The 144,179-nt window shown below is 42.9% G+C and overlaps 2 protein-coding genes and 1 long non-coding RNA gene across 13 annotated transcripts; 1 reads left to right on the top strand and 2 right to left on the bottom strand.

Annotated features, from left to right (window-relative positions):
• Positions 1 to 47,891: 47,891 nt before the first annotated feature.
• On the top strand, positions 47,892 to 63,374 carry TMEM179 (transmembrane protein 179). Its single transcript, XM_021528918.4, has 4 exons — positions 47,892 to 48,435; positions 52,275 to 52,412; positions 53,806 to 53,884; positions 54,826 to 63,374. Exons 1-4 carry the CDS (start codon positions 48,134 to 48,136, stop codon positions 55,003 to 55,005), a joined length of 699 nt encoding a protein of 232 aa, XP_021384593.1. The 5' UTR covers positions 47,892 to 48,133; the 3' UTR covers positions 55,006 to 63,374.
• On the bottom strand, positions 62,797 to 100,371 carry C5H14orf180 (chromosome 5 C14orf180 homolog). Of its 10 annotated transcripts, none has more exons than XM_085580825.1 (7): positions 100,194 to 100,371; positions 83,723 to 83,901; positions 76,708 to 76,806; positions 75,749 to 75,856; positions 72,029 to 72,155; positions 70,251 to 70,277; positions 62,797 to 67,515 (listed from the first exon to the last, which is right to left on the bottom strand). In XM_085580825.1, the coding sequence occupies exons 4-7, from the start codon at positions 75,764 to 75,766 to the stop codon at positions 67,313 to 67,315; spliced, it is 375 nt and encodes a 124-aa protein (XP_085436951.1). In that variant the 5' UTR covers positions 75,767 to 75,856; positions 76,708 to 76,806; positions 83,723 to 83,901; positions 100,194 to 100,371; the 3' UTR covers positions 62,797 to 67,312. The 10 variants fall into 10 exon arrangements, with proteins under 10 accessions (XP_085436951.1, XP_085436956.1, XP_085436952.1 ...); XM_085580830.1 differs by having other exon boundaries at positions 62,797 to 67,512; positions 100,194 to 100,343; XM_085580826.1 differs by having other exon boundaries at positions 83,723 to 83,848; positions 100,194 to 100,342.
• Positions 100,372 to 111,553: 11,182 nt separating this feature from the next.
• LOC146767419 (uncharacterized) lies at positions 111,554 to 114,489 on the bottom strand. 2 transcript variants are annotated; one of them, XR_014955786.1, is made up of 3 exons: positions 113,714 to 114,489; positions 113,552 to 113,625; positions 111,554 to 113,456 (listed from the first exon to the last, which is right to left on the bottom strand). It is a non-coding gene; the product is annotated as an uncharacterized LOC146767419 (long non-coding RNA). The 2 variants fall into 2 exon arrangements; XR_014955785.1 differs by lacking the exon at positions 113,552 to 113,625.
• Positions 114,490 to 144,179: the final 29,690 nt, after the last annotated feature.

Here is a 144,179-nt window from a genome sequence, read left to right as displayed (position 1 = left end):
TGGCAGCAGTTCCACAGTGCCAGCAATGCCAGCAGTGGCAGCGGTGACAGCAGTGCCAGCAGTGGCAGCAGTTCCACAGTGGCAGCGGTGGCAGCAGTGGCAGCGGTGACAGCAGTGCCAGAAGTGGCAGCAGTTCCACAGTGGCAGCAGTGGCAGCAGTGCCAGCGGTGACAGCAGTGCCAGAAGTGGCAGCAGTTCCACAGTGCCAGCGGTGACAGCAGTGACACCAGTGATACCGGTCACAGCGGTGACACCGGTGCCAGCAGTGGCAGCGGTGCCAGCAGTGGCAGCGGTGACACCGGTGCCAGCAGTGGCAGCGGTGACAGCAGTGGCAGCGGTGACACCGGTGCCAGCAGTGGCAGCGGTGACAGCAGTGGCAGCAGTGGCAGCAGTGGCAGCAGTGACAGCGGTGCCAGCAGTGGCAGCAGTGGCAGCAGTGGCAGCAGTGACAGCGGTGGCAGCAGTGGCAGCAGTGGCAGCAGTGACAGCGGTGCCAGCAGTGGCAGCAGTGACAGCGGTGGCAGCAGTGGCAGCGGTGACACCGGTGCCAGCAGTGGCAGCAGTGGCAGCAGTGACAGCGGTGCCAGCAGTGGCAGCAGTGGCAGCAGTGGAAGCAGTGACAGCGGTGCCAGCAGTGGCAGCAGTGACAGCAGTGACAGCGGTGCCAGCAGTGACAGCAGTGGCAGCGGTGGCAGCAGTTCCACAGTGCCAGCAGTGGCAGCAGTGGCAGCAGTGGCAGCAGTTCCACAGTGGCAGCAGTGCCAGCGGTGCCAGCAGTGGCAGCAGTGGCAGCAGTTCCACAGTGGCAGCAGTGACAGCGGTGGCAGCAGTGGCAGCAGTGGCAGCAGTTCCACAGTGGCAGCAGTGCCAGCGGTGCCAGCAGTGGCAGCAGTGGCAGCAGTTCCACAGTGGCAGCAGTGACAGCGGTGGCAGCAGTGACAGCGGTGGCAGCAGTGGCAGCAGTGGCAGCAGTTCCACAGTGGCAGCAGTGACAGCGGTGGCAGCAGTTCCACAGTGGCAGCAGTGCCAGCGGTGCCAGCAGTTCCACAGTGGCAGCAGTGACAGCGGTGCCAGCAGTGGCAGCAGTGGCAGCAGTTCCACAGTGGCAGCAGTGACAGCGGTGGCAGCAGTGGCAGCAGTGACAGCGGTGCCAGCAGTTCCACAGTGGCAGCAGTGGCAGCGGTGGCAGCAGTGGCCGGCTCGCGGCAGCAGAGGGAGACGCGAGCCCGGCCACGGGCTGGGGCTCCGCTCCTCCCGCTCGCTCCGGAGCCGCAGAACGGCAGCAGCAGCAGCACGAGTGTGAAGCTGAACCCGGTTTTTCAGGCATGAGCTGCCTTTGTCTCTAGTGGCAGGCATCGTGCACGCGGGACTTTTAGCAGCTAGGGGAACGCAATGTTAACATCGTTATGTACAGTTTTGAAATTCCCATCTCGGTGGGAGGCAAATTCTGAGTCAGAGGAGATTTCCAGCGTGCTGTTTCCATGAAAGAGTAAGAGGAAGAAAAAGGGAAAGAAAAAAAAAAAAAAAAGAGAGAGAAATAAAGGAAAACAAAATATATAGAGAAAATTATTAAAAAAGCTATTACTGGCAAGGAGCCAGTAGCTGCTGATTAAGGACCACACAGCACAATAGAGAAAGCACAGCCTTGTAGTGCTGGCTTTGGACTCAGGCAGGAACAAGGTGCCTTGGTACGTTCTGCCTACTCCCCTGTCCCCTAGAAAGAGTTTTTCAGCTGCTCTGAAGTTCCAGCAGGTAGGTGCATGCTGCTGCAACGGGGCTAGCCCTTGTCCTTGGAGCATGCTGCTGGTGTGAGATGGAGTGAAGCTGGAGCCTTTGTCAGCCCACAGGAAACCCCAGAGAAATGTGGGCTCTGCAGTAATGGGGGATATTACTTTAAATGGCTCAATAACACTACAGCTCTGCTACCTCCTACACCATAGTGTATAAACTCTTGTCCAGATCCAGATGGATTTTCTTCGACATTTCCTCAAATTGCATTGTTTTAAGGTACCTTTGCATTTTTATTGGCAACCCAGTTGTAATAGATGGAATCCATATAGCATTAATGCTGCTTTCTAGGACATGCCTGGTAGCTGTGAAATATAAACCAATGAGGCCTTGGACTAAAGCTTAACCTTATCAGTAGAATTCAGATAGAGTGGGACTGAAATTATGCTACTAACAAGTGTTTCCAGCCATCACTGCTGTGATGAAATGGGATGGAAAAATCAGGAAATAGAGCTGTGTCTGGATCCACACAGCTCCTGAGTGCAGCAGCACAGAGAAAGGAGCTGGCTGTGCCTGGCAGCAGCCTTGTGATTAAAATAAACAGTTCTATGCTGCAACCCCAACCCTACCTTAGTGAGTCTCCCAAGCCAGGAGACATAAATCCTCTTCAACTGCAGAGACAAACCGCAAGTGATCGCAAGAAAATGTGGGCAGTTTACTGATATTTTTAGGAACTCCTCTCCATCTAGGTTAAGAATGAAGAGAGGGCTGTCAGTGCCTTGGGGATTGCTGTGGGTATAAGCCAGCACCTCAATTTATTTCAGCTCCTCTAGGAGCAGAGATACATCATTGTAGCTGCTGGGATCTTGATCTGGACGTGCAAAATCCACCCTAAAGGCTTGCCAATATAATCTCTTAATGCCACCATCTCTCCTGCCTAATGTTCTACCCCATGGTGCTGTGTTATTTTTAGGCAGCTTATACAGTGTAGGTTAAACTGGAAAAACCTCTGTTTCTTAGCAATTTATAGCCCCCAATTATTGGGGTCTTAAGGTCACACAAGCCTATGTGCATAAGCTGGCTCTTTGGAGAGCAGGAGATGACTGCTTGGAAATTACTGCATTTAGCTCAGAAATTTAGCTCAGGAAGGACAGCAGGGAGATATTTAAAGGAGACAATGCTTGAAGCAGGACAGCTGAAAAAATTTAAGATGCATGTAGCCCCTTTGCTTCCTCTGATTTTTGGGAGCTGAGTTGTGTTCACTCCACTTGTCTGGCTCTAAACAGCTGCCCTAATAGTCATGCCCATGGCCAGATATCCATACTAAGGGAAGACAAATCTGGTTTTCAGTATCTAAAGGGTTTTTTTGCCTTCTTGCCTGACATTGGTGCATCTTTGATTCTAAGATTTCCTCACATCCCAGTCCCATAGAGCCAGACTGCAGCAATCGTTCAATCCCAAATTCAGCAAGGAGGGAGACAATGCATACATGTGAAAAAATGGACTCCCAGATATTGGCTCCACACCTCTTGTCCAAGCCTTTTTGTGCTGCACTGCTGTTAAGCCAACATCCCTGCTGTCCAGATGTGTGTGCCATAGCACTGTTCCTCTCCGCTGCTCCTCAAGTGGTGCTGGAGCTGTGAGATGAGGTCAGCAGTGTCACTGGGGCACTTGTACATCCCTTGCATTGTTATTTGTTCCCAAGGACTGTTCTCTAACTGTTTAATTAGTCCCTTCAGTAATGAACTATGTACCATTTGCTCTTTTTAAGCTGATATTTACCCTGTAGGAATCAGGGGCTCCTAAGAGCTGTCACACATCAGAGTGTTAAGGGGACCCCGGGGAGAGGAATCATGTGTGGGCTTTGGTAATGGCCAGCAGGGCAATAAACCAGTCCGAAATGCCTGCTTTTAAATACTGACAGAGACACTGGAGCTGGTCTATGATTGTGCTTTTTAGCTGGTGCTTCTCTCCCTCTCTCCAGTGATGCAGGGACCTGTGCATGTACCCCCCTTCAGCTGTCACAGCTGCAGGCTGCCAGGCAAAGCACAGCAAGAGTTGTTTGCCAAAATCTGTCCAGCCAGAGACAGCAGGAGGGTGGAGAGGAGACAGCCAGGAGCCCACAAGCAGAAGCAATTCCTCCCTGTGCAGCAGCTGAGGCTGGGCTGCAGCACATGTGTGGCACTTGGGACGATGGGCTGTTCTCAGCAGCCTGGATTTCCCAGTCAGGTATTTCTGGGATGAGAAAGCCTTGATTTTTTGATGGCTTGCCAAAAATTAAAAGTAAACTAACCCCTATGAAAGTGCTTCTTTGATATTTTTATTGCTTGGAATTCAGAAGCTTGCTGTGGCCTCAGTCCTTGAATTTTCCTTTAGCCCATGCATTGGAGCAAGCGAAGCACCACTGACCTCAGTGTGAGGGTGGATGCAGGGGCTCCTTCACTGGCCAAAAGAACAACATAAAGGTGTTTTTTCTGCTCAGGTGCTGCATATTGCTCTCAACTTGTACTAAAACATACCTAAAGAAATGCTGGTTCTTGCAGACTGATGGATTTGAATATGCCAGCATTGCTAAACACTCTGTTTAGGATTTTTAAACGTTTAATTTGTAGCGATGGAGACTAAATTGAGAATTAAAACCATGCACATCAGTCCCAAGGGAGTTTCCCTCTTCCCTCCCACTCCATCTGGAATGAAGAGGAGTTGGAATTATACATGAATTAATGAATAAGTAATAGAGAGTCACACAAATAAATTAGAGATGCAAGGATTTTTTTAAAATCATCCACAAGTTAATATTTATTTATGTAACTTGCAGAATTTTAGCCAATAGCTGCATAAATATTAATTACTAATTAAATTTTAATAGCAAAGCAAAACCCCTGTATTTGCTAAATGTACATGTATTAAAGCTATCATTATTTGTTTGGACAATTAGGTCTGTTTGTGACTTTGGTCAAGTGGTGACAAGAATACAATTTTAGAGCAGGGGATATTCTGGATTAATCATGCTTTTTGATTTGATTGCAATTGCTCAAAGAGAGGATGAATTAATTATTTTTTTTTTTTACATCCCATAAGGAGATTATAAATTTAAAAAGAACCTTCAGCAAAACAGAGGCATTGCTGGACTCCCAGTTGTGCATCCCTGCTACATAATTGACAGATTTCCAATACAAAGAGGAGGAGGAGGAGGAGGAGGAGGAGGTGGAGGATGGCTTCTCAGCCATCAGCCTGCAGTGGCTGTCCTCATTTAGAGCAGCTGATTGTCTGGCCTGTGGTGGCACTTTTCCATTTATGTGTCTCCTGGCAGCCCAAAGGCTCCCCTGCAATTTCTGCTTTTGCAGGTTGCTGTGAGTAATTCCGCATTAACGTCCTTGTGTGTCACTTTTTGATGCACATTGCTAAACCCAGTTGGGAAGGAAGTTCTATGGGATGAGCTTTTCTTTTCTGCAAAAGAAGGGAGGATGGAAAGCTAGTGGGCCCTGGCAGTGCTGTGGTTCAGGTCTGAGGCTGCCCTGTGTTTTCTCACACTGCTCCCCTGGTTGCTCCAGTTCTGCTGTTTTCCCTGTGTGTTGTCCTACTGCTCTGGGGAGCTTGTGAGGGTTTCTCAATGCTGTGGTTAAACCAGGCACTGTCCCCTATGATCCAGGCTGGCTTCCTGGCTCCCAAGTGGCTCTTGTTCATGCTTTGCCATGACTTGGGGCTCCTGGGCTCAGGAGAGGCAAGGAGCTGAAGCAGCTGTGACTGCCAGAGACCCGAGACTAAAGAGCTTGGTTGGTACAGCTGGGAAAGGGCTGATTTTGCTGAGCTGTGGCTTCAGCAGCTCAGCTGAATTGATCTTAGGTGGTGAAACATGAGGTGAAGGTGACAGTGGTGCCACAAACCTCTCAGGGGTAGGATTGTCTAAAGACACTCTGAGAACAAAATGCACCTATGTGTAAAAGGCAGTTTATAGGTATCTATGAATTTTTAAAGGGAAAAGCAAATATTCCAGCCAAAATGGGACCACTGCTGTGTAATATAGTGCAAAGAGCTGGTGCTACTGCCTGTGCTGCATCCCTGCTCTGGGGCAGTCAGGGAGGTGCAGTTATCTTGTGGTTTGGGTTTGGATTTGTGCTATGGAGCTTTCTTCTTTTAAGTCAGTAATTATGGACTTAAGCTGGTGAGACAAACCCAGAGTAAAGCAAATCAATCTGTTTCATCCTGGTGGGGAGTCAGGGTCTGCCTCCCAGTACTATCCCACTGTGATTCACCAGGCCCATGGTCTGTTGTAGGTAAGGTCTTGGAAGTCAAAAAGGTGAGACCCAGTGCTCCCTGGGACATACCTGGAAAATCTTTTGAAGGCTTAGGGCTTTAATAAGCATGGAGAGCAGATAAAACATTTATTGCAGTGCTTTTTAATTTGGCCTCATTTAATTACAGGGACACTACTGGTTAAAGAATTTATTAAGCAATTTTCTTACCCACTTTGAGATTGATGGAGCATACAAAGACATGAGTTGATTAAACCCAGCCAGGTTTCACCCAGCTTTCTGAAATTAGTAATCTCTAAGGTCTGAAAAGACAAGTGCATGACAGGGTTCTATGCAACAGCCCCAGGTACCTCCCCAGTGAACTCTCCTGGATCCTGTATTTGGTTCAATAATAGTGGATGGCCATGAGCATGTCCATTTTAAGTAGAAGGAAGAAACAGAGATAGGAAATAAATTAAGCTGGTAAAAAGCACAATAAAACAAAGTGCACAAATTTAAATGGAAAACACTGAAAATGTACCAGAAGTAATAAAGACAAACCAGTGATAGGAGTCCGAACTGAAACCCTGGCTAATTTTGTACTGCAAAGATATAAAAGAAAATCAATATTAAAAAAATGGGACCTTTATCACAGAACCTGTTAAATGGTGTATGCAACAATTTAAAAGAAATTACTTGAGAGCTAGAACTGCAGCAAAGAAACATCTAAATAATTGACATTTAAAGAATTAACATAAAATTATTCCAAGATAGTAAGGGAAATAGTCAAGCACTTTTCTAATGCTCATGTAAAACCAGGCAGCTTTTACAATGCACCCTCAACCTTTAATGCATCTGCTTAACCATTAGCCTCATGTCCCAGCTCTCTATAGGTAATATAAGCATTCACTAATACATGGACCAGCCTGTTTAGATCAGGGTTTTTTTGGTCTTGTCCTTGACCTCACTATTAGGTCATGAAATGGCAGGCCAACATGGGGCTGGCTCCATCTCTGCTCCTCCTGGGCAAAACTCCTGATGGACAGAGAATTAAATCAGCATCCCCTGAGTAAGCTGCTGCTCCTTTGGAAAATGGATTTCTCTGTCAGTGGTTGACATCGACAAATACAAGATGTTGTGGCATTGCCATGCATCCTTCATTGATCAAATGTTTATTTCAGTATGGTGCTCCCCCTTAAATGGGGTGTTGCAGATGCTCATTAAACAAATATTCATTATTTAAGCAAGACAAAGTCTGTCCTTAATTTCTTCTTGGTTAACTCTTCTTTCTACAGCTACTGCAGGTATAGTCAAGAGACTATACAGATGCTGGCATGCAAAATTCAAAATATTTTAGTGTCTTGTGCTGGATTTTGGTCTCCCCAGGCAGTTTTGGACTGGCACACCCCATCAAGGACCTTTGAACAGACAATAAGTGAAGGTACCCTAGTGTAATGCAACTGATGGCCAAGCTGATGCCTGTGCAGCCAGGCCAGCTGGCAGCTGGTGCTCACAGACCAAGCCCTCAGTCCTTCAGGCAGTGGGATTAAAGCTCTCTCTTTACTGTGTGAGTCCCAGCAAGGCTCAGAGCAATGACAGCACTGCCAGCTTCTGCTGACTTCTTTCCTGCCTGCTTGAGGAGTAGTTGGCTCTGGCTGACACAGGCAGTCCTGGGAGAACAGGGTGGGAACATCTTTTAGTTGCTTTGATATGTATGAAAGAAGCTTTGTCCCTCACTCAGATGAAGATTCCCAAGTGTCTGAAGCTTAACATCCATGAGATCTTCTCTCTCTGTAACAAAAATATACATAACCCCTAGATCCTGTCTAGGTGTTTTGTTGTGTAGCTGTGCAGGCAGCACAACATCTGAGCACAGAGCATACCCAAGAATCAGCTCCTGACATTTGGGATTCAGGCTATTTGCAAACTCTGGCATGCCTCAAGAACTCTTTTGCACAGGCTTCACATTCCCAGAGTTGTCTTCAGAATTACTGGGGTCACCAGCCAGGAGATGGGGGTTTTATGACACACCTGTGGAACAAGGCTGAAAGCTGATTGACATGAACCCAGCACCCAGTCATGCCTGAACCAGATTCCTCTCTCAGATGGGTTATGTGGCTTCTCCATGAGCTCAGCCTTTGAATTTGGGACACATCACCCCTTTTGCCTTTGCTTGTCTTTGTATTTTCCATGACACTTGCAGGAACTTGCATTTTTTTTTGAGATCTTACAGCTCTATGAAAAGTAAACTTGGCTCCTGGGTTTAGAGGCTACCAGAAGATGTTTATGCAGTGGTAGGAATGCAGATGCCCTGTTTCTGTGAGAAACCAGGCTAAAAAGGAAGTCAGGAGCACAGTGATCCCTGGAGGAGTCAGGAAAAGTCCCACAGCTTGCTTATGCATGGAAGAATGTTGAAATCTGGAGGCTGGAGCCTGGATGTGTGCCCTGCTGTGAGCTGGGGCTGCACTGGAAGGAGCAAAGCCCAGACACTGCCCTGGTGTGCAGAGTGGGGCTGGAAAATTCCAAACCAAGAGCACTCGACTCCATTTGCCATTTCTTAGATAACATATTCAAAGAGGTTCATACCAATATTTTTGTCTGCTTCCATTTCCTTTTTTTTCCATCTACAATTTTGATACATAGTTGGGGTATTTTTTCCCTGGCATGTGTTTTTTCCTTACCTTTTTTTTCTTTTTAAAAGTGCAGTTTCTCCAATGATATTTTAAAACAAGATGGATTTATCCATATCTTCAGTTTTACTCCATTTTACTTCAAGTTTTGTGAGTGCTAGTTCTCTGTTTTACAGAATAGCTAACTTGGGGGCTGGGATGTGTTAATTATTCAATGATTTAAATGAAATATCAAAGGAGTTTTTATTGATTTGCATATAAAAGTTATGAAACGAAATATATGGCACAACAGACAAATTAGTAGGCCATAAAAAGCATGAGTGAATTAGTGTTTTATTAAAGCTTTAAGATAACATGCTGTAGTATCTGAAAAGAAAGGTCAAAAGGAAAAAAAAAAAGGGAAAATTTAAATGTGTGCACATTAATGGACTGGAGAATGTGGCTTTACTAATAACTTCTGTGCATAAAAATTTATATTTTTCAACACAGCAATCATTTCTTTCACCCTGTTGGGTATTTTAAATGTGCTCCTGTGTATATAATATTAATTTAGTCATAAAATAAAAGGCAGTAATTCAGACAGCAGCCCATGTGAGCTATTAAATTCAAAGTACCGTGTGAAGTATTTGTGGTTATGGTTCCTCGCAGTTCTGTGTGAGACACAAACAAACCACTCCTGGCAAGATGAAAGTGTTTGCTTTCAACATACCCTGTCTGTGCTCAGTTTGGGTTCCTGTGCTTCCTTATTGAGACCTGACACCATCTCTGATTAGATAGTTTGGGTGTAAATGTAAGAATGTTCCTTGGGAACAAAATGGGCACAAAATGAGGATTTGTGCAATAGACAAGCATTTAAAAGGGGATGTACATTCTGTGAGTCCATCTAAAGTAGCCAATGTTACAGTTCACTTCTTTTTATGCCTGACCATTGAGCTTTGCTGCCTTAGGAGGTGAAAAGATGTTTTCACTTGTCCTGCTCATTCACTAATGTGGGGCTGAAAGTTAACCAACAGCAAACGGGCTTGACTGTAAGGCTGATGAGCTGTGTGAAGCATTTCTGTGTTGTCTGTCTCTGAAGAGATTCTCTAAATGTTCCATCCACTGCAGAAGCAAATTAATACATGGCAATTAATCAAAATTCTTCTCACTTGGTTTCCCTGTGCATGTGCTCTTGCATTACGCCTTGGAGTGCCTGGTTGCTCTCCTGTTAAATGTGTCTGTGCTAAGACCCGACACCAGCACTTCTCAGCAAGAGGAAATTAAGCCCAGACCTGGGATGAATCCTTCAGAGACTTGGCTCAGTGCCTGCAGCTCAGCTCATGTGTCAGTGTCCACCCTTAGTGGCAGTGGTGCAGACACCCAGAGACTCCTGGTAAAGCCATCTCTGTGGATTCTCTCTCTATTAGGATATATCACCATGCAGCATTTCAAAGTCATCTCTCTCCTTTTAATACCAGTGGCTTGGAGAGAGATCTCATCCTTGCCTCCCTTCCAGCCTGCCCTCCCACCTCTCTTTACAGAGAATCCAAATCTGCTGGGAATAGCCCCTGATATGGTGGAGTCTGCAAGGAGAAGAGGATTTCCATGGATCCTGCTTCCTGCAACACACACAGCTGAGAGGCCACACAGCACAGTGTCCTCTAAAGCCATGTCCTGACAAAGTGCAGCTGTGTGGGGCAGAGGGTGAGCATTTGCCACAGCTGAGACACAGCAGCAGTTGCTTACACAGCACCTCAGCTCCACAGCTGCCCAAAATAACTGTGTGGCACAGATCAAAGGCAGCAGTAAAGCAGCAAGGATCACTTCCTTCCTCCAGCACTTCCCCTTGCTATCTAAGGGCAATGTAAATGCAGTTGGTGAGCTCGGTGCAGGCTTTGCATGACTGATTGCTAGTCAAGGCACTGCTGTGCACAGAGGTTGGTGGCCCCTGTTTGCTTCCTGCCCTCTCTGCTGGCTCTAGGGGATGCCTGGGCTCCTGCAGGTGCCACAGCAGCATGGCTAATGGGTGACCTTTCTGGTAGCCTCAGAAAAAGCTCAGCCACGTGTCTCAGTCTTAGCACAGCTGTAGCCTGGGCTGGTGGCTTGGTCCAGGCTCCTTGTGGTGGTGCCAGCCCAGCTGGAGCTCCTGTGCAGTGTCCCAGGCTTACCCTGGGAGCCTCTGCTCTGCGCTGCCTGGGGCCGTGGGGTCTCTTGCACCAGCCTGTGTCTGACACCACAGCTGTCTTCAGTGTCCCCTGCACCTCACTGGCATCCTCCAGGATAACAAATGGTCTTGCAGGGTGTGAGAGATGCTTCTGTCCAAATTCGTCCCTCCTGTAAATCAGACAGTGGAAGGATGGATATCCATGGAAGAACTCTGGGATTCCTCAGCCAGCAATCTCCCCAGACAATGCATCCTGTTTGTCCTGAGATTACCATCCTGTGGAGAAACATGGCAGAGCCATTACCAGCATGCTGTAGGTGGTCTCAGGGCAGTTGTTTTAGGTATTTGTTGGCTTCAGAGAGGAAGAGATCACAGCTTGGCTGGGGAAATAGCTGCAAGCCGCCCCCACAGCTCAAAGGAAGGGTTAATTTGCCACAAAGGAGAGAGGAGATGTGTGTGGGCAGGCACAGCATCCCCACATCTGCGGTGAGTCGGACACCCCAGACGTTCACGGTGGAAAGGGAGAAGTAGGTCAGGACAAAGGCGCCGAGGTTCCATCAGCCGGATCAGAGGCAGCGGGAGGGATCTGACCTGCAGAGCAGGGGGGAGCATCCATCATCCCCAGGCTGGCACAGGGCTGACGCTCGGGTGAGGCAGGTGCCCGGTGAGGGGCAGGCTGCACCTGCACCGGCAGCCAGGGGGATGGCAAAGCCGCGGGGAGCGCTTTAATTACACGTGTGCTGCATCAATTAGCAAAGACAGCGGCGCTGGGCTGTCTGGCTTAATTGGCAGAGCCCGGGAGGAGGGCATCTGCCACGGCCCTCTGGGGACAGGGCAAACCAAAATGCCCTTGAAGTCCCAGGATGGGAGCCACAGCACAGCTTCTGCTTCGGCACTGCCGCCGGACTGCGCTGGGAGCAGCTCCGGCCCTGGGGCGGGTGAGCTCCACGCAGGCCTTGGCCATGGGCTCTGGAAAGCTCATCCGAGGCTGGTGAATGTGCACAGGGTGAAATATGGGCTCTAGAGACCCAGGCTCCAGAAGGGAAAGGTCAGTCTTTTAAACAAAAGGTGTTTCCCTTTCCCTGGCATGTTAATGCAAGTGTAGGTTGTTGTATAACTGATTTACTGATTTTCTTTGCCTTTTTGGCAGACTTGGGGTATTCCAAGCCTCAGATAGTGTTGTAGTTCCCCTTACCTCTCACCCTGACCTTTATTTCCCAACCTGTTCAAGTGCTAACCACCAGTGGTGGTCTTAAAGGTTGTGTTTGGTCATGATGGCTGCATCTGGCTCAAAGTGGATTTGGGGGAGACAGATAAATACCCAATAGTCAAGGAGCAGTGCATTCATCTAACTACAGTGCTGGTCTAGGTCTGACTCAAACCAAGCTTAGAAGAAACTAACATCTGTAGTCTGTATGCAAATATGACTATGTCAAATATTACATTATCTTATTCCACAAATAGTGACAGGCCAGGGCATATTGAGCTCTCCTGCACAGGAACAGAGTGTGTGCCAGGATTTCCCTTGAGTAAGAACATCTTTCAAGGTGCCTTCTTGAGGCTGAGAGGTTCCTTATCAGATACTCAGTAAATGAATTGTGAATATGTGCACTGAAAGTTTGAAATTATACAAAGGATTGATTGTGCTTGTATAATGCTTTAGACACAAATTGTTGATGAAGCATGGATCCATCTGCACACAAACTCTCATTTGAGAAGTTGTTTGCAACATAAGGGGGTCCTTTCTGAACCTCATGACGTGATGGGAGTACATGGCAGTTTTGTCTGACCCTGTCCTCTAAGCAGTAAATGCTCAACTGTACCTTGCCATCAAATTTTGTTAAACCCCTGTTACATTTACTATTGAACTTTATTTACCCACTGTTTTGTATCAATGAAATACGTTTTTACTCTTCTCCTGAGAGTAAAGTTCATGATTCCGCCCACAACAAAAAGGAAGCAGATACTTCTCTGTGGAGGATGCAGCCTCTGGGGTTTGTCAGTGCTCAGCAAAGTGAAGATGAGTCAGGTCTGAAACAGATGCACATCATTTCAGGCACGTTATGTTCCTGTGGAGATGTTCTCAGTCAGGCTCCAAGTGACATATTTCCTTGCCACTTCACTTTCTTCACAGGATTAAAATAATTCCTGCTGCGGATCTGTCGTGATCCTTCTGGCTTAAGTGGCAGGAAGAAGGTCTGTTTGCTTTAGGCATGTCTGAGCCTGTACCTTCAGCAAGCTTCCAGACAGCTTGGGAGTGTTGTACAGTTATATCCTCCTCTCTGGGGTGTGCAGGAGGCATTTGAAGGTGGTCCCAAAGGCAGGATGGGTGGGAGCTTGGTGCAGGAGTCAGGATGGCTGGAAGAGCCAGGAGGGAAGCAGGGGCTATTTGAGGGGGGTTTGTCAGACAGAGCTGCCCAGACACAGCAGCGGGGTGAAGTGGAACACTTGGAAGTGCAGATAATTGTCAGGGCATCATACCAGAAAAGTGGCAAATATGGGAATGTGTCTTTCAGATCCATGCCTACATAGAAAGGGAATTAAATCAGAGAGCAAGGAGGTGCTAGCCTTGTCATGTGTCCAGAGGGGAAGAGAAGATGAGACTGGGAGGTTAGGAAGGAGACCAAGAAAATTCCTTTTTCCCCGGATCATGAAGTTTAACTAAAAATCCTTTAAAAACATTTTTCAGAGTTTAAATCCATTGTGATTTCTACCTCTTCTGTGAAACTCTCACTCTGACACTTTGGGCAAATTACCATAAAAAGATCCTGTGGGTGGAAAATTCCAGGAATGAAAAAACTGATTGCCAGTATTGATCAGTGTGCACCTAAAATTCTGCAGATCCCTGACGAGTTTGTCTACCAATGATCTCGTCTGGCAGTGGCTTTTGGCAACAATAACAGTTTGTCTTGATTCTGTGACTTCATTTTGTGTACATTATGTTTGATAGTACCAGAGCAAAAAGAGTGTAAAATGCATCTTTTCCCACTTAAGAAGCTCTAGTCATCCATTTCATGTAGATTTAAAATGATGGTGTGCAATCAGCACTCTGAAGAATGCTCTTAAAACCCATCATCCCAATAAGTAGATCTCTTTAAGTAAGAGAATGAAAATAAAAGCATTTTTTCTAAGTGCTGAGACCTCTCAGGAGAGTGAACAGTAGGACTGGTGGATGGAAGGCAGCTCATTTCCATGGGAGTGGAGCAAGGTTGGTGTCTGGTGCTCTGAAAAATCCTGACCAAAGGTGGGAATATCAACATATCCCCTTGTAGCAGCAGGAACCAGGGTGTCTTCAATAGAGAAAGGAGCAGGTTTGCTGAGGGATGCTGGATTTATGACTCCAGAAGGGGATGTTGATTTTCTTGGGGCTGGGTTGTGGTGCTCCATTCATATTCACTCTGTGTGCACCAGCACAGCAGCACCCAACGGGGGCTGGTGGGAGCTGATGGGCTTCTCAGCATGTCCATGCACAAAAAAGAGTGACACTGCTCTGCAGGGTGCCAGAGGAACCACAGATAAAATGTCCATTTCCTATCCCTCCCCTAGGTACTGATCTTGCTGTTCTGTGCAAAAGAAATTTTAATAGCGCCAACATTTGCCAGTACTTGCATAAACTTGTCAGCTCTTCTTGGAGCCAGCTCATCCAATCCATTGTGCTGTGTGGCTTTTTCTGGGGGTGCTGGGGTGGCCAGTGTTGTCTTGGGGCTGGCTGGAGATGGTGGGGAGGGCTGTGGTGGGCTGGGTGCATGCTGGCAGCTCTTGGGTAACCACATCACACATCTCACATCTGCATAATCCATCACTTTTAAAGATGTTTCCTTATATGGGTTAATATAAAATGTTGCTCATTGTGTCAGCCAGCAGGAGGTTTCATAGGTCCTTTAGGCAACTTAAACAGTGATTAATCAAAAAAAAAGCCTCCACCTTCTTCGTGCTGTTAATGTTGTTGTTAGGTTGCAGGCAGCATAATTTATGGTATTTTCTGATCCTGTTAGCTAGGATGTCTGATTAATTTTGGCTCTGGGATTAAGTCAGCAAAAGAAATTTGACTTCCACAAGCAAGTGATATATATCATCCACCCGTGTGGGAGGGACACAACACTATCTTTCTGCCAGGACTTTTATAGTGTCCTCCACTATAGCCAGGAGGTGGCATTATGTACTCATTTTATTACTGCTGCTGGCTGGGGACTAAGTAGATTTTAAAGTCCAGGACATGGTCAGCTTCCTGATCATGACCAGGAAGGGAAAGCACTACCATGAGATGCTGGAGACCCTGCCCCTGCTCCCCAGCATGAACAACAGTGTGCAACTGGCACATTTCTCATCCTTTTTCCTACCTGGATAATTCAGAAAATGACATATCAATGACTTAATTATTAGCCAGAATTTTCCTTTTCACACATTTTTTATTCTTGGTACTCAGGTGCCTTTTTGATGCTTGTTTGATTTTGTCTTGTATCTTCATTTTGTCTGCTTATATCTTGTCTGTGCTTCTTGGGGCTAGAGAGCAAAGCTAGGGGATAATACAAAATATTCAGTTTATCTCTGCTTTACTTTAATTTTCTTTTTATCCTTATTACAGAAACCTTTATGAAGAAGGCATAAGATCCTTTAGTAGCTCTGGGAATTTGTCAGCTGATGAAACAATCTTATCTAGGTGGGTTTCTATGAGGTTATTTAAACCACCCTCAAGTACAGATATAGCAGGAGTGCCTTCATCCAGGAGCATTTGTTCTTGTTAGGTGGGATCCTTGCTCTGGGAGGCCTGGCAGCAGCCATGCTGCTCTCCATGGCTACAGACAAAGCATGGAAATTACAAACACCACCTTTCTTCCCCTTTCCATGCCAGTCACCTCCATTTCTTCATTTTAGGTAGCAATGTGCAGTTCAAAGACTAAGTATCTCTTCTTAATTTCTGCAGGATGAAACCAAAGGAGGAAAGTCAGGCAAACCTCAGCTTGCTGCAAGTGATTCAGCCTCTTGATGGAAAGTTCAAGAAGAAATCTCTGCCCCACCTTGGCCTGGCAGTCCCTAAGGAAAGGCAATTCTATATCACAGCTGGGGATGTGGCTGCAGCCTAGAAAAAAGTAGCAGAGATCTGGGTCTGGAGCTGTCAGGAGGTCACTATTGAGAGGTGACTGTAACCCTAAGATGCTGCAGTTTATATTCTTGCTCCATTAACTCTGACAACAGACTTCAGAGACCAGAGTTTTCTCAACCTGGTTTATAAATCATGCTGGTTAAAATTGCACTGGGATCTACTTGTGCATAGCAGGGAGCTATGCAAGTAAAATTAACCCTTTGAATGAGAACTGAGGTGAGTGTGGAGGATATGCTTGGCACCTATGTGAGGCTGCTCAAGTTTTCAGCTGGGTTTGTGGAAGCCCAAGAGTGGATACTGCACACCTTGAACTTCACATATTCATCTTTTCCCCAGCCAAACCCAGACAGGTGAGAGGGCAGAGCTGGTGGGATGAGACCAGCCCCAGCCTGGAAGCTGTTACAGGCATATCCTGTGACAGGATGGTCCAATGCTGGTCCAGTGCTGGACCATCTCATTTGCTTCCCAGAAACCAGTGGATGGTGCAACAGCTTCCAAGCCTCAGGCTGGGCTTACACCAACCTGCTCAGAGTGGTGGAGATTAATAAATTTTGTACCCAAATATTTCCTCTGTCCTTGGAAAGATTTGCTTTCCAGAACCTACCAAAACCTCTTAATTTTTTTTTTTTTTTTTTTTGGTGAAAATACGAGCCTTTAAAAATAGCTGAACTGCTCACCCAGGAAGAGCCCCACTTGAAGTCATAAGCTGTTTTTCAAAACCTTGACCTTAATCTCTGAAAGGGTGCTGCCTTCTGCATAACCCAGGCAGTCCTACCAGGTCTGTGGGCTCGAAGCTGTGCCTGTGCAGTCTCAGGCTGTGTGTGGCACTGTGTGACAGGGTCACAGTGGCTCTGCAAGACTGAACTGGGTCACCTCCTCACTCATGCATCAGCAGCAAAACTGGGAGCTCAGTGCTGGTGGCAGGACCTTTATCAGCAGTGATGAATGGCAGGGCGGATTTTCATCTCTTTGATTAATTTTGCTGGGCTGACAGAAAGATCACATCTTGGCTCCTGCGCCAGGAGATTGGAGTGAGGGAAGGTCTGCATGAACTAACTTTACTTCTGCAATCCCAAAACCTTGAGCTCTCACAGCTCCTGCATGCCTGAGGGTGGGAAGTGGTGGTGGGCTTGGGGAGGCAACACTTGTGTTGTCAGGCTGGGAATAGAAACAGTGATGGGTCTGAAGTCATTGTGTTTGTAAAGGAAACACTGAGGCAGAAACAATCTATTTTGCTTCCTTCTGTGGATGTTTGGAAAATAAAGGCAGGATGAATTTGATCTCTGTTTTGTTTGATATTTACTGATTTGAGAGATGGAAGTTTGCAATCCAGAGGCTGCTGTGGCTGTTGTGTGGCTGGGGAGGAGGGAGTCGGACTGCAGCAGTTGGAGGGTGTCACAAGTGCCACAGGGGGCATGAACCTTCCTGGACAGAGGCTCAGGGTGAGAGTTTTAAGCAGCTGGAGCTTTTCCTTTGCTCATCACCTCTTTCTTTCTGCCATGGTTCATTCATTCTCCTCACCTCTCCCCCAGCACTACTTCTGAGCATCTCTGTCCTCAGTGACCTGGGTCACCTATAGAGGGCAATTCCTTGGTTTTCCTTCTGTCAAAACCAGTTATTCCTTACTCAGCTGATTCCTCTCTCACCCTCATGCCCTCCTGTGCAGCTACAATAAGGATCTGGATATCTACTCTTGAGATAGCTGCCTACAGTCTGAGTCTGAACATTTTTTTATTAGGGCAATACAAATCTAATGTTGCTTCGCTGCTCAAGAGAAAACTCGTTCCTGCCTCCCCTTACAGCACTGTGATCTACTTCCTCATGCTCCAAGGGAATAATATGTGATATTTCAGCTGTGACCATGAACTCAACAGATGAAGGGACCTCCAGCAGCTCCAAAACCACAGAATATTTTTCTCCCCATTACTGTTACAAACAGTATAGCATGATAAGCAAAAGGATGGAATATGATGATTTTTTCCCCAGTCCCATGGGATGCTCTTGTCTCTCTGTGGGTATTCAGATACTGAGTGATCTTGCACTTAAACTGTGATTAGACTGTGGAGTCCCAGTCACAAATCCTAAAGAGGGCAGCAGAATCAAACCCAGACCTTTGTCTATGGCCGGCTGAAGCAGTGTTGGTGCTGCTAATTGAATGTGCTTTATGTACAGGAGCAGTTCAGCACACACCCAGAGCATGCTGCACACCCTTTGGTGATGTACAAACCCACTGGGACAATTTACAATGGTGATTTTTCCACTGACGGGTAAATTAATGCTCTCTATTATAGGCATTTAATCAATGCCAGCTCCCTAAGTCTCTGAACAGGCCACCAAGATAGAAGATTGATTGGTCTGAATGCATCATATATAAAACAGGGACACTTCATAAGAGCATAAATGACGTGTTTGTTTCCCAAAGCCACAAAGAGCCACTTGCTGAGACACAGTGAAGGCATAGGACCCAGGTTTAATGTGGAGTTTTTGTCTTGGGTTTTTTCAAGACAAGGCTGAAATTACCTAGAAATGGGGAGAAAGATCCTTCTGGCTCTGCACACGGGCAAGGCTGTTTGCTTGGAAGGGATCCTAGTGATCCCTGCACTGCCTGTGTGGCTTATGGAGATGCTGCTCCCAGGTGCTGCTGACTTTTGCAGCAAAATTTGCAGTAAATCACAAAGCACTGAAGTTTGGCTTCATATTACACAAGCAGCCAAAACTTCAGAGGAGTTGGTTCCCCACCCCATCCCCTTTTTAATGTTATTTTTCATTTTATTCAGAACAATATAATGACTTTCTTCTTAGCTCAGCCAGGAGGCTTAGCCTCATTTCCAAGCTGTGGTTTGGATACACAGGGGTGTGGAAAGGATATTGCTGGGACCATAGGAATCCAGGGTCTGTCTGAGTGTGTCTGTGCTCTTAACTGGGACAAATCTCAAATAAAATATATGAACACAGGTCCCCCTGAAAGATGTATAAAATGTCTGATTGTATCTCACATGAGAAATGGGTTAAAGAACACAGAGGTTCAATTTGCATTACCTCTAACCTTTGCAAAGTCATCAAGCTGAAGTACTAAGCACTGATTTGATTTGGAAACTGAGACTCATCCTAAATCAATGGGATAAATTATACCTTTTATTAATATGGCTAAACACACCCCTAGTTGTATAAAGACCATCAAAAAGTGATGGTCACTCTGTCAGGATTCTGAACCCCAAGTGTCTGTGAAAGCCAGTGAGGTGGGGGAGGCTCAGACACTTAAACCTTAATTGTGCTTAAAATGGGATTTAACTGTCCATGTGCCTAGAAATTATATTTCCTTTGGCTTCTGTCAGGTCTGTGAGACTGTGATTAGAAAATCAGTCTAACTTCACAGCTGGAAAGATTGCCACCATATTCTTCCCAAGTGGATGCCCAAGGCTACTCAGTTTCTGATGGAAAGACAGAGAGCTTAATAAATAAAATCTGGCATATTGAAACTTCATGACTTTACTTTCACAGAGTATTTTGGGTATACCACTGAAAAAAGCATAAAACAGGAGTTTGTTTCTGGGGTAGCAGGGAAGCAGTAGCATCCTTTTAATTCGTTCTGGCTCTTTGTGCTCCCGAGTTCAGTCCAGGGATCAGTGCAGGTTTTTACCCTTAGTCCTGAGAAGTTCTACTTTGTGAGATGGTTTATCTTCTCAATAAGATACACAAGGGTATCATTTAAAGCCCAGTAAATTAATTTTTCCCACATTCAGTGGCCCATGGCCTCTGGGCTCCTGGTTAAGAACTCACAAGCATGAGGTGCTGTGCTGTAAGTCACACTCGTTCACAGCTCCTGAATTAATTACGAAACACTAAAAATGTGAAATAACAAAAATAATTATAATAAACTAATGAAGTGGAATATGTTTTGCTGAAATTAAAGAAGTCACTGTCCAGACTGAGAAATCCAAACATTAACCTGTGTGGGGAGAGTAATTTGCAGTGTGAGTATGTGATGCTAACGATGACTTCTGCCATACTGCTCTGTTTCTGAGGTCAGATCTTAATTGTATGAGGAATAAAAAAATTCTTATGTTTGCATAACACTTAAGTTTATTTGTCTCTGTGAAATCTGAAATTCCCCACTGCTGTGGGATATTAGCCCAGGTGGATTGGACTTCAGTGGTCCCTTCCATCTCAGGATAGTCTAAGGTTTTAGGATTTTATGATTCTGTTTACAGTGAGCCAGACCTGGGAAACAGCAGACTGCATGCAAATTCTCCTCTTGTGTGGGGGGAGGATCCAGTGGAAGGCAACAAAGACAATGAAGGGACTGGAGCATTTCTCTTATGAGGAAAGGCTGAGGGAGCTGGGCCTGCTCAGTCTGGAGAGGAGATGGCTGAGACAGGACCTCATCAATGCCTGTCAGTACCTGAAGGGAGGTGCCAGCAAAGGCAAAGGGCAGGAACTGATGCACAGGAGCTCCCACCTGAATATGAGGAAGAACTTTCCTGTGCAGGTGACTGTAGAGGGGAACAGAGTGCCCAAAGAGGGTGTGGAGTCTCCTTCACTGGAGAGAACCCAGAACTGTCTGGATAAAATCCTGTGCCATGTGCTCTGGGACGACCCTGCTTGAGAAGAGAGGCTGGACCAGATGACCTCCTGTAGTCCCCTCCAACCTGATCCAACCTGTGATTCTGTGATTCTGCAGCACCACTCCAACACTCTCAGCTGTCTCATCGTCTTCTGTTGTGCTCTGAAGCGAGCCATGTGCTGGGAGATCTCTGGATCCGAGCTCTGTGGTGATGGTGACCATGGGGCCATGTGGGACCCATTCCCAGGTCACTTGTAGCACGTGTTGCACGTGTCATCACTGTCCCTGTGAGGCCACAGGACGGGGTCCATGCAGAGAGCCACCACCCACCTTGCAAGGACCTTCTCCTGTAGCATCCACGTGGAGTTTGTGAGTTGGTCAGTGTTGCCATTGCTATAACGTGAACTCAAATGGGAAATACTCACGTGGTGACAGTGATTATTTCTATATGAGAATCATGAAATATAGCTTCCTTCTATCTTTTAGTTCTTTGTTTTTTGAAGGACACACCTATGTGAGCTGTTTTGTTACACACCTCATACCCCTGCAAAGGCTGGAGAGTTGGCAAAAGGAGGGAATGGGAAATATGCCTGTATATGTAAAGATAACATGGAGACCCAGGCACCTGAAATGCTTTTATTTGTTTAGGGGTTTTTTTTATGTTTATTTTGGCTTTTGTTTGTTTGTGGGTTTTGGTTGTTGTTTTTGTTTTATTTGGTTTTTTTTTTTTTTTTTTTTTTGTCTGTGAAAAACAGGCTTTAATACATCAGTCTCATGCATTTGACTTCTAAAAATCAGTATTTAGACTTCTGAAATTGGCACCTGTTGGAACATCAAAATATTCTGCTTGGTGTCTCTTGTGCATCCACTGGATTTATTATAAATGTCACTTGGACAGCAGTTTTCATTGATAGTGCAGTCAGGCAGTCAGATTTGCCTTGTTGACAGGACCTAATGTGTTTGGGGAAACAAAGCCATCAGATCACAGGGCACTGGCCAGCTCCATCCAAGAGGTGTGTCTTGAAGAGACATAAATTGGATCTGTAACATGCAAATCCTGTCTTTAAAAATTACACTTAGAAGTTCTTGTGGTGTCAACCTGTTTGTTAAAATTACATTTAGAGCAATATCCCCATGGCTCCCCAGTAACAAATCCAAAATTTACAGCATTGTGGAAATAGGCAGCTCTACAGAACTGTGGCCTTAACTGGCAAAACACCAAGAGCAGAAATAGTGCCATTGTCTTCCCATCTCACAGAGCCACTGCAGCAGTGCTTGGTAATTTTTAATACTGCTCTTCATGGTTATTAAACTTTTTTTCCATAGGATTTTTGTGTTTTTAAATGTCACACATGATCTCAGTTGTCAGGGCTCAGTTCAGCCACCACAGAAGGAATTTGTGCTTTTCCCTTGGTGTTACCTGGCTATAAAATGGCATCTGGGCATGGCATATACTCACTAATCTGTGAAACCAAGAATGAGAATTGTGTTTAATGGGCCTATTCAGTAATGCCTGCAGTCAGGATTTCACAGTGTCTAGGGTTGCTGCTGATTGTGGGCTGCCATGCAGAGAACTGTGATTTGCAAAGGTGCCCAATTGTTATTAGGATTGGCTCTTGCTATTATTCTTGTTTGTAAAAATACATTTGCAGTAAGAACAGGCATTTAATTGGCGTATTAAAATGCCAATTAAGGGAAAAGCTTCAGAGTTTTGCCCTGCTCTCATTCTTCAACGTTGAAGTTAAAATAAGTTATAGCCACCAATTTCTATACCAGGTTTCAGTACAGGACTGGGTTAATGAGAAAGCAAATGTTTGACAGCACTAATGCCCTGGTAAACTCCATGAGCACATCTTTGCTAAACCTGGGCCGGGGGAAACAGAATTCAGCCTTCACAAACCCTGTGTCTGGTTTCCATCCATGCACCCTCTGAGTGCCTGCAATAGTGGATCTTCACTGCAAAATAAATCTGGCTGTAGGTTTGTGCTTAATTCCAGTGTCCCTTACAGTCTGGGCACGGGCTCAGTGAGGAGAAAGTACATTGGTTTATTCCCACCCATGCTCCCCAGGACTTAGTGAAAGGAAAGCTTTTGTAAATATTCCACAGGCTTCAGAAATTTTATGCAGTCTCCACATCAATCATTTGTCTTTCCTGGGTTTACTTTGGCAGAAGTCTTCAACCTGGATCCTCTCTTAAGCTTCCAATAGAATAAAACTGTGGAATATGAAAAAACACCCCTTGGGGAGCAAAAGTGCTTCTTCATATATTCTAGAATCTTAAAATGGTGTGGATTGGAAGGGAGGTTGAAGGTTTTAATTCCAGCCCATTCTGTCATGTCCAGGGACACCTGCTACTTGACCAGGTTCTTCAAAGCCCCATCCACCCTGACCTCAAATATTTCCAGGATGGGGCATCCAAAGCTTCTCTAGGAAAAATCTGCCACTTTCTCACCACATTACAGCCAAGATTTTTTTCCTACTATCTAATATAAATCAGCTCTCTTTCAGTTTAAAGCCATTACCTCTTGTCCATTACCCATGTCCTTGCCAAAAGTCTGTCTATGGTTCTTTCTTGCCCCCTTTTTAGCCCCTGTAGGTATTGGAAGGCTGCTAGAAGTGTCACTGTGTAGGAGGCAGCCCTGGTGCAGATGTGTCCAGCTGTGTGTTCTTGGAGAGGTACTGAAGGAGATGTCCAGGTGCAGCATTTGCTGAAAACTGCAGATTGTCCTTTAGGGTCATGTTAGAGGCTGGCACTTGCCCTTGCACAGATAAAAAGAAATTTCATGTTTAGGATTATCAGATTTCCAGCTGCTCTGCAGAAACAGCTGTCAGCAAATCTGTGACAGCAGATGCTGGGATGTTATTCAGTGTGCTGTGGGCTAATCTGCTGCTCTGCCCTCCCCAGTTACAGTCATTTTTTGCTATCACAGGAGGAAGCTTGGACAAATACTGTGATAAGAATGTGCATCAAAGTTGTCTGGGTCCTTCCAGAGTGAGGAGCCTTAGGCAGATACTCACTTTTCCACTCAATTGATTTTATTTAAAGAGTTCTGTCAAGACAATCCATGCTTTGCTTTCCCGCTACTCCATGGGCATTGGCAGGGTGGATTGCCTCAAAAAAGCAGAAAAGAAACCTGGAGGGGGACGGAGACTGCTGAGTGGTGTCAGCAAAAGGAACACACAGCCTGAACTGCACTCTAGTAATCTCCAGCTACCTGCGCCTCCAACTTGCTGGGAGATTGGTGTAAATTGTGGCATAACTTGCAAATACCATCTTTTTGTATGTGAGATGTGCATTATGCCTTTGGGCATATGAGAAAGGATCTGCCAGCCAACCCACAGGGTTAGCTGCTCCTGAAATCCTTTGGCATCCCAGCTGGAATTTTAGATACAGTGACTGTGAATGCTCAGCCACTGAAACTCAGAAGTACCTATTGGAGTCCAGTTTTGTGTGGCTTTCTCAGCAGCAGTGCTGGTTGGAGCAGATCTCCCATTCCAGGCTTTGAATATTAAAAAGTCACAATTTGTAAGAGCATTTTCTCTCCTTTTTATCTGGAAGGATATAGAGCTGGTCTTGCTGAGAGAAACTCACTGGTGGTCTTTGGGACTAATGCCCCCTTGGACATGATGCCCCTTTGTTTCTCTGTGAGATGAATTTAATTCCTGAGTGAAACTGTACATGGCCAAGCCCAACATAATTTCTGCTTGCTGACCTGTAACCACGTCATTGGACAGTCTGAATTTCAGAGCAAACCACCTTAGAAACCTCAGATTATTTTTATGTCCACATTTTAAAATAAAAGCCAAAATGAGCGGAAAGAAAAGTAATTTGGGATTTTTACTCAAATTAATGTCCTGTATTGTGGGAAACCCAACCATTAGAGAACTGACATGACAGATGTGAAATCAGAAGCAAAAATGAAGCTGGTTCCTGGATTTTCTCTGTCCAGTAAAGAGTCTTAGTTGCCTAACACCTGGCCTGTAATGTCTGAGTCTTCCTCAGAGCTTATCATGCAAAGCCACAATGAGTGGAAAGAAGATATTGAAGACAAATGTTCCTATAATCTATTTTAGAACAAGGTAAGTGATGTCTTAAAAATGTTTCTGTGCCTGTACCCAGAGTCAAGGTTACTTGCTTAGATACAACATTCACATTGCTGACTTTTTTTGGCAAGAAAAATACTGTTTGTGGTGATGATGTAACTGGATTTAGAAAAATATTGTAGCAAAACACAAAACAGAGAAGGAAAGGCTGTGTTTATATTGCACTGCATTTTGTGGTTAGTTATTATTAAAGGAAAATGCACATTTTGAAAAGCAGTTCAGGTCTCTCAAAAGAATAATCTGTGTGAGCTGACAGGAAAGGTTTACAGAGCAGCATTTCATCATGTTTTCATTGTGCCTGGTGAGGATGCTGTGCAAATTCATTGTTTGCCTTGATCTGGAAAGACCTGCCCCTGGAGAGGAAGAGGAGGAAACAAGACACAATAACTGTGGTTTCTGAGGAACTTTGCAAGGAAATTAAACAATAACAGAGTAGAGGATCGACAGTTCTAAGTAAACAAAATATCAATATGTTGGTTTTATGTGTATGGGAATTTTCATCTGTATGTTATTAAGGTCCCATGGCTAATGCTGTGATTTGTTTTCTCCTTTCAAATCAAGGTAAAGATTAGCTGTAGTGTGTGTGAAAGGGATTGATCAGAATTCCCATATTGAACACAAAAACAATATGATTCTCATGATGACAATTTGTATAGAAAGTTAATTTATTTTCAATTTCCATGTGCAAACATACCAACATGGTTTTTTGTTTCAGCAACACCTGAGATATGTCTGTACCACAGAGCAAAGCTGTTGGCTACTCCAAAATGAGGTCCTTTGCTTTTTGGTGTAACTACTGCACTTCTGCTGACTCCTGCACTTTTTTCCCAGATTCATTCATGTTTTCCTTGATTCAAAAAAGTTTTTAGCTCCAGTGGAAAACAAAAAATCTGTAGTTTCAGTTTCTAGCACCTTCCTGCCTTGGACAAAATGGTGATTTCCTGCTTGCTTTCTACCCTGGTAGAATTTAGGACTGGAAAAATAGTTTTGCTGAGGCCATGAACAGATGTTGCTCTGCTGCAGCACGGTTGGCGTGGTCCTGACCACCTCCTGTTTCAGAGATGGGCATTGAGTTGCAATCCCATCCCTCTAGGATAAGATGTGAGCCTCCCACAAATGATCATCCCAGCTCTTGAATGCACAGAGTGCTCATAAAATCAGAGCTGGAATTCGTAAATTGGCCATAGGTGGTCCCCAGACTGTTGCAATGTGCTGGTCTCTCTGCTGTCATGGAAGCACTCTCTAAACCTCTCTCTCCCCCTTGGCCAGACAATCACTTGCACCAGGATCCACAGAGCAGCACTTACACTGAAATTTGTTCTGTTTCATTCTGTTAAGCTCACTCGATGCTCTCTCTTGCACAGAATGCAAGATTACCCTGAAGAATAAAATAAAGGAATTAATTGACATTTTAATTAATTGCAAGTTTTAATTAATATTCACCAGAGTGACAAGTGTTCTGGAATGCAAAACAGGAGTCATTTCTAAGGAAAAGGGGAAAAGGCCCTGCAGTTTTTGTTCAGGTTAAATTAAGACCTTGTAGATGAATATATATCAGGTATCTGCTGACTCCATTCAACACCTGAAGTTTCATTCATTTTGAAACAGCACAGGCAGATCTTTGTTAACAATATCAGGGGCTGTGAGCAGGGCTCAGGGGTGGAGGACACCAGCTCCTTGTTTAATGCTCTTGGTTGAGCTCTGGCACCACGGAGAGTGAGGTCAGGGGATGGACATGGCAGATGTCGTGTCCATTCCCTCCCTTCTCCCACCTTTTGCAGCCTGCCTTGTCCCTTGGGCAGAAGTTGTTCCAGGTAGGAACCCACAGGAGACCTGGAGCCTGTCGATGACTCTGCAGGAGCTGAGGCTGTTGTAAAGTGTTGCATGGATGTGCTGTGTTTTATTTGCATAGTGAGGATCCCTTTCCTGAATTGCTGTAAAAACTGGCTTGTAATTTTCTCCCAGGCATGAACTATAGCCTTTGAACAAACCTGTGAAAGATGGGCTCTTTTTACTCACTGTTGGTAAAGAGGGGGGAGTGGAAATTATCCCTTTATACAATTTAATACTCACTTTGTAATGCAGTTTTTATGTCAGCAACACTCCCCTGATTTCAAGGGATTTTGTGCCAACAACCTGTGAACCTAAAGGATGGGACAGGGATGTACTACAGGCAGGATCAAATGTTTGACAAAATAAAGAAACAAATATTTTTATTTTTTTTCCCAAATTTTAAGCAACTGTAGATCTTCCTGCAAAGAGATGAACTAGGAGCAGTGAAGAGTTCCCTGTTCTGCCTTTGCAGCATAAATATCTGTACCTTTTGCAGAGATAATAGACTATTCCCCAAAATTATCTTACTGCTAAAAAATAGTTCTTAGCTCATTTGACTTCACAGTAGATTTGAAATCATGAAGGTGGAAAAGACTTTGCATTCCTTGGCTGTTCTATGAAACAGAAATTTCCCTTCCCAACTGGAAGGCATGATCACACATCACATCAAGCTGACACAATTATTAATTTTCACTAACAAAACACCTCTCCTTCCTTCCTCTCTCTTCCTTTCCTCCTCACCCCTACCTGCAGCCCAGCAGCAGACCTGGTCTGCCAGCCTGACCCTTGCATCAGCCAATGCAACATTTTGCTGCATTAATTTTCTGCCAGGATGGTGAGTTCACTCAGTCCAACAAGGAAAACCACCCCAGTCACAAAGAAGAGGAACACTTAGCTGGGGGAATGGGAAAAAGAAGACAGGTAGTATGCAATGACCATTAGAATCAGACTGTGATACAGTAATATTTTATCTGGAAAAACTCTCCTGGGTTCAAATGATCTGTGGCAGCACCAGAGCAGCCATGGCAGAGGCTGAGCCTGCTCCTTTGGAGGGCTGAGCCTGCTCCTTTGTTCAGTCATCCTCTTTCATTGATGGTGATGACAGCTTCCAAGATGCCAGGGAACTGTCCCAGTCCCCTCTGATGATCTCTGGGTGATAAGAACCCTCTTTGTTTTGAGTTAGGTCTACACTCAAGTGCTTGGAGGAAATTGGGGACCATCCCTGATTTCTCTGTTGTTGTTTGTGTGGTGTTAGAGTAGAGGAGGAGTAGATGGAGTAGAACTTCTCTGTCCATCTGGCAGCTAAGGTCTAGGCTACACTCTGAGGCAAAGAAGACTTCTTGAATCTTCCACCATGAGGAAAAGATTAAGCTAACATCCCTGATGAGGGAAACAAGGAAAACAGTCACCCACATGATCTTTTGGCCACTACAACACTCCAGAAATCAAGAAAACCAACTGACTTCAGGATGAAAGTCCAGTTCCCTCTGTGCATCATCTATGCAAAACCAGAACCTAAACAGCAAAAAAAAAAAAAAAAAATTACTGTAATCCCATCTTTGCCAATTAAGTGTCTTCTGCTTCTAAATGGAAAGAAACTTCAATGTTAATTTTAAAATATTGCTGGCATTTATCATAGTAATTACTTTAGCCATGTAAAACTCCAGACACCATAAATACTGTTGATACTATAGATTAAATGCTCCCAAGGCACATGTTACTGATGCTACAAAATGCACAAGGAGACAAGGATATTCTCCAAGCTCAGCATTTGTTGGGCTCATGCAAAGCCATTTGAGCCCACAGTTGCCTCAGATTTTTGAAAATGACTGATGTTCCTTGTCAAAAGCCATCTGTCTTTATCAGTGACTGTATTTTGGAGGAACACACCTGGGCAAACACACTCACGAGCTCTGATATGAACACATGCTTCACTGCAATTACATTTTCCAATCAGTAACTTTTAAAGATGGGAAAAGTTTATTTCAGGGACACTGAATTGCCATGAGCTTCACTTTCCAAATTCTCAGACTCTAAAAATCTGATCTCTTTGATGTCTTATAGATATTGTGGTTATATAACTCATAAATGAATCATTCTGAATCACAAGTCAGCTTAGAAATTGTCCATCCTAATCTACTGCTGTGGACCTCTGCACCCAAAAGCAACAAATGGTGTCTGTGTAGGTAGGAAAAAAACAGAGTCTTTATCAGACACATTTCTCCAGTGGACAGGCTTGGAAAGACGAAGTGGGTGAGAATTTAGGGATATCAGCAATCAGCTGGAATCTTGTACCAAATCAAACTGTGAGGTACTTGAAACCAGAAACTGGCCAAGTTTACACAGGTAAAGTGTGACCATTTTTGTAATAATCTGATGTGAATATTATTTATAACACTACTGTGCCTTTCTGTGAATATTACGTTTTGCTCCAGAGAAGCAAAAGAGGTTTCTGTCAATTTGGCTGTAGAAAGCCTGCCCCTTTCCCTGGTGATGGCACTGACAAAGGGGTTTTGGGGTTATGCTTTCAGCAGGTTTTCCTGCTGACAGGAGGAGGTTGAGTAGAGCCTGCATGAAGCAGGAGCTGGCTGAGCCCTTGGCAGCAGCAAGATACAGGCACAGTGATGTGCACTGAGTAAAATACACATTTATCACTCCATTGCTTTTTATTAATAGGAGGAAAGATACTAAAAAATAACTCAACCCCAAGACACAGAATGGAGATAAAGCTGTTTTATAGCAGCTGAAAGCATGTGGAAAAATTGTTGCGTAGCTGGAACTTATTTGGCACTAGGGAAAATATTTGTTGAGCTGCCAGTAAAACTGAAGAAGAGGAAATGCTTATAAGGAAACATCTAAACAAGCACTGAGCTTCCTTCCCATTAAAATCAAGGTCAAATAGAGCATTTGAAATCATTAGAAACATGTGAAAAAACAGCTTATATTGTCACTGGGAATGACTCAGACAACAATTGGAAATGCAATGTGTTTGTGAGGACCCAAAAGTTTTCTTCCACCCAGGGAAGTGCCCAGGATTTATTTCTTGAGCATTCTGACTGGCATAGCTTGGGCAGAGTTCCCAAAATTCAGTTTGTGTGGTCTGGAGGACGAGCTCTGCCTGCAGCACTGTCACTCTTGCTCGTGGTTAGCCCAAGGGGGGATTTCCTTGCCCATCACCTTCCATCCAGGAGAGGTGGCAGCATGCTCTGGCACAGACATGGCCAGCTGCTGCAATGCAGGGCATTGAAAGACTGCATGGCTAACCTGACTGCTTTAAAGGATGCATCTTCTGCTGGAGAAAACTGCATCCAATTTGCTTTCATATGGAAGCATTGGCTCAGCTTTAGTACTTGTGTCCTGTGGCTGCAGTGGTTTTTTCCTAAATAAAACATACCAACCTAGCTGCTTATAACATTGATATAGAAAGTATTCAGTGGCAGTAAGAAATCCCAGGCATTCAGTGCACTGGAAAGTTTAGTGTTGTAGGCTGCTTTTGATTTTCACTGGAATTACACTGGGGTTTTTTCAGATGACAAGCTGACCTCAGGAACAGAAAACAAAAAAAAAAAGCTCTGTATATTTTGGCGTTATTTGAAACCTTCTTTTACTTTGTATTGCATTTCATACAATAGAAACAAGGGGTTTCTTTATTATTTTCAAAGTGAAATATGCATTTTTCTCTATTTCCATGGGCTCTAACTAAGAGTCTTCTGTGATCATCTTTTACAGCCAGTGTGTTGCTCATTTTTTAAGAACTTGTGGTCATTATGGAAGATAAATGGCAGTCCTTGGAGCCCATGGCTGAAGCACACATTAGTCACTAGTAAATGATGTATAAAAAATATTCAGCTTGCAAAAAGATAATGGTGATTCCTATTTGAAAATGCAGAAAAATGCACATATCTGGAGAACAAAAGTGTCTCATCAATATCTCTGTGGGTAGAAAACTAACCTGTCAAGAAGAAAATGTTGAAGAGATGGGGATATTTATGCACTTGCAGCACTGATCATAATGATCTAAAGGACTATTAAAGCAAACTTAAAACATTAGATACTGTAAGCAGACTACATAATTGTTTTTTTCCATGCAGCCTAGGAATGCTCTAAAAAAATTCAGTAAGGAATTGCTCATTCCACATCTTTGACCTCCAGTGCTCCTGCCTTTCTCCATTTCATTGTTATCTGTAAATTTAATAGCCATTCCTGAACTGACCTTTTGCTAGCAGCAAAGTCCTTCACCTCCTCCACGCTGGGGCTCAGGACTGGGGCAGGGAGGGAGCCCAGATGTCAGAAGCCTGTCTTGGTGACTGTGGCCAGGGCTGGGGCAGGGCTGGTAGCCTCATGGCTGCACTCTTCTATGGCCCCCTTCCCCCAGATGGCAACTCCCAGATGAGACATCAGCCCTGCATTGCACAGAAAATCTCATTGCCTTCCCAGAAGAGGGCAATTCTGCCTCTTCACAGGGCCAGGATGTTGGTGTGTGGTGGAAGAGGGAGCTGCCTGCCAAGAGGGGGGAATCCACTTTTAGCCAGTGGTTTAAATCCTTGTGGACCTGTTTTCCTCACCTTCCACTCCTGTCTCTGTAAACCAGCCTGAGGGTTTTGGTTTACAGAAAGGGAGAACCTTTTCTGTGTGGGTTGAACTGGCTTGCTGCTGTTGTTGCTGTTGTTGCTGCTGGCAGACTCAGAGCCTACTCAATCCACTCGTCTTGAAACCCCCAAATATTGATGTATATCGATAAATTAACCAGCCTGATTTTCTGCTGGTTGTGGTAGATCAGCAAGAGATCCTCGCTGGAGCAGGAGGATGGGAGGAAAGGAGTCATGGGGTGGACACTGCGGGGTCCCCCCTTCCCAAGTCAGTGAAGCACTGCAGCAGCCCATCTGTGCTTTTGAATTATTGTTTACCCACTTGAAGGGCTAGGACTCAGACCTAGATGGAAAAGTCAATAAATCAGGTTAATTTTAATTTTCTTTTTCGTTAGTAACTACAAAATCTGCAGAAAAGGAGAAAAATGGCAATACAAATTCCTTCACAAGAGGCCTTTCTGCATGTGCAATGCTCTCTTGTCACTCTGTGCCTCTACTGACTGATCTCAGAGAAAAATATTCACCTTTAGTTCCTTCCTGGCACTCTCTGCTGTGAAGGGGGAGATACAACACCACTACCCTTATTATATAAGGGTTATATATTCCTCCTTTTACAGGAAAAGCCTGTAAGGTGCATAAGAAAAATCATTCTGTGGCTCTGGACATCAGTAAATGATGGATGTCAGTCAGTCAGGTGCTGCCCTGGGGTCTTCAGCTGCTCTCAGCTATGCTTGAAGAGTCTGTCCCAGCTGTCCTGTTGCAGCAGAGATAACGCTGACTCTGAGTGCTTCTCTTCATCCTTTACAGCTGTAAAGGCTCCTAGAGGCTCCTACACATTTTGATATTTGTGGGAATGCAGGGCATCCCTCTGGCTGCCCTGGCAGGTCTGGGACCCTGGCAGGGGTCAGGAACCCCCCTGGACAGAGCCCCCAGAGACACTGTCTGTGATCTCTGTCCATGGAAAAGAGTTTTCAATCTTACAGGATGAATTACAAGCTCTGAGTGTTTGATATGAGTAATAATTAAGTGTGGCACGGGTGCAAAAGTAAAATTTTAGGATTCTAGATTAGGGGTCCAAAGGGGACAGATGGAGGAAATTGGGTGTGTCTTGTCCTTTTTCTCCTTCTTCATGCCCTCCATGTCTCACTGTGGTGTTGGCATTTTTCTGTTGGTTCAGGCTGGGGACACACTGTCCAACATAGGTGACAGATATTGGCACATTATTGTAAATCCAGCCCAGGGAGTTTCTGGTATTTAATGTTTGTAACATCCCACTGAGGGCAGAGCCCCACACGCTGCCCTGCAGGACAGAGCTGGGCAGGGCAGCAGAACATGTTAGAGATAAACAGAATAAACAACCTGGAAACCAGCACAGACCAATTATGGCTTCTGCTTTGGCAGGGGGGCAGAAAGACAGAGACTTTCTACAATCTCAGAATCACCAATACCTCAGATTCTGACAGATCTTCAGTCCTCTTTTCCAACTTTTCTAACCCATGGAAATGAGGAGATATTTGGAGAATCCATCTGCCTCTCCCCAAAGCTGGCCCGTGGGGCTGCACTGGGGGGGTTGAAGGCTGAACTCTCAGCAGAGCAGGAAGGAGCTCTCTGGCATCACACAGCAAAGCAACAAATTGAACCTGCCCACCCTCTGACCTGTTCAGCTCTGCTGTAATGAGAAGCAGTCAAATCCAGCATGCTGCAACTTTATTATCAGAAAATAGAAAAAAAAATCTCTTTAGCAACACGTTATTTACTTCAGAAATAACCTTGAGATGTCAGCTGGAAAGAAATATGCCCCTTTTCTTTATCCACTTCGCATTTCCCTGGCTTCCAAGGCTCAAATCTGAGGCAGTTTCTGTTGCTGTGGGAGAAACAATAGCCTGTGCTGAGTGCCTGGTAAAGGTATTTATAGGTGTACATTTAGAGTCAAAGAAAGTGCTGTAGCATTATGTTTTCTAGACACAGAGAACAGCTCCATGTTTTCAGCTAAAATGTTTTTTATTTGAAATGAAGATAGCATCATAAAAAGTACAAAATCCAACTCACACTGAGGAAGCTTGCTGAGCATTTTTCTTGTGAACTCTGCTGCAGGAACAATGACAGCAAAATTGTATTTTTTTTTTTGCCAGGAGTACAGGAAGATGCTTTAGGATCTCAGTCCCTGACTAGCAAAGGCAGTTACCCCATGGCTGCTTATTAGAGCAGGTTGGAAAAGAGTGTTTTCTTTCATTCATGACATTTCTGTTCTGAAACAGTGGCTAACCAAATACCCTGAAGTTTTCACTGAAAATGGGGAAGGTGGGAGGGATTCTGGAAGTGCCATCCTCTTGTTCATATCTCTTCTCCTCCTGTGTCTCCCTGCTGCCACACTGCTGGGGTATCTGGGTTAGAAACAACCCTCCAGGCTGTCTTACTCTGCATGAAAGGTTTTATATTTGTGCCCTGCACCCTATAGAGTAAGGAAGATTTATATGAAAAAAAAAGGAGAGTTGAAAACCAACTAAATAGACTGAAACCTGCCTGGATTACCTTATATAAAAGAAAAAAAATCCTCATAGGTTTCAACTGGGAATATTTTAAATTTAATACATCCTTGTGGTTTGAGTAAAGTCAATACAAACAGTTGATTGCAGAGATTAAAAACTTATAAAACACAAACCTCAGCCAGCAGAAATCATCACGAAATTATTTTAAATGCTTTGTATATGGGGCTGAAGTGCAGCCATGTACTATTATGGGGAAAATTAAAACAGTGGTGCAGGATGCTAGGGGAAGTCTAGTATGGTTTTATAGCTTCTCTCTATGGCCAATATGATTTTATGAGACACATTTTCTATTGCACATCTCAACAAGTTGCCCCTTAGCCACTGACAGTCCTTGTAACTTATATATTTTTCTCTTGTTCCACTTTTTTCCCTTCTAAGGAAGAGAAAAAGTGACTTCTGAACAGTTTGGTTGAGAACACATTTGGGATGCTGGGAGGCAGCCTTGTGGTGGAGTTGTTCTGATAGGAGAAGATAGTTTACTGAGGCTTTGGCCCTTTTCAGTCATGGTGAATCTCTCCTGGAAGTGCTTGGAAGAGAAGAACAAACTGTGCCCTAAAGGAATTGTGTGGGACCCTGACCAATCCTCACTGGATGCACTGGGGGAAAGTCAAAGTTTCTGAGCTTAGGCAAATGGCTTCTAGCCTATGAACATGGCCTGGAAATTAAAAGGTTAAAAGATAGACAGTGGCTTTTGGAAAATTCTGTCCTGTAAAATACTAAATATTTGGGCTAATTAAATCTACACCATCCTTTGGGAATGGGTCATTTGTATGCGTGTTCCAAGACTAAATTTGGATTTTGGTGGATGTTTGCCAGCAGTGATGAGTAGGTTATATATTTGTTTTAAAACATCTCCAGGATTTCAGCTTACAAATGGAAATGGAGAAAAGAGGCAGACTTTACTGGAATAAACAAAACCCTGTGGTCTAATGTGTCATTTGAATAAATTATATTAATTACGTAATATCTTGGAAATGTTTTGTGCTGGGTTTTGACAGGGTTGGCCTCTAAATTATAAACTACACTGGAGAAGTTGTCACTAGATTGAAGACCCTGGGTCACATCAGCAAAGCAGCGCTACCAGCATCACATTTTCATTAATTTCTGGTGCAAAGTCAAACGAGGCAGTAAAATTGCAGCATGGCAGGGGAAAGAAAGGCAATGGGAGCAGTCTCTGCAGAACTCATTGTGTCCATTTAGAAAAACACCACTGGGGAGGTGGGAGGTGTTTCCCATGCCAGGTAATTCTTTTCCCAGTGGTAAGGAATTGACACAAGAGCAATGAAGTGCATGGAAAGGTGTTTTCATTCAGTCAAACACCTTCCCACGCAATGCTCTCAGCTTTCAGGCATCCCATTCCTCCCTCCTCAGAGGCAGCACAGACCCTCCCATGGAGCAGGGAATCCCTCTGCTGGCTGGGCACCCAACACCTCCCTCACAATGATCACTGGAACATTGCTTCTTTAGGTCCTTCTCTTGATTTCCTTCAAAGAAAAGCATCCACAACCTGAAATCCTGAATGACTTTAGCAAACCAAGAAGGAAAGTGAGGCTGCTTTGGTTTGAAGCTGCTTTCCTGGTGCTCTGTGGGGAGCAGATGAGAATTCATGCAGCGAGAGCATCCTCATCCACGTGGCTCCCAGAGAGCAGAGACTGAATTAGAGAATCCTAATTGCAAAGTGTCAGCAAATATCCACTCAGCTGGGCCTGTTTTATGCTTGCCATCTCTTCAGACTTTCCTGCCTCCATCCTGGCAGCAGAGGGGTGATGGTGCTGAGAGCTGGCATGTGCTGGGACACTGACAGCCAGCACTGGGAGGGGAGCTGGAAGCATCCCTCATGCTTCAGGGAGCCTTGTCATGGGATAAATAAAATATTAATGTGTTTGAGAGACCTGTATTTCCCTCACACTTGGGCACTGCGGGTCAGAGCTGGTTCTCAGTGGTGAGGCACAAATCCCAAATAGCTGCTTTGCCTGTGAATGTGTGTGTGAGATTCTTTTTGCATCAGTGTGAGAGGTATCAGGGAATCTGATGCCTTCTACAAACTATTTGGAAGCTGTTGGTTCAGGAGGAGACTACCATTGCCAGGCTTTAGGGATTGCTATTTATACATGTATTTTAAACAGCAGTTGTTCTTGGAAAATCTGATTTAAAAATAGCATTATGCCTTTGTATCCCTCTGATTGCCAGATGAGATGCTCTGTGTTCCCGAGGATTTGTTTGGGTTTATTCCTCTCTAAGTGCCAACACTAGAAATTCAATCTCAGTTCTGAGAGCAAACTACATCCTTGTCTTCTCAAATGTCCTCACCAGTAATAAAAACTTAAAGATCAAAGCATGCCCTTGGTGACACCTCTACAACCTCTTTATTTGCCAGTGATCAGCTCCCAGCTGGAATCCTGTCAGCACTTCTGAACTGGGTGCCTGGAGAAGGGCTGGACCCAGATTGCTCCTTGTATTTTGTCTTCCTCAACAGCAAAAGAAAACCAAGTGCAAGAGAATTTCAAAATGACAGGGATGGGGATGTGATTACATGTGCTGTTGCCTCACTGTTACTGGGTGTAATATTAATGTCAGTGTTGTTCACCGGCTGAGAAAGTGATGATTTTGTCTTTAGGGAAAAATTTTGCATTTCAGTGCACCTGGGCCGACAAGTGCCAAAGTTGCTCTTCCAAAATATTGTGTTTTAAGCCCAAGGAGCAGAGGAAACATCACATCACTTTCCTGGTCCCAAAAGGACACCCCCACAGAAAACAGTCTGAGACACCCCATTACACAGACTGCTCAAGCAGTTCATGAACATTTGAGACATGACTTGCTCAAATTTAATAACTTATTAAAAGTTAAATGTCCTGTGGACATCCAGGTTGTGCTTTCTGCCCTGGAGGAGGCAGGGAGGGCTTGCAGTGCCCTGTGGCTCTGACCATGCTTGGAGAACCTCACAGGGATGCCCATGCTGTGCTGGCTGCATGTTCCAGCCCTCGTCTTGCTGGCACCAAAGCTGTGCCCAGCCTTGGATGTAAATTGAATCTTGTTGGGAGCTAATGGAGTGAGGAATTTGACACACCTTTTCCTTCTCTCTAGATGGGAGCCATATGGCTCCTGACTCTTACAGCGTTCCTCAGACTGAAGATGAATGAGTATTAGCATATGTTCTCTGGAGTAATTAAAAATATGATCACAAACAGCCTGACTCACTGAAGGCAGAATGTTTTATCAGGGAAAAACTGAAGTCAAGGCAGTGCTTAAGAGGTGAGCCCCTACCTGGGGTCCCAGGTGCAGGTTTGCATTCAGCATGGGTAATGAGGACACCAGGAAAAAGGAGGGAGATGTGTTTGGTATAAAACATATTAGCTCGAGGAAATTTGAAATAAAGCATTTCAAGGGTTTGGGCAGATGTGGCTGCTGCAGCTTGCTGAGGCAACTCACTGAGCCAGAAGAATTTAGTTACGTGCCCGAGCCCTAAGAAATTCCAGTTGCTGATTAGGGCTAAATTTGAGGGATGTTTGAGAACTTCCCTGGAATGCACCTGAGGACTGCACAGCTCTGGAAACAGAGAAGCAATCTCTAAGGCTGGGGAAGAGGTTTAATGTGTCTCAGAAAATATCTCTATTCCACAGCCTCACTCCACCAGCAACAGAGATGCAGCATTCAAGGGAAATTCAAATAACCCATCATGGAAAGCTCTCTAAAAAAGAAGTTTCCTGTTTCCCATCTCTCCTGAGAGGAAGAAGTAACTGGGTGTGTGTGAGAAACCAAACCATTAAACATTGTTAAAATCATTGGAGGACTTTAGAGCAGAGGATAAATTTTAGATAACTAAACTATGAAAGGCTAATCTGAACCCAAGGAGAGGTTTGGCAGTGCTGGGTTAATGGTTGGACCTCATGAATTTAGAGATTTTTCCCAACCTAAACTGTTCTGTGATCCTGTGAAGGTGGTGGGAAAACTAATAATATCAAATGTAGGAGAAATTCACCTCAGGAAATACAATATTAATAAGGGTATAGGGTATTTTTAAGGTTTCAAAGTGAAAATTTTCAGTTGGTGTTCATGAATATTACAAAACAGATGTTCTTCAACTGACTCAAGGCTCTTTTTGCTTATGACTGGGAAATTATAGACAAGGTGTGTTGACTTCTACAACTTAATGAGCTATATTAAGAGGGGGAAAAAAAGAGAAAGAAACAGGCTATTAAAACCAAGTTAACATCAATAATCCCCCCATGATCAAACATATCTCTTTGAATTAAATATTTAATCTGATGGCATCAGCTGCTTTATTTCCAATTTTAGACAGCAGACATTTTTATTTAAATTACTTTTATGGAGAATTTCCAAATGTATCATAGGTCAAAAGGCAAGCAGAATAAAAGGAAAATTTTATATAAATTATTGCAAATACTTTACTTAGCGAATGATGAACCAGAATAACAGAACAGATTTAGATCCTCTGCTCCTTTAGGTCATGATATATTACTGCCTGCAGGTCCTTTCCCATTCTTCACCCATTCATGTCTCCATAAAATATCTTGAAAAAACAGCGAGTAATATCCCAAGTCCTGTTGTCCAGGGCCTGTCAAATGGGTGGAGGAAAAAAATGAATCAAATGTAAATGTAAACTCCACTCTGCAAAGTAATAGTAGGGCATGATTTGCATGAATATTGTTTGCAAAGAGCAATTAGCACTTCATTTACATTCAGTGAAGTAGCAATTTGCACATTTTGAGGAAACAATTTCTTTACCCATATGTGCAAATTTTGTGCACTGCAATTGACACGCTAATAAAAAGATTTTAATAGACCAGTTTTTTTTTATTTTACATCACAGTGTTCTGAAATATTGATTCACTTTCCTGAAATATTGATTCAGTGGGCTATTTGTAAAAACAGAAAAATGCAGATTTGAATTTTTAAAACTTGCTTTCTAGAAAAAAAGTCAGAATTAATTTCAGATGCCTGCAATCTTCATGGTTTTTAAGTGGTATTTTAATGGGTATTTTTGTCAGAGAAATATAATAAGCATTATTAAAAGGCATTAGCAAATTCAGTCTCCTAATCTGCAGTAACAATGAGTATATTTGCATATTGCAGTATGGAAATAATACAGTCCATTTCCTAGTGTCGACATCACACTCAATTCTCCATTACATTTTAATAAAAATATTTCACATTTATATAGCATTTTCTTAAGAATTAAGAAACTTTTTAATTAAGAGACAAATTTCATACTTACAGCAAATACAGAGAATTTTTATAAACAACAAAAATTGGGAGTTGGACAGGAAAAGAGCAGCCCAGTGAGTTCAGCCAGCTGTTGTTAATGGACGTTTCTGGCCTTTGCAGCAGGAGAAATGGATGTTAAGGGATTTATTTAGACCTCCTGCAGCTCTGTCACTAACAATTGCTCTGTTTGCTTCGTTTCCTTCACTGTTTTGTCACTTCTCCTATGACATACACATTTGGGGAGAGGTAGGGATTGGAGTTCCCACAAAGCTGGGTTGCACTGTGCTTGGCAGCTTTTGAAGGAGAGAAATCATTTGGGTGAAGATTGCTGATATTTGGAACATTGCATTTTTCTGTTCTCAGTCTGAGTTTCCTAGAAGGCCTTGTTTTGGAGGTTGTTCAGTGCCCATTCTGCAAGGGTAAGCATTAGGGCACAGCAGCAGACAATGCAGATGTTCAAGAATCTCCCTGCCAAGCAGGCTGGACACAGGCTGCCTCTGCTCTGCAACCTGTCCTGGATAGCAGGTCCCAGCAGGAAACCCTCAAATGGAAATATTTTCTAAATTAGCCCTAGTTATGAGTTCAGGCAGTCAAATGCTCAAAATTCTGCCTGTTGCTCTTCAGAGGCAATGCAAGTGAAACATCCCAACATCACAGGTCACCTTTGAAAACCTTCCTCATGCTGTGCATTTTAATAAAAGGCATTATTTATCAATCTTTGAACAATCACAAGGAAAAGGAATAGCAAATATGACAACAAACAGCAAAGCCCCCACTAAATCCCAGTTTTACGTGGTTATTAAAGTAATTGTTACAATAATGATCTTGCCTTTTCATCTCTGTCACAAGAGAAGGAATCATTATGGTTGCACCCAGGAGTGTGACATTCAGGTCTATTTTGAGGTCTCATTATTGTTGGTGTTGTCTTTTTATTTCACAAATCACATATTTATATTTCATCTCCTGTGTCAGGTGTTCAAAGCTCTGCTTTGATCAGTGTAAATTGCATGTGCCCCTCACGTAAGGCGGGACCTCTGTTTGAACCTACAAAGTAGTTAACTCTGAGATCTCCTGTGAATCTCTGAGTTACTCATCATTGGTTTACTCTAATTTTATTTAACCATTATTTTCTTCTTTTTCTGTTTTTTTTTTTTTTTCTATTTTTCTTCTCCTTCTTCTTCTTCTTCTGTGAGGCCTTTGGCAATATTAACCCCTAATGCAGCTGTGTCCCAGCCATGCAGTAACTGCTGGGGTGCTCAGGATTTACCCAAGCAGTGGGTGCTTTCCTCCCTGTACAGACCTTTAAACTAAAAGTCCACCACATCATTTTGTACATTATGGACAAAAAACACCATAATGAGAAGGGGACTAAATACCTGAACCTTTAATGTTTCTAGAGCCTCAGTGGGACCACCTTTTGCAAATGCCTTGTGACACTACAAGAGAGGCTAATGATAACAAAGCAGGGATGACATAAGAAATTGAGGAGTCCTCTGACCTTCAGAGAGCCCATGGGTTTATTGTTTGCAAAACAAGTAGATTTTTACAATTTTCTATCCAGTGACAAAACCAGATCCATGTGCAGCATCCATGAGCAGGAACAGCTGTGGCCAGCCTGTGCAGGTAGCTGCCAGGTACTTGGGGCTTAGGCTGAAAGATGGAAACTGATCTCTGCAAAACCACCTGGATTATGTGATTTCATCTGCTGAGTTGCAAACTGCACCAAGCCAGGAATATGGTGATTTGCTGCCTTTTTTTTTTTTTTTTAATATTTCCCCTTTTTTCTCAGTAACCTTGAGAGATGATGCACCAGGTCAGACCTCCTGCTGGCTGTTTTTAGGTTGGTAGCAGCACCTTCAGCTGAGAAGCTAAGCTGAGGAACATCTGCCTCTATCTCACATATGAGCAACGTGCCCAGTGAAGCCACAATACAACACAGAGCTGTTTGAGAATCTCACTCATCTGATTTTCCATTAAGTCTTTGTACCTTGTGCTTTACTGGGGCTGGGCCTCAGCTTCCACAGCTACCTGCCCAATGTCCATTTTGGTGGTGGGACTGAAGTTGACAGTCTTTAGGATACTGACTGTGGGCTGTGACATGATTGTGTGATAAAGAAGCCATAAGACCCTTGTACTTTACCCTTGGCTCCAGAATCAGTTTAAATGTATTTTTTCCCCATTACAGCTGCATTGTCCCATCAACAACCAGTAGCAAAGCCACATCTTAATGTTTTGGGTTTTTTCTTGCTGCCTCATCAGAAGTAAACAAGTCACCATGAAGTTCCTCCTGTCTCCAGGAATTAAGGATGTGCTTCTGCCCTGATTTATTCACTTTTGAGGCAGAGTTTAATTTTGCAAAACGTCTCTCTCCTCAGTCTCTGCATTTCCTTTTGGCAGGAGCAGTTGCCTGCGGCGTGAGCACTGAGGACTGGCTCAGTGTTCATAGTTGTCAGGGAAAATGAAGAGGCTATTTCTCACAGCAGACTTTCACCCTGCATGACAAATGCTACTATGAGCAGATTAAAAATCAGTGCATGGTGCAATATGTCACACATAAAGCAACTCCATGTTATTAATTGGCATGCTCCCCATTAGCTGCTCTCAGTACGTGCCCCTGTGAGTGGAAGAGGAGCTGGTGAAATCAGGTGGGTCAGAACCTCCTCTGGTATAAAGTTGTGCAGCAGTGATGGAACTAATTGAGGTATTCTGATTCATAGCATCCAGTTGCTTGGATAAGGGTTTGAGATGCTATTTCCCCCCCCCCCCCCCCGCTAAAATGTGATTCAACCTGCATTTTATTAGAATGAACAGCAGAGATACTTCATGATATGTTTCCCCCTGAACACTAAACCTAATCACAATAGGTGATTTCAAACCATGATGTGATTTAGAAAGGTTTTTTTTTCTTCTTTTCTGCTGTGTTTGTGACAGATCCTTAATTATCGACATTGAAAATTTACTAAGGAAATTACTCAGTCTTAGGGTACAAATTAGTTGTTGCACACAAAAATGGGTTTATAAAGCAAACCAAATCAGCAAAGGCTGAAGTTCCTTTTCTAAGTCATATTAGGGCTGGGAATTGTTTCAGTTATCCTCAAGAAAAAACCCAAAAGCTAGAACATAATTTTCAACAGTTTCAGAGCTGGAGCAGCAGTGTTGCAAGGTGCTGAGCATCCCCTTCACCAGACTCTGTGGCCAGCTTCCCTTCTGCAAAGTTTCCATCACAAATAAAGGCCTCAGGAGATCTTTCTGAAAATTGTTCCTAGACTTCTGCATGCTGTGAGAGTTACCCTGGTTAGACACACTTTTCTTTCAGGGGTGTGAGAGGGGATCAGGGCCAGCCCAAGAGGCACAGCCTCGACTGCCCATTCTGCCCAGCGCCTCTCACGAACAGAGCAGGCAGGGACACTGGCAAGAGGCACAGCACAGCCCTTCAGCAGGGAATTTGTGCCTTCCAGGGATTGCACAGGTAGCAAAGAGCAGCTCAAACAGAGCAGAACCCTGGAACAAACCTGGATGCAGCACACAAGGGGCTTTTGGGTGTGAACGCCTGCAGGTGCAGAAGGCACAAGCTCTGAAGAGTTTTAAGCAGACACAGGCTGCTCAGATGCCAGAGCTCACCCTGGGCTGGGGGTGGCTCCGTGTGGTGGAAAAATTTCTCCTCCAACCCGTGCTTCCAAAGAAAGGCTCAGCAGTCTCTGTTGTTCAGTCTCATGGTTGTTTATTCCAAGTTATCAAAAAGATTTTCTTCTCAGGCAGCTCAGGCAGAGGCACACACACACCCTGACATCCTCTCTGACTCCCGACTGCTTCTCCTCTCCCCCCACCCAGGGTTGCTGCTGTCTTTTATATGGTACATTACATGTTACATGTTTACAGTTTTCCCCCAATGCCTATTACCTATATTAAATGGTGCTTTTCTACTCTAAACCAATCTGTGAATGCCAACATCACCAAGAACATGGAGGTCAGGAAGAAGAAAGAGGGAGGACAGGGCAGCCCCAAATCCCTCCATCTTAAAACCTCTGACCCCCATGTACAAAACTTGTACCCCCCTGTACAGCACTCAAAAATTCTTCCCTCTACTTTGTAACTACTTCTACTATAATATCTAAATTTTGTGACTTCTTGTTCTTCCTTCAAGGTTGGTAAATCATTCCATGGCTCAAATCCAAAGTCACAGCTGTTTCCAGCTGCTTGCCAGGGTCTCAAATGCTTCTGACCTGGACCCAGAACCTCCAAAAATGTCTCAGGGACATTTTGAGTTCCCACACTCAGATACACAAGACCTCAGTGACTGCTGGACTTGTGGTTATGGTGATATCGTAGTCCTTGGCAGTCACAGGTTAAGCTGCAGATGTAAGATGTTATTGTCATATGTAATAACCCCATTTAATCTGAAGTGGGGCAGAGTTATATTTACCCTCAGGCTGGGTTTTATTGCTTGGACACTGTGGGGTCTTAATTTGCTGATCTCTCTTCTGTCACCTAAGCAGTCACCAACTCTCCCATGCTTTTCTAACATCTCCTTGGGGCCAGAAGAAAATTCACATTCACTCCTGAAGCCTGTTTTTCTGATGCACTCTTCACCTGGGATCAGAACCTTACACGAGTTTGTCCTACCCTTGCCAGTACCTCTATCATCCTCAAGACAGGACAGCAGAGGCAGTGGACCAACTCCTGTGCCCTTCTGGGGCCACGTTCCTGACAGCTCTCACAGGCTCTAGGGTGCTGTGGAGTCTGACAGGCACAAGTCACTCAGAGATTTAATTATTTTTTTTTAAATTTATGTCTTAGCCACAGCCTATGCTTGTTCAGTTCAGAATGTGAATATGTTTGTTTTTCCTTGGCTATCAAAATAGAGAGGTTATTCTATCTGGACACATCCATGATATTCAGCTGTTTCCTGATAACTGCTCCATTAACATCTGTCAGCATGGCACCCTCTCTGCTCATAACCTCCTCACAGACCAGACAGCTTTCCTAGCAGAAGGGACATACTTATAAGAAAATAAAAGGCAAAATGTCAGCATGTTCCCAAATGAGATGCCCTGGGAGATTCATGACACAGTGGTAGCTGTGAAGAAATGCAGATGTGACAGGGGGCTGACAGTTTGGTACTTTGTCTATAATCCTTCTGAACTAGTGGCAAAGACTTTCTTAAATACAGTGATTACCATGAGAAACCTTTCCCTAAAAGTGTTGTTTACATCAACAATCATAAGATGATAAGTGACAGTCCTGGGTCTTTTCCATTCCTTTCAGAGGACAAATACCATAGGTCAAGACTTTTGGAATAACAATAATAATTACAACAACAACAGATTAATATAATAATAAAACAGACCAGCGAGCCTGAAAAAAACAGAATAGAGTCTGAATAAAATAGGCTGAAAAGCCTGGGGCAAACTGCATTTGCTAAACCATTTGGTAAAATGGGCTGAGATACTTGAGCTAAAGTAAATCAGGCAGAAGTTGCCTTTGAGTGACTGAAGGGCTGGCTCAAAAGCAGCCATTTGGACTGCCCAGAATACAGACATATTGCTCCCTGGGCATCCTTCTGCAGAGGTACTGCTGCAGCTCTGTGCTTCTCTCCAGAAATAAGCAGTGCATTACTAGTAGCAAGGTGGTAGCCACCTTCTAGACATGCTGCTGCTGTTTTTCTTGGACCACAGAAATGATATAACCAAGGTAGAGTAAATATAAAAACAAATAAAACTGCTCTCAAAAATGTTTTTGTCTGAATAATTAATTCCTCAGCAAGTTTTCTCATAATAAAGCATGTCCTAATGAGCTATCAGGAGGAGAGGAAATTCATCACTTACCCCACAAATATCAACTTGAGAGCACTGCTCATGTCAGATGGCATAATTAATGACTTGAGAGGGAGCGTGGGGCAGCACAGCCAAAAACATCATCCCCATCAGTCATTCCACATCAGCCCAACTCATCCATGTTACTTGATCTACAGAGGATTAGCCAGGCAGCTAGAAGGAGATATGGGGCTAAAGGGAATGCAGGCAAATATGGTATATCTAATCTTGATTTATCCTTGGTTGGTTTTCTGCTTATCACTGAGGTGCCATGGCAGTTGGCCGTGCATTGTGTTTTATTTTTGTGGCTTTTCTTTTTTTCCTAGAGAAATAAAATTTACAAACTTTGAACTTTACTCTCCCTGATGCTGAGCAAGTCATTCTCAGCCCCGTGTCAGAAGCTGGTGCTCCTGGGGGTTCAATTCCTATGCAGCAGGCCTGGGTGGGTGCCCTGGAGCAGTGAGACCTCTCTGTACAGTGGTGACAGGGGATGATGTGGTCAAGGGGGGGCTGCAGGAGGAACACACCTGAAACTGTTCTTCTTGTGGTGGCACCACCCCCAGAGCTGGGGCAATGTGCAGCTTCCTCTCTTCACACGTCCATCTCTTGTCTGAGTGCCCTGCAGCAAGAACTGCCCCACTGGCTTCCTCTATGTGTCTGCTCTGGGGCAAGTCCCTCCTAAGGACATTGACAGGAGCCAAGGCATGGGGGATGCTTTGGGGAGCCAGCTCTCCCCACTCGGATGGGGAAGCTGAGGCACCAGGCTGGTGCTGGCAGCTGCTGTAATGAGAACCTGAAATGGCCAAAGGGGGTCAGACCAGAGGGTGATCTCCCTGGGGATCCCACCTCAAGGCCTGCCAGGAGCAGGTGCTTGTTTAGGGAAGAATAGAGGATAGAGTAACCTTCCTGAACTGAAGGTTACTCCCCCAGCTCTGCATTTCTCAGGTCCTTATGGAACTCTTTTTACCATTAATTTATCTAATATCTTTTGGCCCCAGCACTCCTCAGTGTCCCTTGATGTCAGAGAACAATTGTGATTGCCGCAGAACAATTATGTGAAGTGAGAAAAATGTGCATCTTTTCCTGTGTTTCAGAGTTTCTGCCTGGCCTGTATATCTAATGTCCTCCATTCCCTGTGATAAGAGAAGGAGTGAATCATCATTCACATTGCCTTTCCCCCTTGTTGCTTCACCACGTTGAGAAAAGCAAGCCTATCAAATTTACTCCACTGAAATAGCTCTATGTTTCTGAACCAATTCCAGCCTAGCAGGATTTTTTTTTAGGATTTACATGAGAGAAGAGTATGAGAAATCCAGGCAGCTGCCAAAGTGATGGCTGACAGGTTTTATTTCCATCCCTTTGCTCACTCCAGTGTGTGCTCACTGCTTAAGAGCAAACCCTGTGCTCCAGTAGCTGTCAGCTGCTAAGTGCAGCTGTTTTACATGTCTGCTCACATTTGCAAATGCCTGGCTGTGTTTTCTGAAGCTCTCCAATAAATGCTTCCCTGAGTTAGTTCATCAGCAAAGACAACTTTAGCTGCTCTACAAGTGACCCCACAGTCACCCTGGTGCAGCAGAGCCCTGTGGCTGCTGCTGGCAAGATCTGAGCTCTGGGCTTGCCCGAGGCCAAGCGCCCTGGGCATCTGCTGGCACCTTCTGTGGGCTCCAGGGTAACCAATAATTGGCCTTTTATGTTGGTGCTGACCTCCCAGGTAAAGTTCAGAAAACATTATCTGGCAAATCTGATGTGTCTCATTTCAAAGAAAAGAGTTTTCCACCTCAATCCAGGTCTGATTTCTTTACAGGTAAAGGATAAAACCCTTTGGGAACCAAGCACTTATTGGAAGCAAGGTTAAGAGCAATAAACTTTTCTCCTTACCAATAGACTGAAATATCAGCCAAATATTTTTCGTTAGGAGCACACATCTATCCCCATGGGGTCAGTCAGTGCTCTATAACTCATCTTACAAAACTGAAATACAATTTTTGATGATCAGAGCTGGGTAAGGATCAGAAAACTGGCCCGACATGTTCCATTTATACTGACAAAAGTTTGTATTGAAAAAATATTTCCCCTGCACAGATAGAGTGAGATTTTAAGATGCATTACAAATTATTTGTAATGAAGCTGTGAATGAATGTCTTCTCTGAGAATCCCCCCAGTGCCCTCCTCAGGACTGTATCTCTAACTCTTACCAGCACACAGAAATAATTGTTTGGTTGCCCAATGGAAACACCAACCTGAATTCCCATGTGCACTGTGTTTGGGGTCTCTGTCCCTCATCTGCTTCTCTAAACACTGCCTGGGAAGTGGCACAGTGATAAAATGAGTGTAAACAGCCCTGGGATTAAAAAGTGATTTGGGACCTGCAGCTGATCTCAAACTGGATGTGGCTAGGAAATTAGATTAGGAATTTACTTTACCTGGAACTGGACATTAATTGTGGTGTCTCATACTGGACAGAGGAATTGTGCTGAGATGGAAAAAAAGAAATTTGGATTTTGGGGAAACTATAGCTTGAGGTCAGTTTAATTTGGATTTTTGTGCCACAGTGGTCTGAGCACAACTCACATCCCCCTTTTTGATGCCTTTTGCTTTCTGGCTTCCTGGCCTTGCAGAGGGGATGCTCTGGTATCTTCCCAAGCATGGTGTGGGGCAGGGAGCTGCTCACCCCCGGGAATAAAATGCCATCTGTTCCTGCTATGTGTGTCCCATTGCTGTGCTGGTCTGTTCTCAGCTTGATTTCCAGCAGGAACCTGCTTAAGGCTATTTCCTTTCAGCCCTGCTCCACCTCCCAGACAGGGATAAGGGAGCTGATCCCAACCCCAGGCAGCCCCTAAACGCCACCAGGGCTCAGGAAAAGTTATTCCACTTGTGGTGAGCCTTTGCTCCTCTTGCAATACCTTGGTAGGGGGGTGACCACCTGGGCTAGAACAGAACCACTGGGTCTGTGTGTGCCGGGGTGTCTGTGCACCCTGTCTATTATTGCCACCGTCGGAGGCTGTGGCCAGATTTTTAAAAACTGGGGCTAAAATTTCCTGGCATCCAGCAGGTAGGGTGAAGCCAGTCTGCTGGTTTTGGGTATTTGTGTGTGTGTGTGTGATGGCAGTCAACAGGGGTGACGTCGGTGTTCTGTGTCATCAGGGGCATCCCCCATCGGCGGTCCCCAGCCCTGTTGGATATTGATTTAACTCCCTGGGCGCCAGGGCGTAGTGGCAGCCAGATTTTCCCCAAGAGGGATACCCCACAACAGCTCTTCCCCTCTCCTCTCCCCTCTTCCCCTACAAGCCCTGAAGCCATTCCCAGGGGCAGCTCGGGCTGCGGGAGAGGGAAAATCCTTGTCCAGAGGAGGCATCGGACCGCACTGCATTGCATTGCATTGCACTGCGCATCCTCCCTCCCTCCTTCCCTCCCCACCGCCTACTGCTGCAGCCTCCCTTCCTCCCTCCATCCCTCCATCCTCCCATCGCTCCCTTGCGTCTCCCACTCCTGCATCCCTCTCTTCTACATCCCTCCTCCCGCATCCCTCCTCCCGCATCCCTCCGTCCCTCCCGCATCCCTCTCTCCACCCCTCCCTCCTTCCCTCCCTCCCTCTGCCTGCGCAGAGCCGCGGACATGGCGCTCAGCAATTTCCTCTTCGCTCAGTGCATCTGCTATTTCCTGGCCTTTCTCTTCAGCTTCATCGTGGTGGTGCCACTCTCCGAGAATGGCAACGACTTCCACGGCCGCTGCCTGCTCTTCACCGAGGGCATGTGGCTCAACGCCAACCTGACGGTGGAGCGGCAGCGCTTCACGGTGCAGGAGTGGGGGCCTGAGGCCGCTTGCCGCTTTAGCATCTTCACCGGGCTCCTCTCCCTGCTGCTGGCCACAGTGCAGGCCTGGAGGACCCTCTTCTTCCTCTGCAAAGGGCACGAGGAGTAAGTATCCCTGGGGATCAGCCCATCCCTCCCACGGGCTGGGTGGGCTTTGCACCACCCAGGTCATCGGGCTCCCCAGAGGGGTTTGGGGACAGGGGGTGTATGGCCCGTGTCTGGCTGCACACACTGCAGGCACTCCCCCAGCTCTTCCAGGGCCCTCTCCGGAGGATGCTCCTGTGGGGTGGGGGGTCAGACCCTCTGCCGTGCACCCACTGCCCTTTGGCAGACTTGGTGCAGCGTGGCTGCAGTGGCCATGGAAGGATTTGGGGGCTCTGGGGTGATGCTGGAGGCTGGGGCTCCCAGGTGCCTGTTGACCATGGTCCCACTGCACATCCGTGCCAAAGAAGGCCCTCCCCAGGTGTGCACTGGGTGTGTGAAAAACCTTGAAACAACATGGTTGTGTGTGGGGGGCCAGAAGGTTGGTGACCCCCCTCTATTTTTTGTGCTGGTTTTGCTGTGTACATGGCAGCTATTGCAGACAGCAGCTATTGCTTGGTTACGACATGAGAGCGACGCTGAGCGCTCCTGCAGCAGCTCAGGGCAGCACTGACTGCTGGCTCCTGTGCTCAGACAGCCCAAGGGGCATCCTGGGGCAGCGTGGGGAAGGATTCCACAGCATCCCACCCCAGCAGGTGTAGTGAGAGGCTTGGTGGCCAGGCAGCAGCTCAGGAGCACTGTGATGTTCTGTGCTTGCCTCTCTGGTGGCCTGAGAGGACAGAGAGCCTGGTGCAGGTAACTCAGGTGCTGCAGGGCTGGGGCTGGACAATGCACTGGTGCCTGTCTAAACTAGGAAGATATTTTTCCCATGGTTTAGGAACCATGCCAAGGGTTGATCACTCCTGTCCAGGTCTATTTGGACTAGAGGTTTCTTGAGTAAGGGGCTGTTACATCTTGGTCTTGGTAACCCTGGAGATTGGGTAGCAGTGTTTTCTTTTGGCTCTTTCCAACCACTTTCAACCTGCCTAATGCTCAAATATGCTGTAATAAATGTGGACCAGAAACTTATTCCATATTAAAAGTGTGTACCTTACACTAAATACAACCACATCCTTCTCAATATCTTTGAGTCCAGCTTCCTTGGGTGATCCATTATCTGTAGAGGGTTAGCTGAATCATAATTCTTTGCAGGTCACAGCTAGCTAATTTTTAGAAGAAATCATCAACAAAAACCCTGTAATGGTGACATTTGGATTAGATGTTAGGCCTGCTTTCAAAAGTGGCTGTTAACTTCAAAGCTGTTGGGCAGGCTCCTGAAAAGTGTCCCTTTGGAGCTCCTTCAGGCCCTTTGGGAGTTGTATGACACTGCTCATAGTTGCTCCAGGCAAGAAAGGCAGAAGGCTGTGGGGTGATGGGAGCAAAGATGGAGCAAGCTGAGATGATGAGACAACCACAACATGGCAAGATGCTTGGGAACAGCAGTTTCTTGGTAAGGTCTGTCCTGTTCCACATCAGCCACCGTATGAAAAGCAGGTGGGGCTCACGCTGTCCTGATTTTAGACAGCCATTTGTTAACAGTTCAAATGGGTGCAAAAACATTTCTGTTTGGATGGAGAGATAATTGTGAGCTCCTCACTACACATGATAATTGTCTGTTCTGATTAGAGGTAGTTGAGGAATGTCAGAAATGATGATCCTGTTGAGGAGGATCACTGCTACTGGACCAGCTCCAGGCTGAGCCAGCTGAGGCAGTCAGGGTTAGTTATCACCCTCTGCATCTTTCATGTACAATGATTTGAATGATTGCTGACAGATACATATGATTGCTAAAAATACCTTAAAAGGGTCTCAGCACCCCTTGCCTCAGCAGCCTGGGGCTCTTCAGCTCAGCTGAAGGGTAGAAGTATAACTCAGGTACTTCATTGCTAGGATTGCAAAGAAACTTTAAGAGTAAACATTCATTGCTAAAGGGCATTCACTCAATCTGCAATGCATAGCTTGAAGGTCTAATCTGAGGAGGAAAAATCAGGTGATCTAGAGAGCCAAAGAAGCAGTTTTCTGTCAGGATGCCCTGGCATCAGTGGTGGTTTCTCTTGCCAGAGGCAAATCAGGTGCAAAGCTGAGCCCTGCTTTGTCAATGGAAGGCCAGATCCTGGACCATGGAACCTCTCTTGCTCCAGGGTACAAAATAGAGGGAGAACTGGAGATCCTGGGCTGTGATGGCCCACTGAAAAGTCCTGGCAACTGCTCCTTTTCTGGAGCTGTTACTAATTCTGGTTCCAGGTCTGTTTTATTCTGTGAACAGCTCAGGTCTTTTCTGCCTCTCAGGCCAGCACACCATGCTAAAGTGCACAGTATCTGACTTTGGCAACATTTGGGATGAAATCCAGTCTAGGTGTAAAATCAGGGTGAAGAACATGCAAAAATCTGGTATCTCATAGCAGCTCTCACTGTATGGGTTACCCCAGCTCACCCCAAATCAGAGGTGAGCTGATCTGCTTCACCAAGCCCAGCTAACCCAGAGCAGGATTCAGCTTATTGCTCATCCAGAAGTCAGGTGTCCTGGCATCCAGCACTCATTACACTCCATAGGGGCACTTCTTGAAGGTGGTTTATTTCACTTTTTCCATCAGTCTTGGGGTGGGACAACTGTCAGTTTGGAGAAAACCTAGACAGTCTCTCTAAAGCCACATCAACCCAGGAGAAAACAGCCTAACTCTGCTGATAACTGCTTCCTCATCTCATTTTAAAAAAGTTCTCCTGAGGTCAAAAATGTATCATGTATAATCTGTAGAAACTAGGATTGTCCAGCCCAGAACCTTCCAGGACTCAAACACTTATTTAAAGAACCTCTTGGCTTTTCATTTAATGAGAAACCAGGGAAAATAAGTGAGTGAGGTTTTTTTTTCTTTCTCTGGGGTGAGTAGATTCATTCTATCACCAGCACAATGAGTGGCACTGGTGAGAAATTTGTCATATTCATCTTTACCACACACTCTGGATAGGATGACCTGCCTCCTGGAGCTGCCAGTCTTTCTCCAACCTGGAGCAGATGTCCAGTTTTCACATAATGTGACATTCCAAGGTGTCCTATTCTAAACAGCCACTTAGAGCAGTTTCAAGTAGAGAAGGGCTTTGCCAGATGACTGGGATTAGAAACTTTTCACAGCTAGAATTCAGGTGAGGAGTTAAAGAGTGAAAATGAGTGAGCGATTCCATGGCCTTATGGGAAATGCCTAAGCATCCCACCCATCCCACTCCAAACACTGCCCGTGCTGAGGGCAGGCCCTGGTGGGGCAGATTTAATGGGGTTGAGGTAAATTGATATTCAGCTGGCAGACATAGCATACTGACACCAAAGCCAGAGAAATCCCGGGAGAAGCTGGCCTGCTCTGCAAATTGCCCATAAAACTGAGATTCGTGTCCTGTGATGGCACTGCCTTGTGTTACATTGCTTGTAATGATTATAGCTATCAGTTCCGTGTTTTTTATTTTTAGTTTTCCTCTTCTAAGCAATTTTTGTTCCAATTATCACTTAAGTCATGAAATAATTTTAGCTGCAGTTACTACATAATTTGAGCTAATAACATTTATTTTAACAATGGTGATTTTCATCATTACAGCTAATGAAAGCCACATTGTGTATGAACAATCACCACACATTATATAAAGCCACATCTTCATATTGTTAAAAAAGAAATCAAAATCAAAAGCATTTGGAAGTGAAGGTACGGTGACTCAAAATCAAGTCCATAGTATTTAAATGTATTAGGTGTTCTTAATTAAAGATGTGTTTTAAATGGAAACTGGTATCTTTGTACCCACTCTGTGCTGCTTGCAGAGACTGCTGATGTTGTGTTTCAGCTGTTTATGAGTTACATTTTTCTTGCCTTTTATTACAGCTCTTTCTTTTACGCCTTCCTGAATCTGCTGATCAGCGCCTTTGTGGTGTTCATCACATTTATTGCCAGCACTATAGTGAGTGTAGGATTTAACATGTGGTGTGATGCAATTACTGAAAAAGGAAGCATGCCAAATAGGTTAGTATTGAAGAATACATTTTATTCCTTTTATTTTTTTCATATAGGCACACTTGAACTGTGGTGTTACAAAGTGTAGCTATTACACACAATGTGAGAAAGAGGGAAAAGGCATCTGTAATATGAAAATCCAGAGTTTTTTTCATGTGTAAGAAAACAAAGTAAATCAAACTTCTTTTTGTTTCTTTATTTAGAAGCCCACAAAGAAAAGTGTGTTTCTGTTGTATTTTGTGGTCATGATCACATGAAAAGAAATTCATTATGTTAAAATTTTTTATTTCCAAAGGAATGCTAGATTTAGGGATTTTCTAAGAATGGTGGGGGTGTGGCTTTGTGAGCAGGGCAGGGGTCTGGGGGCCAGGGCTCCTGGCTTGCAGTCCTGGTTCTGCCTTCAAGCCACTGTGTGGCACCTGGCAAGTCACTTATCCTGCCTGTGCCACAACTCATCATCAGGCAAAACATTTGGGGTAGAGTTCCTTGCCTTGTAGTGATGCTGTGGATGCCCTGAGAGCCACAGAATGTAAAGCACTTTGTAAATGCAAAGTACAGATGGCTGATGCTTTGTTACAGCCACAAAATTTACAGCTCCTAAAATGTGCCAATGTGTCCCATGATGCTTATGCTCCTTATAGGAAACATGATAAGTCGAGGAAGACTTGCTCCTGTCAAACAAATAATGATGAAAAGAGGAAAATGTGACATTTTATGTCATATGATTTTGAATAAATGTACTACTTAAAGCATACATTTATGTTGCACATTGTCATATGTTGTAAAATGCCATAGTGAATGTTCTGTTTAGGGCTGCAACGATTAATCGAATTACTCGAATATTCGGTTAAAAATTCAATTACAAAAAGCATCTAATCGAATATTCGGGTAAGAACCCGAGATGACCGACAGCACTGAAAAGGAGAGAGAAGAGGCTGCAGAAATCAACCAAGATGTAGAATGACAACCTCAAAATCCTGGGATATTTTTCACACCAATAATGGTCCAAGTTATTTGTAAAATCTGTAGGCAGCCCCTATCTTATCATCAGAGTACCATGTCCTTGCTGGAGCATCTGAAACAAAAACACAATTCCATCTTCTGAGGCTTTTCCTGATGAAGTCAAAAGGTAACAGAGGATATACACTTTGTTTCATTGAGGGGTGAAACAGCCAACCTGGGGTGATGCCAGGGGCAAATCTGTGGGAGGCGAGGGGGCGTTGGGAAAGAGGGGTTTAAGACAACCTGATGATTGCAATAACTTAATTATCCCTTGACAGAATATGCCATTGTGACCGTTCAAAATACATTTAATATGTTGTTTCATTTTATATTTAGTTTACCTAGAATCTCTTAAATTTTCTTCTTTTGTTTTTCCCTTTCCAAATGCCTTTCTGGGTAGCTGTGAAGAATTGCAGGATATAGATCTTGAGCTGAACTTGGAAAACTCTGCTTTCTATGACCAATTTGCTATTGCACAGGTAGGTCAGACTAAGTCATGGTTCTATTACAGTTAATTTGCCATTTGCTTATTGACTTGGGATTGTTGGAGCTGAACTACCATTCTCAGAAATCAATGGGAATGTTTCCACTGACTTCAGTAAGTGCTGAATCAGAATGATAGTGATGGGCACATTTGCCTTTTAAATTCAAAATAGACAGTTTCGAATACAGATATGTCAAAGCCTCACCTTACCAGTGATCTTGTTAATCATGATAGAAAACTCATTGTTCATCCAAAGGATGAGATCTGCAAAAGTTGCAGCACTCCAGTGTCCTGGATCTGTTAATTACTGTTCAAAATAGTTTCTGACCTGCACCATGCTGTGGGGTTTCTAGTTTTGCCTTCCTTGACTTCGACTGAGATCAGTCAAGGTATGTAAATATCAGACCATTGAAAAGAATCAAAGATTAATTCATTCAGATAGGGCTGTTTTCTGATGAGTCCATGAGAATTAGACCTCTAAGGCTGTCAGATCGTTCCATTGAACATTCTAGCTCTAAGTCAATGATCAGAGTCAGTGAACACTGGGACATGAGCACATACTAATTTTGCAGGGGTGAGAGGTCCATCTCTGCATGGCTGCAGCCTTACAAAGGCTTATGCTTGTCCCACATGGAAAGAGGCATTAGCCTGCCTGGAACATTCCTTGAAGGTAACGCTGCCTCTTGAGCGCAAGTAAATTTTTTGTCTTTGTTGCCAGCTTTGGTATCTAGATGCCCAGCTCAGGCATAACTGCATTTAGGAAAGAAATATGCCATAAAAGTGACTCCTTTATATGAAGAACCAAGCCCTCCCTGGATTTAGCTTGGCGTGACTCTGTGGGTTTTGGTCCAGATGAGGTTTGCATAACCACCTGGACAGCTGACTTTGTTTTTACAATACTGTCCTGACCTCTTTATGATTTCTTTTCTTCTCCAGTTTGGTCTCTGGGCTGCCTGGCTGACTTGGCTGGCAATTACCATTCTGGCTTTCCTGAAGGTCTATCACAACTACAGACAGGAGGATCTGCTAGATAGCCTGATCCATGAGAAGGAGCTGCTGCTAGGAAGATCCCCTTCACGATCCTCTTTGCAAGATGACAAAAGTGGCATGATCTAAAGTGTAAGCAAATTTCCAGGGCAGGATCTAGATTTTATTATTCAGTAATGTGAGCTGAAGCTGAGTCAGGGTATTGAGTGTGTGAGACCTTTTCTTTTCCTGAAATGAAATGCAATTGTGAATCACTCACTTCCCCCATGAGAAATTGCTGGCAGAAATAGTGATATTAGGATAAAGAGAATGAACTGCCCTATGTGCCTGTGGCACAGCAAACTTTCTGTCCTGTGCAGGCAAAATTTTTAACCTGCCCTTGTCAGCAGAGCTCCCATGTGCCATCGCTGGCTTTTGCCACAGGGGCCATTTCTGAGAACTGAGCTGGCAAACCCAGGCTACAACATCCAGGCTATTTCTTCAAACTATTCTTCAAAATAGTTGTAACTGGAGCTGCTTTCAGTCCTTTTCCTCCCTTTTGCCAATGAAGCTGCCCTTGTTCTGTCTATTCTGGGAAGCTGCAGCTCTGGTTTGGGTGCAGGCTGTCACTGTCTCTGCTTTTGCTGTGTATGGATGCAGTGCTGGTGAACACATTGCTCCTGCTCTGATTTTATTCAAAACATAGAGACCTGTGTTCCAGACTTGATATTTAATATTGGACAGTGTTAATGAGTTCCATGAAACCCGTGTATTATTATAGCACCTGCCAAATACTGTGTATAATATGGAAGGATGATGGAGAACATTTGTGGTTTTGTTTCTTCTTAGATTTTGGCATAACCAGCATTTATTATGTCTCCTAAAGTGAAGTGTAGCTAGAAATTGCTGAAGCTTGCATACTAATAAATTAAGCTGAATAGATAGTATTAATGCTTGTGCATTTATAAATGTAACTTGGTCCCTAACATTGTATACTATTCTGTTTTGAATATTAGAATTTATTTGTGATATTTATTTCATATAGGATATGAAAAATTACTTTAAGCATTTGCATTGTCGGTTCTATATATAAGCACAGGCAGGAGTTAAAACAGCTGAGTTATTTTATAGGTAGTGCAGTGCTGAATGGGTCCATTCTCTCCACTCATGGGCAGGAGTTCCAGGGCAGGTGAATTTTGCTGTGAAAAGGAAGAATAATTGCTATTTACACAAAGCTCACTGGTGACTGTGTTGTTGCTTTCCGTATTGCTTGGCCAGTGCTTCAACAAATGAGGTGGATTGTTGAGATCAGAGGTAGCTCTGATAATTAAGAAGAGTCACTCAGAGGTGTGTGGGATTTGCATGGCAGAGTAGTAAAGCTGTACTAGGATTAAGCATTTATCCCTAGGTACACATTGCACAGAAGACCTCAAATCAGCAGAAAACTTAGGCAAACAACTAAGTTTGGACTGAAGATTTTTTGGGAATATGCTGACTCTGGCTTTGGTACCTGTGTTTGAGTTGAGACTGAATTTATTGCAACAGAAGTGCAAACCACACAGGATTATATGACCTGGTAAATCAGAATGAGGGGAGAGAGGACAGCAGCCTTCTACCACATCAGAGCTCAAGCCTGGGGTTAGCACAACAATGCAGATTTACTGTTGTCTTCTAGGGACTCTCTGATGCTTAGTTAAATACCAGTTTAAGCATTTCATTGAAACAGAATTTGATGTCATGAAAAATCCCTCAATTATTAAGCATTTTAAGGCATAAAATCTGACATTATATTTAACTGCCAAAATGTTCTCATAGGTTTAGAGAAAAAGCCCTCCATGGGCCCTAAGCAGTAAGCCAGCCATGTGAACATTGATTATAACTCCAGCTGGCCACACTTCTCTGTAGAGAGGCCTTGTTCTTCAGCATGATTTCTGCCCACAAGAGAATTCAATTCATTTGAAAGCTTTGCACCAGTGGCTTTTTTTTTGTAGTTGGAAGTTGACATCTGAGGAGTACGCCTGGAGAGGGAATCAGAGATCAAGTTAATTAATGCCAACTTAAAATTCAGATATCAGGACTGTCAGAGTGCCTTTTTAAAAATTCTTTTGGTCTAATAGTTTGGATATTAAGAAAAGTCTCTTCACTGAAAGGGTTGTCAAGTACTGGAACAGGCTGCCCAGGGAAGTGGTGGAATCACCATCCCTGGGTGTATTTAAAAGAAAGGTAGATATGGCACTGAGGGACAAGGTTTAGTGGTGGCCTTTGCAGTGCCAGGTTAATGGTTTGACTGGATGATCCTAGAGGTCTTTTTCAACCTAAATTACTCTGTCTCTAGTAGGAGATATACTCTTTCTAGTACCTGAGTCCATTGCCAGGGAATGACCTTCTTTATACCGTGAAAAAGAGTTTGGGTCTTATAAGTTAGCCTATTTCCCCAGTTTCTCCAGTTGTAAAAGGCAGTCTCACTTTCAGTCAGCAGTGATGTCTCTTCCCACAAATTACTTCAGTGCATGCCTTACTCCTTGTGTGGAACCGTGATGCTGCTTTGTATAATATATTTTATGTATATGCCAAATCAGGCTGAGGCTGAAGTGACATGTGGGTTGGGACCACTATTCCTGGTGTTGCCTGAGGGTTTGGAGAGCCCTGAGGCAGCAGATAACAAGTGTCTGCTTGTGGTTCTTGCTCTGAGGTAGGTACCAGAGCCCAAGCTTTGTCTCTGGTTCTGAAAGAGAGGATGCTGCTTCTGGGCGAGGCTCTCTGGAGCTCATGCTCTCTTCTACCTCTCCTGTCTCAAGGTCTTTTTCCTCCTTTCCACTTCCATGAGAAGCAGCAAACACTAGTCCTGGGTTTGGAGTTGCTATGCAAAATGATAAAAGGTTGAAGCTCTTTTGTGAGTCCCATGTGAATGGGAGTGTTTTTCACAGCTTTCCCATGTCAGTCTGCTTTTCACAGCTTCCCTGCCTTGGCCAGGTGGGGTGAGGCTGGTAATCCCTTGCAAGTATCAGTGATGCTTAAAAGCAAAGCTGTTTTTGGTGGAAGCCCCTGTGTGAGTCAGAAGGCAGAGCATGGAGTGAGCAGCTCTCTGGCTGACCCATGGGGAGGAAGGGTATCCTGCAACTCCCAGGTTTTGGACACACTTGGTGTTTATTTGCACTAGGTTTTCTGCAACCTCTTTTCCTAAAGCTTAGGCACTCAGGCCAAGCTGGTGATGCCAAGCTGGAAATGTGTTAGAATTGTGGTATAATTTATGCACACATAAATACCTACCTGTGCTCTCTCTCATGCACTTCTCTATTTTGTACATTTCTGATGTCTAATTTTAGTCATCCATTGCCAACCAGCACATCATGGGGCTGAGTCAAATTTTGCATTTCTGTGACATTTCAGTACCTTTAATTTGCCATGTCCAAAGGCAATGTCTGGGAACACTCTAGCAAGAGTTGTATTCAAAGAACTAGAACACTGTGTGGTACTTATACTTGTATTTATTTATTTATTTATTTATTTATTTATTGTCACATGGTGCAAGGGGAGAAAGCTTTGTGGCCTTTCCAAGGCACTGGGCTGTTGCCACACCATTATTCTGTTGTACCAAATATATTCTCTGGCTACCATCTGTGGCTGGATTCCCCACCAATGCTCAACCAGCAGTCCTCATTGAGCTAGAAGAATCTAATCTCACAAGTGTCATCTGAGCTTTTAGATCAATATTTATTTGTCACACTACGACACGAAATAGCTCACACATGGACACGAGATGCAAAAGAAGGAAGAAAAGAACCAAAAGAGAGACTTTATATTTTGATTCTGCAATATATACAATTTCAAAAGTGACAGTGGATTGGAGGATGAAATTGTCACCTCTCCAACCACACTGGCCAAACCCAACAGTCCATCAATTCTCTCCACCCACAAAGAAGAATGTAAAACAATCACTGTACATATGAACAGTGAGAGAAAGTTCCAGTAGAAATATGTAAACACCAGAAGGCATAGAAAACTTTCAGAAGAACTTTAAATCTCTCAAAATAACAGGGTGACATTTATTATTATTTTTTATAATGGAGAAACAATTGCAGCCATCTTTTGGAACAGAATTTCCTTATGAGTGCATTCGTGCTCAAATCATCTTATACCACTAACTCATAAGGCATCTTTCAACTAGGAAATTTCAGGGAGAATCACAAAAATAAGAGCATGATGATTAACTGCAAAACCTTAAGGACACATTTGTACTATAGCAGTTATTCTATGGTCCCTTAAAAAAGGAGGTGTTATAATAACCAGTGATTGATGATTGAATGTACAGACCTTGTCATGAAAACATTCTCTGTGTATGTACAATGCACACAAATAAATGCCAGTTCCACTGCTCTTCTGTGATGTGGATATAGGCTCTTCTCTAAACAATCAGCTTCAGCTGAAGTAGTTCTTAGAATGCCTTAAATTTCTACACTAGCTTTTACTTAGCACTGGGACCCGTGCAATGACAATTATGATACCCAGTTATGATTCCCAGAGGTGGAATTGATGTGGGCAGAGTAGGAAAGCACTGGCCAATGCATAACCTGCCAAAGGCTGAGATGAGTTTCTCATGTGGGTTTGCAGGTGTTTTAATTCCTCCCTTTTATCTGAATACTGTCCTGCTGCTGCCCTAAATGAATCCAGTTAGGAACAGAGTCAGATTTCCCTTCAAGGCCTTCACTCCCCAGTATGGAACACTGCTGATTTAACCTAGGTAGTGTTCAGGATGGAAGCAGAGGTGCAAGGAAGTGGAGCTCACACTTCACAGTCATGTTGCACACAAACCTGCTATTGGGTGGACGTGGGTTTTGTCATCTCCCTTTTCCAAAGCCTTCTCTCTTATATTGCATGTAAAATCACTTTTAGCATTTAAATTATAACTTAAGCAAAAATCCAGACAGCAATTTATACTGGAAAGACTGACAGTATTTTGTGGAAAACCAATCTGGATTATGACAAAACTTGGGGGTTTCTTTCTTTATCAATGGCCCAAGTATCTGTGAGCAAATGAGCATCCTGGCTGTGTCCAGATCCTAAATCTGTGCCTCAGACCACTTCCTTTGCGGGTGGAAACAGCCCATTTTTATCTCTCGGAAAGTTTGCTTTGGAGACCACAAATATCCTTTTCTTCTGCTTAGGGAATCTGGTAAGAGAGGAAGGCTTTACCTGCAGTGACAAAATGCTCATGTAACTTCATAAGCACAGAAACTGGTTAAAAACTATTTCTGTTAATGGCACTAGTGCCTTGAAGTACATTTCTATTTTTGTCCTCCATAAGGAAGAAAACTATCCTGAGTTTACTTCAGTACTCACATATATGCACCTAAATTTTTGTTTATTTTTAATGGATTTTTAAAAAATTACAAAATTCAACTCAGTGATGCATGATGTTGAGAACTGCATAGAAAAGAGCACTTTGATGCTCTCTTGATGTAGAAGAGAACTGCACTCTCTCAGAAAAACTATCATTTGTTTCTGAGCAAAGAGAAGGTTAGAACAGAATTTATTTAAGATATATCAAGTACTGCTTTATTTCAGTGCAGGCACTTTATGAATAATGTTTTTCCATCCTGTTGTTGGGAAGAGTATTAGCAAAGCCATGCTTTCTCTTTAGTTTTTTTTTGTCCATGCCAAAGAGTGTAAATGAACTGCTGTTGTAAACACAGATTAATGTGAATGTATTCACCCATGTGCTTAAAGATCTTTACCTCTCACAGCTATTTTAACTTCTTGAACTGTTATTGCACACAGTAGACAAAAAAACCTGAATCCATGTGAGAGTCTTAATCCTATTTCCATATACAGCTAAAGGATTTAATGCTTAACTTGCTATAAAATCCTCATTGCTAAAAAACGGGCATAAGTACCTGAGAAGTGCTGTGTGAATAGAACTTTGCATTGGTCAAATAATTATGTAATTTTGGTTTGGGATTTTTTAATTTATTTTTTTTCTCACCAAAATGAAAAGACAGCAATGTAATGCATTAGACATGAAAGGTCATCCTCGGTCCCCCTTGAATCGTCCTGCTGGAGCTCTTCTACTCGGCTTGAAATTCCTAAATAACAATTATTTAGCATGCTGGCTCTGGTGTTTAGCAAGGAGATAAACTACTTGGAAGCAAGAGCTGCTCACTGAAATAGCTGGAATTTTTTGTATGTGGTAGAAACCCAATGTGAGAAGGTTTTGTTCCCCCTTGCCACTCAATTGTGTTGTAAAGTGAGGGTTGAGCCAACCTGCCAGGAGGTGAAAATGGTGATTTGTAAGTACTGTTGTTATCTTGGATGATTTCCCACACAAGTGAGTAAACTGTCCTGAGACTAAACTACTCTTCATCTCCTCCTTATTTTCTCCTTGTTTCCCCCTAGAACTGGGCAAATTTGACTCCACTGTGGATACAGACTCTGAAGTGTATTAATGAATGTGAGAAAAATTGCAGTCTCTGTGGAAAATGTTGTCAAGAAATTAAGGAAAGCAGTCAAGGATTTTCCCTGTTCTCATTCAGCCTCTCTGGACTGTGCCACTGAACCCTTCCCTTTACATAAGCCAGGCCTGATTTGGGTGATCTGTTGCTCTGGGAGGTTTCCAAGGCTGGTGCCACCAGTCTCTCCAGGAGCCTGGTGGAGTTAAATGAGTGCTATGTTAAACCATAAAAAACTGAAAACTGTCATGGTATCTCACATTACACAGTCCAGAACTCTTCACTCTGTCTCTCCTGCAGCAGAGAGAATTATTTCTCCCAATTAACAATGTGAAGTCCAGCCGTCTGTGTCTGAAGCACAGCACATCTTCCTGGAACACATGGGATCAGGGCTGCATCAGCTAATCCATTCCACTTTCTAGGCTGCTGCAGCATTTTAATTGTGGTTGTTGAAACAGGGTCCAGCATTTCACTTCATAAGCTGCTGGCAGCCTCTTTGTTGAGCCACATTCTTTGAGAGCAGCAGGCAGTCCCTGTGCTCAGTGGTGCTGAGAAGCTCTGTACTCAACAGAATCCTTCCGTGGGGGGACCACTCTGCTGGGGCCCACAGCCAGTACAGGCTGCTGGTATCAGAGCAATTCTGGTCAAATACACTCTAATTAAAATAGCCCAGGCTACACTACTGAGAAATCAATATATTGTGGTCTGAAGTACACTCCAGAGAGGTTTTTGAATGTTTATAAACAAAACAAAAATAACAAAACACCCCAACAGTTCCACTGAAGTTTCCTCCCTCTGCATCCTTTAATCTTCGAAAACATTCCTGCAGACTTCAGAGAGGATTTTATTGCTATCAAGCTGATTGGGTCTTATTTCTCACATCCCTTCCTAACAGAGACGAGGACAGCTGAGGTGTGCAGGACAGTGGCATCAGTCTGAACAGAAATAGGTCATGAGGAGTCGGTGCATTTCCCCTGAGGGATTTCAGCTTTTGGGCTGTGATATGAGGGAGTGGCATTGACACCAATTTCAGCCTCTGCTTGGCCTGCTCATGTGGCCTCACAAATTGCAGAGCATCCTCTTGAAGCATGTGCTGATCTAAAGATGGCTTCTGGAGAGAGCCACCAATGCCAGCTGTGCAGGAATGTGGTGTAAAGGTGCTGACATTGCCCCCAGATTTGGAGGAGAGCAGATCCAGATACCCTTTGTCCAGGGCATCTCTTGACTTGCCTGGGGAAGGAAAGACTGTTCCCAAATCTCTGTAGAGTTGGCATTTATGAGAGTAGCTCATTAGCACTCATAGTTTAAAAGGTTTAGTGGTTTTGTGTGGTACCACCTGCAAAGATCTGAAGCAGATCTTTCTTGCTTGTGAGTCAGTGCAGAGCCTGAAAGCATTTCAGGCTCTCTGAAATATGTGTCTTCTGATGTATGTATTCATTCATACTGTCTCTTACAGCCACCTGGGAAAAGCTTTATAAGAGTCTAGATTATCTACTTTTTTCTTTCTTTTTTTTTTTTTTTAATGCTGCTTAAGAGGTTCCTACAGCGGGTATTTGGGGAAAAAGCAGAACACATTTTCATAATTTGTTTAACCACTGAAAGCAGTTGAGGAGCAGATCCCTCACCAGTGTACATAGATTATCCTGTGAGCAGCCACGCTGGTCCACACAAGCTGAGGGTAGAGCCTGGCCTGTTTTGAATATTATCTGTTTATTTGTATGGTCTTTTGTAGTGTAATGACTGCTTTAATTGCATGTGTTTGACAAAACCAGAAAGGGAGTGAGGTTTATTATTGTTTTGATACAGTCTTAAAGAGAAGCTTTTTACTAGCATTTTAATACAGCCCTTTGTAAACACTCAGCAAAGAAAAATGCTGAATCCAATCCTTTTGCTAGTGCAGTCACTGAGTTTCCTGTGGCTTTAGTAGGAGCTGGACTGGGTTCAGTGTATGTGGTACACTCCAGCATTACTGATAACGAGTTAATGTGTTTTATATATTGATGCTTTTTGCTGAACAGTGCATCGGCTTTTTATGATTTGGTGAAATATAAAAATAAATTATTTGAAAATCAATGTTTCTGTGCCTGTTCTTTGAAGGTGAGTTTAAATTGTTACAATATAAGGTAAAAAAAAATGTTCTCAAAGTCAGTGGTAGAGTCTTTGTTCTCATTCCCCAGCTTCCCCATGCCACAGCTGGTGTAGTTAAAGGTATGCCCAGCCATCCTCAGCTGCCTGATCCTTTTGGTATCCTCTTCCAGCAGTTCACCCTAATGCCACTGGGGACAAGGAGAAAATGGCCCTGTGTCCACACGCAGCTGGTTTGTTACCAAATGTAGGGTGACACCACAGGCTGCATGGACAGGCCATTTTTCTAAATGCCAGCTGGTTCATTTTCTTCGTGTAGCATCAGTATTTCTCTTCAGAAATGAGCATAAAGGTTCTCAACAGCTATCTTGGAGCAAAGAATTAATAAGAAACACTATTATCGTCTAGGTTCCTGAGTTATTCCTTGGGGGCAGCTGGTAATACCCTTTTTATAGTCACAAGCTTCCAGCTCTTCTGCTTGCTTCTAAGTGGCAAAAGGCAGAAATGACAATTACAATTGCTGCTATGGGCTCATTTTCAGACTATCAGGGTTGGAGACATGAAGGGAAGGAAGGGGACTTGAGCCAATCTTTGGAACTGCCTTTCACTGGTGCTAATGCTGAGTGCATCAAAAGGTTAATGCAAAACCATCCAGTGTCATCTCTCTATGTCTTTTTCTATCTCCTCTAATCATATGGGTATGGACACTCCTGCTGCTGCTATCAGGTGCTGTCCATGTGCCTGAAGAGGGTGTTGGCAGCTGCCCTCCATCCGTTCACACTGCAGGAATGTGCTGAACACTGTCAAAACAACACTTACCCTTCTGTTGTGGTCTGCTTATTTCTGCTGTGTGTTGGTTACATACTCACTGCATCAGGGAATTTAAGCAGCACTTCTACCCTTAGGGGCTGCCATTAGTCCATTGTCATGCACAGAGCTGCTGCTCTCCCCTTTGCCTCCTGCCACCCCAGACACTGCTCCTGGGATGCTCCTACCCACTGGCTGCTTCAAAAACTGTACCCGGGTCCTGTCCTGCATCCCTCCCTCTTTCAGACCTTTATATCTAAAACACAGCCATTTCCAAGTTTCATTATGCAATTGCCCAGAGCTGGTTGGCTGCAGCACTTTTGGCTTCTGAAGCAATTCACCAAGTGGCCTCCAGTGTGAATTCAGGTGAGCATCTCCACTTTGTGCAATAAATTATGTATTCTCTCTCTCCTTTGTAGCCCTCTTGGGAAATTCTCAGGAGTTGTACTGAAGGCAAATATTGCCCAGCATGGCCAGCAAGGGGATTATTACCCAACACAGATGATTTAATGTAACTTTAGAGATCCAAACTCATAAAGGTGTCACACCCAGGAGAAACACTGTTGAACGAGAATAAGGAGAAATCACATCCAGCTCATGGTGGTGAAGATAAAGCTGTGATGGCTAAAAAATGAAGGGGCAGAGAGGGAAAAGTGGTTGTGGGTGTTTAAGCAGTATGGATGAATGGAAAAAGCAGTTCAGTGTGAGAAGGAAATAAAAGAAGTAAGTCCACAGTGAAATTGTGCAGCAGCAAAGAAATGCAGGCCCAGGAGCTGGAATTTTTTCTCCTATTCCCAGTCATGTTATTCACCCACTTCATTCACTCTCACATGCAATGGCTTTCTTAGCTTCAGTTACAAGCTGCCACTGCTCTGCCAGAAATAGGTTTTAGCCTTTATTTATTTCAAATCTTCTGGCTTGGAGGCAATTTTGATTTGCCTTTCTGCTGCCTGCCAAGTATCTGACTGACCACAGTAAACAATTCTGACCCAGGAGACCTTGTAAAGCCATGGTGAGACCTCAGCAGTGGTCTCAAGATAACTCGAGTGCTGCCTTTTCCCATGCCCAAAACACTCCCAAACACAGCCAACACAAAGGCCAAAAATAGCTGTTCCTCTGCTAAATATCCTTAACAGCCCAGATGTGATAGCAGTTCTCACTCACACCAATAAATTGTGCCCCAAGAAGAGGAATGTGGACATTTTCCTTTTATAGCAGGCTCAGTGTGAAGGTGGTCCTCTGTCCATCCCCTGGGAGCTGTGCAGGAGGCTGAGCATGTCTGGTCTTCACACCACCTCCACATTTCCCTCACAGTCCTAAGAGCAATCAGCCCAGAGACCAAAAAGAAACACCACTGATTTGCCAAAAAGTCTCAACCTGGACATTAAAATAATCACGAACATTTGAAATACGCAAACAGAAATCAAAATTACCCCGTTGCCCCAAGCAGGTACCAATCTAAACCTTTTCCCCAGAGATTCACCAGCACACAGATTTAAAACCATTCTTCTTTATTACCTAAAGAGCAGGGCTGAGGCAGGGGAGAAGGGAGGGAAGCAGTGCTGGAGTCACCCTCTGAGCTGGGGTTCCTGAGTGATCTGCACACAGCCCCTGAGCCCAGCCCTGCTCCTGCTGCTTCCCAGGCCGGCTCCTGCCCAGTGCCTGCCTGAGGCTTTCACAGCTCAGGACAGGCAGAAGAGGAGCCACTGAAGGCACTTCTTTCTGTCTTGGGCTGCAATTTTTCTAACTTGTTTTCAGTCAAGCCGCTTCCTCCTCCTGAGAGAAGATTGCACATTGTGTTCCTGTTTATCCTCTCCTGGTTTAAGTTCTTGGGCTGCTTGGGAGAAGGTTGCTGGGGCAGATGTATGACCCTCTTTTTAAAAAAACAATTAGAAATAAAGCACCATTTTTTTCTTTTTGATGGTTGCAATGACAGGGGGAATATAAACCAAGGTCTTGCAGACATCTCTTAATCTTCTCTGCAGTGTTTTTCCCCCTCTTTTTCCCCCCTTTTTCTTTTACTTACAGGTTCTGATGTCAATTTTACCATACAAAATAATCCCAAGCACACATTAGGTGCTAGCTGAGCAGAATCTAAAATCTAAAATGCTGTTTGTGCTGATTCTTTGAAGCTCATGAACTTGCAGTCATTTGTTCTCCTCTCAGAAACCCAGAGCATCGTTTCACATGATCTCCATTAAAAGGATTCCTTTCAGAGAAATGCATAGTATGGTGGGGCAATGATAAAGGAACTATGCATCCAACACCTTCCTAAGCAGTCCATATTATCATGATATAAGGCCTTGAATTCTCAGGCATAGCCTCTGTCTGAATACAATCACTGTCATAAATCTTGCATGTCAGCCTGTGGGGTTTATGGACTGAATCAAACCCAGATGATTAAACTACTGTTTTGATGATTAACCTGGCTTTCAATGATGCTATTTATTATGTTAGGCAAATAAACTATTTTCTGTTTAAATGAGTTTCCATGTTCTTTTCCACACCTGGGAGTCAAGTGAAGCATTAAGAACCAGCTTTTGCCCATGGATGAAAGAAATGTGCGAAAGGAAATAAGAAAGCCATTTGCTGGGATTTTACTAATAATCATTTCAGGTGTACAGCAGCTTGCCAAGCATTTGGCCACCAGAGCAGTGTCTGTGCAATAGCTCAGCTTTATTTTAACCTTTGCAGAGTAATTCTTAGGAGACTTGAGGAGAAAGATGGTTTGGTATCAAAAGCCTTGACCTGAGACTCACAAGACTTTTCTTCCAAGTTTGCTGCTGCCTGCACAGATCAATGCATTTCTCTCTCTCCTTTTCCTCCTCATATCAGCAGCTTGTTAATTCTGGGTGACAAAATCTAGATACTTGTTTGCTGTTCAGGGTGATGAAGAGTGAGCTTGGGACCTCAAGGCGTTAGTATGAATGTTCACTGATGTGAGACAAAGAAAAACAGCAAAGAAGGAAAAAGGAGAACAAGTGTTTGCTGGATGGTGCACAGCAGGGGTGATTTTCTTGCTCTTTGAGGTGGATGCTCATGTGTTCCTTGCCTGTGGCTGCAGTAGGCTGGGAGCTTTGCACTGATGTTTTTTAGCAGTGTCAGGCTGGAGGACAGTGCTACTGCCTCAGAAACCAAGTCCAGCACCTCTGAGCGACATGTCTTATATGAAGAAAGAAGATGACAAGTTGGGATTGAAATTCCTCTAGGACTGTGACATCTTGCTTCATGCTGGTGTAGTAGAGACTCACAGCAAGGATCAGCACTACACAAAACAAGAGCCACAGGAGCACAGGTAATCCAGATGATGTCCTGTCATCTGCTGAACAGTGATGAGAAGAAAAAAAAAAAGAAAGCAGCATTATTTTAGTGCCATCTTAAATAATTCCCAAATTTGATCCCCTGCTGATGCCTTTGTCCCAGTTTTGTGGCAGCAGCAGGGTACAGAGGGCTCTGATGGTGAGCACTTCTGTAGGGATCAGTTAAATGATAGTGAGTCACATCTCCTGATGGAAGGTGGTGAGTATAAAAGATATCATCTAATGGAGAATTGAAAGAGTTTAATTATATACAATAAGAACAGGATTAGCATAGCTAATGCATGATCTCAACTTCCCCTACAGCAATTATTTTTTATACCTTTACCCTAAATGTTAAGTTGAATACTAGGAGAATATGAAGCTACTCGGTCTAATTATTTAATGTTCACAAATGCTCCATAAAAGAGAGAAGCTGTAGATTTCTGGTAAGTCAGCTTGTTTGGGACTCCTGCTAATTATGGGAAGAACCCAAACATGGCTCCATTAACAAAGAGACATGTTCAGAGAGCTCTGGCAATCTGAACCACTCTCAGGGTGCTATGTGTGCTAATTACACCAGAACATCCTCTGCACTTGCTCATCAGCAAGAGGATACTGTAAAGATTTTTCTTGCCTTCAAAATCTTTTTCCAGCACGTTTAAAGTGCCGCAGGTGGGGCACAGCACAGGTGTGGAAATCAGAGGGCTGCATTCAGCTTGCAGCCCTGTGTCCCAGCCCTTGCCTGTGTGTATCCATCCCTGGCCTTGGGGATGCAGTTTTATTCAGACCTGGCTGCTCTGTCTGGCTGCGTGGCCATTACACAGCCGGCACTATTTCACAAAGCACTTAGAGTATTAAACATGCAGTATAAAGCCAAATTCATGCCTGAATAAAACCCATAGTGTGCAGCTATTTTCCTGCCATATGCACATAATCAATAAGGAGATAAAAATGTGGAGTGTATTATTATGGGTAAAGGGCCAACATTAGCTGTAACATATTTAAATTAGCTTCTACTCCGAGCCCTGGAATACACACCAGTCAATTAAACTGTCATACAGATGTACAGAGAGGAAGGTAAAAGTCATAAAACCAAGCCAGAAACACATAATAATGTATCAAAAAGTGTATGGGGAAAAGGTAAAATGTTAATAGGCAGTCATTTTATAGCTAACCAGAAACCAAATCAATGTCCCATAATAGATCTGAGTGAATTATTTGCAGCAAGTAATTTATTCATTTGAATTTAGCCCTTCTTTCTGTTTTCAAATTCTCCATGTGCAGACTTCAGATTTTATACATTTGTTTATTTGGCATTATTCAATGAAGGGTTGATATGAAGGTATTTAGCCAGGGAATTGCTCACCACTTTCTGGTTTTGCAGAGATCTGTGAGTTGGGAGTTGGTGTTTCCCTTGTGAGATTTCCCACACCATGGGCTACAGCTCTGGCTGGGTGCCCCACCTGCCTTTTCCAACGTGAGGCTTGGCTGATGAGCACTCATGGGAGCAGGGAAACCTTCCTGTGGAAGCTGAGCAGCTTTTCACATCAACCCTTTTATATGAAGTCCTTGTAAGCTGTTCCAACTTTTAGAAAGCTACTTCCATGTGAAATTTCTGGGTGAACTCAAATGTAAAAATGTACTTTCCTTATATCCTCTCAGTTATGAAATATGTTCTATCCATAAACAGAAAAAAATAACACAGAAGGGTAATTCCACCTGCAAAATTGTGATGAGCTGTGCTCACAACAGCTTCAGCCCATCATTGCATTTAGAAGTTGAAAATCAAATTTGCTTCTCTAGATTACAATTAGAAGTTTAATGCTTAAATTTGTTAGTTAAATTGCTTGCTGGAAGAGAACAGACCTGTGCTCAGTCTTATGGCAACTCATCTGAGAAAAGCACTGGACCTGAGTACAGGAGATTTTGTCTCAGTTCCTGCCTTGGGAACACATTTCCACCGTGCCCTGAAGAATATTTGACCTTTGCTTTTCCACTGAACCCTTTTCTGGCTGTAGTATCCTGTTTCTAGCCCAGTAACAACCCTATATGATTGTTCCATTGTCATGAGATTACAGCCCCTCTTTCTGGACAAGAGCAATAGCTGAGGGATATGGGGACATCTGCCTGAGAGGCTTTTTGGCCTCCCAAAACTACAGCTCTGTGTGTCTATATACACATGTGTGTAGGTACCCCTCTCCCCTTCACTGCACTGCCTACAGCAGGGGCTGCAGGTTGCCCCTGAAATTATCACATCATCAGAATATCTAGATACACTCATTTCCTTGGGGGTCTGTGGCGTTGCCAGGCCTCAAACAAAAAACAGAAAAAACTGATTATTTTTATTATTTCTACCCTGCTGTCAGCATATAAATGAATTGTCTCTTCCCCTCATACAAAACTCAGCAGGGAGAACTATTGTTTAGCTTGGGGTGCTTTCTTTGCATATCTTAGTGAGAAACCTGTACCTATTCTAATGCCATAAAATATATTCATTATATTTAAATTAAAAATAGCTTCAGGGATTTAATTTTTGTTTCCACTATTAGTCTTACTAGATGTCTTGTTTAAAATTGCACCAGACCTCATCAGCACCTTGTGCTGCTTATGCTGAGAAGAAAAAGCAACAACCACTGACAACACAAACTGCTGTGTATATGGAGGGTATATTTGCACAGTGCATCCCCCCAGCTGCAAAAACAAACTCAGGTTAATGCTATGGATGGCTTACAGTTATAATGTGAAAAATTCTACTTACCCACTACGTAGTCACAGCAGGAAATTACTAGAAAACAAAATGAAAATGTTCTTACTTGCTTGGAAAGGTCTCTTGGCAGCAGGTGAACAAGAAAAGCCAGAACCAAGCAGTGTCTATGAAACTGCCTGTCACCTTGGAGATGCTGGGCAACCTCTTACACCACTTTTGGCTCTGGATGAGGACCTACTCAATCCATGCAAACATGCAGATGCAGGTGCACTTCAGGAAAGTGAGGAAAAATTATTGTGTGTGAGAATTCAGAGGAAGGATTGCTGCTGCTGCAGGAAAGTCAGGAAACAGCTGTGCTGGAACCCCTCCCTATTCCACATAATTCATAGAAAGGAAAGGATTTGGACCAGCAGGCTGAAAGAATGAAAGTTAAGAAAGCACTGTCAGACTAACTTTCATTTCAAAAATATCCTGGAAATGAGTCTGCTTGGCAGCCAGGGCCCAGACAAAAACCAGGATGAAAAGTCCTTGATTGGATATGGAAAAAATACGGTGGTGCCGGAAACCTTTATTTTACCAGCCCTAATGTGAGTAATGTGTGGACAAACAGCAAATAATCTAAATCACAGACTGTTTGCAACACAGAATACCAGTTATGGGTTGGAATGTTCCTGATGTCTCCATGAAAAAGAGTCAGAGCCTTCTCCATGCTTGCAGCTCCCTGCAGGAGTTCCAGCATGGCTTTGCAGAAGTCAGAGCCAGTGGGAGACCAGCCTGGTCTCCTGGGCTGGACTGACTGCAGGATTCCCAGTGCTGGTGTGGGGCATGGACTCTGGCAGAGAGCTGAGGGAGTTATTTGTGCCCATCAGAATCCTGCTCTAGAGCAGTCAGATGAGCTTTGAGGAATTTAAGTCTGACTCACTGAGTCTTTCCAGGAGTTCAGTTTTGGTGGGAAAGCCCAGGCCATGTCAACAAGCTTATCAAGAAACAGCTTCCCCTTCATGCATCAGGAGGCATCCCAAACAATGTATTGCCAAACAAATGAGAGTTCTGTTTATAGACACAGCAGATGCCAAGCCTTATTTTCAGAAGCTGTAGCATCCAAACAGGTGGCTGACATAGAAATTTTACCATTCTGCCACCTGTGTTCTGACCAACTGACATATCAAACCCATATAATTTTAGTTCCCTACCAATAAATACAATTTTCTTGGTTGGATGGGTTTGGGAAAGTCAGTAGGTAACACCAGTTATTATTTGGTATGGCATACAGCACACACAGAAGTGCAAGCTGGATCCTTGTGCCAGATCTCTGCTGAAGGTCAACTTCCAGTTGACCTACTTGCAATATTTTGGCTCATGAATGAAAAGACCAGAGGTTTTGTTAGCTGTGTCAGTCACTGGGTGTCTCTGTTGGCAGAAGTTATTACATCCTGGCTGCTAGGCTCAGACCCCCACTGTTGTACTCTGTGGCATCCTAGTTACCCACAGTGACATAATTGTGTTTAAATGTGGTCTGAGTGAAAACATTGCTCTGGGGAAGCCCTGGGGCCCAGCCAGACCCGTGGTGTACAATGACCCTTGTGGGGGCTGACTCAGGAGTCACTGGGACAGCAGCTGAGGGTGAGGCAGGAGCTTGTCCATCCCAGGGCAGGCAGGCAAATGGACCAGATGCAGCTCTGCAGAGCACAGAGCAAAAATCATCCACCCTCTGCCCTGTGCTGAGCTGAAAATCACAAATTATCAGAGGGGGAAGCTGATCTGTACAGACAGAGTGGATGTTAAAAGCTAGAAAGGCCATGCCAAAATTCCTGATAACTTGGGCGTACCATGTTCAATGACTTCTTCTGGCTCACGAAATCGAACCCTTCTCTCTGCTCTCCTCTTTTCCCCCACAGCTTGGTCCACAGGTGGCCTTTTCCTCAGTATGGAAGGAGGATAGCTGCTGTCATCTGTCTAAAGAGTTGATCAAAACACAAAACACATGACCATTCCAACAGGGTGAAGTATCTGTGTGAACTATTGATCTTTGGTGGATGTGTCCCTCGAAGGACACGACATGTAGCACGTCTGCTTGGGCACAGCCAGACCACTGCAATATTTACAGCCAAACAAAAGGCATATTCCTACATTGCCACAGATCTGCAGTACTCTAAAGGTGCATTCTCAGGGAAAAGGATAGGTAGGGCAATGGACAGCAAAATGTTCAGAAAGGATTTCTCTAAATTGTAACAAATATTTGCTGAAGGTGGCTGCTCAACAGCCTTGGGCTGTTCTTGGAAGAACATAAATGTGATATGAAATATATGAACCATATCATTTGGAGCACCTTTGAAATGTTCTGAGCTAAGCAGTTCCATTCAGAATGCAGCGTTACTGTTTAAAAAACTGGGACTGTGCAGCTGACTTGGGCTTGGACACTCCTGATGGGTACAAAAATGTAATTTATTTACATTTCAATATGACAATTATGCTGTTGCTCTGGTTTTTGCTTGGAAACCACATTTAGTCTTTGACAACAGGATCATAATGCTGTGGATTCTTTGAAATGACAAGAAACAGAGCTGCAATAACAGTAATAACTCACTGTTCTGCATGGGAATGCTCCCACAGCCAGCTGCCCAAAGTAATCCAAAGAACCTTGATTCAGACACCCACTGTCCTCTGGCAGTAGAGAGCAGATGGTAATTTTTCTGCTTTTCAAAGTGAGAGGTAGAGATTCTTAACATTTTATTTCTGACTGAAATAACCTTCTCTAGATTTTTCCATCTCTCCCCTCTGTTCCACTGCTAGATAAAGGTTATTATTTCTTCTGGATTTCTCTCTTCTCCCTTCCCCCACCCCCCCTTGTTTGCTGTTCCCCCACTCAGTGATTGCATTCTCCTTACTTCAATTCTTCTCCTTGCTTTAATCTTTCTATGCCTCAATTATCTAATTTTGTCCTTTTTTGGACCCAAATGCCATTGCCTTGACTTTTCTAGTTGGATGCTTTCCCCATGCTCAACATTTCACACACCCACTCCTTGGACTGCAGAAACAGGATTAGGTTCCATTGACTGCAATGTGGGGGTGTCAGACCCCAGAACAAGGGGGATAAATAGGTTTTCTTATACATCACATTCTGGATAACCTCATAAGACATATAACATAGCCAGCAGGAACTGCTGTGGGGTGAGGAATGTCTTCAGCTTTGATCCCTTCTCCTGAGAGATTCATAAAACCAATCTCAGCACTGATAAGGATGCTTTCTCTGATCCTGGGATCATATCACCTGTGTTCATACTGGGGACAGTGTGCGTTGGAGCTCTGAGTTTTTCATTCGGCAGCTAAGAAGCTGGAAGCCCTATTCAGGTTAGGGAAAACCTGGATTTCACTTCTTTCTGAATCCAAAGAAATACAAAATTGCATCTTATATACATGCTCTCATCGTCAGGGTTATGGTGCACACACAGGAGCAGGGAATCTCAGTCTCTGCCACTGGAGCTGTCTTGTTTGGCCTTGAATAATTAAATATTCATTGAGCTAAAGAAAGAAAGAAAGAATGACTTTACGGCCTCGTGTTTGGGCACTCCCTTGGGGGTGGCAGAAGTCTGCTCCTATCCTTGCTCCAATGAATACTTAATATGTAATACTTAAATATTCATTGGAGCGGTCACTGGGAGCAGGGTCTCTCATCTACCAGGTGAACACCCCAATCCCTCTGCAACAGCCACACACACACTTACTCACATAATGAATATTTGATTATTCTGTGTAAAATGAAACAGGTTTAGGGAGACACAGCCTAGCTCAGGCCGGGGGTGGTTATAGCTATAAGGGCTTCTCCTGTGGCACAACCAAGGAAACTGAACCTTATCTTTGAAGAGATTTATAACTCCACGTGCAGCTGTTGCCCCATATGAGCTTTTCCAAACACTTAGCAGGGACAACACATCAGAAGAGAAAAACATTGAACTGCCTGGTTGGATAACACCCAGCCAAGGAAGACCTTAAAAAGGAAGTGATTTCATGATATTCACTAGAGTTTATTAACTTACAGAAATCAAAGCTCCACGGTGTCAGAACGAACAAAGCACTGTCCCCTCAGACAGAAATCTGGTGTTAACATACTGTGACAAAGCTGGAAACCTACCAAAGTGATAGCTGGGAAATGGTATGACCCTAAAAACAACCCATTTGTAACAAGCTCCAGGCACTGGACGCAGGGACTTCATCACCCATGAGAAGATTACTTACCTGCAGCTCTTTGGCACTAGGATCAGAAAGTGAGGCTGGACATATTTGGGACATGTACTCTGGATGCCAACATGAAGCCTCCCACATGAAGCTTTGGATGGAAAACCTCTTGCCCAGAAAATGAGAAGCACCAGGGAAAAGCGTCCGGAGACCCCTGAGCAGCGGGGACGGAGCCGGCAGCGGAGGACGAGGAGTGGAAAGAAGAGTTTGTGCCCTTCGTACCAGGGCTGCCGTGGGAAGGATGAGATGTACTCAGGAGCCAAAAATAGCACCCAGTGATAATACTGGCTGTGCAGCTGGAAGCAGGGCTGTTCTGGCAGCAGAAGGGAGCCTGAATGGAGCAAGTCACAGATAAACACCTACGTATTTGTTCTGCGTGAATGTGAAGCTGGGGGTGGATTTTTAACAGCGATTGCTGCGTTTCTGTGATCATGTTGGTTTCCATTCCGGAATCCATTCCCAGTCACAAAAATCTTGCAAGTGGGATGGCTTTTAATGCTTCTTCCATTCAAAATATGTGGGTAAAGTCATCAGCAAATTATATAAATATAGTGGGATGACAAATATCTCCCTCCAGAACAGTTATGGCCTCACTTTATATGTTTTACAAATTAAATCTATTATTATAGCAATAAAGTGGGATTTAAACACTTGACATTTCTACTCATATTCTAATAAGATTATTGATAAAAAGAGAGGTTATTTACTGTTCAAGAGACTTTAACAGGCCCTTGTCAAATGCTGAAGGCTGGGCACCATCAAATATACAATTTCCAGTTGGAAATACCTGACATGATTGCTGAAATATACTGGTTTGATGCCCCTGCAAGCACAAGCTTTTTTTGTTGTTGTTGTTTTTCTGTTTGTTCGGTTGTTTTTTTGTTTTTGTTTTCCTGTAGCTGTTTACATGGTTTGGCTTTATTGCAGGTGGCTGGATGGATATTTCCATGTCATGTTCAGGCTGGCCCTTGTTCTGCAGTGCAGAGAGGGTGGCAAGATGCTCATACAGGCACTGGGAACCAGAGGGCACAGCTGCTCTGTGGCTCTTTGGGCTTCACTACTTATTCACTTCCTTTCAGGGATGTGGGGAATGGGTGAGTAGATGGAGAAGGTTGGGATCCTCCCCCAGAGAACTGGACCAGAGCAACAGAGGAAGCTTCTGTGCAGCCCAGCCTCTGCATGGGTGTATTGTCCTCTAGCCTGACCTTAGAGCTGCCCATCAGCATCCATGTGGACAGGAACAGATTTTGCTGGTCTAGGGCTCTCCACTGAATGCACCAGACCTGAAAGCCCCCTGAAAAGAGTTACCTTACCTTCTCTTTCCTGTGCATTGGGGTGATGGAGGGCTTTTCCTCATGCTGAAACCAGCTCACTGCTGCAGGCCTTGTGAAATGCTTCCAAAATCCCCTCTCTGCTGTGTCCTGCAAGTGTTCCACAGGGGTTATTTCAGGAAATCTAGGGTGGTTTTGGTGGGGGAAAAGACAGTCTTTAAAATTTTGTTCATAGTAGATCCTAGACAGAAAGGTGACAAAACCTGTCAGACCATGGTCCCTGGCTTCTCTGGCTCTTCCTTCCTCCTGTTGTGATAACCACTTGCTATTAATTCATATAAAAGGAATTTACCTGCCCGCTTTGGCCAGCAAAACTGATGAAGTTTGGGATTAAGGAACTCAGACTCTGGTCCTCATCTAGCTTTGACTTTGTCCATGGGAATGGTCTCATTTATTTTTATTAGTGTCACCCAGCAAGGCACATAAGAAGGTATTGTGGAGCTTCTTATTCTTGCAGAGTGGGGCAATGCACTTTTAGATCTGATGAAAAACCTTGTTCATGTCTTTTTCACTGAACCTGGCTTTGTTCAAAGGAAAATGTTACAGTTTTTGAAGTATTTGGTCAAAGATATTTTTGTAATTAAAAAAAAAAACAAAAAAAAAAGAAAAAAAAAAAAGAAAAAAAAACCAAACAAAAAACCACCAATGCAGAAGTTGATGGGGTTTGTTCTATTCAAGAAATGGATATATGGAGAAGACAGTTATAATTTTTCATGCCAGAAACCATTTCTTTTCAGTTCTAGATTCACCTTAAATGTAAACAATTCTTTTTTTATTCATTTGATTGAAAAATAATTGGGCAGCTTATAAATGTTTTCATGAAAGATTGCTACCTAAATGCCAGGGATGATAATTTCATAGTGGCAGTCTCACTTTTATCTCAAGATGTGCTAATTATATTGATAGTAATGGTTGTAAATGCTTGAATAATTAGTAGTTACCTGGGCACTCAAGTTTCAGTGGATAAAGATGTCAGGAGTTCAAATCTCATGACAGGGAGTTCCATTCATACTAAGTGCTTTTGATTGTAGTTTAACAGCCTAAAATTGGATATATGTTAGGAATAAAATACAGCCCAATGCTTAAAGTAAAAGAATCCAGGAAAATAACTTCTCTAGCCTCTGAAATCACTGGTAATAAATAAGAGTGGGATGATTTCTACATTAAAAGCTGTAAGAATTTCCTTTAATATTGCCCTTCTTTTTAAAGTAATTTTTCATCTAAGCTTTGATCTAATTTCATGCAAAGTATGTCAGAAACAAAGCTGGACAAATAATTCATAAATGAATTATTTAGCTTGTGAGTGTCACCTCTATTTCTTTCAGCTAATTGTTCACAAATAGATAGTGACTTTTGTCAATGTATTCATTATTCAGATTTATTCAGTGGATAATTGCTGGGAGTAATTCTTTGTCTGTAGATTGCTTGGAATAATTTTGCTGTGAACATTTTATAGTAAAAATCTATCCAGGCTTTCAATAAAAGGCAAACTAAAATTATTTATAACTACTGATGTAGCCCTTAAACACGAACAATATAATACAGTCTTAAAGAGCAACACCAACATTTTTAGCAAGAAATCCACTAGTTTCCATGTACATAGGAGAGAAAGCAAAAACATTTCAATTCTCTGTGTAGCACTGACATTGAATGGTGCACATTTTATATGCAAATAAGATTTTACAAGAAAAGGGTTGCTTAAGTGTTTGCTCAGCAGAAAAACAAAACATGCCTAAACAAAACGTGATTGACTTCCCAGAGAATAAATATGAGCAGTCCACACAAAGGAATTAACTGCACAGCCAGTATTTTTTCTGCAATACCTCAGTGGAAGATGTCTAGGAAATAAACGTAACATGATAAAACAATTTTACACTCAGAGGATAGCTGTGTAACCATATGAACTCTTTTTCCATTTCCTTTTGTGGGAATAAATATTTTAGACAAGCAAAGTACTTTGTAAATGATGCCTTTGTGGGGATTCGTCTGGCCTGGTTCAATTATTTTGAAACCTAGCAATTTTCTCATATCATTGAATCTGCTTTTATTGCAAATAGGGTCATAGAAATAGTCACTCATTGCAATAATGGACTTCGTTTATCTTAACTATTAACACTTCCAGTAGGTTTACACACACACACACACGTCTATATTCAATATTTATGGATATGCACAGTGCATATATATTAATAATGAAGTAACTTTATCTCCAACAATCTGAAAACAAAATCACGTAATACCATACAGTGTGGGGTGCAGTGGTAACTGGAAGCAGCATATCAGGATAACAGAACAGAAAAGGAATAAATAAATTAGAGGGGAGTCTTCCATATCTTCCTCAACTTCCAGAGTGTCAATTGAGCCTTTGTTCAGTATTCCACCTTTCACGGTTCTGTGTGCTCTTGATTAATAATTTAGAGATGCACCTTTTGGAAGCAGGGTAAGTTTTGTGTTTGCCAAGAGTGATTTTCCACTAGTCAGGGAGTACATCAGGAAATAAAACAGCAAATTGCACCACAGAGTATAATTGGCTGTTGCCTCCTTCCTTTTTCTGCCTCTGGAGAAACAGATTTACTGCTGGAACTTATGGGACACCCATGAGATGTCATATAGCACCATTTCTTCTCCTCAACCTTGCAGTAAAGAAAGCACTGTGTAAATCCCTGACTCAAGACAGAAATCAGCTCTTTGGACTTCATGTTTCCATTCCACATCGAGAAGGATCATGATTAATCTGTTGTCTGGTGGTCAATCCAAAATGTGGCTTTTTCGTGGAGTTGGTAAAACAAAAGAGCAACAGCAAAGCATAATGGAAACAGAGCACTGAATGGGAAGATGATCTGGCAACACTTGGTGTGTGTAACCAGCCAGGATGAAAGCAATCAGATTTCCTTCCTGTATACCTGTTAGTTCCTGTGGTGGCCAGAGAGCTGTGTATCCAGGGGTGCTTTTCCCCAAGAAAATGCAGTTGTGGTCAGTGCAAAGTGCAGCACCAACCGTGCCTGTGCTGCTCCATGAAGGACCCACAGGATTTTGTTGCCCTTCAGTTATTCCTACCCTGTGCTGGAAGTTTTCATGGTCACACAGATTTCTCAGTACCCCTTTGGTGAGGTGGGCAGACCTGGGCCATGCACCAGGACCTGGATTGCTAACCTTTGTAAAAACTGGGCTGGGGTGGTGGTACTGCACGTGGCCATCTGCTCCATCACAGCAGAACTCACTTCTGAAGGCAGAGTCATGACCCCCTTTGCAGATGTAGTATGTCAGAATGGTTTTGGTTGGAAAAGATATTTAAGGTCAGTGAATCCAGCTGTTAACCCAACAGTGCCAAGGCCACCACTAAACCATATCCCCAAGTGCCACATCTAAATGTCTTTTAAATACCTCCAGGGATTGTGATGGCTTCCCTGGGCAGTCTGTTCCAGTGCCTGACAACCCTTTTGGTGAAGAAGTTTTTCCTTTTATCCAATCTAAACCTCCCCTGGTGCAATCTGAGGCCTTTTCCTCTTGTTCTATTTCTTGTTAATTGGGAGAAGAGGCCAACACCTCCCATCTACAATCTTTTTCCAGGTAGTTTTAGGGAGCGAGATGGTTTCCCCTAAGTCTAATTTTCTCCAGTCAAAACTGGAGCTGCTTCCTCAGCTGCTTCTCACAATCTTGTGCTCCAGACCCTTCCTCAGCTCCACTGCCCTTCTCTGGACCTGTTCCAGCACCTCAATATCTTTCTTGTCGTGAGTGACCTAAAACTGAAAGCAGGATTCAAGGTGCAGCCTCACCAGTGCTGAGTACAGGAGGACCATGCAGCAAGTCCTTCAAAGTGATGATCGTGTTCCTGGGGCTGTGGCACCAGTTTAAAATCCACACTGTGCACAGGCTTTTCCTGGTTTTGAACTGGGCTCTTTCCTAAGGCAAAGGTAGAAGCAGTGAGCAGAAGACTTGCAGGGTTTTGCATTATGGTGAGAACATCCCTGCTGCAGGGCAGAGCTCTATTTGGACTGACTGGAAGTGATTTAACTCTGTTGAGGAATTTGGTCTTAATTTATTCCTGCCATGAGTTCATTGACTTATAAAAGTCTCCATTTCTTAAAATTGCCTCTCTTATTCATGTGTCTTTCTGAGTAGATGCTACAAATAACCACAGAGGACTTGTGATGATATATAGTAAACATAGAGAGAATTCCTGGCTGCTGAAATGAACTTTCTAAATAATTACAGACTGATTCCACATCCATTTCATAATTAGACTCCTGAGATTGCAGCCAAGATATTATTTGTGATTCAACAGGCATTTTTATTTTAGAAATGTCCCACAGCCATTAGGTTTATTCCACCTGAGATTTTCTAATTTGTTCTGATCATCCTGTCACTGGGGCCTAAAATGTAAAACATGTATTGATCGAAGAAGAGTTACCAAGGAACCAAATGCTAATTTCTGCTGTTGGATCACTGATTCCAAATCAGTCAGTTTTGTTGATGTGGGATGTGGGAGATGAACAGGGCTGGAATGAGTGAGGTCATTCTAAATCAACTTTTGTTACACACTCATCGTATTTTAGGAACAAAAACTAGTGGAACTGTAACTTCTGCCCAAAGCATTTGGGCTGCTGTTGCTGGCAGGGCTGCCAGCAGCCATGAGGTGAATTAGGAGAAGCCCACTGCCAGCATGAGGACATCTGAGCTGGCATAAAAGAGAAAAGGCACGCAGAGAAAACCCCTTAGAAATAGGGAAAGTGGAATTATCTTCAGGAGTTCAATTTTAGCAGTAATCACCCTGTGCCTGATGTTGTGTTCACTGGGGCTTTCTGCCCACATTCCTTGGTGAGCTTTGACCTGCAGAGAAATCCAGCTAGGATGACTGCAGGATACAGCCTCAAAAGGGGATTAGTGGTTTTGTCTTAATCCCGAGATATCAAAAGCCTCCAATTGACTTCTGTGAGCCACTGTCTCGCACCTAAAAAGTATTTTAGAAACCTGGCAGCCATTAATGCCAAACTGGCCCTGAGAGGGGCAACAAGCAGGGCTGACAGGAATGGGAAGGAGCCAAAGGAATCACAAAGCACCAAGACACATAACATGATTTGAGGGCACTGATGAAAATGCACTTGAGCTCCATTTGTGGTGTCACCTTGGAAGAGGATTAGATTAGATTAATGACATGAAACAAGAACAGAAAAATGGAGAAAAGAACAGATTGAAGTGTAAAAAGAGTCCAAATGAGTAAAAAACCCCATGAATTGGAAAGCAATTGGTTGATGATATTGGATGATAAAGATTATAAAAATAAAGTGGTAAATCCCTCTGTCATCGGCAGCTGCTTTACATTAATGTTAAGTCTATTAATGATGATATTTGTTTTTCTAATTAGTATGTAAGTCTCTCTCCTCCACCTCTCCAAGCCCTGGAGACTAGTGATTTCAGAGAAAAACAAATAGGTTTAACAAAAAGTAATTGGCACAATTTTCAAAACTGGCTGAGAGCTTCTGGAGTTTATATTCAATTTCATCTCAGTTTAAGCTGAGGCAAAGAAAATAAGCAAGGGAAAATTCAGGCAGAACATCAAAGTACACTTGTTGGCATCAGGCTATACAGATAAGTCAGGTTGAAAGCCAGTTATGTTTTGCAGAGGCAAGCTGAATATTTAAGTTGTGCTTTCATCCCAAAGCAGAGCATCCTTTGGCATTCCTGCAAGAGATTCTAAGATCCTGCTCACACCAAGACAATTTGTGTCTTACAGTGGGGGAGCTGAGGGCAGGATGTGCTTTGAGAGTAGAGTGGGAAAACAGGGTCTGGCTTTGACCCCTGGCAGGTTTGAATCAGAACCTTCAAGTGCAATGCCCCTAACATGCAGCCTCTTATTAGCTGCCTTCTAACAGCTCAGCTGTCTCACTTTCTCCCCCATTCTCTCCTTTGTCCTTATCAGAAATTTGGTCCAGGACCAGGAAACCTCTCGGCTTAAATTAACAGGTTGGTCAGAATCATCTCTGCCTCAAAAATATTTTTTTTTTTCTCATGTGGAGCATTTGCATTAGTATATTTTTCATAATCTTAAATGTATGAGCCTTTCAATCAGAATCCTCAATGAAACAATTACTTTGCCTTTTCTTTTAAAGGCAGAGAAATGCAGAGGCAAGGAATGAAACTTCGTGGGACAGCTGTGGAGATGCTGAAATAATAGTGTCTGAAGGGAGAAGCATGGAAGCTGAGCTCTTGGTCTATTATGTGATTCTGACTACATGGCTGTTCCCTGACAAAGACTTTTGGGTACACTGAGCTGGTGCAGTGTCTTGCATTCTCTCTTTCATGCATTATACCCACTCTAGCAAGTGTTTCTGGAAGAAGTTTTGAGACTGGAGTGTTCCTATAGTTAGCATTTATTCCTGTGTTTGGAAATTTGGGAAAATATTAAGTTCTTTCTGGAGCATACTCTAAAGTGAAGATGATGGAAAAGTGACACCACCACTCCTCCTTCACAGAAGTTCTCTCCTGCCTTTGAGATGGGGCAGGACATCTACTCTGTAGATCTGAAACGTATTTTCCTGACACTCCTGCTTTTGGCAAGGTTTGTTACTTGCTATGTAGATAATGCCAGAACTGGGAAATAGTGTGAACTTCTTCAATGGCAGATTTGACAGCCCAAATCAAAAGGTTATTAGCAAGGGATGCTCAGGAGCCACTGCTCTGTCATGTCTTTTTCAGGAGGATCCAGTGTGAGCCAGTATCAGTGCCAGAGATTTAGTGCCAGGTTAATCAAAGCTGTTGTGTTTGCTCTCTTTTGTTCTCTCCATTGTCATTTCAGAAAGGACACCCTCTGCAACTTTGCCTTTACCAAATACAAATCAAATTACAAGGCAGTAAAATTGCACTCCTTCCTTTTTTTTTTTCCTAGTTTTTTTGTTTGTTTATTTGTTTGTTTGTTTTCCCCTGGGAATATGAAATATAAATAAAAATACAGAGGAGGAAAAAGGGAATTTGGAGAATTTAGAGCAGGTGGCATTGGTAGCTGTCACCTTTACTTGTCAGTTCAGAGTCTGATTGTTTGATTTTGGGGCAGCATGTGGTAGAACTGGGCTGGCACTGGAGAGAAGTTAGTGCTCCATGTAGCAAACATGTCACAGAACTCCAAGCTATCTACTTATCTCTTTTACAAAACCAAGGCTGAAGATGCCTTGGGGATGATTTCTCTTAAATCTTGGCACTACCCCAGCTCATGCAGTGGTAGTTCTGGCCTTTCTATCTGAAATCTTTACTTATTTGCTCCCCAAAAATAAAGTAGCTGCTCCAGAATGAAGATAAAGAATTTTGTACGTTCAGATACTTGTCAAAAACTTTTATTGTAGAACTTACTCATCTGAATCATGATCCATTCATTCTAGGTCCTTTATCCGAGCAAAACAGAGTTTAATTCCCAGGTTTTAGTATGTCATTAGGAAGGGAACATGGAACTTTCCTGATCCATACCATGTTAAGCAGATCAGACCTCCTTTCTGGAGGTAAAATGGGTTGTTTGGGATTTGAAATGTTGATAATCTTCTTTTCAACATTTATGAATAAATGAGCTCTAGGAAAATAGATGACCATATTGCTTTTATACTGATTCAATTCTAAAAAGTCTGATGAGTTATATTGTTGCTGCTCCTAATAAGGGCTACTATTGTTCATAAATATGTGCTTAATTCCATCAGCCTTGTTTAAGAGCAGAGCTGTACAAGGGCTGCAGACACTGGCTAAGAGGCTGTTCCTACCTTGCAGTCTGCATGAGCAGAAGGAGCAATGCCACTTTACACCAGCACAGAGACCTTGCCCACAGTTTTTAGAGAGGCTGAATATAGAACAAAAGGGGAAAAGAAGCCAAGAAGTCGCAGTGTTTTGACAGGAACAGGTTAAGCAGTTCAACGACAGAGGCTCTCTCCACACTGGCCTGTGCAGCCTAAAACACACAACCTCTTTCAAACATACCTGTTGGTCATGATGAAAAATGTAGGCTGCATCTCACTCTGACATGTCTGGCTTGGGAGGCCTGCTCAGAAAAATCCCTCATCAGGGCAGCAGCTGTCTTCTTCCCCAGGGCAAATTCCTTTAAAGCTGTCAAAGATGCTGTAATCAGACTAGGTCATCAAAACCGGTCCTCCTGAGCACTGGAAATAAGATCCAGAGATGAGCATTCAGCTACATGGGCAAGGTCTAAAACACTAAAGTTTCCATTGAAATTAAATGAAGAGCCTGTAATTGCTGTGAAAGAAAAGAGAAGCAATCATTGGGAGAGCCCGAAAGCTTTCAGAGCACCTCCTGAAACGATGCTTGCTGCAAAGCAGGGATATGTGTACTGAATAACAGAATCTGATAACAGCACAGCTTTTACAGGGAAACCAACTTCAATAACTGCTGGAGCATTTGACTCTGTGGCTTCTGGAGAGGCAAATTTTAATTGAGATTTCACCATACAGCTGAGTAGTTTTATTACTGAGTTAAATAAAAAAGGCTAATATAGTAATAAAAATGGATTCTTTGCATTCTTGATTTCAAAATACGGAGCTGTGGTCAATATGCTTAATAATTTCTAAATAGAATGAAACAGATCACAAATAGCCATGGTGACCATGGAGGGGGGATTGCTGTGAGCTTGTACCCTCCCTTGCACTTTTGCTTGCATTAGCAGTATTTCAGTTTCCACAAATAAGGAAAGGTAAAGCAAATGAACTGAGTTCTTCTCTGTCCAATGTTTACTGCTGTTACTGGAGTTACATCTGTGATAAATTTGACTTGGATTTGACTAAACCCTATCTTGGATAAAATAAAAGGGTATCAGTGTAGTTGATTTTAGCTGTATTTACTGTAAATTATTTACAGTGTCTCTGATTTTAAGTGATTGATCCCTGCCTGAGGAATAGTACCAGAGTAAACAGATCAAAACTTGTCCTATATGCTCCAATGCTCTGGCATTACACCAGATACTGTCTGCCAGTTCTTTCCTACTTTTTAAATTTAAAAAAAACCCTAAAAAAACCCCAGCACCATACATGATGTGAATGTTCACATAACTACAGAAAAAATGGGAAATAAACAACCTCTCTCCTCAGCAGGAATAGCTGGGGGAAATCATTGACTGATCTAGCCATGGGGGAGCAGGCAGCACCTTGGCTGCTGTGGTGGGCACAGGAGAGGGGCTGGGGAGCTGCAGAAGCTGAAGTAATTAACAGGAGGAATCCCAGGAGCAGGGGAGAAAGAAAATGGAGGTAATATGCTCCACTGAGCTAGTAAAAAAATATAGTTGGAGGAGATGCTGCTGAAGCACATGAGAGGTGGAGGTGTGTTGTGGAGGCATGAGGATCTCTAAGATGGGAGACTTGGAACAGCGAGGCACAGAAAGCTGGTGCAGACAGGCAGGCAGCAGTCCCAGGAAGTACATTGTGAGTGATTTTGAGACATCTATTTCTGATTGCTGTATTGGCCAAAGTGTCCAAGAATATGTTATGCCTCTGTACTGATTTTTCCATCTGTCTGAATGGGAAACAGAGGCACCAGGTTGCAAAGTGACTCACCCTGTCATAAACACAACAGAGCTGAGTGGTGGGGCCAGCTTACTGCTCATCCCACCTCCTAAAATTCCCCTGCTACCAGGGGCAGGTGACTGCTCTGAGACACTTCAAGCAAAGGCTTCTGCAGGCTGTGCAGCTCACAACTATCCAGGGAAAGCACCCTAAGCATAATCAGATCATAGAACCTGTGGGAAATGCTGCTATAAATCCTGTAACACTGAAGAGCAGACCTGCAGAAGTTTTGCAGCGAGGCAGAGCAGAGTGTGGAGCAGGTAGCAAAGAGGAGTAGTGCAATAAATATAAAGCCATGTACTTGCCTGAGCACCCTCCAAAGGCTCTGTGTGTGAGTGAGCAGCAGGGCTTCCTCAGCTGTTTATGCTGCTGAAGGATATTTAACTACTCAGTCAACTGGCTAGAGCTCAGCTGGAAGCACGCAGTGCCAAAAGCACAGGAGATGGAGCCAGTGCAATAAACACAAGGCTGCCTTGATTTTTTTTTTTTTCCTGTCTAATTATATATCTATGTTCAATGTTCCTGGGACTGAGTTATAACCTTAAATTTGCTTTTCCTTCCTCAAAGGCTTTGTCCCTGAGTTAAGCAACCAAGAACAAAACAACAAGTGTCTTCACTCTGCAATCTCCTTGTCGCATTATTCCCATATCGAACCTGGCAGCTTCCAGCCTTCCCAGCACTATAATTAGAGCATCTACAGCCATTGAAATAGCCCTGACCCTCACTACAGTGCTGACCTGCCTGCTTTGCAGCTCTCATCTGTCACACAAACACTCCTTCCCCATACAAAGCCAGTGCATGGAGGGGTCAGGGATTTTGCATTTCAGCTGTGCCTGGCCAGCACCCTGAGCCTGCACATCACCCCAGCTCCTGCACACCCTGCCCTGTGTTAGGAGAAGCTGACTGTGTCCCAGTTTGCCACTGAAATATGGGAGATGGAGGAATTAAGTTTGACATCTGACATCTCTTCAACCAGGCTGCTTCTTGAATTAGTGCATGAAATCCAGCTCTTCTGTCAACATTTCATTCTTGTTTGATATATAGGAACATGCAAGCAGGCTGTGGCTGGCTGTACAGGCTGCTGATTTAAGGAGAGCTGAGACCCCAGGATAAATTAACACAGCCTGGTTTTCTTCAGCCTGTTCTGTTTGTTGGGCTTCCAGCTCCAGGCTCCCCTCACTGAGAGCTGGGAAGCCCCCATCACCTCCCAGACTCCCTGCAAGGACTGGGATAACAGGAAAGAGCAGAGTGTTTTCCCATCAAGCAAGGATTGCCATCTTGTGTGTGGATAGGCTAGATTTGCCCTCAATTTGCTTTCTACAGGAGGCATTCAAAGTGCTCTAAGTATTTTGCTGAGTTTCATTTAGAGGCATTTATCCTCCTTAGCAAATGGGATAATCAGCCAGGAGGGGTGCAGGCAGTCCCAGAGAACACCAAGCTCATCCCATTCCAAGAGCTCTAAAACAGATGAACTGATAACCCCTTCCCTGGCCTAGGGGGGAGCTAATAGCTTTCTACAGGGAGCCACAATGCCTACATTAGGTCAAATATCTGAGTTTTTTGTAGCTGAGAACACACATGGACTGGGTTCCACTCTGAGTAGGAATGGGCCAGAGCAGGAGCCAGTGTCAGTGGCTCCACTGCTGGGCACAGACCGTGTTCAGCTGCCTTGGGAACTGCAGGCTGTGAGGGTTCAAGTGCTCTGTCTGAAATGGCCAGGACTTCTGCATATTTCCCAAAATTCTTATCCCAAATGAGCTCTCATGCCTTAAGCATAGCACCCCCCTCCTTTCTCTCCTGCCTCTTCCCATGCTTACCAGCATAAAGTGGAAAAGATGCAAAAAGAAAGTTCAGTTCCCCTTCATATCAACCAATTGGCAAATCCTTGCTCATCTGGATGGAGCAAAAGCATGGGTACTTGCACCCTGTGTAGGACTTCCCCCAGTGCAGGAAACATTTTCTGTCACTCTCCTGCAAAGTCAGGATTCAGCTGCTCAGGTTTCTGCTGCCATGCAGGTGCCCCAGAACATCACCCCAGTCCCCACTGCAGTCAAGGAGACAAACATGTGCTTTTAGGGGCAATTCATCCACATTAATTAAAAATCCTAAAATAAATAAGCTGTGGGTGAATCTGATCCTGCAGATGCCTTTTCCTCTCTCCATAGCAGGGAGGACTGGCTCTGATGCAGATGTCTCCATCCAGAATGGTGGATCAGACCTACCCTACACTAAGGCAGAGAAAATGGCTTTTCCTGAAGGCCAGAATGACATTTTAATACATATTGCTTGGGGCAGGGGAGGGGGAGATCTCTCTGGGGTGACCTTGCCCTGAATGTGAATTCTCTGTGGTGAATTTTCTGGGCTGCAAGGGGAAAGGCAAGGAGGGGTTACCAAAGGGAAAAGTGACCCCACACTGAAGCCTCAGTGCAGAACTAACCCAGGTGAGCTGCATGTGCCCTGCACCAGCGCCTCTTTCTGTTTCAATCTCTCTCTTACTTTGTCTCAGAGAGTTAATTTTAAATGTAAACCAAGGCTTTTCCCCCCATTCTGAAGTCTCTCTTTGTTTGTCAGAATATAACTTACATTTTCTTTTACTTTTATGGGAGGTTTGCATTTCCACATATGTCAGCAGTGCACAGAACTGACATCTGAGTGGGTGAAGTAGAATTGTGATTTATTGGAGGAGAGTGCATTATCAGTAAATTCAAGAGCCTAAATCTGCCATGGAGAGGACTTCTTTTGTTTCCATCATCAAGTCAGACATTATATCCTGTCAAACATCCCAGGGGGCACTTTTGCTCCAGGCACCAGAGGTAATAACTCAGCACAGAAATGTATGCTGTGTGCTGAGCCCTTCATCATACCAAGCATTCAACTCTTGTTCAAATGCAGGACACAAGTGAAAGAGAATAAAACCAAGAATTAATCCTTAGCCTTACCAGCCCAATGATAGCTCTGCTTTTTTCAATGCAGACTGTGAAGTTCTTAATCTGAACTTTGTCTCCTGGCTGAGTGTGGTGTGTGATGAAGTTTTTAGGTTTGGATGCACTGTCATGGCATGGCAAACATCCTCTGGCAGAGTCTTATCACTCCTAGGATGACTTTGTCACCTTCCAGGCCTCAGAGTAGCTACAATGCTTGTTATTAAAAGATGGATGGGTTCTCCTTCTTACTTTTATCCCCTTGCCTGGTGGTTATGCAATGGAGAGGTGGCCTCTTGCTCTTGGGGCCCTGGCATTGCTCCTGGTCCTTGGGCTCAGCACGGTGCCCTTGCACAGAGGGAGGCCAGGGTCAGATGCCCTGTGCCAGTCTCTGTTTCACTGACACCACTGCTGACTACAACACCAAAACCATGTGGGTCCCTTGTGCTGTGATAGAGCATTAGTTCTGTCCAATACTGTATTGAACATTAATTCAATATGCCCAGCTCTGGTGGCATCTGTGGAGAACCACCAGGTCACCTCTGCAATTCACCCTTCACCAGAATGTTCCTTTGCCAAAAGCAATTTTTTTTTTTTTTCAAGAAGCCAATGAGACCTGTGGTAACCTCAGGTAACAACATTTTGCAGCATGCAATAAACACACTGGAGTTTTAACCCTTCTGCTTCTTCTAATGCCTCTGTGGAGCCCTTCTGCTCTTGACAGAGGTCTGGTGACCAGCAGAAAAAATTAGTGACAGAATTTAAGTGACAGCCTTATTTCAGGCTTCATAGGTCATTGAGTCACAGAAAGGCTTGGGTTGGAGGAGACTTTAAACCCTATATAATTTCTACCTCCCCATCATAGGTAGTGGTTTATCCACCAACCTTCCAGACTGTTCAAAGCCCCATCCAACCTGGCCTTACACACTTCCAGGGCTTGGGCATTCACAGCTTCTCTGAGCAACCTGTTCAGCTGCCTCACCATCCTCTGAGTAAAGAACTCCTTCCTAAAATCTAATCTAAATAGTGACCCACTGTTGGCTCACTGAATGGAGCTCACAGCAGCTCATACAGGGATAGTTTGGTGCAAATTGACTGAGGAAATATATGGTTTAGTGAGTTCCAAAAGCAGAGGGAGACTCACTAAACAGCCAGCTATTTATGAATAAATATATCTGTTCAGAGGGGGAATCACATAAAACAATGGGCTGGCAGTGGCTGGTAATTTAAAATGCAGCAGGCAGACTGTTGCTCACATTAGTAACCTATAAGACACATAGCTTAAATAGCACAATCAGCTCCAACCAGCTCCTTGGGAATTACTGAACCATTTGTGCTTCTGTGCCCCTACTTATTCTTAGAGAAACTTGCTCTTCAGTCTTGGTCTCCAAAGCCACATATAGTCAACCTCCACTATTACTTAATTTGGGTTCTTGGTAGAGTAATAATATTTAATAGTCCAGTACTATGCAATTTGTTTATTTTTGTGATTTCTTTTAATCTCTGAAATGCTTTATATTCTTCTCACCTCTAAATTTGCAGCTAAACTCTGTGCATTTCCTATGTATTGATTGTGTCTTTTCCTAATAATTTCATGCTTATAACATTCTCTTAATTTTTGCAAATACCATCTGCTGTGCCACAGACACTGTAATGTTTGTCTGGTGGCCTTTTTTCTACCAAAGGGCTATAAGGAAAATGGAGGTTAGGTCATGTGGATTTTTGAGAAGCTCTGTAGGTCCTCACCTGGCTTTGACTCCAAATGGAATTAGCTTTGTTAAATGCAATGAAAGGTGCTGATTTGGCCCAAGTTATCCAAGCATGAACTTGAATAGGATAATAAAGCAGAATAATAATTTTTGGGATCACCATTGGTGATGTTGGTCCTGTTCAGCCTTTCCTTTCTTTCCACTAATTGTTCACTCACACATTTTCCATCAACTACATCAGGATGAGCTGAGCTGAAAGATAGCAACAACAATAACAAGACAGGAGTTCACCCAAGTGAAATAAAAAGAAGTAAAAGCTTGTTTTAGTTCTGGTCCTCAAACATTTTAGTCACCTTTTTTTCCCTGGCATTGTTTGACCAGAGAAGATATTGAATTATTAATGGAGATTGTATTGTCTCAAAATGACAGTCCTTAAAATCAACAATGAAGAAATTAATTTGGAGACTTGCTAAATGCTGACTGGGAAGAAAAAGATGCAGTAGGCATTAAATCCAGTCCCCTATTACAGGCAATCATATCATACAATTCCATTTCTAAATGTGGTAGACTTCACACAGTGTAGCAATTCTCAGTGCCCAGAATCCTTCAGAAGCCCCTTTCAGGCATTCCTGTGTTCTAATAATCATATTTAAAGTTATTGATGGCTAATTTATAGTAATTTATTCTCATGGCAACATCCTTTAGCTTTCACAACTACTCCACAAAAAAAAAAAAAAACAACAAAAAACTACAGCACCATTTTACTTTAATTTTTAATTATTCACATTAGAAATAATGCTGCTAAATACTAAAGATCAGGATGAGACCTAATGTGTAGTTGTGAAGGGGGAAATCATTCCCAGATATCCTGCTGAGCCCATCTGGTAATTTCTTTTGGGGATGCTTGTAAATGTGTGATTCAGCATCAAGGGGGAGTGACAAAGTACTGAGAGAACAAGAGAAAAGACATTGCTGAAGACATTTGCCCTCCCTCCCTCTCCCTTGCCTCTCCTCCTCTGAGCAGGGAGCCTCTTGCACGCCATCCTTCAGGAGTAATATCTGGAACTGAGATTTTTATCCCCTGAGGCACCATTTCAGAAAGTCCCTCTGCTGCATCCCTGTGATGTGCCAGCAGAAAATGATGCTGTGGCACCTCTTGCTCACGAGCACAGCTCCATCCCAGCCCACACCAGAAGCTGAGACAGAAGCTGATTTTACTGCTTCTTCCACGTCCAATTTCATCTCACTCTTGTGAGTGACAAGGTTTAGGATATGTTCATTATGCAAAAACGCATTTGTGCTCCAGCCTGCTTTTTGGAGAGGGCTTGGCCAATACAGTGTCTTTTTGGTCCAGGAATTTTCACACTGGCTCTCTTATTCCACACACGGCTGCCATAAATGACAATTCCTCAATTTCACTTTCCTCAGTAAACGGATGCTTAGATATTTAATTAGGAAGCAAACCATATAATCAACCTTCTGCAGATAGAGCTGCACACTGTAATCAGTCCTGTTCAGCTTCTTTGCATGCTGCTGGAGTGCCAACAACTCCTGAATTTATCAACAGTGAGGCCTGAGTGGCAATTTGCCCAAGAATTTCTCAATTAATAAATATGAAGCAGCAGGGAGTTCAAGCACTACACAGGCTCGAATGCACATCTAACATCGTGGTTTCACTCTATTTTTGCTGGGAAAAACAGCTCCAAAAAAAAAATCAGGCAGAAACAGAAGTTACATAATAGCAAGCTGCATTTATCTTTTTGTGTTTGTTGTTTTTTTTTTTTTTTTGTGTTATTTCATCTTCCAAGTCCCCCAAAAGCACGTCTCATTGCTGTCTAAGTTATCCCAGCTGGCATTCAAGGCTATCACATTCTTGGTGAGTGGTTCAGAGCCTGCCTACCAGGCAGGTAAAAATATGGAAAGTAAGAGCAGGATGCATGGCAGGCAGCAGACATGCAGCAGAGATACAGAGATGCCCATATCAAACACAGCTCATGGCTCCCCAGCTCTTAGACTAGGGAGTGAAAAGAGGTAATTCTGGGTCAAAGCTGATGCTAGATGGAAGTAGAATTCTTGTGAGGGTGGTGAACTGGAGGGAACAGGAATAGATGAGCACTGCTGCATGCTCAGAATGGAAATTTCTTTTTCTGGTACTTCCCATGTAAGCATGGAAGGTGAGGGTTGAATTCAGAGGGTGAATTGAATTGAGGGTGTCTTCTGAATAAAACCTTTCTTCTCCTACATCAGCTAGAGGAGTCAAAGAATACTGACCTCTAGCAAGTGCCCGTGGTGGGAGTCTCTGTGAGCTCCCAGCAAAAGTGTCCAAACCTGCAGTCTGTGACTGCCCAGATATATTCCAGTGAGAGTGCAGACACTCCAGCCATGGGATAGTCTTATGTGGGATTCTCATGCTGAAGGCCACAGAATCACTGATACCCACTAGACCTGGGTCCTGCCAAAGTCTAAAACTGCAAAAGATGTGTTCATATGCTCAGCCCCATTCGTTTTGCTTGCAATGGTTGCAATGGTGCAGTGGCAGAAATGTCTCTGATCTGACCAAATGAGCTGGTTTTAAATAAAATGCCTACAGGATTCATCCCAAATCTCCTCCTGGTCCCAGGCCAGAGAGGTTGTTGCAGCCTGGTCTTCGCTGGTTGCTAGCGAGGAGCTGCACATCTGTCAAAGCTGTGCATCAGGAGTGCCTTCAGAGACACTTTCTTGTTATTTTGGTTTTGGCAGCCCTCAGTCCCTTCATGCCACAACCATTTTAACCACTGACACGCTAATCCTTTTTGACACTTCCACTCCTTTCTGCAGTCAAGCTCCAATGAAACATGAAGTGCCTCCCACGTTTCCACCTCAGCCTACTCAGAAGCATTTGCCTGGTGTCCTGGAGGAGGCAGAGCTGCTACATCCCTGCAGGAGAATTCTCTGCATCTGGGCTTTGTGCACCTCTGTGACACCAGCATAAACAGCAGTGGGACAAACTGGGACTACCTCCTGTGGCTCCTAGCCACCCAAGAGATTTTTGGTGCAGGAAATTAAGGGCAGTAGATAATGCAAAGGGCTCAGAGAGGACATGCAACTCTGGCTGTTGAGCAAGTGACTGCACATCAGCAGGTCCAGAGTACACTGGAGCTTGTGTGTGCTCACACTGATCATGCCAAATGGGTGGGACTCAATTTATCACAGAATCAAAGACTAGTCTGGGTTGTAAGGGGCTTTAAAGACCCTCTGGTTCCAACCCCTGCCATGGGCAGAGACACCTTCTACACAGACCAGCTTGCTCAAAGCCCCACCCAGCCTGCCCTTGAACACTTCCAAGCATGGAGCAGCTAAAACTTCTCTAGGCAACCTGTGCCATGGTCTCACCACCCTCACAGTAAAGACTTCTTTCTAACATCTAACCTAAATCTCTCCTCTTTTAGCTTAAAACTATCTCCCCTAGTCCTATCACTATCTACCTGTGTGAAATATCTCTCTCCCATTGGATGCTGCTCTGTGACATCCACACTAGGTCACAGTATTGTCCTTTTTTTTTGCAAATTAGGAACACTTATTTTAAACTATTACCAGTGTGCCTCTGATGTGCAGTAGATTTTTTAGATGTCATCAAAGTGCACATATATCTGTGTAGCTCTGGAATACAGAAAGACTAATTAAGTTTACATGTTCTATGGAAGAAAGAGTTGGAGACTGACTTTAAAAGCAGGCAAACTACACACTGAAAAGTGTGCATTGAATTGGATGTCCAGGGCTATGTCTGAGCACTCACAATGACATGGGCTTTCCAGCCAGATGATGTTCAGGCTGTGTAATAAGCCAATGACATTTTTTTGCCTTTGACTCAGAAAAGGAGGCTTAGAGATTAATAGAATTTTTAAGTCCAGAAAGATTCATATTATTTGATTACCTCCATAACACTGACTCACACTGAGCAAATATGTAGTGTTTGGCCAAAACATGATTTCCCAAAAGGTGCCTGTACATCATTTGCAACAGAAAATAATTGAAAAGTCCCAAGATCCAATTCCCCACTGCTATGTAATTACTGATGCCTATGTAATACACTATTGATTTGCCCATGTTTTCCTACACTCATTTTGCAGTTGCTAATGACTTACAAAACATAAAATGTTGGTGAAACAGACCCAAAGTCTTAACAATAATAAATCACAGTTCAGAGGTCCTTAATTCCCTTATTTCAACATTTTTTTTTTGTGGTCTGCATCCCCCAGCAGTCACCCTGAGGTTAAAGTGACCTGAGCATGGTAATGTTCCCTATTTATGGCCTTTCACCTGTAAATGTAGCCCCACACCCTTCCTTGCTGCCTTGTGCACTACTTGCTGCCAGCAGTTTTTGTGGACCAAAAGCAACAAACAATGTCTGCTGCTCTGGAGATCAGGAATGCAGGGATTCTTCACAACTTCACAGCCCCTTTAAGGATCCCAGTGGTCCTGGCAATCAATGTTTACTTTTAATGAGCCCAATTAGGTGCATCTCTCCATCACAGGATTATGAGGATTAGAAAAGGGTCAATTTGTAATTGTTCTTGTGATGGTCACTGCTACTTGCCACATTAATGAAGATTTATTAAATTAACAACAAATGTTTTTTCAGCAATTCAAAGTTCACACACACAGTTAATTAGTGTTGGATTCTATACATGCACTGACTTGGTGAACTGCTTGTATCTTAAGTGTGCAGAATTTATTAGGCTCTGGTCTTGGAAAATACATCCAGAACTTTGCTATACCTATTTATCACTGGTTTTGTTCCTCACAGAGCTATTAGAAACCCGCTGGAGTGCTGCCTGTATTTTTACCAGAGGCTCCCGCAAAATGTTTTTTTTCCTCAGCATATTGTAGAGTCCTCAGACAGCAGGTAAGGTTGCTGCAGAAAGGCCTGGATAGGAAATTGATTTATTTTTTTAACATTTCTTTTTCCCTCTCAAATCTCTAATTAATACATAAGACAATATTCAGCAACTTCAACAAAATCACTGAGGCATTAAGAGAAGAAATGTCACCATAATACTTCAGGGAGGAATATTCATGTAACCAACCAGCCCATTAATTTTTTGCTCACATTTTATCACCTTAAACAATATCACTCGGTCAAGGAGACCTAAGTATTTTTGTGACATTCAAGGTTAGCTTCAAGGGAAATGTTCAGGCCAGATTTGTGATCTAGATGGGATATCTAGTAAATACTTAATCATGAAAAATCAGCCTTCATTCAGCAAGAATTCAAGAGTTTTGGACTTCTCATCTCCAACTGGATATGGAAAAGAGTTTGTCTAGTTCTGCTGAGGTGCAGGAGGTGTCCAGGTATTTTGGAACCCAAATAAATTCTCCAATTTATTGAAAATTTTACTTCTGTCCTGGGCAAGCTACCATTTTCCTTCAGGTAGAGGTGGATTAAGGATGTGTAAATAGATTTAATCTGGTTTGGTGGCTGTAGCAGAACAAGCTGTAGTAATCACATGCCTGCTGGAAAGGAGACTTTTCCAACATCTATCCAACGAAGATATTTCCATGCTTCTCGCATTACTGGCATTACATCCAAGCATAAATCTTAATGTATTTTCCACCTGGAGTACTGGGTAGGTTTTCAGTAAATAAAATCCTCCACCCCTGAAATTATAGTTGTAAGTGTCTGATTTAGAAAATTCAAACTTTCTTGAGTGTTGAATTTGTTGCTGGGGACATGCTGTCAATATCTTTTATCCTTGGTGCTCCTTCCCATGAAACAGGGCATAATTAAACATCTGAACCTGGCTGATATATGGACAAATACATGAAAGATCATGAGGCTTCTCAGTTACTGTTACAATGAATGCCAGACAAATAATTGAGATGGACACCCAGCTACTCTGCCACGCCGCTGTATGCAAACCATGACAGCAGCTCCTGCCTAGGGGTTAAGGTAGCTCTGGTGTCCCATTAGATGGGCACTCTGCTGCCTTTCATTTGTAGGAATGAGGAGCTGGACTCCTGTTTCAGGTTTGACCCACTGAACCTGCTCCCTGTCCCCTGTGCACCCCTCCCCTGGTGCTCAGCCTGGGCATTATTCCACTTTGAAAACCAGATGGTCTCAGAAGAGTGGCAAGGTGGGAAGGGAACGTGGCAAGTGCAGAATGGCAATGTAAGGCTCTGGGAAGAATGGGAAGAGACTCTTTAAAATAATGGTGACAAATGCTGACAATCCTGAAATTTCCTGAGTTTCCCCAAAATTTCAAACAAGCAAAAATGTTAACTGCACAAAAATAGATCATCAGTCTTTGGTTAAGATCAGTGGCAATATGTGTACTGCTACAGTTCTGGGTGTCTGCAGAAGCAGAGTAGGTTCCATATCCTGTTCCTCCACACTGGAGCATTTTGCCAATCCTGCCTTCTGAAGATGGTTTGGTGGGCAAGACACTGACCTGGAGCCTGACACTGGGCTGAGTGTTGGCTCCCACAGAGACTTCATGCTGAGGCCTGGAGAAGTTGTGTCCATCTACAACTATACATTGCTCAGAGCCCTGACTTCCACTTGAGAAAGTAAGTCCCACTGGTGTCCCTTTGCTGATGGTGTTTTATTTGCCATCTCTGGGAATTAGCTGTCAGGGTTTAATGGTTTTAAATGGCTTTGGTGAATAAAAAAAACTTTTTTTTCTCATGCTTGGTCCTCTAATGGGGATAATAAACTTGTCACACCTCACTGGTCTGTTGTAAGACATGTTAAAGATTATGAGGTGCTCACAGGCTGTTGTATGAGACATCTGAAAGCACTGGGGGGAGATGAAGTGATACCATTGTGAAAAAGGGAAGAAAGATACAGCATTGACTGATTGATTTTTTTTTGTCTTGTAATAATGCACACAATCTGTGCTGATCAAACAATGAAGATTGTGGAAGCTGACCAGGAATTCAATATTTTTGCAGTGCAACTCTGATATAAAGGATTGATCAAAAAATGGATCCTTTCATTAGTGCATAAAAGTTGAGGGTCTGTGTTAAAGAACTTGTGCTGTTTCCAGCATCCTGTGTGGCTGTCCTCAAGGCATTCAGGCCTGTGTGATATTATATTCAACCAGTGAAAGTGAAAATACTGGAGGACTTCATCATCTATTGCAGAATAAACTCTACAGAAGGGTCACAACCCTGTTGTGCTTGTTCTGTGGCATCAGAGTTGGATGCACAGAGCAGTGTGCATTGTGAGTAGCTGAACCAGGGAGAGGTTCTGACCTCTGTGCCTTCATGCCAGTCAGAAATGATGAGAAGATGCAGTAGTAGCAGATGATGTCTTTTTTCACCTGGTTTGCTCATCAGTGTGCAGCCCCAGCACAGAGGGTGACGCAGCTCGGTCACATCTTTGGTGGTGCTAGACCCAAGGAAACCATTACAAGGTACAAAGGCTTCACGAGGCATTTCATGGCCTGTGCTTGTCTCTTTCACATGCTCAGGTGCATGAGGGACTGGGATTTGAACTGGTGAGGGAAGGGACATGGACCTGCTGCTCTTCTCTGGCCGGGCTGTGGATGTGTGGGGCTGGGGCTGGCGCTGTCTGTCCCCAGGGGTGTCCTGTGGAGCTGCTTCTTGGAAGGACAGTGGCACAGGGTGGCACAGCCCTGCACTGCTGTGTGTGGCTGTACACCTGCCCCAAGGCTCTGCATCATCTGGGGGGGAAATTTGAATTATGTGACTCACTGTCCCACTGTGTGCACTAGGAACATTTCCAGCAGCTCTCCTCTGTACATGCATGGGGGGCTGGGGATATCTGGAGAGCCATTATCAATCACCCTCCCAGCATGAGCTTTCCATTTAGAGAAAGAATTGGAAACCCAGAAATACAGGAAACAAAACTTAACTCTCGCTGTTTATTAGCTACAATTACACTGCTGTCAAATGCCTGTGCAAGAATCAGTCTGTGTGCAAACCAGAGGCTTTCTTTTTGGAGAGGAAAGCAAGCAAACAAACCCTGACCTTGTCAGTGCTTGGGAAGTGGTAGGAAAGTGCTTTGGAGCAGCCTCATCTCCCCTTGCTGGTGTTTGACAGCCACTGCAGCCTGGCTTTGTGTCTGTGTTCAGTGAGCTTCCAGCTGCAGGTTTGCAGGATTTTCCAAGTACTGCCTGAGAAAGAATTCTATTTTCTGTGTATTTGCTTATGAAACTAGAAATGAGCTTGCTTCTTTTGATGAGGTTTATCTAAATAAATAGGCTTTTTTTTTTTTTCCTTTAAAGGCCTTCATTTATACTTAGAACCTGTATTAAGACTTGCTGCAGAGTCTGAATACTTCCAGAATACTTCAGACTTCCAGCAGACGTGTAACTGCCAGGGGAAAAGGAAAATATTTCATTAAAAAAAGAAAACTGAAGAAAACCACCAACGAACACTTGAATCAAAGTGTTGAATTAATGACAAACAAAAACTTTAGGCCTTTATGATCAAGGATTATGATGATAAATTATGATCATCACCTGGGAGGAACTAGCAGAAGTGGTGGCTCAGGAGAAAATGGTCTACAAATACACTTGACTTGGAAATAACAGGAGGATTTCTTGCCATCAGAAAAATGGAACAGCTTGGTAATAAAACCAGAGTTGTACAGAGCCAAACAGGATTTGTACCAGCTGACAAGGGAGGGATCTTACATGATGCAGGAGCCAGATGTGGTAATTCTGGAGGTAGTTTCCAGGACTGGGTTCCTAAGAGGGTGGTCAGACTTTGGAACAGAGAGGCTGCACAGTCTCCATCCTTGGAGGTTTTGAAGACCTGACTGTAGATGGCCCTGAGCACTCTGCTGTCACTGACTGGGCTCTGATCAGGGGACTTGGACAAGATCATCTTCTAAGGTGGTTAAATACAAAATCCAGTGACAAAAAAGCAGATATCCACCTCTTTTTCTTGTGTGTTTATTTTTACATATGCTCTTTATGGGTAAATACTCTTTTATTCCTCTCTTGTATTTATCCCCAAGCTGTACATCATCTTCTTGCAGGAGTAAGTGAAATGTGAATGGGAGCAAGGGTGAACTTTTGTTCTGAAAGTTAAGATCAGCCAAGATTAATGGTCTTTTTTAAATAAAACTCAGCAGGTTGTGCTGAGTGTGCATTGAGTGTGTATATGACAGGAAGGTGCAAATCCTCACAGAAAAGCCCAGAGAAAGTGCTAACTTAAAGCTTTGCCTACAGCAAAGGAACTCAGGAATATGTGTGGGTCAGCTATTCCAATGGGCTCCATTTGCTTTACTCTTTCTCCTTATGATCTTTTTCTCAGTTTAGAGGTTTTACTCACAGAGGAAGAATTCCTGATGCTGCTAATTCACATACTTGATTGATCTGGGGGTTGATTTGGGGATGGAAGCCATTTACTCTTTCACAAATCCTCCCTCCCCTGGGCTGCCTGCCCAGAGTCCTGCAGGTGTGGGGCCAGAGTCATGTCAGGATGCTGTGCTGGCTGATGGTCAGCGTGCTCAGCACTGTGGCAGGTCCTGCCTCACATCCTCAGAGACTGTTCAGAGCTACATCCATACCTGTCAACCTCATGAGGGCTGGAACCTCTACATCTAGTCAGTTTTTTTCCTATTTATCTCTGAATAAGCTTTGGAAATTACTTTCCTCCCCTTTAAATTATTTTTTTTTGGCACAAGATCCATGCTTCTGGCTCTACTGGTTAAAGAGCCATGGCTGGATTTACTTCCCTCCCTGACTTTAACCTGCTGTTCAAGGCTACAGTGATTGAACACTGCCTTGCAAACCCAACTCCTATATTTTTAACACCATATAACTTTTGCTGGTATTTCCCTAATGGCCTGGGAATGTGAATAATTTTTTTCCCGTGAAAAAACCGCCCATTTATATATTTCTCTTGAGAGACAGCATGATCTGACACTGCCTTTAACCCACAGCAAGGTATTTAATTTGTTGAATGGGTACTAGGAGGAGAAAAACTTATGTAGCACAGTCCATAATAGATAGTCATTTACCAGGTAAAATACTGCCCATATTGAAAATGCAGCAGGATTGAAACAATGGCATTTTCATTCCTTTTCTACTTTTCTCCTCATAACCTTTTTACACAATTTATATGAATTTACATAATATAGCAGCTAAACCTTATAATTAACAAATCAGTATGAGGCAAGACCAATAAATAAATACTTTTTTCCTGTGCTGAATGGGGAATGAAGCAAATGACAGAGTTAAAATATGTCTATGTGGTGAGGAAAGGCAAAATAATTCATGGATAAAAGCAGACTCACCTTGCTGGATTCAGGATTACAGCCAGGATTTCACCTTATGCTGGTTATGGAGTCATAGAATGCTTGGGGTGGAAGGGGCCACTCAGTTCCAGCCCCTCTGACCATGGGCAGGGACACTTCACCACACCAGCTTGTTCAAAACCCCATCCAGTGTGACCTGGGAACACTTCCAGGGATGAAAGGATTGCACAGCCTCTCTGGGCAACCTGTTCTACTGCCTCACCACTCCCTGAGTAAAGAATTTCTTCCTAATAGCAAACCTGTCATTTCAAAAGTCATTAACCTTTGTCCTGGTGAGGATCAAATAAGCACACCAGCAGTATGGATAGCAATCTGAAAACCCATGTCAGTGTTTGTGTGGCTCTCAGTGATGCTGTCACATTTTCCTCTGCAACACCTTGCAACCCCATTTTGAGACTGTGGAGCTCCCCAGAGTTCTCATGGGAAGTTACCCTGAGGTAACCCCAGTGGAATTATTCCAGGGTCAGGATTCCCAAGTGTGATCTGAAAGCCACTGAAATCAATCACCAGAATATTCCTGTTCGTGTCAGAGGAGCAGCTTGCTCTAGGATTGAAATCTCCCACTAATGTAATTATTCTCTGCTAAGGGAGGAAAATGGAAAAGTGAAGATGGCATTTTGTACATCAAGGTCACACACACCATCCAGCTCTCACAGTCTTAAATGGCCCTGTATGGAGCTTTTATTCTATTTCAGACATAAAGATGTGTGAAGTGCATCCCAGCTCTGCCTCCTTCCTGCCACTCAAGGTGAGTTTTGATGGAGAGCTGAGAGAAGAGGCTTTGTACTTCAGGCAGAGGGGGCATTGGGGCACATGGGGGATGAGCACCACATCTGACCTGAGCAGAATTAGGGGCAGGGGATAGAAATTGGGAAGCCTTTGCTGGCTGACCCCACGACAGGTTTCTAACATCACAATGGTTCCCCTGACCCTGCTCTGATCATATATAATCTTTACTGCTGGAACTCTCACCCTCATAATCCTGCTCATTCTTACATTGATCCAGCAGAAAGCACTTTCACAATCAAAAAATATTTCTTTGTTTTTGTAATGATTGTTTTCTTAATTTTTAGGAATTGAATTATCTTTGTTCTGATTGGAGGCACGAGAAAATCTATATCACTACCTAACTTTGTGCTTGTGCTCTGAATGAAATTATGGTTGATTAGTTTCAGTTAAGTTAGTTCAAATAAAACAGGAGAAAATGGTTTCTGAAAAGCAAATAAAACATTAAAAACACTCTGTTTCTGGTCCAAAATCTCCATCTGTAGAAGGTTTGTAGAGATAGTTAAGTTTCCTTTAAAATTCTTCAGCACAATACCTGGCTTGACTATGGTTTAACTTTATCTATTTATTGATTACATGAATCATTCAGTTCCTAAAAAGTCAATCCTCTCTGCTCTCCTCCACCCTCATTATGGACAGAAGTCAAGGTGAATCTTTCCATTAACTTCTGTGATCTTTGGATAAAGCACTGAAACACAATCCTGCGAGTTGGGCATCAGAAATGAGCTGGGCACAGGAGGTTATCTCTGCTCCAGCTATCCCAGTACCAGGGCAGAACCAGGGCAGTGAGACACAGAGCTGACACTGCCCCTGCAGTCAACTTGGAAATGCTTGTTTTATGGTCTTAAAGAAGATTTGCACCTTGGAGAAAATGCTCCTGTAACCAAACAGCAGCCTCTTAATTGTGCCACATCATCGCTCAGTAATAGAATGGTTTAAAAGTGTGACTACAGCAAACAGGAATTTCTGTTTTGCACCAGACCACTTAGAAAGCTTTGTCTTTATGCAGAGCATCAGGACCTTTCTATGTCACATTCTATTTCCATCTCTTATTAAGAGAAAAATTGATTTGGTGTGCCAGGGGCTTCCCATTTGCATTTCAATTACGGATTTCAGTGGCTTCTTAGTCTTTCCAGGCTTTTAAAGGACTAGTATTTCCTACAATATATTCTGAAGAAAAAAAATTTAGGGTTTGAGATGGAACAAAGTTCATTAAAAATAAAGCTCATCATAAGGGCTGCCACCCTCACAGTCAGACTCATTGACAATTGTTTATATTTCCATTGTTTATTAAATAAATAAAGAACTCATTACTCAGAACTGAAAACCACTATATGTGACCACATGACTTCCATGATTTTCCACACCCTAAAGATTTTATTTAAACCAATTTAGCAGTGCTGTAACAGAATCTGTGGGGGGTGTCTGGAAAGGGGTAAAGAAGGTGATAAGGGCAATAGAGCCCAGCTGGGGATATGGGAGTTTGGGCTCCCAGCACTTCAGAGCCTACCAAGGAGCCAGAAAAATGTCCTTCAAGCTCAAATTCCCAGATCTTCACCTTTGCTGGGATTCCCAGGAGCAGAGCCCCAAAACTGAAGTAGAAAACTCCCCACTTGTACTCTGTGGTTCAATTGCATGTACAAAATTTCAAAACAAACTGCTGGTAAGGTTATGAAAGCAGATTGAAAAAAGTCTTCTCTCCCCACTCTTACCCCATTTCTCTCACACTGAGCACATTCTGGATAAAAGCTCTGTGTGCAAATCTCACTCCAGGAGTTTTCTCTACACTCTTCTGTGGAAGGGGCTTTACTCAGGTAAAAGGTAAAAAAAGGTAAAGGTGAGCTCTTTAACACCTTTTCAAAAGTTTTTTAACACAGCATTAAATCACATTTCATTGCTCCATCTTTTTCAACTCAGCACACTTTTTATGAATCATTTGCTTCTCACCAGAAGGGATTTTTTTACCCACACTTATTTTTTTGGTGCACTGTGGGGACTCCTGGCCATGCTGCCATCAGTTTTTTTCATGCCACACACTCTCCCAGGCAGGTCCTTGTGGAGCAGCTCTCCCTGTTCCCTCTACATCTCCTCTGGCAGAGGAAATGCAGGAAATACAGCCTCCTGCATAGCAGGAAGGGATTTCCATCCAGTCCATAATTCATTCTGCTTTTTCCATGTACTGCACATGTCCTTTCTTACCGTTGGAAAGGAAATTAAATAATTACACTGCCTGCAAGAAGCATACTTTATGGCTTGCATTTATGATAAAATTATGGAGCTGTTGCAATGAAATATTCTATCAATACATTAAAACAAAACAAAATCAGCATGGCAATAAAAAACTCTTATTGTCCCTGTTTCATCCCTGGTTTTCTTTTGTTTGTTTTATTTAGTGCCTTTATTAAAATATTTCTGTTATAATACTGGTTTTAATGCTCTATTGTTTTTATAATGGCATGATTTTTATTGTAACATCACCTTCAATTTAATATGTCTTTCCATTATATCTGAATTGCTACTAAAATGGAATTGCTCTTGTTATGGATATAATACCCTTGTAGAAAGTTTTAAGAGCCACTTCTACTACATAATTACAAAAGAAAACCCAGAAAATGGCATAAGAAGAGGGAAATCCTACATGTCCCAACATGGAAATCTGGAGAACAGTGAAGTAATAGTACAGCTGTCCCAAAAAAAGGGAACATTTGCCCAAAAATCTGGGCCTAACTTTACTGAAGTACTTTTAGCTATATATTAGATATCAAACCTGAGGCAGTCATATTTAACAGTAGCTTCTGCTATCATATGTTCCATGTTTTAGTGAAATAATAATAATAAAATAAATTGATGGGCTTTAAAGTTCCACAGATCAACAGATAAGACATGGATGAATTTTATTTCTCATGTGACATTTTGAGGGAGGAATAAAACTCCTTATGTTCACACAGTTCTCTTTTGAATCATTGAAACATATGGTAGCAGATTTATGGCAGTTTATCAGAAGATTTGTATATACATAGATACAAACTAAATATGCATGTAAAACTGTAGCGGGCTCTTTTGCACTCTAGCTGAAATTTATCTCAGGGTGGATCTGCAATTTCCAGAGAGTGAATTATAGTCTGAATTCTGAGTGACAGAACTCACTGCATTGGTTATCTAAGGATAATGCATTTTAATCTCAGCATCTCTCCAGGGCGGTGCAAATTAAAAAGAAAAAGAAAAAGAAAAAAAAATAAAGACAACACATGCACACACACAAACTCCTCAAGCCATTTTGATAAATTTCTATGATCTTATCTCTGCAGAGCATTTTCTTTTAGGCAGGGTAGAGGTTTTTTTTGCTTCAGAGGATAATACGGGAATTCAATCATTGTTTTCCAAAGTGCGTCTTATTTGCAATGGTGTGGTCTGGGCGATTGCCTTGCTCAAAGAGGAGGACAATATTTCAGCTAACAGGGTGGAAATCAATAGCAAAAGATTAAAGCTCAAAGGATGAACAAGTGCAGGTGAACCAAAGGAGAAAGTGACAGTGAGAGCTGCCTCTAAGTGCGATGCCTCAATTAACTCATCGCTGGGCTCCCGACAGCCGGGCTTTCTTCTTGGCTTTGAAGGATTCTTTCCTTTCTTCTGATAGTTTTGCAACTCCCTAGCAATTTCTAGTTGCTGCTTGATCCCATATTCCTGTCGAACCCTGGTCAGTCTGTTTTCCTGCTTGGTGACTTTGCTAACTACATTCTGGCTGAAAAATCAGTTTAGCTCCCTGGGTTTCATAGAATATTTCCGTGTCTGCCCCCAAGGCTCACATACCTGATAGCAATGCCAAGGTGCTTCGTTGCACCCCTTACCCCAACATCTTAGCCCTCCACAAATGCTAGGATACAATCATTGGATTACCGTCATCAAATAAACAAACTACCAGCTAGAAATTATAAGGAAGAAAAGAGAGCTAAATGATATGCAGGCACATGATGAGTACTGTGTGCATTTGGCTCTGCTTGTCTCTAAAAGGAGAGAGAAGGGCTGGAAAAAGGCAGAACAGATGCCCAGATGTGTGGGGAAGGAATGGCTGCACAGATTAGGATGCTACAATTCAGAGAAGATTTGGTCTAGGTAGGATATAATTAGAGGTTACAAAATGAGGAATGGCATGCACGGGGCAACAAGGGAGGAACTGCTTTGTGCATCTCCCAGTTGGGGAGCTGGGGAGCAGCAGTTAGATTAACAGGTTTGAAAAACGAAGAAAAAAAATTAATTTCCAGTGTGCATTTAAGCTGAAAAACTCCTCCTTGCAATACATTGTGGCTGCTGAAATAAATATGATGAGCTTGCCCTCACTAGAAGTTTGCATAGATATAATTTCTGGGCATTTGCTGGTGTACAGGAGATTTTTAAGATGTACTAAGGTCATTATACACCTCAGTATGTGCAGAGGGAGAGAGGGCAGAGAGGGACAGAAGAGGGAGAAAGAGGGAAGGAGGGGGAATTTTGGCCACTGGCATGTTTTCATGGAAACACATGGTTATCACAGCCTTGACAGCTTTACTTACTTTTGGGGCTGGGATGAGCAATTACCTTGACAAATTATGTTTGGCAAACTGAAGTAAACAGGCACCTTTGCCAGCCTGTTCCTACCGTGGCATTGTCCTGCACTCCCCCATCCCAGTCTCACTGACTGCCCTTCACTGGCCCTGAGTTACTGTCACTCCTGTCTGGGACAGTGAAAATATGCCAGCACTGATCCTGTACGTGCTCATAACACTTTAGACTCCCAATGACCACAGAAAATTTTAACCCTTAATTGAATTGCATTTGGTGCAAGTCTGGGGGCTTGTACCTTAGGTACAATCACCTTTTCCCAGCGTTTAGTCCTTCTCTGCTGTGCTGGCTGGGAGCAGAACAAGATTCCCAAGATGCCCCATTTCAGTGGGGTTCAGCTAGGGCTCTGACTGTGAACAAGGCTCTGACTGTGATGGCAGAGATTTTGTCTGGACTGAAACTGTGGATTATTTTTCAGGATGCACAAAAGCAAGTCCTGGTATATTGTCATACATTTGGTTCTATTGCAAAGGTTGAGAATAAGTATATTTATTCTGAAATGATGACAAATTTTATGCAGTCTGAGGATTTGGGAAAAAAAAAAAAAAGGAAATATTCATGTCCAGGACATCCCCTCTGTCACTGCAGGTGACAGATAGGTTTCTTGGCCCTTGCTCCAGTTCCTTATGTAAATGGATAACAATTCCTGAAAGAATTTCCTTACACTTCTACCTGGGTGACTGCTTTTCTTTCCTGAGCCGTGTGAAGCAGACAGGCAGAAAACTCCAGGCTGGGATGTCTACCACTGCTGAAGAACTGGGAATAAATCCCTAAGTCTATGTAACATCTGGTGGAAAATAAACTGGGCTGAGACAGGGGATAAGAGTGACAGGTTTTGATAGCCCTTTTCAGGCTTAAGCTCTACAAACTCAGCCTACATGAAATTCCCTTGGAAATTCAAAGGTAGAAATGCTCCACATCAGGTCCAGTAGCAGAGCACTGGCGTGTCTGAGCCTCAGCAAAAACCAGAGGCAAAGTAAATACCTTGAGCAAGTCTCCATTCACAGACTGAGTGGTAGAGATGTGTAATTTTCTTCTAGGGAAAGCCATTTGGATGAATTTTTTCCCCAAGATAAATCCTTACTTACTACGTCAAGGACAGCAACATAAAATATATCCTCTTTTTCCAGCCACAAGAGAGAAGCACCTGTGAGCAGAAACCCACAAATGCCAGGTGGCTTAGCACCCTCTTTTAACTTCTGAGTTTTTATGACCAAAAGAAGATTCATGGTTTCCTATTCCCACTTAGCTTTGCTGAAGCAGATGTGAAAGGTTGATGTTTCCAATAAATGGCACTAACACCCATTGCACATCAATGATACCGAAATGGAGGCCATGAAAAAAATTTGAAGGGCTGAAAGGAAATAAGGCTGTAGCTTAAAAAAGGGCAAAGTGCAGCCACAAAGAGCACACAGAAATAAAAATCAATCTGTATTTTTCTCTGCAAATTATGAACTGGTGCAATGATGCCACAGGAATTTTGGTGTATATCTGGCCTTCAGGCATTTTTGGTCTATTCCTGTAGTTTTGGCTCTGTAAACTCATAACAGCAGTTGTGTAGAAATGTTTTGCTGACACCATGTGTGAGGAGAAAAGAGTAGGAGGAGAGTCACACTCACAGCCTGTTCTCTCATTTTACTGTCTCCCACCCCTCCCAAAATGCAATTTTATGACACAAATTCAAAGTTGAAAGTTTGTGACTAAAAGCAATGGCAAGTCAATCAAATTACGATTGGTGGGGCATTTTTTGTGGTTTTTTTTTAGGGGGTGCATTTTTGTTTTGTTTTGTTTGTTTTTCCTTTCAAAATTCTTCTAACTGGGATCTTTCACTAAAATTTGCAAGGATTGGAATCTGTTTTAATTCTCATTATGTGCAACATTCCCACCAGGTCTTTTCTGACTTAATATTAATTTACTCCTATTTTATGGACATAGAGTAGTATTGACTGATAAACTCTTCTAAAGGTCCCCAAGCACTAAAAGCTGTCTGAAGGAAGAAAAGTAGGTTAACTATAGGATTTGGATGACAAAAACACTTCCTTAGGGACTCAAGAATCACATTCTCATTTGTGTGAGAGGACAAATGCTGATGAATATATATAAATACTTTGGCACCTCATGTAGTTTGTAAGGTCAGAGTTTCTCTCCTGCTCAGAGGCATGAGACCAGTCCTCATTTGCTTCTGGGGGTGGTGCTGGACACAGCTCTCTTTGAGTGTCACAAACCCTTGGAGTCACTGCTCCAAATACTTCATGCTGGGGGGAAGGTTCTGGAGAATTTAACCTCTGCTGGACATAACTAAAATCCAGCAATTTCCACACCAACAAAAGCTCCTCCTCAGGAAAGAGAAAACACAACATGCAGAAGAAATGTTGCCCTGCCAGGACACTGGGTGTTTGAATATTTCCCAGCCTGGAGACACAGTGAAGTCCCTGCAATTTTCTGATACCAAAAATTGCACACTGACCTCCCATGGCAAAAATTGCACCTGCAGCATGGCTCAGGTGGCTACTCTCATCCTGATTTCCTTCCAGCCCTGCAGTACTTCCCTGCTCATAACTCAGCAGCAGCAGGTGAATTCACAGCCTTGCACTGACACCAGCCCAGAAGCAGAGACTCAAATCCAGCAAGCTGAAGACCAAAACACGCCACTGGTATTTATTAACATAGCCTTGTAAATCAAACCAGTCTGCCTGTCTGGTGTCTTGTCCAGAAATTATTGCCTCATTCATCTTAGCCATATTAAGCAGGCCACATTTATCAAGGTTGCATAAAAAAGAGATGTATAAAGACCATTCCTGGACAATACTTACATGCAGGTATCATGCCTACAGCAACTGTCCATTTTGCAGGGATGCACAAGCTGTTTGACATTGCTAGGTTGTATAGAACGAGAGGGGAAAGTGCTTATCCGTGTATAAGTGTACAGGCAGGGATACAAAAAACTCAGAGGTGAAACTTCAAAACTTAACCACAAAGGCTGAATGAAACACGCTAAGCTCAAAGAAGTTCCTATGTTTGTGTGGATATTTTGGTAAAGATTTTGTGGAACTGTATCCGGTAACAACAATATTCTCTCTATGCTCCCAATATCTTACTGGGAACAGGGAGCTGTACCATATAGATATTGTCAGAAACACCTTTGTATTCTGCCAGTCACTCATCTGCTGAAGCCATCATCACCAATGCTTTGACTTGGATGAATTTCCAGCAGGACAGAGGCTGCATTTCACTGGAGCCAGCTGCCAAGCACTGTCCCATGTCTGGCTACTTGGTGGCCAGATCCCTCAGGAGTCTTTTCACCTCTTCCACTGACCACTTTGCCAAAGTCTGGGACAGTAGGTCCAGGACAATTATTGAAGCTATCTGTTCCCTTTTACCATTCACAGATTATCTTCCAAATCAAATGCAAGAAAATGTTAAATAGTCCACATCAAGTCCATGAAGTGGAATCATATTTCTTTTCCTGTGATTTGTGATTGCTATGAGGTCTAGTACATAGCTGGACTCTGTCAGAGTAGTATATTATTGTGCTGGGCAGTGCACAGTCAAGCAGAGTCCCTGCCACTGGAGTTCCCACACTGAGAGACAGTCTTTTATTCAAAGAATTTATAGTCTAATCAGAAAAAAAAGCAGGAAGGTTGGGAAAATGGGGGTAGCAGCTTTCCATGAACACATATCAATAGAGCTTCTTCACAGAGAAAGTCTGTGAAACTGTTTACATTGTTTTTTTATTAAAAAAGGATATGAAAATGGATGCTTTAAAAATGGATGTTTTAGAAAAGTAATTGCTTTAAAAATTAATCTTTTTAATCTACTTTATTGAAAAAAGTTATACAGAAGGCAGTGCAATTGCCTTTGGGAAAACTTACCTATTTTTTTAGACTTCACCATGAAAATCACAGTATAAAACTTCTAATTTCCAAGATGATCAAAATTATACATGTAAGATGATATGCTTGTGAGTATTTGTAAATACAATATTTTGAAATTTTTCCTTTAGAATTGTAGAATATTTTTACAGGTTTTTTTATTTTTTTTTTTTTAACCCACTTCACTATCTGTAACCCCACTTTGACTTAGTCACTGCCTGTATGTTTCGGATGACAGAATAAATGTTAAAACCTTTTACTTCTTCAGCAACAGATTTTCCATACATCACTGTCACAACCTGAAGGCCTGAGAGCCAGCAAACCTCTTGAGCTTTCTGGAGACAGTTATACCATTATTAGAAATCTAAACATGCCAGAACCCCAGGACAGGTGTTTCTGTCTTTATGGGTAAAGCTATTATACCTTAAACCACTCCCTGCTCCATGCTCAGGCAATGCTCATATGAAATTTGAGAAACAAATTACAGCACAAAGGCACCATGGTTTATGGTTGCTTTTTTGGGACATCCTGTGGACTGGATTCTTTCTGAAAGGGGAATTCTACTTGAGGAAGAGATGTTGAGGTTTTATGACATTTTCTGTATTAAACTGAGAACCAGATATTAAAATTGCATGTGTGTGTGCTGCTAAGTGTAGGACAGAGGAACAACCCCTCCTTGTGAAAGCTGATATTCCCAGACAGGGATGCAGGAGGTTCAGGGTCAGTTCCTTGCTCTGAACCTGCAGAGATCCCACTCCAGACCCCTGGCTGTGCAGCCAGCCTTGCACCTGGGTCTTGTGGTGGTTTCCTCAACCAGGAATTCCCAAAAAAGGCTAGATGAAGATGATAGTTGGCCCTGTTGTGTTTCATCTCCTGAGTTGTGGCTGTGGTGGTACCTCTGTGTCCCCTGTATCACCGTGGTGAGGTGCTGGGTAATGTTTCCAGCACACTGAAACCTGTAGGTGTACAACCCCCAGGGGAATGGGGACAAAGACAGGACAAGAGAAAGCTTAGAGAAGAGGAGGGATTGATTAGGTCCTAACTGTTCACTGCATGAAATACACCTATTGTATATAATGTATATAAATGTGGTATGTTCATAATAGTGGCTAGCTGCTGCTCATGGCCACTACTCAAAACCAGATGAGATGAAAAAAGGAATTGTGTTAAATGGAGGGAGGGCAAAACACCTCAACAGGCTGGGACCTGAGGAGTCTCTTTTGCAGAAAAGGTTAAAATATGGGCAGAGCAAACATTTTGTGCAGGATTTTCAGACACTGGTGAATCTCTTTTCAACAACAGTCCTCTCCAGAGGATCTCCTGAATCTCCCTCTGACACATCATTTCTACCTCTTAACATTTTGGTTCTTTAGATAATCTGTCATCCCAGCCAGCAGACCACTGCAGTATGAAGTTGCAGATCAGCCCAGCTTTTGCCCAGAATGCTAAATCCCAGCAGAGCAGCTGGGTGCAGTGTGACACCAAACAGCTGCCTGGCTCCTGACCCTCAGCTGAGCTGGCCTGGGGCTGTGCCATGGGGATGCTTCCCTGACTGGGGTGCCCCTGCACCTCATCCTGCATCCTACCCCTGTATCCTCATCCCTCTGTGAAGTTACACTGCACGTAGGAGGGGAGGGAAGCAGCAAATATGTTTTCTGGCTGTGTCCACAGCAAATAAATCACCGTGTATGAATTATGGAGCGAGATTGGTACACAGCATGATACTGCTGTTATAAATGCCGGGGTTATTAGTTATGCTGGGATGCTGGAGGAGACAAATCAGTGTGGATGGAGTGTGGATGTGCAGCACAAAGATTAGGGATGATGGATTACTGTTGCCTGTCTCTGGGATGGCAGCACTGTCTGAGATCTGTGTGTGGCCAGGCAGCCCCAGAGCCAGAGAGGCAAAACTCCCTGGTGGAGCTGGGGAGATCTGGTGGCGTTATGTGGGTGGTCATGTTGGGATGCAAGGAAACCAGGATTCACCCTTATTTCTTATTTCCTGCTGCTTCTGAGCAACAAATGGAATTGAAAATGCAAGCCTGTGCAGCAGCAGCTCTCTCAGGGGTGACTGTGAGTAAGTGACAGGTATAAATTGTAGCCCCTGCAAGCAGTTAGGAGGCCCGTGGGAATGAGAGGCATCATAACATGAAAATGAAGGTCAGCTACAATGCCATGAACATGCACTGATCACCCAGTATATTACAGGGTCTTTAAGAACTAGCAGAGGTGCTCAGTCTTTTGCAGCCAAAAGGGGTCAGAGGACAGCTCAGTGATGCCCATGAGAGCCAGGGATGTCTGCAGGATGGGGCAGAGCCACAAACCCCTTCCAGGGTTTGGTGTTTCTGTAGCTATCAGGCAGGAGGTATTTGCTTTGGGCTTTTTTCCCTGTAGTACAGCTCTCTGGGATTTAGCAAATATGGAACAGGATAGTAGGAGGGAAATGGTGACTCTACCCCAGCAATTAAAGCCCAGTCTTTCTGTGATGTTTCTATTCAAATTGTGGTAAAAATAAAAAAATCATCTTTATAATGACCCAAACACAGCTTATTTTCACTAAGTTATTTCACTAAAATATATTGGAATAAAAATACAAGACCAGAAAGAGCAACAAAGCATTTACATGGATCTTATTACAAAGACTTTCAGCCAAAGAGATCCACATTTTACTTTCTTTTTAGTTGTTCTGTGCTCAAAGGACAAAAAGACAACTTTGAGGAGGAAACTTTTCTCAGGTAAAATATTCCCAGGTAAAACATTCAGAACTCTATGAATGACTTAGAAAAGTACTATTTTCCCTTCAGAAGAGACATGGTTTGTTTGGCAGCTATTGCCAGGCATGTAATGTGTAATAAAATTACTTGCAAAGATTTCAGGAAAAAAGGAAAACTGGATCAGGACTAAGCAAGGTCCATCAGAGACATTTTTATTTGCTGGGACAGGGAATCCAAGGGCATCAGCATGCATCTGGGACAGTCTGTGGACCCTGCTGTGTTCTCTTGAGCAGAGGCTGGTGGGCTCACAGACAGATGTGGCAGACAGCATTTGCCTCTGGGCTGTTCCTCACCTTTCACTACCTCCAATTCCCATCTAGGCAGAGCTGGGAGGCTTGTGAGATGAGCTGCCCTGAACCCTCACCTGCTCCTCATGGACTGCTGTCTGCATGCCAAGAGTGCCTTGTGCTCAGGGACAGATACCTGGCATAGCACAATTGCTAAAATGAGCTTTACTTGCAGATGTAATGGACTACATGGATGGAGTCCAAATGGGGAGATGCAACAGCCACTCAGCAGTGAAATAAATCCCCAAACCCCAATCTAATGTGTAAAGACATTTTTCACAGCTGCAGATGAAGAGCCTTCTGGTAACAGCATAAGTCTCTGGGAAATTCTGTCGGGATTTTGTGGGCTCTGATCCCACTGTACCCTAATTTCCATTGTCCACTAGGGCTCTTATGTGGGAGAATCTGGTTTAGTTTTCAGTCCAAACCATGCAAAAGGCAAATCCTCATCATCCCCTAGCAGATGTGATGGGCTGATCATTATTGAAGATGATGTATTTGGGATTTGTAATTAAAATTAAAGCTATTTGGTATAGAACATGTAGAATTTAATTCCTCTCATTAGATATCTTAGGCTAATTGTTGTATCCAGCAGGGAGCAAATAGCATTGTAATTGCTTGATATCTCATGCTGGTTTGATTAGAAGATGATAGGAATGTGAAAAAAGAGAGATAACTCCAAGAAGAGCTTTATCTTTCTTTCTTTGACTTGTAAAATAAAATTAAAATTTTCAAACTGACTTTCTCTTGCTGTCTCAGTGAGGTTACTGGGCTGAGGGGTGAAAATGCTGGTTTTGTTCACTCCTGGAGAGGTACTGAGTTGAATGGTGCTGTTTTAGGGATGCTCTCAGAAGGCGCCCATTGGACATGCAGAGGAGCTCTCATGAATGCTCTTTCCATCCTTCTGTCAGGGAAACTGAGGAACTGAAAGGCAAAGTGACAGGTCTCATGTCAATAACACAAAGAATAACCCCAAAGACCTTCCCATTCCTTCTGGGTTATACAGCTCTGAAAATGACCTTGTGGAGTTTGGAAAGGTGCCCTTGGCTCCATGACTGGGCTCCTGTGGCTCGCATTGGAGGCACCCAAAGTGCTGCAGGTTAGGATGGATGTGAAGGGAAGAAATTAGGTGAGCAGAAAAGCCTGACAGGATTTGACTTAGTGGGAATTTGAAGACTCACCACCAAGGAAAACTTTCCATGGAAGACATAAAGGCAGGGAAGCTTTGTGTCAGGCACCCACAGGCCTTGGGAAAATGAAAATAGCAGCCTCTACAGCCTCTTCTTTCTGTCCATAATATGAGATTTTCCACATTCCCCTGGTGCAATAATTGATACAATTACCAATTGAGGAGCCCAGCTCAGCCAGCCACCTGCATGCCACTCATCAGTGTGCAGCTCAAAGCCTGTGCAGGGAACTTCAGCCCCCAGCAATGACCCTTTCATTAAAAAACTGGCTGTGCATAGCCCTGTCACAATGAAAGAGGCAGGTCATACATCAGTCTTTTAAAGGAGTTTTTATGGTTCTTGCTGCTTCAGACTCTGAGCACCTCGTAATCTTTATTAACATCCTCTTCTCAGTGTTTCTACGAGGTGAGAAAATGCCATTGCCTTGATTTTTGCAGGTGAGGAAAAGAGGCTGATTCACACCATCCTTCAGGTGCTACAGATATCTTCTGATCCTACACCAAAGTATCCCTGCAAGCACCTGAGTTTTGCACCTGGGCAGATCATCTCAGTTCCAGGAGTTAAAGTAATGCCTAGCCAAGGCTGAAATTAGCTCTGTAAGAATTCCAAAGAACTGCTATTTAACCAGAAAAAGGTGCTGGGGGCAGGATCATGGTGCATATGTGGAGCACAGTGATTCCCAAAGCAGTCAGACTGGAGCTGCTGTACAGGGATGCACCAATCCCCAGCTGCCCCCTGTAAGTGGAGCTGTGACACAGGATGAAAGCAGGGTCTGGGAAGCAATCTCTTCTGCCCTGCCACTGTGTTAAAACTGGGCCTTTTTTGATGGGCTTCATAAACTTTTTAAGTGGGGTAAATTTTCATTTGTGTATCTGAATATTCGATATTTATTCTTTTTCTACCCTCATTTTTAGTTTACAAAGAGAATTGCTACTGCGTACTTTCAGCCCTTCCTATGTGGTGGCAATCTCTTATTAGAGGTTTTTTCCATCTGTGCTACCAGCTATGACTGGCTTTTGCTAATTGAGGTATGCAGGCACCTTCTGTGCCTTCTGCTTTTAACTGTTTTAAGCCATCTCCCCACACACACACATTAAATAAGCTTCACGTGCATGAGTTTTGTCTATGATAAACGTGGCTTTTAAGTCCAAACCCCAAACCTATAGCTAGCTGCTCTGCACCAGGCTATATTAAGCCCATCTAAGCAAGACTTTCTAGTGAGCAGAAGGGGGAAAAGTCTCTGTGGCTGCTGTACTGTCAGCCTTCCTATCCAATTTAATTAGTTCTGTGAAGCTCCTTGACTAAATTTGCATGTAATTTATTCGTCCTTGTTACGTGTGTTAATGATTTTGGTGCGGCGCGCTCGGGGCCCGCGGATGAAGCCGGCTGTGGGTGAAGATCTCTGCCCGCGGCAGGCGCTCACCCCAGGGAGGCACGGCCTGCAAGGTGCAGGAGGGGGATTCTGGAGGATAAACCCAAAGTTAGGCAAGGCTGAAAGGCAGGCGTGGAGCACTGGGAAGCTGCTGGCACTCCGTGTCTTCTGTGAGTTTCTGCACACATGTACAGAGGTTGATGGGAAGTGGCTTTTTGAAACTGGATTCTGCTGCTACCTGAGGGGGCAATCCCGTGCCAACCCCTTCGGGATTCCAGGCTGGAGTACACACACAGGGCTTTAAGAGAAATAAAACTGTGCCTTAAAGTGGTTTTTAGGGGTGTTTATGGGGTGTGCCAGCCATTGCCTGGGTGCAGCCTGTTACAGGAAGGAGCAGAGCTGTGCTGGGGACGGTGGTACAAGATGTCACCATCAAAGGCAGTGAAAAGGACAAAATCAGCTGCAGGCTGAAGACTGATGCTCCTGTCATTGCTGCTGGGGCTGCTGGAGCAACAACACCCCTCCCTCAAAACCCAGGGGGTGAGGAGAAACCTGCAGAAACCAGTTTTGTTTATTTGTTAGATAAAGACACATGAAGTGAAAAGCTGACTGTTTTATACCCATGTCTAAAGCACACAGGTCATCCATCAGGACTGAGTTTCCCAAGCAGTCATCTCCTTTGGAAGGAGAAGGAGGGTGCTACTGCCTGGCCATGGGACAGGGCCAGCAGTGAGCACGGGGTCCAGCTCACAGGTCTCCCTGCTTTCCTTTCCCCTGTTTCTTTCATGGGGAGAAAGTGAAGAACTAAAATCCAACTTAAAACATCTGGCTACACACTGGCAAAATAGCAGATTTCCTCCTCCCACTTGATTGCAAAACCTAGGTTTTCTCTACCTTTCCCTTTACATTTATTCATTTGCTTACAGGGACATGGAGGAATTCAGATCAGCACACTCTTTCTCTGTGTGGTGGAGCCCTGGTTTGACAAGACAAGGAAGGAGACTGCTTACTGCTCTGCTGTGCATCCAAATGAAGATAGCAGCAATCTAGTTCTGCATGATAAGCATAAAAATTGGTCATTTTATGCTAGATCATCTCCTGTTGTGCAAGGTAAAATGGTTTCACATATCTGTATGCCAGAGGCAGAACCACTTAAACATAGTCCAGAGGAATATTTCAGTATCCCCCAAAGTAATGACATTACTGATAACTACCAACTAGCAGACTATCTTTGGCTAGTGGTTTCTACTAATTTTATCAGTGGAGAAAGAGTTTGTGGGAGCTATTGCATCTTGATTTTGTTATTAATCCATCTGTACAGCTATGTTCTCCCTCCGTGGTGAATGTCAGCTGTGGGAATTTTCAGAGTGGACAAAGGAAACACCACGTCTGGAAGGCACAGATTGTTGGTTAAATAAACCTTCCCCAGGAAAGCATTTGGATATCATAGAATCATAGAAAGGCTTAAGTTGGAAGGGCCCTTAAAGATCATCTAGTTCCAGTCCCTAATGGGAGCAGGGGTAGAGGAAAGGGAAAATCTGCTTCCAGACACAAAGAGAATTTAGTTAAATTCCTCAGGCAACGGAGCAGAGATTTTAACATATGACATGAGCAAATGATTTTTTTTTTGCGTGCTTTGTTTACTGCATAATTTAAAGGAAATTTTTTGTCACCCTTTGCTACATAATTGAATTTTTATAGTGCCGTTAATAAAAATGTACATCAAATGTGACAATTATTATTCTTCAATGGATTTTTATATTATTTCAGTCGGGGACAGATATGAGAAAGAATCAAGGATAACTAAAAATGTATTCTGAAATCAGTTTCATTATTTAGTACTTCTTAAAATTGGTGAAATAGTTGTATATTGTAACTACTTCTATGAAGTAATTCTGGATTTTCAGATGATTGATATATTTTAACAATAGCAAAAGAGGGGCCAATGCTGCAGTCACTTTCAGGTAAAAATCCCATTTGTTTCTACAGGAGTTTTGTCAGCTTGGGGAGACAGCTGCATCACGATGCATAAATGTATGTAAAAAAATGTCAGTTCCAGTATGTCATTTGTTTGAGTGTTCAAAATAGCATTATCCTTTCATGTACCATAAAGTGAGGCAGTAAATCATTTTTAAAAGGTTTGGAGTCACAGAAAAATACATTTGACCCTTTGTGCTTGAACCTGGCTCCTTACCTACGTCACTGCCTAGGTTTCTGGGAACATGCTCCAGAAAAAGCTGCAGAATTTCCTTGTAACCATGAATGGAACAATAGTCCAAATCTCTCTCTACAACTTGCCTTTACACTTCATGAGGTATAAACTGATGGGGCTCAAAATATTTTTTTCTTGTCTTTGTTATTTGTGGAGAAAACAATTGACACATTAAATATCTGACATTGGATTTATTAGGGACAGTAGTTTCCAGCAGAACCTTTTCTTGAAAGTATATTTACCCTTTGAAAAAGAAATGGCATTATTTCTGGAATGGAGAAAATGATGATTTAAATATGTTTTCAGATAATGGAACCACTTTGTTAATGAACAGTAATTTTCTCACTACCTCTGGAGGAATTAAGCTCATGGATTATATCATACATCTGTGAAAGCTTATCTGATCACCCAGTAATTGTGACCTCATTGTGAGTTGTGCAATTTAGCATTAAGCTACTATTTGGCACCACAATTAATTGTGTTTTACTTTTCTGATACGCTTGTTGACAATAGGGAGCGAAATAACTGATGGCAGCAGAGGGGCTGGAGGAGTGGCACAGTCTGAGCACCATCCCCACGCAGCACTGCAGGTGCCCCTCTCCAGTGTGGAGGAGATAATTAATCAGGAAAAGAGCTAATGACAGCAGGGAGACTCTCACATCCAGTGTGAAGGGTTTTGGGATGGGTACCAAAGCCCTTCTGCTTCCAAACTCGTGTGTAATGCTGAAAGAGGCAGATAGGTTCAACATCTGAGGGAAAATTTGAGGATATGTCTTTTGGATACAGCTTTCCACGTATAAATGGTTGTCTGGAAACATGCAAGGCAACAACATATTAGAATTTTTTTTTTTTTTAATTGTGACAAAAATACAGACCTTAGTCAAATAGAAGCTAGGTTTTGGGGACCTATTGGGAAAGATGACAACGAGGTGAGCAAAAAAGCAATGCATACAGACAAAGTCAAGTAACTGCTCACTTGGAAGGGTTCTGACCCTCCAACATGACAAAATCTTCAGGTGGCCAAGAGCCAGGACATGCATACCTGGAGCCTCAGGGAAAGCAGGGATTTGGCAATTGTCCATGGCAGAAACCTATGTGGTCACAGCATTAATTGCACTGCAGGGGTTCACATGTAGCTCTCCTGTAGGGCAATTCATTTTAGGCATCTTTGTTGACCCACCGGATTTTCTTGTCCTCCCCATTAAGGACTTGTGCTGTGCATAGCTCCCTGGCCTGGCAGTGCCATCCTGCTTGCTGCACAACGTGACTGAGCCTGTAAGACACCTCTGAACTGATGAAGAGCCACAGGTCCCCATACATTAATGTGCAAGGACCAGAATGAGCAACAGGATGGAAAAAAAGAGATTAATTTTTTTGTTCTTTCATGCTGCGAGAAGCAAGAAGCGTAAGTATCCACCGTGACTGATTTCATTAATGCAAGTAAGGAACTATCAAAGGCTTTTTATTGTGGTGCAGTCATCCTTTCTCAATTAAACCTGCTTCCTCTTGGACCTCCTCCTTGTTGGGCTCTGCCATCTTTTGGGTAGTACATCAACCGTGCGCCCTTTTCTGTTGTGATCTATTGTACCTGTATATCTTCAGAGTGAGCTTTCTTTCTAATGATCTATTAGTGAAATGCATCATTTCAGTGAGGATGATGATGATGATATACTACTCCATGGATGATGCCATCCAAAGGAAAGAAAAGGTCAAACAACAAATTCAATAGAGTTATTGGATTAAAGTCAGGCAACACATCATCTCCAAGGCTGCTTTCCTAATGCCAAAGAAGACTGCTGATACAAGCAGTGCATTCTAGGGGCCATTTATTTTATGACTGTGCCTGAACTGACCCCTGAACGACGAGTGAGAGCAGTACTCTGTATCATCTCAGTTGAGGAAATACAAAAATATATTTGTGTTTGAGACTATGCATATGACAGGTTCAACACCAAGTCCCCAGGCACTGTGTATCTTCTGCTCTTCTGGCCAGGCTTCTGCCTTCTGGGTGCACATTCCCAAGCACTGCATGTGTGTCTCTGCCTTGGCTACTTCTGAAGCTGTATCTGTGTTGTTGTCGAGGCAGGACGAGAATGAAGAAGACTCTGATTCAGAAGGTTGTGAGAGTAAAACTCTGTTTATTTAAAATGCACTGCTCTTTTATACAGAGCTTTGTAAGGACTAAATTTATTGGTTTTGAAGTGAAAACAACTTACTACTGTTGGTGCAGAGTGCTTGATGCACAGTGATAGAACTTAATTATAAACAATGTGAAAAACAAGAGAGATAAAGAATTATTTACATTCTTTCCCAGCACTTTCTCAGGCCTCTGTGTGGCTAGAAACTCTCTTCCTTTGACTGAATTTGAGTCCCACATATCTGTGTGCATCCTGATCATTTGGTTCACTGCAACCATTTAAGATGCTAGCAAATAGGCTTCTTTAGTGAGTTAAAATTACCAGTGTAGTATTGTAGAATAGCACCTACAAAACACTTACTTTATAGTAATCATTTCCCTCATGAAGTCTGAAAATATATTTTATTCACTCTGCCTCTTTTCCACAGCATTCAAAAACCTTGCTATGCTCAGGTTGAACAAAAAATATTTTCTGTACCTTAGAGTGAATTTAAAAACATGATATGGATCTTTCTTGTCTCATGGATCTTTTTTGTTTTATTGAATCCCTAGAATTCTGCTATGGAAGGACACTGAGAGACACATAAATAATGTGCAGAGCTGTACCCAAAATGGCTTAATTGTTTAATGCCTACTGAAATGTAAATGAAGCTTATGAGAGCACTAAGAGATTCATCTATCCATCCAAGGTCAATATATTGAGTAAGGTGCAATTTGCTGGGGGGGAGGGGACTTCCAATGAATAATCTTGATTTTCAGAAAAAGGCTTCAGGCTTGTCACTCCTTTCAAGTCCCCATATTTGCATTTGCTGATAATGATGAATGGTTTTGTAATGCCAAGATGTGACATCTGACTGCTTGATTTTGCCATTTCATGTGTGAGACTGACATGCAATGCAGCTGCTCAGACAGTGGGAATGTGACCTGGCACTGGCCTTGGAAAATCAGAAAGGATGCTTTTGAAGCCAGAGGCAGTTCTGTGCTGTATGGACATTTCAAGAAGTAGAGGGTGGTTGCTGCCAGCAGCTAAACCATTAACACTCCATTTCCTATACAGCCTGGCATGTACTAGCAGGTCTATCTTTACAAGGGTGGTCAGACATCTCCCAGTTGGAATCTGTGTGTGGGGAGTACTGTGGAATGAATTCAAAACAAAATGCATGTACTTCATCTGTTTCACCAGGCTTTCACCATTTGGGTTTGTTTATTTTTCTCCATTATTTTCCATCGTTACACAAAAGACTGATTATTACTAGAGAAATTGTACAGTTCCCTGGAAATCTTTGCACTCCCAATTTTCAGCCTAAGCCTAATATAAACCTCATGGAAGTTTGGTGCCTTGTAGACTTTCTCCACAAGGTCTACAAGACTGTGATCACCACTTCGACCAACAGATGTTGAAATTGCAACTACCAAGTCTCATCTCACAGGTGGTGAGGTCTTTTCTATCCTTATCCTTTCTTTTCTATATACATTTTTCTAAGTGTTATTTTGATGCTTTTTTATTGCTATATTACTGTAGATAATAATAACCAAAATGGCTGCATACCTACCTTCCACAGCAACCAAATTGTTCTAAAATAAATCCTACATATATATATATATTTGTAAACACTGATATTCAGAATCACTTCACTCTAATCCACCCCAAGGGATATAAACAGGAACCTGGGTTAGCCTCACCTTCATTGAGAGGGCTCATAACAGGGAGAAGGTAGAGAAAAATTAATCCTGCCTTCAGCTTCCTGAAAAATGCAACCCATTAATGGCCAGGAATGACTGTTTTGAGACCTTCAGGTAGCAGACAGAGCACTGAATGGGAATTACAAGAAATTCATTAAAACTCAGAGAGAAGTAGGAATGTAAGACAACAAAGTCGTAGAAATTTGCCAGACACAGAACAATTCCTGCAGAAGCTTAGGGACTCTTTCAGCACTTTTGCCATGTTCCATAATCTTCCTTTCACTTTCTTTTATTTCAAGAAGTGTATGTTCAGGAGTGCTGCTGCTTCCTAATTTAAGCTGTTTCAAACAAATAGAACTGCTTCAGAATAAAGCTTTGTAGAAAGCACGATTTTTCTGGGTTGAGTTAGGGCATTTAGCAAGATAGAAAAATGAGAAGGTAAAAGGTTTTCTTGTTTTTAAAAGTTTGAGCAATTTTCTGGCAATGGCATGACAAATGCAGCTTGTAAAATTACACAATTCTGTTTCATGACAGCATTTTCAGCCATTCCAGGCTTGATTCTAGTTAAATTAAAAGTGAGAACCAGTTTAGCACATAGAAGTGTATTTCCATAAATCACAGACCTAGTCCTAGGAAGTATGGGTCTGCATGTTCACAGCAGCAAAAGCCAGTGTAAATGCAACTACAAAATAAGCACTGGAAATATATGGGTGTATGGATATTAAAACAAAAGATCCTATAACACAGGCAAGTAAACTCTGAGCTATAGTTTTCTGAGATGTAGATATATTATCTATTTCACTAAATGCTTTTATGAACAGCCACAATACAGCCAATTAATACTTTAAGAGATCCTAACACACATCCCTATACTACAGAGTTGTAAAAATTTCCTAAGAGCAAAACAAAGGCTCATAGTTATCAGAGAACACTTCCACTATAAAGAATTAATAACACCTCAGTATGAAATATTTGTAGATACATTTTTCTCAGTTTAACCATCTCCTAACAGAGACATTGCCAGTGTCTCCCCATCCCAGAGCCCGTGACATGCAGCATCAGCTCATTGCCCCTGTAGCCTGATTTTGCAGTATGGCAAACTTTCTCTTTAAAAAGAAATAAATAAATGAATGGAAGAAGTGTCATCTTGTCACTAATGGCATTTGCGTCATTTTGCAGCTGTGTTGACTTTTAAGTGAGCAGCCAGTGATTTTTGAGTTAGCTAGGTGAAGTGGAAAAATAATGATGGATTCAGTAGTCTTTTGTCACTTTTGGGCCTGAATTTTACTGATGTCTCTGTGAGTGTTGGCTTTCGGTAGTAAAAAATAGATTCCAGTTCAGGTCCTGCTGGAAGAAAAAATCTGGGCCATTTAGTTTCACATCATTTCCCCTCAATTCCCCTTTATAATGAGTGTTAATAAATAACTTGGGAAAAAGGGTTCATGATCTTTTATCACTCAAATGTGCAACAATGAAAATTAAAATGGAGGAGAAACCGATAAAAAGCCTAATACCTCATAAACACTCTTTACCCAAAACAGTTTATAATAGGAAATAGAAGCAGCCTTTAATGGGAAGATTTGGAGGTTTGAGACCAGTCTTGATTAGGCTTTTTTGCCCTAATTTGTTGTACAGCTTATAACATTTCTTTCAACATTTCTTTCAAGGCGGAATAATTTAAGTCAATAGTTGACTTAAAAATCTTTAAGAACTGGGATGATTAGTGACTGAGCAAGAGCCATTAGCCAGTGCACAAACTCGTGCTCTTTCAGACATGAGCTTGTCTTTGGGCAAGGAGCATAAATCTAAAGCTTCAAACTCCATTGTTTGCATAAAATAGATCAATACTCAGCTCTACTGAGAGATGCATTGATTTGGTCAAAAGGAAGGAGGGACTGAGGGTTGCAGGTTCTTTTTTGATCTGGTTTTCTCTAGGAATTGCTGTTTATTGTATAGTGTGTGCTTGCCTCCCTCATAGGCTCTGCTACCCAATTTTAACCAGATTTTAGAAAGATTTCAGCCAGTGTGGAGGATGTTAAAGATATTGGGGTCTGACAATTCCTTTGAAAACAAGAGGTGTGTTTTGGAAGCATGAGTGAGGATACCAGGTACTACCTGGTTGCTCCAGCAGAGACTTTTCCAAAGCTCTTGGGCCACATTTTCTTATTTGTCCATCCATGAGCAGCTGCTCACAGCTCTTGTTTGGCTTGAGCTCAAGCCATTTCTCAGTCTAAGTTTTTATTTCATGCAATACTAGGCAATAATGAGCATGAGAAGTTGACTGCTCAGGATCCTAACATCCCTTTTGTAATCCAGGGAGAAAATTCCCTTTTCCTGTCCTGTCTTGATCATTTTGGTCTAAGCAATTTGGGAAGAAATCAAAGGTTTTTGGCTACAGTATTAAGGCCAAGGAACTCAATACTGGCTGAAGTGTTGGGATGCCACAGAAATATGGATGATGTGTGTTCATGTACTCCCTTGTTTCCTCATGTCCTTCTCTCAGCCTCCACGAAGAAAGGAAAATCCACCTCTTTACTTCACATAATCCAAGAGCAGAGGACATTTCTCCAGTTCTGGCCAAAATGCAAAATGAAATAGATAACCATAATTCCATCCCTTCACTGTCCCAGCTTTCCCAGTATTTTAACTTTCCAACAAGTAGGTGACTTGAACCAGAGCTCTCTTTGATAAGCAGTGACTTCCCATAACCTGTTTTATCCTGCAAACCATCAAACCATGAGCATTTGGACAGAGGAAAATATATACACAGAAAAAAGGAAAATACATAAGGTGGTGCAATTTTTAGGACCATGCACCGAGGTGGAAGAAAGGTGTGGAGGATGATGAAATGTAACTTTTTATTTTAAGAATCACACACAGTTTTCTTCTGCAATCTTCCTCCTGCAGTTTCTCATAAAATGTGAAATTAGGCAAAAATAATTTGATGTTGCTTTTATCTGCCCATGGTAAACTTCCTCTCTTCCACACTGCTGTGTGGGAAAGGCAGTGGGAAGAGAGACAATTCAGATCCACACTGGAGCACCTCTCTAGTCCTGCATACTGGGGTGGGAGGCAGGAAGATGCTCACAATTAGCAATGAACATTATCATCCGGCAAGTGATTTATAAATATTCCATGAAACAGGGCCCTGGATTGCACAAGCAACAGCAGATATTGTAGCAGATTTATTAGTGGAGCATGAAACATTTATATTTTTCAGATGACAGGACAGATGATGACTATGTTATGCTAGCAGGCAGGATGAACCTCATTCAAAAAGTGCCTCGTAGGTGATGGGTGGATATGACAGCAAGATGAATTAAGGTCTTTGAGCATCAAGATGGTGTGATAGACCCTGGGAATTGAAAACTAAACACCAGTGTTATCCTTCAGAAAGCTCATCTGAGCTTTCTTTGTGTACGTGGAGGTACAGCGTTGATAATTGTGTGGCCCCAATGACATCGGCAGGGATTGAACTTTCCTGTCATCTTTTTACTGGGTGGTTTACTGGAATAAATGTTTAGTGCTTCCAATTAGGGTTATATTTAGGAAGAGACTGAGAGAAACTGGTGTTCCCCAAAGATCTGGATTTGGAAAAGAAGTATCTTGAAGGGGTTTTGAGACAGTGACAACTTCCTTTTCTACCCTTCATTAAATGTATTACACCCCAAACATGTCAAAGAGCTGGACTGTGGTGGCTTCTGTACAAAAAGCTGATGGAGCAGAATTGAGTAAGATCTGACTCAGAGCTGCAGTCTGGGTAGCACTAAAGAAGTAAGTAATTATAGAAAATATGTCACTTAAACAATCAAGTTCTTTGGTGTTACTGGTGCTTAATTACACCATGTCAGTTCTCAGAGGGAAAGGAAAAGGCCATGGAGTGGAATCAAACAGGACTTTCCCCTCAGCCATCAACTGTTCAGAGGGAGAGACTGGCATCTTTATCTCTTCTGCACTTTTTATCCCCTTCTAGATTTTGCCATTTTGAGCTGACACCTTCCGTGATATAAGCACATTTCCGGATGACAGATCTTTCTACCTTTCACTCTCTTACCACATTTAAAGACATTTCCTTGAAGCAGCTCAGTATGTGAATGAATTTCATGGCTCCTTTCAAATGTATATGGAGGTGGATCAAAACTCAGCTTGAGATGGCAGCTAGTCTGACCTATCCTGGGAATGTGTCCCCTGTGAAACTTCACTCTATACATCAAGACCTTTCACACTCAAATACTTTGAACTCAGGCACATCCTGACAAATTGCAATGGTCTCCTTCCCACAGAGAAGGGAGGAGGTTGTGCACCTAGATGCACTTTTTCAATTTTTTTCTCAAACATAAAACAAAATTTGTCTCTCTTTATAGTGAACTCTGCAAAATAAAAAAAAAAAAAAAAAGAAAAAGAAAAATCCAAAGCCAAAATCTGATGTTTTCCCCCTTTTTTTTTTTTTGCAGGTATGTAATATTGTCCATAGTTGTTTTAGTGAGGATTGAACTAATTCACACCAGTGACCGACCTTCTTTCTATTTCGCTGAAGATTGAGTTGCTGTTATACACTATAGTTAGTCAATTCAAATTTGTCTAGTTCTACTGAGACACTCATTTATTTCCCCTCCTAGAAGCCACAATCATTCATAACCAGCACTAAAGGGTTGTATCTTCATTTTACCAACGATCTGATGAATATGATGAATATTCCTATTGCTGGGAGACTTGAGGAGATAATGGGAACCCTGCAGGACTTGAGCAGACTCCCTATCCTTCACCAATAGTATGCAGTGGCTGTGCTGCAAGCAAGCTGTGAGCCCTTGAGATTTAGCCTATTTGCATTCTCAAGTTTGTTGGCTCCAGCTATAAGCACTGCTGAACTAGTAGGAGAAAAATGTATAGGCAAATGTCAGAAAGATCTGTGTTCCAGATTAAAAAGGGGACTAAGATTTGGTCTCAACAAGCTCATGTTGATTAAAAAAAAAAAAAATTCCTGCTATTTCATACTTCAGCATTTTCTAAACTATGATCTAAAATAATTGGTTCACCACTGAGAGGTCATGCAGACAAGGCTGTCCCTTGGCACAGAGCTTCTCCCTGCCATGGCTGCTGTCCTGGAGCACCTTTGGCATTCTGCAGTGTCCTCCATCTGGAGTCTGTCCTCATTTCTCTGGCAGACCACTGCAAGGAGACCTGAGCAGAGCTAAAGTGCTCCCCAGGAGAAATTGGGCTTTCACCTTTGTGACTAACAGGCAATGCTTCCGCTCCTTCAAGCAAACCTGGAATTTCTGGCACAGAACAATATTCCTTGAGTTTTATTTTAGGTGTATTATGGCACCTGTGGCCTCAACCTGTTGTTTTGAGCCTGTGCCTTCCCTCCTCATTCAAGACATGAGGATCCCATGCTCTCATGCCTGTCCTACATTTCTTAGTCAAGCTAAAGCTTATAGAAAGAAATAACTTATTTTAATTTTGATCAGTTGGGAGAATTGGAAGAAAAGCAGTGAACTTTTGGTGTTCAGTTCTCTGTGGAGAATCTTGCATTTTGAGTAATGCTTATGGATTCATTTTTGTGGCTTAATTCATCTTCCTGGACAATGGATGTAATCCTGATTTTAGATATTTTTTCAGAAAGATGTAAAATAATTTTGTGTGCTTTTGAGGAGTGTTTAAACAGTTGGATGAGAGAGCACTTATGGCTAAAATGGGTTTGTTATGTTGTTTGAGTCTGCTAGTGCAGGATGCTCAGTGCAATCTCAATTGCCTCTAGTGTCTGACACAATGCATTCCTGATTTATTTGCTCATACCATGAAATCTGGGACTAGAAGTTACATGTTTGGCAACAAGTAGGTCTCACAGGAGCTTGGATGCCAGAGCAGAATCAGCTTTCATTGTGTATTGGAGAGGAAAAAGGGAATGAAGTCCTAAAAAAGTATTTTATTAATTTCTTCCCATGAACATTAGAGTAGCTAGTGAGTTAAAACAACATTTGAAATCCCAACAAGCCAAGAAAGATCATAAAACTGCAAGGAGCAGGCTAAACAGCATACAGCACACAAACATTATAAATTAAGACAAAGCAAATGACTGTAAATGCCAGCAGTCCCTAAAACATTAGGGACTAATTTCTAACAAACCATTAGCTGCACAGGGAATTGTCAAACATTATTAAATATAATCTGCTGCATCTGCTTTATTATAGAATTCATTTGGCACATATGCTATTTATGCTGTACACTACATTTTTGCTATAAGTAGTGTCTTTTTCTTTAAGCCTTACATGCCACCCCAGCATAGTGCAGCAAGTGAATTTGGATTTATTTCACTTCTGCTGTAGGAACTCGTTTTGTGTGTTCTTATTCACACATATGTGAACCAGTTTCCCTCCTGCCCTAGGCTTCCTTCCACAAGTAGCTGCACATGAAGGTTTCTGCGGTACAGTCAGCATCCAGCCCCCAGAAAATGCTCTTTCAGATGTCTAATGCTATGACTGCATGTGTGGGGGACATGGTTTCCAGCCTTTGCAGGAATACTGTTGCCATCAATATCATTGTGCCATTAATATTTAAATGGATCCATGCTCTGAATTATACTGGGATTTTCTTTTGAGCTAATATCCAAGGAATAGGTGATATCCTGTAAGCATTGCTATCAGCCACATCAGCCAGCCAATGCTGTAATCTGGATCAAAAATAATAATGTCATCCATAACACTGTAAAGATTTATTAGTTGTGACAGGTCTATACATTAGCAAATCACTACATGGCCCTGAATGCCAAGTAAACAGAGCCAGTCTCATAAGGAATAGTACAACCTTTTGGGAAACCTATTAAGGAGTGTTTCACATAGGAAAAATATGCTCTGAAAATAATCCAGATGTTTGTGTGTGTTCACAAGTGATGGATGGCTGTCTGTCCACTCTTGCTCTCCTCAAGTCAGGGTGGGGCATGGCTGATAAACCAGAACAAGCTCTGTAAGTGTTTCTGGTGCAGTTCTGATCCATGTCCTGCTGTAGCTTGGATTTGTTCTGATCTGGTTCCACTTTTTCTTCTATTTTAGGATAACTCACATTGTACTATTTTGGGAAGATGTCCCAGTTAAGACAACTTTTCAGCTTAATTATTGTAGTGGACTCCTCCACTACAATATTTTATAATTTCCATTCCTATGTTGGCAGTAAGGTGATCTTTCCTGACATGTATTTTGATAGATTTTACCAGTTGGACGAATAACACATGAAATCAGAATTTTCTTTGTCATAATAAAGTTTTAAACATATTATTAAACTAATGAAAAATGCAGTATTCTATTATCCATGCATGCTTATCTCTTTCTCTAGATGATCCCTAGACACTGGCTTTCACTTACCAAAGTTTCAGACAAGCTTCATACTCTTTTCCTCAAGCTTGGGATGGACTCTTTGTGAATATCCACCAACGTTTATCCCTTTCCCATACCCTCCATGGATCTGTGTCTGTCTGAGAGCTGTCATAATCCCAACAGTGCACGACTGTGCTGGAGGAATAAAGTAAGAACAGAGGGTTTATCCCTGAACCTTTCATTTTTAGTCACTAAGCTGGTGCCAGGATATGGAAGTCTCAAATTATCAGCTACCAGTTTTTGAACAACTGATTTTGTATGGTCTTCATGGAGTATCAGCCTTTGCCAAGCATTTGCACAGGGAGTGGGAAAGTAAAAAAGCTGAGGATCACCTAGTGATCTTATTTGTCAAAGATTCAAAAAATTTATTTTGACTAATTTCATACTTTGGAGAGAAGAAGAAGCAATTCCTATTCATCAATGTGCTGTTTTGTCTTCTAAAATATTATGAAAGGTTTTATTAAAAAAACCCAAAAAATCTTAGATATGTGTGAAAAACACTGAAATATTCTCCCTTCATTTTTTGAATGTGAGTTTAATAAGATCTTTGAGATTTTGGTTTGGCCTTGAGCTGAGATGGAAGGTGGAGTATTTAATCCTCCATGCTCTGCAGACTGGGGGATCTGTTTTCTTCCTGGGAGAAAATTTCATTGTCAAGGTCATCACTCTCCTGGTGGTCTATTGACCCAGGCTGACCATGTCCTGGACAGCTTAAAAGATACAACAAGATCAGATGAACAGGCTTCCAGCCTACACTCTCTTCTGAAACATGCAATTTATGGAGCTTTAATGGATAATATGTTAGGAAAAATAGTTTTTACAGTTCTCATAGGTATAGAGCCCCTGATGTTATGGGGAGTATGTATCAAGTTATGATTTGCAACCCTGAGGCAAAATCCAAGCATTAAAATTCTCTTTTTAGATATGAGATGGTGAGAACAGAGTTGTTTTTGTAAGGACATCTGTCTGCTCAGTGATGGAGCTCGGGATGAGCCTTGTCTCCTGCTCACACTCCAGCTGCAGGACTGCCTTTCCTACCTGTCACACAGACAGAATCTTATCAGGGTTTGGGAATTTTAGTTGATGTCACATGTAACAATTGACAAATTTCCTACTTGGCAGTGGAATATGAGAATACAGAGGAGAGTTGAATATCTTCAGTACGTTTATTAACTGTGTATTAAAATATATAAAAAGTTGACAAATTGTATCTACAGGTAATTCTAATTGCGATAGGAAGATTTTTTTCTGAGGATTAAACTATCTAAAACACTGGGATATTAGGAAAAAATGGTCAAGAAAATTGTGACATGGGACCAAAGCAGCAATTTGGTTCCAATATTGTGACTGGACAGAGGCCATGTTCAGGCATAAGTTGAAACAGAATAAATTCAGCCTGGACATGGGGATAAACCATTAGGGAGAGCAAAATTCAGCAACAGGTTGCCTGAAGAGGCTGTGCTGTCCTTGGAGGTTTTCACTGCATGACTAGATAAAACCTTGAGCAGCCTGGTCTCACCTCACAGCTGCCTCAACTGCCCCAGGATCCAATGGAAATGGAATGGCCAAGAGGCCAGTCTGGGACATAGAAGTGTGGTTTTCTCAACAGGAGAGTGAGGATATGCTGGGAATTATTCAGCAACTTCACAACAGACTGAGAGTGCAAGAAACTATGACTTGGACTTTGCTGATCAGATTGTCAGTATTACAAACCATTCTTTGTTTTCCCTCCAGAGAGACTTCAGGCCAAAGAAAACTTTTGCTTTCCTTTGTCTCTTTCTCCTCCCCTTGTGAAGAGCCAAGAGAGAGGGATGTGAGGTGTGTTCTGAATTACAAGAGGGTGCTCATGTAGAACATCATACAACCTTCTAGATACATTCTTCTGTACCAGGCTTTTGTATATTGCTTCCAAGCATTGCTCAATCTGCCAGCAGGGTGAGGTTGAATACTGTACCAATACTCACCATGTGGCAGCCTCTATGACTGGAACATCAAATCAGTCAGGGACAAACCACTGGTGGAAAAGTCATCATCTGTCTGCACAGTGACTCATCTCCCACCAAGATTCTCTGGGCAAGGCACTGCTAAGAATCAAAGTTACAAAAAGTGGGGTTTTATGCTGCAGTTGCTGCTTATGTTTGCTTTGTATACTTTTTTTTTTTATTTTGGTGCTGATTTGTGGTTTTGTTTTGTTTTTCTTTTTTCAAACAGGTCTTGCTGTTCACATATGCTTAGGTTATTATTTTGCTCTTTTGTGCACCGGTTCATAGAATTGTAGAATTGTAGATGGTTTGAGTTGGAAGGGACCTAAAAGATCATCCAGTTCCAAATACTCAGCCATGGACAGAGACACCTTCTACCAAACCAGATTGCTCAAAGCCCCATCCAGACTGGCCTGGAGCACTCCCAGGGATGGGGCAGCCACAGCTGCTCTGGACAACCTGTGCCAGGGCCTCACCACCCTCACAGGGAAGAATTTCTTCCTTATATCCAACTGAAAAATCCTCTCTTTCAGTTTACAGCTGTAACCCCTTGTTCATCTTGTAAAATATATCTCTGGAAACAGATAATGGGTTAGGAGTGGAAAAGAAAACCTTTAAAGCCTGGATCCAAGGCAACAAAAATGGTACTTACACTTTCCTATAATGGGGTCACTTCATGAGAAATCCCCCAGCTCCAAACTCCCAGGAGAACTGTGTTGAAATCGAGAAGAGTTCTCCACTCTGAGCTCACCCCTAATCATTAACAACCCTTTGCTGGATTAATAAACATGCCAGTGCAGGAATTTGTTCTCATTTTACTTATTTTCTGACCTGTCCGTTTTAGCACGTAACTTAAAAAAAATTCTAGTTTTACTTATTGTAGTATTTGGAAGTTCTGAAAAATTGCCTGCCACTAGAGGTTATTCAAATTCTGGTCTTGATGTATTAGCCTAGACAGTTTTAAAGCCATATCTACAGCGAGTAGTTAGCCATACTGCTGAACAGACATTTTTTAAAATGAACTACAAAGAATAGTCTATTGTGGTTAGCTTATTTTATTTACAGCATTTCACATGGTGTGAACATTAAAAATTTACAGAGTAATATTGATTTGCAGCTTCATCAAACCATTTCTACCCAAACTACAGACCTGAATTCTTTCAGGAAAGGTGCCTTATTCAAATGGTTATTTGTGCTGCTCCGAAGGCTGTGCTCTGCCATAAATTCATCTCCTGGCAGAAAGTTAAAGAGGAGGCTCAGAAAGTAAATAATTTCCAGGAAGCATCAGGAAAGGAGTCTGCTAGTGGATGTGGGAGAGGAGGAGGAAACCGGTGTGTCTGGGAAGGGTTTAATAAATGAGTTTTCAGTGGGTCCCCCAGCCTGCAGGGACACAGGGTGGCACTGTTGTCAGCCACATGGCTGGCTCCAAAGCATCACCCATTCTCAGCTGGTGAGAAAGAATTCTTGTCATTTCTGTCACTCTCCAGGTTAAAAAAAAAGCTAACAAATTTGAATAGACCAGAAAACCAAATGGTGCTGGGTAAATGGCACACAGTTTTTTGCACAGACACTTCTGCTTGACAAGTGAATCACAAAATAGGAAAAGAGAAAAAACAAACAACAAAACCCTCTAAAAATCCAGAAAGCCAGAAAAATCTAAGTAACAAACAAAAAAAAATCTACAAAAGGAAAAATGTGTGTGATGGAAATAAAGATGCCTTTCTCAACCCCACTAATGGGAACTTAATTAGGAGTAAAATTTATGAAAGACTTAGGAAATATGACCTTTTTATCCCATCAGGAGAAAACTGGGCTGCTTCAAGTCTGTGGGAGAGCTAAGTGATAGTCATGTGTAAAAAGATACATCTCCATCAAGAATGATATATTGAAAACATCTGGTGAAGTTCTTTGGTCAGTAATCTGTATGTCTTGAAAAATTATATGTAGAACCCTTTTGGTTCCCTTTGTACAAAACACGTGGTATTAAATTGCATTTCATGCCAATGTAGTAAACTAGGTTATCCAGCTTTCAGTCCCTCTTCTCATAAGTTCTTCCCATGCTTTGGAACTCAACATCCAGAATTTCAAAAGAAAGTGAACTGGCAGGATGACCAGGCTTCGCTTGTCAAGATAAAGGAGATGAAGTTCCAGATATTTTGGAAGTACTAATCTAATTCTGCTGCTGCAAGCCTAAGTTGTTTTTTGTTGTTTGTGTTTTTGTTTTTAATTTTGTTTGTTTGTTTTGTTTTTTCACACTGCTATAACCCAAACAATTTTACAGTAAAACTTTCAGATTTTCACCAGGGTAAGTTACAGCAGGATTGAGTTAATTTTATTTAACTCACTGCTCATATTATTTTAGTAAGGGTCAGTGTTACAGTTAATTCATTTGAAAGCATCCAGAGCAAGAGGGATGAAAAAATGAAGATAGGATTTGGTAGCTCAGTCTAATACTTCTGAAAAAAGCACATTAAAAGAAAATCTGGTGAGAGCAGACAAAACATTGCTTGAAGTCTGTGGGTCAAATCCAACAAAGACCTGGACAACTGTGAAAGCTACACTGCAAGCTGTGAGGGGCTGAAGAGAGATTTCTGAGTAATTTGCACTAATGTGAGTGCATGGATTTCTCAGTGGAAGGACAAGCAGCAACAAGAACAGACACTGGCAGTGTCTGATCCCCATGGCATCACCTCCCTGCACTTGGGCTGGCTGGGGGGCTGCTGCTGCCCTTGGAGGGGGCACATCATGGGAGGGCTCTGTTCTGGGGGCTGTAAGAAAGTCAGCGAGCAGGAGAACATGTTAGTGCTGATAAACAATGGTCTGTTGTCCTGTTTTGAGACCTTTGTCCACTGTCTGAATTACTCGTGTGGGTTACTCAACAGCTTGTGGTCAGATGTGAAGACACTCAGACTCTTCAAGTAAATGTAGGTGATTGAGTCCATCAGTATAATCCATTACCTTCCCCAGGCTAATCTTTTAAGTCTCTGATAATTTTTTTTTTCATTGGCAAAGTAACTCCAGCACCCACAGTTTTGCCCTAGGGGATATATATAAGGAAGGAAAATTGTTCCTGTGAACACAGAATTGCTTTGGTCCATAAAATGGGGCATCCCAGAAAGGATTCATTATTTGTAATGGTCTTATAAGTGATAGTGAGATAAAAGCAATGTGAGATTTGAAACAACATGAGTGTTTTAAGGAGAAATCTGAGTGACAGGAGATGGTGAAAATACCTTCCTTTCCTTTGCTGGCATTTCAGTGTGTTCATTGAATCAAAAAAAAAAATATATTTACACTGGGGAGAAAAAGAAGGAAAGGAAAGGAAAGGAAAGGAAAGGAAAGGAAAGGAAAGGAAAGGAAAGGAAAGGAAAGGAAAGGAAAGGAAAGGAAAGGAAAGGAAAGGAAAGGAAAGGAAAGGAAAGGAAAGGAAAGGAAAGGAAAGGAAAGGAAAGGAAAGGAAAGGAAAGGAAAGGAAAGGAAAGGAAAGGAAAGGAAAGGAAAGGAAAGGAAAGGAAAGGAAAGGACTTGATTATAATCTAGTTAACTGCTGTCAAAATTAATGACAAATATCCTGTTCAAGTTTATTAGTCAGAATTAGCGTTCCTAGTGAGAGTATGCTATGGACCTGGGGTTTGCCTGAAATCCCACTTCCAAAGGTGTAAAGTGGGGCTGCCTAATGAAAATGCAGGTCATATCAGTGGGGAAATGATGTAGGAGGGAGTTGCATCTCTTCGCTGCCTTGTCATACGAGCTGCTAAAGGAGGGAGAGGGAGGAAGACAGTTCATTCTACAGAAGCAGGTCCACTGGAGAAGTATTTAGCTTTTATAAATAGGTCTATAAATAATACATTTCTATTTCTGCTGGTTTTATTGCTATTGATATGCAATATAGTCCTCTGGGCTTAAATCTGCAGGTATTTTTTATTACTAGAGGTCATTGCCATGTTGCATTGTACAAACAGCACACTGCATTCACCTCAGCAAATGTTTATTTTTGCATGCCTCAGTGCCTGCCTTGAAACAGCAGTGCATTGAGTGTTATCCATCTCTTCTACCTGTCCTTAGATTTTGCTAAGTGCATACTTTTATAGATCAGTTGAAAAGCCCCAATCACTCTGTAATTTAAGATTTTATGCCTGAATGCTGGATGTCATCTTAATAAGTGTGGTGGTGTGTGTGTGAGTGTCAGGAGGTATAAAAGGAAATCATGCTTTGTTTCTGTGATGGATTTCTGTGACTGTTTCATGATACTGTCTGTTCTTTGCTAATTGAATAAGGATTATTTTGGAATGAGGAAATCTGTAGCTGCTGAATAAGATTCAGTCAGTGCAATTAAAATGTTAACATAGATTGCTGTTAAAGATGCAATTCACTTTTTCTCATTGTGCATAGAAAGAGCTGAGGTGAGTGGGTGGTCAGCTGCTGGGTTTTATTCTCTTCCAGCTTCCAGCATGGCATACCACTAAGTCTGCAATAATTACCTTTCTGAAGCTTGCTTTAATTGTATTGTTATATATGTCAAATCACCAAATGAGACCCAAGGCTGCTTGCCTGCTGCTGTGTAACTACCCAGAAAAAACTTGCAGCCTCCCCCAAGATATTTATGTGCTGGTTTCTGAATTTTGCCATGTGCTGCCTTATAGATACACAAGCAGCTATGCTGCAAAATCTCTCTGAAGATACAGAGCTTGGATGTTTGTGAGGCAGTGAAATCATGCTCTGTGATCCCCCAGGTGCTGAGTCTGAGCACAGGTTGGGGTGCAAACCTGTGCATTGGGCATCCCAAGCTATTGTGGCATCACAGAAGCAGAGAGCAAGGCTGTGGTTGAGTCCAGCTCTTCCAAATCTATTTAGTGGCCATGTTTGGAAGTTGATGGAAACCAAAGAGATGTGCCAATGCAGGCATGAATCCCTGAGACCACACCACCACTTCCAAGCAGGGTCTAATGAAATTAAAAGTGCTTCCCTTCTCCCTTGTCATCACCTCTGTCACATCATCCTGCAGAGATCAACCCCTCACTCACAGAAAGGTTTTCTCCTAAAATGTATTAACCTAATCTCTCTCTCATGTCAGTACTCTAATTGAGACTTAATGTATTTACCTCTGCTTTTGTCACCCTCCCTCCCACTCCCCTTTTATTGGTACCGTGTTGGATTAGCATCCATAAGCACAGTGCCCTTGCCTGCACATGTCAGATGGGCAGAGTGCTGTCAGTGAGACCTATCATTTAACCACTGGTGTTCTGGATCATTAGCACACTGTCACAGTTTCACCCTCCATCCTGGTGCTTTCTCTTAAGAAGATTTCCCTGCATAAGTCTCATTTTTAAAATGATGGCTTTAGTGCACATGTTAATTGCAAGATTTAATTATATGGTGGTGAAGTTGTGAAATTTTCCTCCTAATTAACAAGGGAAAACTTGGCGCAGGAGAAAGGGTATAATGGGGAAATAAAAGGGTATAATTTCATCTGCACCAATTCCTGCACATGGCTGCAGTGGTGCATGACCAGGACCATTGGCTTCCCTGGGTGAGGATGGATCAGGTGCAGGTGAAGGCCAAATTGTCCCCTGACAGGTACCTGCAAGGAAAAGAGTGGTGCCAGAGCTGGAGGTGAGCACAGCTTTGGCACTACAGAAGATAAATATTCAGAGAGTTTCTGGGAGCTTTTTTTTGAAGATGTGTTGACCTGAAGCAAGCAGGATGAGGCCAAATCAATTTTACACTGAGGTTTCTTTCCAAATTGGCATCTAGAGATTCAGTTCATATTCATATCCAGGTTTCAGGAGCTACATCCCAGCATTAGATGGGAATTAGAGACTCAGACAAAAAGATGCTCCTCCCATTTGATGAGACTGTTTCTATTTCCACAGATCTGCCTGCCTCCTAATGTGCTTTTCCAAGGTGGCACAACCTGTTTTCTCTCATCCTCTTGGGTTTTTTTCCTTTTTCTTTTCTCTTTTATTTTTTTTCCAGTAACCAGTTGAAATATTTAGCCTTTCTGTTAACTTTCCTTTCTCTTTCCTTTCTCTTTCCTTTCCCCAGGGCAGACTCTCAGAGAAGCTGTTGTGGCTGGGAGAATGAACAGAGCCTATGTCAGTCTCAGTGAAGGGAAATGAAAGAATATGATGTGGTTAATGCCTTCTTTTGGGTAAGGCTCTCACAAACCCATCCTAATCAAGCTGAAGAGGTACAAGGGGTTCACATCAAGACTACCTCTCCCCTCTGCCTATTGCATGTTCTCCCTTCCTTTAACCTTTGTCATTTCATTATGTCATGGGTTTTTATTTACCTTAATTGCTTCTGGTGCTAAATGGTTGATGCCCCCAAGCTTTTGAAGCACTCAGCTCTCCCCAGCAGCTTGGCTCCTCATGCCCATGTCACTCCTCCCAGGGCTCCCAAATCCCACTTGTCAGTAGCATTGTCTTCTATAGCCTGGCAATCACCTTTCAGCAATGGAGGAGTGCTACTGGGAATTCCTGGGAGACCAGGGAGCAGGAGGGCTGTGGCAACAGCCTGCAGCTCTTGTGCAGAATCTCAGTGTGATGGAATTCATCTTGCTTAATTTTGGAGACCCCATACAAGTAGAAATTGCCATGGTTTAGGATTTCCAGATAACTGGTTTGAGCACAACTGACAATTCAGTTCTCTAAAAAATAAAAATGCTTTATTTTTGTTTTGTGTTTGTTTTAAATCAGAAATTGCATTGTAATGCATAATGCAACATTCCTTATAAAACTAGCATTTGAATTTTTGATTTTGACCTGATCCAAAAAAATTGGATTTTTTTCTCTGACCTTTTGATGAATTCAAAGCACTCCAAGGGAATGTCCTGAGAGTAGTGGTGCATTATTTTAATTCATCATACAGTCACCTTATCTGACATTAGAATTTCACATGCTTTTTCTTTAAGGCACACTGCTCGAATACATAATTCGGTACTCTCAGACTTCAGATAACGAATAATCATTTTCACGGATCAACCTAATTGGGTAGCTGAGAGTGTTGCCTACAACAGAGTGAAAAAATGTATGTATTCACAGCTAGACAACTGTTCATTAGGGGCCTGACCTTGGAGCCATTATTCATATTGAGTGGTATTCACTATAGGAGATACTCCTATTGTCTTCAGCACGCATATTACTACATAAAATATCATCTGCCAATGTTATGACTTCCTTAACATCCCAATATTTTCTACCTACAATGACACGTGGTGTAAATTATGCAAGCAAATTTTTGACGAGAAGGCAGCGCTGGCAGCGGTGCTGTGCATTTCATCACATCTGTAGGAAAAATCCCTCCTGATGCAGCAAGCCCATTCCCACCCTAGCACTGAGATAATCACAACTGGCCTTGAGTATTCTCCCAGTCTGTTGCTGTGTGATTTAAAGTTTGTTTGCTTTAATTCTCCTGAGGAAACCTGTCTGCCCTTGTGCTGCAGAAGGAAATGGCCCTGACCACACTGCAGCTGCCAGGGCAGGTACCAGCAGCTGGGGGCCCGTTAACATATTAAAATGCACTAATGCAATTGCAAGCAGTTGTTTCACCAGTCCCTCAGGGATGAATGGATTTGAATTGCAGATTCTTGTTTTCCTCTCTGGGTCTCTCTGTGTTTTTTCTGTTCATTTTTCCTCCTCTTATTCAGGACATCAAAGTCCCTCTCCGACTCAGCCTGGTCAGTCTGAGTGCTGTGTGTGTCCTGCACACTGGCCACATGCCACACAACCCTGAGTACATGCAAACCTCTGGAAAGGGATGGTTGGGAGCAAGCTGATGCTCCCAGGCCAGTTCATGTACCCATTTGTGGCCTTTCCTGTGGGAATTGATAGGGAATGGGCTGCAGTATTGGGTCACCTCCTTCCTTGCTGTGTTGGTGGTTAGTCACTCTTCTGTTGCAGCAGATAATAAACAAAAGCTGTTTATCATCAAACACCCATGTAACAGATCATCGCATAATTTTTGTCTTTCCCAGTGAATCCTTTCAATGGTAGAAGGAGTGTTGGAGGTTCCTTTCTCACAGAGCATACCATGGTGAGAGGTCAGTCTAACATTGAAGAAGAAGTTGTGTTTCAGGAACAGATAATCCTTTGAAGGCTTGGGATATTCAGGTTTTCTCCTCATTTTGCCACAGACTGCCTGCAGGACCTTAAATAAATCACTGATCTCCTCCCCTGCCTTAGTGCCATATGAATGCTCGAGACGTGTATGCTCTGGCAGAATATTTCCTGCCCTGTCTCTGCTTTGCCTTGCCCTTCTCCGTGGTTCAACACAACTGGAAATGAAATACTTTGCAATTGCATGCTCACTCCCCTTCTCTCCAGTGGGATAGAGAGATGAATCTAAAAAAGATAAAATGTAGGCTGAGATAATATATGAGAGATTTATTAATTGAAATAAAGTAAAATACAACCCTCTCCATCATCAGCAGCACAATAATGAAAAGGTGAGAGTAGTAAAACCCAAAAGAAACAAGTGATACACAATACAACTGCTCATTCTCACCTGGCTGAAGCCCAGCTCATCCCTGAGCAGCATTTTTCCCCTTTTCCAGCTAACTCCTCCCAGTTTATATACTGGACATGATGTCCTATGGTATAGTAACACCCCTTTGGCTGTTTCAGGTCAGCTGTCCCAGCTCTGCCTCCTCCTAGATTTTTGGGCACCTCCTCACTGACAGGACATGAAACACTGAAAATTCATTGACTTAAGATAGTCACTACTTAGCAGCAAATAAAACATCAGTGTCTTATCAAGATTATTCTCATACTAAATCTAAAACACAGCTACTAAGAAGAAAACTCACCCTATCCCAGACAAAACCAGGACACCTTTTAAAAGAAACCTGGGCTACCTTGTTGCACTATGATGCAAAATAACTCACGTACATACACTAGATGCAAAAGAGGGAAAAAAGAGGAAGTTTATCTCTGACTCCACAATATATAGAATTCTAAAAGTGACAGTGGATTGGAGAATGAAATTGCCACTTCTCCAACTACACTGGTCAAACAAACAGTTCATCAATTCTTCCCTTTCACAAAGAAGAATGCAAAACAATCCTTATTTACATGAACAGTGTGAAAAACTTTAGAAGAAATATGTAAACATGAGAATGTATAGAAAAATTTTAGAATTACTTTGAAGCTTTTAAAAGAAGAGGGCGACACTACCTCCACTGCTACTCTGCAGCCAGCCCCACCCAGTGCTGGCACAGCCAGTGGCCTTGCTTTGCTCTACAAGCACCAGGCAGCAATAGGCAGGCAGGCCCTGTGTTTGTTTAATGCTTTGCTGTGTGACAGCTTTTCAATAGAGGTAAGCTTCGTGGGAGAAGCAGAGGTAATGAGCTCGTGTATTGGCTTAATATATCAGGCAAGAACACTGCTAAGTACAAGGCACCTCCTAACCGTGAGCGATTTGTGAGCGGTGAAGATGCTATCTGCTGCCAGCAAAGTGGGCCCTGGTTTAATAAGTGAGGCATGGGCTGCTGTCAGGTTTTGTCAAAGAAAGGATGGCTTATCTTATCTTGTGATCGGGCAGCTCTGAACAAAGCCATGGCACAGAGCTGGGACATTGACACCGGGAGCTGAGCTCCAGAGACAGCCCTTCCAGGGAGAGCAGGTGCAAGGGGTTTGTGTCCAGCAGAGCCTCTCTCCTCTCTTCTTTCTCCAGTGAGGAGCTGCCCGAGGAAATAGGTTAAAACTGTTTTTATTTCAGCTCTGTGGCTATGTACAAGATCTGGTGCACAGCCATTGTGTGTGTGTAGGTCCAGGGTGACCAGGCAGCAGGTAACAGGCCTTGTGGCCACAGAGGGGTAGCACTGGACCAGCTCCCAGGCCCCAGTGAAGCTCTCACTAGCCACTGATGTCATTCCAGTTTCTGCTGTGTCTGATGAGAGCAAGACCAGAAACATATTTCCACAGTCCAGGAATTATACTGGAATGGCTTTCAAGCCCATCAATGTCTATGTTATTTCTAGAAGCTTGGGTTTAACCATTCCTCTCCTTGCCTTTGCCAAAATCAGCCCATTTACACCAGTGCTCTAAACTCTGTTTCATGGGGAATCAGGTGAAACTTTTGGGCCTGATGACTGTAGATGATCTGACTAAACTGGAAGTGATCAGGGGATCAATAACGTATTGGTATACTGTTAAAATTCATCTGGTCTGGATGGGTCAGGCATCTATTCAGATATTCCTGAGGCATTGGAAATCTGCATTTTGTTTGAGAGCATCAGGCTATCAGGTGCAGCTTATCCTGGCTTATTTTACTGCCGTCCCAATCTCTGGAGTCAAGCAGATCTTGGGTAATGTGATATTCTCAGTACCTTCTCTCTTGTAAATCTTATCTCTTTTACAGGCTTTCTCCTCTCTAAAACATAGGTTTGCCTGAATCTTACCCCAGGATAAGGCCTCAATATCCTCCTTGGGTAGAGAGGCTCAAGGACAGCCCAGCACTCCTTTCCCAGCTAGCTGCCCCTCTCTGCCATGCAGCCTCTGCTGTACCCACCACTGGGGCTAATCTCTCAGCAGCTTTCAGATGCTTCTTTCTCATGTTGAGAGTGAGACAGAAAGTGACTGTGAGAATTATCTCAACCCTATTCATCTGAGAAGGGCTCTCTGTCAGGATTGTGATTTTCCTGATTCCTTTCCCATAGTGCTGGCAGGGATACAAAAGAGAAAAACCACAGACAAGCTCTGAGTCTAAAAAGAGCTGTTGCTGTACAGCAGCCCTGTGATGACTTAGTGCCAACAGACATCCGAGTTTACCATAGATCTACTGTAGGTCAAAAGTGCAAAAACATATCTCGTTAATATTTAAAGATGCTTAGCACAAAAGCATGCATAATTAAACAGCACATCAGAGCTGATAATTCCAAATAATCTGTCTTCTGAAAAGGGATTTTTGTAATTTGTTAACTGGTTTGAAATCTGCAGCTTAGCAGCAGGACTATGTTTGCATTACAAAATGAATAATTTTAAATGTTGGGCTGTGTCCCTTCTATCTGAGGAAAAAAAAGAGACATAGATGAGAGGATTTTTAAACAGGCACATAAGTGTGGATTCAGCATTGCCCAAAGCTCCCTGTCTGCCTGAGATATATGTCTCATTTTTTAAAAGCAAAACTGTATTCCTACCAGGTGTTGCATTGCTTTCTCTCCCAGGATATTTTCATAGTCCACCAGGAGCTCATTGATACTAACCATGTCTTTTTCCAGATAACTCAATGGTGAAGTAATGCCTATAAAAGGAATGATCTATTAGTTAGTGAAAAAAGTGACATACAAGACAAGTATGAAAATACTAATGGCGTCAGGTACAAAATACAATATGCTGTGAGCTTTTCATTACATCCAAAAGACTATCAGAGCACATTTTCTGCCTGAATGCTAAAAATCTATGAGGAAAGAAAATGTGCTTATGATCCTTTGCAAATCATGCTTTTCAGAAGGGCCAAAATACAAATTGATATGTGATCACAGCTATACTTTAATGTAAGATCAAAAAATGTCAAGTGTTAAGGGCACATGCAGATCATTGATCACACAGGATGTTTATTTACAAAGCAAATCTAAAAAAAACCCCTATTTTATATGTTTACCTGTAGTTATTTCTGGATGTTACTGAAGTTGTCACAGCCTTGTTTAGATGAGACAGTGCTGGGACAGCAAATCCCAACAGGCACAGCTTTGCTGTGGTGAGGCTGCATTAGCTGTTATTAACTCAGGACTGGGAGTTTTGGTTGAACTCCCTGCCACAGATGGTTTTTTTCTCTTTAGGCTGGTTGGGGGAGGCCAGGGAGACTCATTGGGAACTGTCACATAAAAGTGTCCTACTCAGTGCTGTGGTTTGTGTACCCATCCAGCACCTCATTGTTATTAGGAGTGGAAATGAAGACTAAACTGGATGTGCTGGTTCTGCTGTGAAGTGGCCAACACCAGTAATGGAGAGATGAAGGAGACAGTAGGAGTTTGCTCTCATAGCTTGAGAATGCAGTCCAGAGGGATGTGTTCATGAGGCCTGTCCTGGAAGTGGTGGTATCCAGAGTGAATTTACAACTTGTGCAGGTATCTGAATGCATTTAACCACAAGTGATTATCTGGCAGGGCTGTCATACTCAGATTTAACAGGAAAGAGACATGAGCAGCCACATCACAGCTGTCTGTGAGGGCTGACTGGTGTCACACCTAACTCTTCTCTGGCTGTATTGGGAGTCCTCAGCAAAAAGGTAATCCTAAGAGGTCATAATTTTCTTGAACTTAAATGTTCCAGTTATGTATCTGAATATAGTCCAGAGAGACATTAAGACTAAGTCATGAAATAGAGTTGGTTAAATAAGTAGTACTTGCATGTATAATTAAGAAGAAAAAAAAAAAAAAAGAAAAAAGAAAAAATAGGCTAATTTGGCCATCGGACTTGGCTCCTTTGGAATCAGAAGAGGAATAGATCAAGGCAACTGAGGCCCCTGTAACTGTGCTGTATTTGTTCCAGGGTTTTTTTTTGTACTAGACTTTGTCTGGTTCTTAGTGGTTCAACGTCCTCAACAGACTTGAGATTCGAGGCTCCCCAAAGGACTATGTAGTGGTGCAAGCCAAGATGTCCCCATTATGGAGCACATCAGGAGCACACATGGAAGACAGCTTTCCTCCAGAAAGGATGAAATGAATCAAATGAATGAATCAAAACTGCTCTGTGAACTGGTCAGCCCAGACCACACAGGGCCAAACAGAGGATTCACTTCAAAACAGCACCATTGCTTGGAGCTCTTCACAGATGCAGGCCCAGACTGGTGCCTCACCTTCAGCATTGAGGCACAGGGGACCACACGGATGGTGATGAAGCCTATTTGACTCAATGTGAAATTTTTGATCCAACCACAAAACTGCAGTGGTCCCATATGTACACCATCCAAGTTTAACTTACAGAGAATATGCATTTTATAGATTGGCTGTGAGGAAGAGACAAGGCTTTCCATCCAGCCACTCTAATTTATTTTTCATCTAATTCCCTGTCTCTTGTCTCTCTAAGTTGGATGCTCTGGGAAGCCAATGACTAGTTTGACTGCAAATAATAAGGTCCTTCAGACTGGCCGAAGAGGGATAATCAGAGGCTGCATAATGTGGCATGTAGCTCTTCTCTCTTAGAGCTGCTGATGACATTTTTCCATTAGCAAGTCACAGAGTATTGATGAAGGAGGAGGACCCAGGGCACTGCAGCCTGTCAGCCTGACCACAGTGCTGGCGAGGTCATGGAGCAGATTATCTTGAGTGTCATCACACGGCACCTACTGATGCCTAAAGAAACAGGGAAACTTGGAACAGAGTCTACATAGTGTTAAAGGAATAAAGCAGGGATTTATTAAAAGGCCTTCAAAGGATACACCTTGGGCAGTACAAGAGTCTGGTCGAGGCTCTACCCAAGATGGACCCAAGATGGAGAACCAGTCACAAATTTTCACTTTTATAAATTTTGGTCCATTTACATATTGGGATTAATTGTCCAATTACAGCTTCAGGCTATGAAGTCCCACCCTCCCAGTTTGCTCTCCTCAATTTGCCATTGTTTATACTTTTTTTGGGCCTGCAGCTGCAACGGTGTCCTTGGTTCTCAGGCTGGAAAAAGATTGCTTTGTCTAACTAAGCTGTGAAGAGGATTTACTAATACATTATGTGAAGTTCAGAATAATATCCTCATTCAGTACAGA

This window comes from Lonchura striata, chromosome 5 (assembly GCF_050655825.1).
Source record: "Lonchura striata isolate lonStrDom1 chromosome 5, ASM5065582v1, whole genome shotgun sequence".
In the NCBI taxonomy this organism is placed as follows: domain Eukaryota; kingdom Metazoa; phylum Chordata; class Aves; order Passeriformes; family Estrildidae; genus Lonchura; species Lonchura striata.
The sequence above is the reverse complement of the archived record's forward strand: the minus strand, read 5'-3'. Positions and strand labels throughout refer to the sequence as shown.

Coding starts and splice junctions, on each gene's coding strand:
- TMEM179 (XM_021528918.4), top strand. CDS start 48,134: ATGGCGCTCAGCAATTTCCTCTTCGCTCAGTGCATCTGCTATTTCCTG. Junction 48,436..52,274: donor CTCTGCAAAGGGCACGAGGA/GTAAGTATCCCT, acceptor CTTTTATTACAG/CTCTTTCTTTTACGCCTTCC. Junction 53,885..54,825: donor ACCAATTTGCTATTGCACAG/GTAGGTCAGACT, acceptor TTTCTTCTCCAG/TTTGGTCTCTGGGCTGCCTG.
- C5H14orf180 (XM_077783762.2), bottom strand. CDS start 74,522: ATGTGGGAGGCTTCATGTTGGCATCCAGAGTACATGTCCCAAATATGT. Junction 72,156..74,435: donor CTAGTGCCAAAGAGCTGCAG/GTAAGTAATCTT, acceptor TCAACTCTTTAG/ACAGATGACAGCAGCTATCC. Junction 70,278..72,028: donor AGAAGAAGTCATTGAACATG/GTACGCCCAAGT, acceptor TTTGTTTTCTAG/TAATTTCCTGCTGTGACTAC.